Below are 144,179 nucleotides of genomic sequence, written 5' to 3' on the forward strand. Positions count from 1 at the left end.
TCGGATCATCACACGCAAACGACGATCGCTGTGTAATGACCCAAATAAATATTGACATTTATAGGCTTCTATGAAGGGACTTTGCAGGAATGTAAACGGTTTTAACATTTACTTTTTATCTTTTACAATATTTGCGGTATGCTATAGGTTACCTTTTATGTCAACTTCTGGCATATAATCGGATAAAATATGGTGCTTAAATTTGATGTAAGGATGACGCATCTTAACTTTTTGATTGTGTGCGTAATTTTTGTAAACGGCAGTGTTGCTTATAGACTGACTACCTCTCCATCTAAACTTCCCCCTTAGAAAAAGATGGGTGAGACTGATGCTGACACTGAATTACCCCCGTATCCAGATCCCGGATCCCGTTTGAGATTACTTTATGGCTGCTGCTTGCTTCCTTTGCCAAAATAGGTGAGCAATCACATATTCTATGGAAAGCTGTTTTAATATATTCTTTTAAACTAACTAGTGTATTTTTGATGTTAGTAGCTTGGTTTTATTTATTTAATTTTAAATGACTGTTAAGTAGGCTACCAACTCTTCCAGTTTTACCAGTAGCCTATAGCATTTGTTAAACAATAGTAGCCTATCTCTGTTGTTACTAGCAACATTTCTCACTACAATAGTTTTTATTTATTTTGAAATTGTTTAGTCATATGGTTAGTCAGAGTGGTAACTTTATTTTGTAGTTAAATTAAAATGTAAGATAATAATATTAAAAATGTACTTATATAGGTCTATATTTATAAGACAGATCAATTACCATGGTCCCCTCTGATTAAATAATTTTCCATTATAACTATTTTAATTTTCCACAGTTAATGCATGAATGAATTTCTCTGACTCACTTTGACATGTTTGGGTAGGCTATATAATCACAGCCGTGCTGATATAGCCATTATCGCACAACTGCGAGTGTGATATCTCTTATATCCCTTACAAAAAATAGGTGTATTCAAGTGTTACTTCTTTTAATCTAAAAATAAGAAAGTACTTTGTCTACTTTTTGTGTACTTCTCAGAAATACACTTAAATTTACAGAAAAGAAACAGAAAAGTTTAAGTATGTGCACTACACTTTAATCTTTTGATCGAGATATACTTGAAAGTATAATTAAGTATTCTACTTAGGCTACTTAAGTTTTACATAGGCCTACTGTCTTATAAACTTACATTGTTTGAAAATATTGATTTATAAAGAAAATAGATATGTTCCTATACTGAGCATCTGAATTTTTGTGTAGTCCACTGGCAGTGTGGGATTTACTTCAAATCTATTTAATACAGTTAAAGGTTTTTCAAGAAAAAAAAAACTAAAAAAACTAAATAACACTTTATAAGGCTGTGAAAACACTAAAAGTGCTGAAATAATATATAAATACTAATGTTCATTTAATGAAAACTTACAAGTATAACTAAACTAGTAATTTACTGAGAGTATACTTCATAGTGTACTTTCATGAACTAAAAAATGTGCTAAAAATATTTGACTATATCAGTATGCAATGCATATAAGCTTGTTGTACAGTTGCAGTACAAACAACAAAACATATTGTAAACTAGTTGTGTACTCAAAGTTTACTACTGTTAAATTTACTTAAATGTTTACTTTCATACACTAAACAGGAGGGCATTTAGTCGCAAGCAGTATTGAAATAGTACACTTACAAGTACACCGCTAGAACATTGGATACTTACAACATAAAATATACTTAAAATATACTTGAACTTTACTTAAGTATAAGTAATAAAATGAACTTGATGTATACTTATTTTTAGTAAGGGAAACAATAGATTGGCGGTATGTAAATATAAAAGAAACAACCACAGAGTGTCTTAAAAAAATCTCTATTGTGAACTACTTTCTTCATCAATGGATTCAGACAAGATGAGTGAAACGATAAACATTCCCAGTGATTCTGTTGAAATATCAGCCCTCCTGGAAGGCCTCTCAGCCAATCAGATTTGAGGACCAGAACTAACTGTTATGTATTATGTATATGTATTGCTTTTTTTCTAAATAGGATTCCATGTCTACCATAAGATCACGGTCTGGGTGCCAGAATCCTGTTTGCTGATCTCCATTGGTCTCATAGTGGGGGGAATCATGCACGCGGTGAATGAGAAGCCACCGGCAGTGCTTACCTCCAGTGCCTTTTTCCTTTACATGTTGCCACCCATTGTTCTAGACTCAAGCTACTTCATGCCCACTCGGCCTTTCTTTGAGAATTTTGGCACGGTGCTGTGGTTTGCTGTTGTTGGCACCTTGTGGAATTCCATTGGCATTGGCATCTCCCTGTTTGCCATCTGCCAGATCGAGGCTTTTGGTGTACATTAACCTGCAGGAGAACCTCCTCTTCGCCTGGATCATCTCGACAGTGGAACCGGTTGCTGTGCTCACTGTGTTTGAGGACATCAGTATCCACGAGCAGCTTTATATTGTTGTATTTGGAGAGTGCCTGTTCAATGATGCTGTCACTGTGGTAAGTGATGTGTGTAATCTTGACATACATAACCAAATGAAGTGTGAGTCAGGGAAAGGGATTTGGGACTAAGAATAAAACACTTCTGAGCAATACACTGCCATACTCTCAATGGGAAATGTGCTTTAAACATGCTTTTATTTGGCACATCAGTCATAAATATTCTCTAATCAAGAGCTGTTTTTAAGATGTTGTGCCTGAGTAAAAGCGGGCAGAGATCCAGAGTTACGTCATTCATCAAAAAGTATCACAGTTTGTTTCAAAAGAAATATGCTGGTCTCCTTTCAAATCTTTCCTTAGTAACAGATAATCTGAAGTCCAAAACTCAACACACTTTAGTACTGTAAATATTTATTATTTTAAGGAATTTGTACTTATCAAGTATGTTTTGAAACTGTATGCTTAAAGCCTGTTCACACCAAGAACAATAACTATAAAGACAACTTAACAATAATTATTTAGCATCCATGCCAACACACAATATTGTTATGTTTATTATAAGCTTTTGCTGTAGTTTCAAAACTGGATTCTGATTCGGCTTTAAATGTTTTTATCATTCATCAGTTGGAAAAAAAAATCCTTCTGAAAGTGTTGTATTTGTGCATCAATTGTGTATTATGTACGTGTCAGTAGTTCCCTATCAGTCAGTCAGGTTTCGCATTGGGATCTCTCCTGAGAGACCAATCACCTTCGAGTGTTAATAAATTGGCGAGTGAGATTTGCATGGCAAGCCACTCCCTGTACATACCTGTATATAAGGCAGCGTGCAACTCACTCATTCAAGCTTTCGCTTTGAAGCCGAGCGGAGCCAGACACTTATGTAAATCATCTATTGTGTGAGCTGACAAGAGCAGGAAGCAGTTTTGAGTTGGAGAGATGGCGCATTCAGCGATGCTTGCAGTTAAAGGAGAACTCCGGTAAATTTTAACATTGAGCTAATTTTTTTGTACATTTGGAGTGCTGTCAATACAGAGAACAACGACAAAAATCGATGTTGCCTACAGGGGTTTTCAAAGTGGGGGCCGCCAGGGGGCGCCAGGGGGGCCGCAGCAAGTTGGGGAAAAAAGCGGAAAAAAGTAAAAAAATATATATTTATAAAAAATATTAAATATTTGCTAATATGAGTATTGTTATGAAATAACATTATAATAATTTGTTGCATAGCCTATCTTAACATTATACTTTTAATGTTAATATTTTAGAGATGAACTGATTGATCGGCTAGTGACAAGAATTGGCCGATTTTCACGTGATTTTCAGTCTGACATATGCCGATTCAAATGCACTCGGGCGCCGCATGAATAACATGATCGCGCAACATCAGCATCACACATGCACACAGAACGCACATGTAGGAAACCTTGTGAATAACCCCTCATTTACACCGCACACGTCTGCGGCGCATTACGGCTGCGACACGGCTACCGGAGCTGATCGCGCCCATTCTAGTCAATGCTGGTGTTTACACCGGCCGAGACGCGGCGCGTTTCAGAAGCTTCCCAGAAGCGTCTCTCTGCGCCGCTTCGCTAAATATAGGCGCCTAGTCTATTTTTGACGGACGCGCGTCCAAGTCGCACCGGAAATACAAAATAAAAGTAAAAGAAAACATTGTCAAATTCTAAATAAACACTCTGTGCAAACTCCCAAACGTATTACACACCAATATCCTTGGTAGAAACCATAGACTGTATGGTAGAAATCCAAAAATCAAGAAAAAACACGTCGGACAGGCAAATCACGTGGTCTCGCGCATCCACTCGCTCCGCTTCTGAAATGCTCCCGGTGTGAGTTGGCACCGCGTGGAGGATGGAATAAAACCTTGTCGCAGCCGTAATGCACCACAGGCGTTTGCAGTGTAAATGAGGGGTTACGGTCGTTTCAGACCGCGAGCAGCGCGATTTTTTTTCCGGCGTGCATGTTCAGTGAGTGCATTCACACCGCGAGCAGGAGCAGCGCGTGAGCGTCAAGCAGGAGCGTCGCGTGAGCAGCAGTGAAGCGGAGGGTTTCGGCGCCGAGTCTATTTTTGCTGCGCTGCTCACGCTCAATTAAAGTGAAGGCACACTTTTGATGGACAAAATAAATATGATTTCACACAAAAAGTACCTAAAATGCACATATTGCATGTTTAGTTAGTGTGTTTGAACAAGAACTGGAGTAGGATTTTTGCCTTCATTTTCTTTTCTGACATAGCCTACTAAAGAAAATGAAGACAAAAATATTTATAGAAAATGTATTAATTTAAACTTGTTTTTATTAATCAGTTTGGGTAAAAGTGGTGTTTTATTATATATAGGCTATATTGGGGCTGGAGGAATTAACGCGTTAATCTTTGCGATTAATTTGAAATGTTTAACGCGTTAAAAAAATAACGCATTTAACGCAGCACTTTTTTTTTGCCTCGTTTTAATGATTTCCTGTTGCGGCTGCTATTAAAAAGCCGAAAATATGTGGATCGGGTTTCATTCTCGAGCAGCTTTAATGAGCGGGTCTTTTCCGCTCCGTGTGCGCCGCCGCACTCTCCGTTCCGTGTGTGTGTGTGTGTGTGTCGGCCATAGGTGTCGGCGCGCTGCGCGTTCTGCTCTGTCGTTCACGGCCCAAACGCTCCAATCATGTACCGATCACGCACTGGAAAAGCAAGTCCGCTCAAATAAGGTGAAATTTCTCTCTAGACTTCTGTTTGCTGCGCTGTTATTCATGCTGGGCAACAATGTTAAAGGGATAGCTCACCCAAAAATGAAAATTCTGTAATTTACTCTCCCTCAAGTTGTTCCAAACCTGTATGATTTCCTTTCTTCTGCTAAACACAAAAGAAGATATTTTAAAGAAGGTTTGTAACTAAACAGTTGCTGGTCCCCATTGACCATAGTATTTTTTTTTCCTATATGGAAGTCAATGGGGTCCATCAGTCGTTTGGTTACCGACTTTCTTCAAAATATCTTCTTTTGTGTTCAGCAGAAGAAAGAAAGTCATAAAGGTTTGGAACAACTTGAGGAAGAGTAAATGAGGACAGAATTTTTAATTTTTGGGTGAACTATTCCTTTAAAATGACCTGCTCTGATCACATGCTATGTGTAATAATAGCTTTTTTAGGACTATAGTTTATTTTTATAATTAGTAAAAAAAAAAAAAAATTGAAAAAAAAAATCTTAAATTGATTATGTTGATTGATTATTGAAAAAGAATAATACATTGATATATTGATGTTTAATATTATTTTAATATAGGGCTATTTTCTGTTCCTTTTTTCTGGTGATTCTAAGTTTTAATTATTGATGATTACAAGCTTGGAGGAAATGCAATTAATTGCAATTAATTACAGCAAATTGTGCAAGTAATTAGTTAATTTTTTCTAATCGATTCCCAGCCCTAATATATATATATATATATCTGATGTTCACCTAGATGTTTTATTTATTTATTTCTACACGTGCCGTAGTATTGTCGATGGGTTCAATAACACATCCTGCAAAAGGGGGGCCTTGGCCAGAACCTAGTGGTATTTGGGGGGCCTTGGCATGGAAAAGTTTGGGAACCCCTGGCCTACACCATGTTATCCTCTTTTTAAAATTTGCACCCAGTGTTGACTTCAATGGGGCAAGTTTTAAACCTGCTTTTAGCCTCTTAACATCCTTGATGTGTCATTACGGTGTAGGGAACACCGATTTTTGTCGTTGTTCTCTGTATTGACAGCACTCCAAATGTACAAAAAAATTAGCTCAATGTTAAAATTGACCGGAGTTCTCCTTTAAAGAGCAAACTTGCACAGGTAAGTGCAGCGATTTCATCACTGGACGCTTCAACTATTAAAAGAGCAGTTTTCCCTAAAAGAGCAAGCATGGGTGACGTTTTGTCTTTTTCAAGATGGCATTCTACCTGTGTGTTTCTGGATGCGGTCGTTTCCTGGCCCCGTCTGACAGCCACGATCACTACCTCGTGTTTGGGCCATAAGCACGCTGAGGCAGCATTCGTTGATGAATCATGTGGGAGTCCCCTCTGTTATTCCCCGTTCTGGTTTCTCTGTACTGCAGAGGACCACTTCAGGTAATATTCAGGGTGATCATCGAAGGCTGTGGAGTTTCCGGGTGAGGCTGCTGGTCTTTCTCATGGGGTGATGTCCTTCTCCTGGATGTCGATAGCTGCATCGGAGAGCGAGTATGAGTCCTCCGGGGATGAAGACTCGCCTGTGCTGCCCCCATCAGGGAGCGCAATTCGAAGAGTTGTCAGATTTATCTGCCACGCCTCCCTCAGGCCGCCTCCAATAGGTCCCAAACATTATTGGGTCCGGAAACAAGTAGCCAATGTTACACTGAACAAAAACTACCATGTTTATAGAAAAGTTTAATGTTTTCTTGAATGATTCAGTTTTGTAGTATTTAGTGGAATAAGTAGTGGGACATAACATTGTTAATAATGTCCCTACTACTTTATTGTGCCTTGCAATATTTCACAAATTGTGATCTATATATTTTTTTATCCATTATGCTTAACAGACAGTGTCTTATACCAATAAGCATTCATTACCCAATGATATCACAGCCAGAGAGATCCTGATGAGACGGCACACAAGTTTACGTCGCAGCCTCAGAGCTGGAAGCTTCCATGGCACTGTATGTAACACTACATAAATTTATACAGAGCACTTATTTATACAGGGTAAAAGAATGATGAGATATAAGAAAAAACTTTTGGCTTTTGCCATTTAAATGCCATTTAAAGGGCACTTTTTGAATTTGAAGATCAGCGTAAATTGTACTAAAAGTCTTCCGGGAAACATGTAAATCTCTTCTGCTGCTTTTTCGAAGGGCAGTACTAAATACAAATTAATTGATATTTAAACAAAATAAGAAAAATGTTGACATCTTAATCCCGTTCCAAAGTTTTACTTTTTATTGTATATACTTCTTAATAGTCTTATTTTCTGTCATGTACCCTTTCCTTGCTCTTCTCTGCCACACCAGAATGCTGCAAAAATGTCCCAGAAGTTTTTGTCTCTGCCGATGGGTCAGAGTCTGAACTCTGGATTTCCTCCACGGAGATTCGGTCACACCGGTGAGAGAATATACAGTATAGCAGTAATTAAACCATCTCTAGTTCACAGTCTGGTCCTTGTAGCAAAACAGATTCAACATGTTTTGCATATAGACAGCAACTGACTTAGATGATCTCAGAGATTATGTACAAGACCTCAATTCTGTCTCTTCACACTGTAAAACTGTTCAGCCTGCATTTATTTGATCAAAACTATAGTAAAAACTATTTCAAATAACGGTTTTCTATTTTAATATATTTTAAACTGTAATTTTTTCCTGTGATGGCAAAGCTATCATTTTTAAGCATCATTACTCCAGTCTTCACTGTCACATGCTGGTCAAGAAACATTTATTATTAATAGTAATGTTGAAAACAGTTGTGCTGCTTACTATTTTTTGTGGAAACTGTGATACATTTTTCAGGGTTCTTGGATCAATAGACAATTCAAAAGAACAGTATTTATTAGAATTTGTTTTTGTGCTTTTTGTCATGTATAATTTGTCATGCTTTTCTAATGAACATCTAGTGCAGAGTTGTAAATATTACAACGATTTAGGTCAAGGGATTTTCATAACTATATTGATTTTAAGCATTTATATATTGACAGTAATATAGATAGTAATGTACAGTATGTTTTATCTTAGGAGATGGTGATAGAGAAACCGAGATTGACTATCCGTCAACCAGGCCTATGTTCAAGCATCCACAGAGATTGTCATCTAAAGCAGTGATGCCTCTAGCTTCCTCTGTGAACATTTTGGATGAACAAAATGAGGAGCAGAGGGACTACAGGACGTCACATCTGAGGTCAAACATCAGCCATTCAGGGCATCAGACCTCAAATCTGCCTTATGGCTCATCTAGAAACTATAGTGAGAAAGACTGTGAGGGTGGAGAGCAGCAATCATGGCCGTCTCCCCACACATGGGTACAGGAACCACATAATGATGTACAACAGCCTTTGATGAGGTGGCCATACTGATCTGTCAATGCAGATGGACTGCTATTATCTGTGGATGAGATCACACAACTTTGAAGCAAACTAAAACACTTACACTAGAGAGAAAGGGAAGAATTTACTCCATGTTAAACACAATCATAAAATATTCCTATGTGATAATTTACATAAAAGCTTTCTACGACACTAAAGCCATCAGAAATTGTGAAATATAGGTCTTACAACCACATTCTGTATGCTTCATGTGCATTTAAATTGAATGCATTGTCATTTTCATGTACAAGTTTTTTTTTATTATTTTTTAATTCACTGAATTGAATGTTAGTTTTTGCAAACTAAAATATTGCTATTCATGAGATTTAACTGGATTTAAGTTAATTACATTATTTAGGCACAAATAAATATAAATATGTGAAATGAAACAATTTATTGATCCATGAAAGTGGAATTCTGTGTAGGCACAAGCTACTTTTATTTTCATTTGTTGGAAAATAAAACATTATGTTCTTAGACCAAAAAAAAAGTGCTATTATGCTCAGGTGTGAACACAATTCCTGACATTAAATTTAAAGTAATAATTGTAAAACATAAATTCAGATGATGATAAAAATCTAAACAAAAACAAAAACATTTCCCACACAATTTTTGAATATTTTTGAAAGAAGTTTCTTATGCTCACCATGGCTGCATTTATTTGACCAAACGTGTAGTAAAAACAGTGTGAAATATCATTACAAGATATTTAAAATAACTTTTCTATTTTTAATATTGCATTTATGAATTTTTTTTTAAATATCTTCACTGTCACTTTTGATCAATATAATGCATCCTTGCTGAACAATATTATTAAACAGCAAACAAACAAACAAAAACATCTTATTGACCCCAGACTTGAACAGTAGTGATCTATTGTTTAGTATTTTGGTATAGTTTTATGGAAAACATTATTGCTAGCCTTTGGAGAACTACAGAAGGAAGTGCGTATTCTGAAGTACACCAATGATAAATAGTGGTTAAACGAGTATCAATGCCACAGTGAGGTAAAACTCAATCATGTAGTAAAGTTTATCCCTCCTAAAATGCTAAATTGATTTCTTGGAAGCATATAAGCCTTACCTTTCATGTTTATCTGACTTTTAGTGTGAAATTTGGCCAGGGAACCCGGATAAAAGTTTTTCAACGATGAATGTCCCACTTCTGGTGTTTTGAAATAGAATATCCTTGGTTCCCCATATAGGTTCACTTCAATGCTGCGATAGCCGTCGCTATGGGAACACCTTCGGTGTGACAAATGTCTGAAGCCCTTATACCATCACGCCATTAATTGGCCATTAGCGCTAAGCACTGCCCGGAAAAATCCGTCACGAATGCTTCATATCAATATGCTTCGTGCCATTTCATCAGCTTTCATTTCCTTCAGGAAGAGAATTTTCTGTTGCCCGTCGGAAAGAAATTCTCGTGTTCTAAGCCTATTTTAGAGCAGTATATTACTCCTCTCAGGCGGACATCACAGGCTATTGATTACAGGTGAGTGGTGCTTATAGAGGCCTATCTCATTGTTGTCTCTGTGATTACCTGTGTTTGTAAGTGTTGCGCTCTAGGCTCGCTCTCTTTCTGAGGAAAGAAAGATGTTCGTTCAACCCCCGCTGTTCCAGCTCTGCGGTTGCCGAGGCGCTGCACGAGCTGGATGCTTGCGGTGACGGCGATAAGCCCGAGCGCATGGAGAGTGAGTGAACAGAATTTCACTTTCATTTCTCTCTCTCTCTCTCTAGATCACATACTTTTCAACAGAGGAGCGCTTTATGAATCTGTTGGTTAACAGATCCAAGAGATCTAGCCTCACTGCCAGCCTCTATGCTGAGTCGTGATTAAGCTCAGAGGCTCAGATAAGTCCAACTAGGGGCGTTTTTTCGTCGCAAAACTATCACGACAGACACATCTCTCACTGACTTGGAGGCAGGCTATCATCAGGGCTGCCTGACTTTTGGAGTTTGGAAAGAGGCGCATTGTGACACATAAATTGTTTGGAGATGCTGGCTGTGTTTCTGGCACTCAAACGGTTCTTAACCCATTTGAGGGGTTGTCACATATTGGTCAGGACTGTCAACATGACTGTGGTCTTGTACCTGAATAGCCTAGGAGGACTATGTTCTCGTCCCCTGTGCAGGCTGGTGAGGCGTGTCCTCCATTGGGCGCAGGCCAAAAGGCTACACCCTCAAGCGGTGAGCCTCATATGACAGAAGTTCGGCTGAGCGGAAGTGGATTTGTTTGTTTCGCGCATGACTACGCATTGCCCGCTTTGGGTCTCCCTGTCTCCTCTGTCGCCACTGGGAGTGGATGCTCTGGCTCAGGAGTGGCCCAGGACCAGACTTTATGCCTTCCCGCAGATCCGACTGCTCTCAGCGGTTCTGCTCAGAGTACGGTCAGACGAAGTGAGACATCTGTTGATGGTGGCCCCGTTCTGGCCCGCTCAGATATGGTTCTCAGATCTGGTCAGTCTGCTAGTTGGCCCTCTTTGGGAGGTTCCCCTCAGGCCCAACCTGCTGACTCAGGCCCAGGGAATGATGGGTGAAACTATGGGTGTGGCCCCTGAGCAGAGCACGTTAATGTGTTCTGGTCTCTCGGCTGAGATTTCAGACGCTATTTATGACTCTAAGGCCCCCTCTATGAGGCGCCTGAATGCTTTTAAGTGGAAGCTTTTTGCCTCTTGGTGCAGGCAGTGTGACCTGGACCTAGTTCATTGCCCTGTAGGTTCAATACTGCATTTCCTGCAGAGTTGTTTTTTTTGGCGGGGGCAGCCCCTTCCACTTTATGTAGCAGCTATATCTGCTGAGCATGTGCCCATGGGAGGTGTTTCTGTTGGACGTCACTCCCTGGTTTCCCGTTTTCTGCAAGGGTCGAGACGGCTTAGGCCTTTCCGCCCTGCACAAATTCCTTCTTGGGATCTATCTATCTATCTATCTATCTATCTATCTATCTATCTATCTATCTATCTATCTATCTATCTATCTATCTATCTATCTATCTATCTATCTACTGTATCTATCATCCTGGAGGGTCTAGCAGGCCATCCATTTGAGCCATTGGAGTCGATGTCAGATAAGTTTTTGACCCTTAAGATGGTTCTTTTTGGTGGCTCTATCCTCGACCTAGGCCAAGGTACATTCCTTCGGTCGTGTCGTATTTTGCTTAAGCAGGTGGTCTTGGAGGCTTTTTCCCCTCCTGATTCGGGGACTGGGAGTGATGTACAACCTCTTGGCCTTTGCCCAGTGTGGGCGTTGAAGATCTATGTCAACCGCACAGTCTAGTGGCATAGATCTGACCAACTGTTTGTGTGTTTTTGCGGTAAAAACAAAGGAGCTGCTGTCACCAAACAGAGGATGTCTCATTGGGTGATCGAGGTAATCTCTGCGACCTATGAGGCGCATGGCATAGCTTTGCCTCTAGGTGTGCGTGCTCATTCCACCAGAGGAATGGCTTCTTCTCAGGCTCTCTTTAAGGGCTCTTCTTTGGAAGATATTTTTGTTGCGGCAAGATGATCCTCTCCGAACACCTTTATCAAGTTCTGTGGTCTGGATGTGAAGATGGATCCTGGTCCCAGGTTTAATTTGCTTGTGTGGGCTCTTTTCTCTGTCTTCCAGCTATCTTCAGGTATGGGAAGGCATTCTGGTATATCGTTCCCATAGCGACAGCTATTGCAGGATTGAAGTGAACCTATGAACGTCTCGTTTACTTATGTAACATTGGTTCCCTGAATAAGGAACGAGATGCTGCGATGCTGGCCTTTCCCATACCTTTCGATAATTGCTTCCTTTGTAATAGAAATCTGATGAAATGGAGCATATCATGCTGATATGAAGCATACGTGACATATTTCTTGGGTGGTGCTAAGCGCTACTGGCCAATAAATGGCATGATGGTGTTAAGGCTTCAGACATTCGTCACACCGAATGTGTTCCCATAGAGACGGCTATAGCAGCGTCTCGTTCCCTATTCAGGGAACCAGTGTTACATACATAACCGACATATTTTAAAGTAGTTTTGCCATTGGTGTTGGACCATTTAACAGCAAAATGTTCTGACATAAACATTCATCTTATTAGACTTTGCATCAAACTCTGTCAGTCTGCATTTGTACAGGCAGGTACTCTCTTTCAGCATGGCGGCACAGAAGGCAGCCTTACTGACGGCCGTCTCTCACATTGACGTCCTGACATTCTATAGCTGGTATACAGATCCAAACTCCCACAATCACATTACCTGAGAGGAAAAAAAGACAGCTGCCATCACAGTCCTTTATCTTTCCTTCACTTTAAGTGGTTTACACCTCATTGTTTGGGACTCTTGTCTTTAACCTTTGTCTTACTGTCCCACTTAGGAGTCCTCACGAATAGCAAGCCCACAGCTAGCAGACCCAGCACGACCCCCAAACTAGGAGGTCCACAGGGGCTGAATTCTTGAGCCAGACCAGACAGCAGTGGTGCGAAAACCCGTCCCACAGCTGTGACTGACTGTCCCGCTCCGATTAACGTCCCGCTAGCTTGGGCTCCCCCACGCTGCAGCTCCAAGTCGGTGATGCAAGTGCGGCCGATAGTGGTAGAGATTGCAAAGAACGTGGAGGTCAGCAGGACCTGCCAGACATTGGGTGCCGTGGCATACAGGAAGATCAACGTGCAGGTGAGCGCTGTAGAGTGCAACAATAAAGCAGACATGTTGTTGCCATAGAGGTGTGTTACGGGTCCCACCAAGCAGCCAGCAAGGGCTCCCAACATACTGCTGTAGCTGATCAAATATCCTGTCATCTTTGGTTTGAGCTGAAAACGTTCCTCCATGGCTAAGGAGAAGTTACTGTAGTACAGCATTATAGATACAGCCATTAGAAGCCGCACCAAGAACACGTCCCACATATCCGAGGATGCCACCATGCAGATCCGCATCCACACTGAGGTCAGCTGTCTCCAGGCAGACTGGAAGATAGACATGTCCCTCCAGCCCCATCCTCCATTTGCTCGACTATGGACTGCAGGTGCATCAGGATGCCGAATGTAGTTTTTGTCTAAGCAGTTCTGCTGGACTGAGTTCTTTAACCCATCATAGGTTTTGCTGGTTTTGTTTTTACTATTAGCATTTGCATCTATACGGTGATTTAGTGTCTCGCTCCACGGTAACATCCAGACCAAACCTGAGAAGAAAATATCTGGATAAGTAAACTGTAGTTTATGTTGCTTTGTAGCAGACATCTGAAAGGATCACTTGTGAAAAAGAAATGTACTAAATTGTATTAAATGTGTTAAAAGTGGGTCAAAAAAAACACTCTAAAGTTTTAAATTCAAACTATAATATATTTGAATTTAATTACAATTAACATGAATTAAGTGTCAGGAAACATTACATTCAATTCGCACTTAAAGGGTTAGTTCAACGAAAACTGAAAATTATCCCATAATTTACTCAGCCTCAAGCCATCCTAGGTGTTTATGACTTTCTTCTTTCAGCCAAACACAATTAGAGTTGTATTAAAAAAAATGTCCTGGCTCTTCCAAGCTTTATAATGGGAGTGAATAGAAACTGAGATTTTGAAGCCCAAAAAAGTGCATCCATCCATCATAAAAGTAATCCATACGGCTCCAGGGGGTAACTAAAGGCCTTCTGAAATGAAGCGATGCGTTTTTGTAAGAAGAATATCCATATTAAAAACTAGAATCTTTCGTACGCGAGTCGAGTTCCGGACGAAGGGTGACCTCTGACCTGACGCATGCATGACGTATTGATGAACGTGGAAGCACAGAGGATAGAGCAAAATAAAATACCGGTCACGAATTTGAAGTCTTAAACGAGAATTTTTAAAGAGAAATGTCGGAGGAGCTTGAGTTTGTTGCCCAGCTCTATTTGTTTGAACCGCGAGAGGCGTTTACTCTCGCCTAAGCTTAAGCTACTCTTATATCATACGTCATACGTCGGAACTCAACTCTCTTGACAACGCGCGGACAGTTTATAAAGTTAAAGTTGTGGATTTTTTTTTTTTTTTTACAAAAACACATCACTTCCCGCCTTAAGGCCTTTATTTACCCCCTGGAGCAGTATGGATTACTTTTATGATGGATTGATGCTTTTTTGGGCTTCAAAATCTCAGTTTCTATTCACTCCCATTATAAAGCTTGGAAGAGCCAGGATATTTTTTTATATAACTCCGAATGTGTTTGGCAGAAAGAAGAAAGTCATATACTCCTAGGATGGCTTGTGGATGAGTAAATTATGGGATTATTTCATTTTTTGGGTAAACTAAACCAAGTGAAAAAAACCTATACCAAAATGTATTTAAAATACATTCATTTCATACTAAGTATACTAAAAATCCATTAACATATTTACTGACATATCGCTTGAGACTTACTGATATAAATATTTTAATTAAACTTTATTTGGAGTACTTCTTTATTGCACAATGCACATTTCTTAATATTAAGCCTAAAATGTGTTTTAATATCACTATAAGGATAGTATGATCTCTGGAAAATATCAGTCTTTAAATGCAAGATATTTAAAGTGTACCTTAAGTATAGTTGCAATAGTTTCACTTCAGCACAATCAAATATACTTAAGTATATCTTTAGTTGGACCTCAGCACTATTTCTGGATAACTAAAGTGCATTAAGTACAAAATTAGTTGTTCCAATTTAGCAGACTTTAAGTATACCAATTTAGTACAATTTACAATAGTAAAAAGTACAATTGCAGGATATTTAAGTACATAAATATGTACATGTATTTGTAGCATATTTAGCATAAAACAAATGTATTTCAAATACATTTGAGCATAATTATTTTTCACTAGGGAACCCTTTTAGTATGATTTTTTTAAAGTATATTATTTCCATAGATAAAAATTCTGTAATCATTTACTCATTCTCATGTCATTCCAAACTCATGTCTTTCTTTCTTCAGTGGAACAAAAAATATGACATTTAGCAGAATGCCAATGCTGCTCTTTTCCATGCAATGACTGTAAAAAATAAGGACATGATATGGCTTCAAACTTGGCATATAGTTCATATACTGTACATATGAAGCACCTTTGTAATTCTTCATGGTCCTTTTGTGTCTTATTTGAAGTTTGAAAGCTTCAGCCCACATTCATTGAAATTGAATGGCAAACAGTCTTTAACATTTTTCCTTTTGTGTGCAGAGGAAGAAAGTCATGTTGTTTTGGAATGAGGTGAGTAAACAATGACAAATGTCCTTGGGTGAACTATCCCTAATGTATTACAAAACAACAGCAATCTCATAAAACATTGACTTGTCTGTACTTTTAAGGAATAAGTTACTTCCTTTAATCATGTGACTACAGTCAGTCTTGCTCACCTGCATTTAGAAAGAAAATGGCTGCACACACGAATGAGGATAAGTAAAACCCCCCCTCATGTTCAGTGAGATATCCACCCACCACTGGTCCCAGGATGAATCCCACACTTGAGGCTGCATTAAAGTGACCCATCACTAGAGGCCGTTCTTTCTCCGACACAAGATCTGACAGGAGCGCTCGGCAGATAGACAGGGAGTGTTTAAAGAGCCCTATCGACAGAAAAGGAAATCACATTAATGTGTGACTTGAAACAATGCACATCCTAATTTGCTACATGAACAAAAGTTCTCCACTACTCACCCACTGGTATCCTGGCCAGAACAAAGAGCGCAATACTAGTGGACAGACCCAGCAGGCCATATCCAAAGGCACTGAGCAAAAGGCATGTCAGTAGTGAATAGCGCCTCCCAACCACATCACTCCAACTTCCCTGCCGATGAAACAATATAAGATACAATGAAAGATACCTGTATATAAAAAAAGTCATTTTCAAATATTAGTCTCCATGGAGAAATAAACACAGAATTGCAGACTTTAATGCTAATCAAATTTCAGCATGGTTTTATTAAGGGTGTGTTCACACTTGTAGTTCAGTTCGCTTGGATCATTTGGTCCAGACCAAAAAAACACATGTAATCCTGGTCCACAATGGGATTTTAACACCGCACCTAGGGGTATAGGGATATGCTCACAACCTGGGGTGCATTTCCCGAAGCATCGTTGGCCAACTATGGTCGCAAGTTCATCGCAATGTCCATTGAACTCTATTGGTAACGACGGAACTTGTGACCATCGTTGGCCAACGATGCTTTCGGGAAACGCACCCCTGATTGGTCTGCTTTTATATTGTATATTTTGAAACGGAACTTACCGAATATCCAAAACAATGCTGTGTACTGGGATAAATGTGCTTGCTGAATGTGCGTAGCCTACATATGATGGTATTTTAACCAGCTGAGAACTCGTGAAGAGCTTATAAAATGTGTAAAGGAGTCAAAACAGCACCAGGAATCCCTCCATCACACACACAAGTCTCAATCTGCTGCATGGAGATTTTGTACCGAATTGTGATGGGCAACATCATGACTATGACGGGGAAAAAAACAGGTATGCGTAAGCATTCTGTCCATTTTAGGGTCGCATCTTGTGACATCATGTCCAGTTTTTGGTTCGTTTACATGTCTTTGGTCTGTGTTGCATTCATATTTCATATTTTATGCTAGGCACAAACATTTCAAATACTTTAGAAGGAATTATGAAATTACATATAAAGATTAACTTAATGAATTCCTACTTAAGTGGGTCAACTCTAAAGTTCGGCTAATTATTTAATATGAATACATTTTCATTTGATTGCAATTAACATGCAATTAAGCATCAGTAAACATTACATTACATTCAGTTACTTAAGTAGGCCTATAATCTTTTAAAATATTACTTCAGTTATAAATACACCTTTATAAAAGTATGCTATAGTGCACTTCTTTTCCACAATTAGGGTAGTAGCAGCTAATGTTAAAATCTTATGTAGAATGTGACCATGTAAAGATGCTGTAAGTAATGCTAGCTGTTTTGCTAAACAGCTAACCCTCTACAGCTACACCACTCTACAGTAATTTTAAAGTGATTGCAGTACCAGTTTTGGCCACAATCTTACATACGGTTCCTTTAATCCTAGCAAAACAGCTAATCTTAGCAAAATCGCTCACTCCAAAACCCTGCCCTCAATGTCAAACTCAAAGATTTAAAATGGCTGACATGTTGAGTACCATGGTCAGATTCTTTTTGTTGTTAACAGATCCTAGTGTCTTCAGGACAGTAGCGTAGCCACGAGGGGGCCGGTTAAGGAATTGTTGATTTGTTGCTCTAATTAATAGATTGAACTATGCTGCATGGTAAAACGCAAAATGCTTTTTCAAGAAATCACAGAAAGATGTGCGAGAAGGAGAAAAAGTGCTATCTACATCTGAGCCTACTTCACCTTTCCACAAGGAGACAGCGAGTGAAGCAGCACCTGAGGCTTAATCTTATTCAGTTTTTCTCCATTCACAGAAACGCTGCAGGTGCGTGATGTATCGATGTGCGAATCTTCATGTTCTGTTGTTCCCCCCAAAAATAAAATTCTGGCAATGCCACTGCTTCAGGACACTACCTATCACTCAGCTAGTATGAATTTTTTTTAACGTGCGATTCATTTCAGAACCTTTTAGTCAGATTCTTAGTTGTTTATTAAAGGTCCCGTTCTTCGTGATCCCATGTTTCAAACTTTAGTTAGTGTGTAATGTTGCTGTTAGAGCATAATAATATCTGTAAAATTATAAAGCTCAAAGTTCAATGCCAAGCGAGATATTTTATTTAACAGAAGTCGCCTACATCGAACGGCCCGTTTGGACTACATCCCTCTACTTCCTTCTTTAATGACGTCATTAAAACCGTTATTTGACTAACCTCCGCCCACAGGAATGCTCCCTCAACTCTACCGACATTCGTTTATGTACTTGCGCACTTCTAATAACTTACTGTGTTTACTCAGCTCTTTGATTTTCTGAAGTAAAACTGACGCTTCATCTTTTGTGTGATGTACAATAAACTTTATTAAACTCATCAGTATATGTTTGATCATCATTCGGACCTGGTCCGAAACAGCAGACTTGTAGGCTATTAATAAATAATGGATACATACAAGCAGATGACAAATACGTTATAATAACCGTAATTAAACTGCTAAACTATACCTGTTCCATCTCTATACAGCACTCTGACTCTGTAGGCATTATTGTCCGACTCGAAATGAACGCCGTTACTGAGAGTTTCTGATATTATCATCATTCCGTGAGATGAATTTGTCCTGAGAGACTGAGCACGAGCTCATGAAGCTCCGCCCCCTGGGTCGTCCAGCAGCAGCTTATTTGCATTTAAAGGGCACACACTAAAACAGAGCGTTTTTCTGAGCCCCAAAAAATGACAATTTAAACATGCTGTAAAAAATGATCTGTTGGGTATTTTGAGCTGAATCTTCACATACACACTCTGGGGACATCAGAGACTTATTTTACATCTTGTGAAAAGGGGCATAATACGGGACCTTTAAAGAAAAGCATTTCACCAAAGACAGCTACAATTTATAGCCTACAGGCAGACAGATCGGACCTCACAAATGAAACGGCTCAGGCTTGCCTGAGGCAAGCACTGCAGGCATCTCCATACCAGCACTCATTAGACACACACAGACACACATAATGCAATAAAAACTTAAATTGGATTTACTATGTTCTCTCTCTTTCTGGCCTACAGGCATGTCATAGAGGCTCACTATTCCTGTCTGCTATCTCTATGCTTAACATCCAAGAGAAGACAAACATCTCATTCACTTCTTAACTAGCCCCGTGACCTTCAGGCTTTAACCACTTTAAATATGTGTGTGTCGTGTGTTTGTGAATGGTAATATGATGACTCATTTTACAGTAACACCCCAGACGTGGGTGCAATATGCAGTTTGAGGTGTAATGTTGATTGTAATAAACAATTACAGTGATATGTGCTTTAAACTCTATGGAGACAGGTCGTAAACATGACAAGTAAACATGAATTATTAAATTGAGAGTTATCATATTACTGTAGCAAATGCTGCTCACTAAAAAAAAAAACACACAAAAAAAGAAAAAACACTACTTACCACAACAGTGCTAGAGAAGAGTTGTAATACTCCATAGGTAGATCCTGCAACAATGGGAAACAGCTTTTTTTATTTGTCATGACAGCAGAGGGAAACATCACTAAATAAATGAATCACTAAAAAAAAGAACATTTTTAGTTTCACAATCAAGCGGTTGAGGCAACGAGACCTTGTGATCACAATTTAATGAAATCAGTGAAAATATCTTTTGAGCTGGTGATTTCCACTGACATTATATGGGCCATGTTTAAGCAGCCCTGTTAATCAGAGACGAGGCGCAGGCAATGTACTGCTGATTTCAAAGACCTGCTTGTCTTTGCCCTAAAAATTACAATCCGCCAGCAAAGTCATCTGTTGACTGAAAAAGTAAGAAAAGTAAATTAACATTGGCTCTATTGAGAACAGGATGTGCAGAATTAAACTAAATTGGACTTATATATTTACAAAAACACAATAAAATTAATTTGCACTAATTGTATCAATTGAATTGATTTTGTGCACCCTCAAAAATCACTATTCAGACCTACAGCTGCAACATTCTCCTTAGAGAACATATTCATTCAGCAAGACCTGAAAAACATACCAATATTGATGTGGCAAACTGCTTTAATGAATTTTATAAAATCGATAGTCTAATTCTAGGAGCATCTCAAAGCAAACCAGTATGACTGTTGGTCTACAGTGTTTGACAACAGCCTACATTTAGAATAATGAACTATAAAACTTGACAGAAAATTAATCTAACTATTTACACACGCGCGTGCACACAATTTTAAATTCCTATAATTTTTTGGTAGATTTTTGTTCAAATCTATGCAAATTTATTTTGTTGTAGCCTTGATCGTTTTAGAGTCTTAAATGGTCTATTTTCTAAAATAGTCTAAAATAGTTTGTAATAGTGAAATATGCTGCTAATACTGAAACTCAGTGCCACCATGGAATTTTAAGTCACCATGAAATAAAAATGTAAAAGAATATTGCAGTATTTATTATAAATGATTTATCCGTGCACATTATTATTTTTTAAATTCATGTGCCCACATAATCTTTAATCAAAATATCTTCCCCTCCCGCTTGCAGCAACATCTCATCTCTTCTCTTCTCTTCTCTGATGACGCGTTTACTGGTGTGTTCAACCGGTCACTTACATGACATCACAGCAATAGCAAACCACAACCATCCAATGATCCAATCAATTCCTGCTGGAAAAAAAAGTCCTGCCAACATTTTTCTTGCGATAAGCCGTTTCACTCAGATATACAGTACATCACGATAGGACAGAAAAGACGATCCAAGTTCCTTTTCATGCCAACACCAGAGACTTACCTACAATCCCAGCCATTGTAGGACTTGCTCCCAGAAACTTCACATGATGACTCAGCAAAGGGATAATCATACTGACCCCAAAGAGATCCTGAAAACACACACACATAAGATGGATTTATACGTCAGCAAAGCAAAAACAGCTCAAGAAACAAATTTCTAGTATTTAAAGGGATAGTTAACCCAAAATTGAAAATGTTGTCATCATTTACTCAACCTCAAGTTGTTCCAATCCTGTATGAATTTCTAATTCTGAACACAAAATAAGATATTTTGAATATGGATAACCAAACGGTTGGCTTAAATAGCCTGAAGGCAATACTGAAACAAAAGCCTTTTGCCGTTGAGCCCGTTTATCTAGATTTGTGAGTGTTCTGCAGTCAGGCAAGCCAAGCACTTGATTGAAGTCACAACGTACCTCAATCCAGTGTCACGGCACTTTCTATAAAACTAAAACTTCTAATCTGAGAGAAACTATGGATGAATTAAAACCAGGAAGAACTCAATGTGTCTGAGAGGTAAATAATAGGAGAGACAATGTGTTCTTTCTCATGGGAGTTGCCAAAATCCACAGACAGGACAAAAGATTTCTGCACATGCAAACATATAAGTTGCCAAAGCATCTATTATGTAAAATCCTGATTTTAAAAGAGCAAATGTGAAAATATTGTTTTCATACAGACCACTAAATTATGAATATCTTGCTTATGTAAAATCAATGAGCCTTTGTAAACAACAGTCTTATATTTCAACAGTTCTAGCAAATTCTTCTAATCTAAGTGTTAAAAATGAATACATGGGAATCTTTGTCATGTCACGAGCTACTGAGAATATGTCAGTATGGGAATATGGATCAGATGTGTAACGTTAGAACAGGGGCATCAGATCTATGCAAATTTATTGACAGCAGCTTAAAAATGAAGTCATTGCGATCAATGCCATACAGCAGAGCTCATCTGACCATCGGCAAATACAAGAGAGAATACTCACCATGAATCCCACCACGTATATACATCGTATGATGCGTTTTGGTCTCCGTCGTTTCTGTGTAATTGCACATTTTGAGTTATTCATTCTCCCGCATTGACAGAACTGCAGTCAATGCGGAAGCGATGGACAGCGTTGCTATGCTGCTCTTTACGAGACATCACGAGGATCAGACCATCTGTCCTTTTAAAAGGGGAGAACGATGTGTAACCAGAGTAATATCCTGCTGGAAATCACGAATATTCTGTGCTGACTGTGTTTATTTAATTCAAAAAGAGGTAACTCATTTCTTTGCGTACGAATGGGTCTTTCACATGGTGAAATGCTGAGTGGTGGTTAATTTCATGTACAGGATCTCATGTTTATGGTACAGTCCAGTGAACTAAGGCATCGAGCAGTGACACGCGCTTTATTTGAACTGCGATCAAACATACCTGATAATAATTTTCTCAAGTGAAACATTTATTATGAAATATTTGATGTACTTCTCATTTTCTTTTCTGAAGTGAAGTAAAAATGTTTGTTCTTAAAAACAAATTAAAAAAATAAAAATCATAGGTCCTAAGCAAGTTAGGCAGCAGGTGTGATTTTGGTCGAAAAAGATCAAGTGAACAATCAGTGAGTATTATCAATGGGTTTGATGATTTGGCTAAGATGATGTTTTATGATGTTAGATGGTTTGTTCCACTTTAAAACATTTAATTTTGGGTCATTAAATTACATGAATTGGAAGGTAAATTATTGCCTATCAACATTAACTCAAAACTAAAACAAGTTAAAATCTTATTTAGGTCTACTTTTATTGTTTTCGTTTGTTTCCTTTATTTTTCCTTTTATTTTTTACGATTGAATGGCTTCAAAAATTTAAGTGATCCAAGTACAACAATACAATAATTATTATTTTTATCACTAAATTGCTTAATGAATAATTTGATTGATTTCTCACTTGAGGCACTGGAAATTCAGTTCACTCATAATCAGTCCCTCCAGTTTTTCGCGATTCCGCGATCGCTGAATACAACGCAAATCAACAAATTGTCGCATTTTTTTTGCGATCTTGCATAATTCCTAATTTAACCACAAAATAATCACAAAAATGAAAAAGACCTCACAAAACATTAAATTATAATCACCCAATTGAAATATCTCTAGTTTAATTAAAGTTTCAATGCATTTTACGTGGATACAGATGTTGCGCACGTGTGATGTCTGTGAGCGGTCTGTCAGAAACATGGCGAAAGAAAATTTGTCTCACCTGCCCTCTCACATAAGCGCCAAGGAGCGGGCTACGCAATATCCTGATATATTGCACGAGAGCATGCACGAGAGTGGAGGTAAATTGTTTTGTGTTGACCGAGTGACTGCCTGACTGCAGTGTGTGTGTGTGTGTGTGCGTGTGCGCGTGCGTGTGCGTGTGACTGACTGACTGCGTGTCACCGCCTGTCAGCGTAAATTCTCTTTATAGCGCTTGAACAAATACACATAGCAACAATTACTTCAAAATATTCATCTTGGCAAGTATTTACGTAAAACTATCAGTAATAACTGATTGGGACGTTTGTCATTACTGTAGTAGGTCTTAAAGTGACAGTAACCTAATTTACCTGCTGTTGTCAGTGTTGTTAATGTTAATCAAGCAACAACAATAGCTACAGCACAAAAAAAAAAAAAAAAAACGTAAATTATCCACTGTTTGTAACTGTATCCTTGTATTTATTTGTCCTGTTTTGTTTCTTTTTGTTATTTGTTCCTTTGTTCTTATTTCATTACTGAGTGTTTACTTGATTATTTAAATCATTTCTTGGATGTTCCTGGTTGTGCCCATAGGTTGTTTTAAAAGTTAATTTGATGAGAATTTGATTAGACCAAAATAAACAAGCTTTATGCATTTTGTTTGTGATTTGTGTCATGTATGACGATTGTGCATCTGACATAATACTTTTATGGTAAATGTGATGTCCTAATTATAAAATATAAAAATCGCAAATTTTTTCACAAATTTCTGGAAATTACCACCACAAAATCAGTCATTTTGATAGCAAAAATCACACAAAAAAATCGTGAAATCCTGGAGGGACTGCATAATCACTACAGCAACATTTTTCTTTTTCTAACCATGTCATAGTTTACTATTAGTTTTTATTATTTTATTATAGTTCATAATTAGTGGTGTCAAATCGATTAATTGTGATTAAGCGCATCTAACTTAAAAGTCGTTGTTTACATAATATATGTGTATGTATATTATTATTATATTTATATATTATTTATCCATGTATATCTGTGTGAATACACACACACACACACACACACACACACACACACATACACACACACACACACACACACATATATATTTATTCACTGTGTACACAGACACGTGCACACACACATAAAACATATAAATATAATTATAGGTTTCACTTTATTTTGATGGTCCCTTTAACACATTCTGTTGACTATAAGAAGCCTAACATTGCATATGTCAACTAACTCTCATTACAGTGTTAGCAGAGTATTAGTAGGGTTAGGGTTAGAATAAGTTGATATGTAGTAGCAAGAATGTTCAAAAGGGACCATCAAATTAAAGTGTAACCTATACACACAAATATTATGTAAACAAAAACTTTATGTTAGATGTGATTAATCGTGATTAATCGATCTGACAGCACTATTTATAACATTATTATTATTATGTATGACATGGTTAGAAAAAGAGAAATATTTATGTATAGTGATTATGAATCGAGTCGATACCTCAAGTGAGAAAACAATGAAATAATTTAAGCAATTTATTAAATTATTATTTTTACACATTAACTTATTTTAAAGCTGCAGTCCGTAGTTTTTCATCTTTGTCACCATCTCTGTTCGAAATCTGCAATTGCAGTTATTTGCGGAATTATCAACTTTACGTGGGTTGTGCTTCGGCACGGCACAGTGTGGAAAAATAAAGGTGTGGAAAGTGTGGATCCTGTCATTCGGAATCACAGATTCTACTTTTTGGAAGTATGACCAACATAAGAATTTTCACTGGAAAATATCATCTGAACAAGTAAGTAACTTTTGTTCTCTTACGAGAGTCTTCTCGTACTGCGTTTTGTAAAAACGCTACGGGAAAAACTCTTTTTTCATGAAATACTGAAGCAAAAAATTATCCTTAATTTTCATACATGTAAAACGCGTTGCAGCAGTACACAGCTATGGCGAGACGGCTTGCTCGCTCATTGGCTGTTCTGCGGCAACTGCATAAGCCTATCGAGCGAGGCCTGAAGTGACGTCAGGCCAATGAGGGCGCTTCGCGCCCTCCTTGCCATTTCCCGCCGAGACGGGTGTGGCTAACCTCTATAAAAGGAGCTCGAAAAGGCTGATTCACTTGATTTTTCATCTCTTCAGCGAAGCGCACGCATCGCTGGATCACGAGGAAGCACGCGTCGTCTGAGGCAAGCACTTCAGCGGGACGAGCCCTTGAAGCCGCTGGCCAACGCCGCCTTCTACCGCCGTACCTGCTGCGCTTTCCGACGCCGTATCCTTTCCATTCTATTGTTCTTGTGTGTGTGTGTGTGTGTGTGTTCGCTTTGCAACACTCACCCCTAAAAGAGCTGCGTCTTTTTCAAGATGCCTTCACATGCAGCGCTCGCGCTCGCTGACGGCGATACGCCTTCACTCCGAGCCAATTGCCTACGGTGACTCTGAGGACTCGCCGGGCATCCTTTCCGAGGCTGCCCTTCCTGGAAGCGGATGGCGGGATTAGTTTTTCTTTACGTTACAAGAAAAGCTACCCTGCCTCTGCACGCGTCATTCACCGGCGAAGGAGAAAAGAGTGTTCTTAGTCCCGCCGTTGGTCGGTCTGACCTCTTTTCTCTCACATTTCTCAGTTCCCTGTTCGGCGACTGGAAATATTATTGCAAACGCAAATCCCCCTGTGACTCAGTGGTGGAATTATAGGTTTTCCGCATGGGAGACCGGAGTTCGAATCCCGGTCTAGCGGCATATATAATTATGCCGCCAATGCTTCGCTCTGTCAGTCCCCTGAAGGCGACTGCAGAGATGCATTTTGCAGCCAGCGAGCGCGTAGTACGCTTGCTTGCAACCGAACACCGTTTCTACGGTTCCCGTGCGTCACTGGCGAAAGGAGAATGGAGTGTTTTCAGCCCCGCTGAAACTGGGCGATATCCACTCTTCTCACATTCTGGCATTTTTCAGGCGTCTGTTAGTTTTGCATGTTGTGCTTACTCGCATGCCTGCAAGCAAACGCCAATGTGGATAATACTCGCGCTGACTTATGTTTATGTATCTTCACTGTGGTCCAGTGGTAGATTCTTAGGCTTTCGCGCGGGGGATCCGAGTTCGAATTCCGGGTCTGCCGGCAGAAAATATTTATGCCGCTGAATGCAAATCACTCTGTTTGTTCCCCGAGAGGCAACTGCAGACGTGTTTTTTGCAGCCCACGAGCACGTGGTACATGGCCGGACTTCTACCGAAGTCCCGGCCAAGGCCGATGATGCTACATGTGTAGAGAAGATGCCCACTGCCTAGTGCCCATCCCTACACACTAGCACAGCCCTTCACACAGGGCCCGCGCTCATATATTCGACTCGGGTCGACCACGCACACAACATAGTGAACGTGCCCACTACCTAGTGCCCACAAACACTATGTTCTGCATGCCTTGTGGTTTCTGTAAAGACGAAACCTGTGTGCATTCACTCTGGTCAGGCAGACAGTGCACTCATTGCCCGCTCTCCCGCGCCCACACTTACTCACGGCCATTATATGTCCTACGGGACTCGCCCAGCCCTCCTTTGCTCGGTTAAACACCGCAGCGGGGTCGAGCGCAGGTATTCTGTCCGCTGTGATCAGCGCGCTTCCCCCTCGGTAGAACGCGCTTCATAAAATAATTTAAATAAATACAAATCCCGGCCGCGGCCGATGGTGCTTCAGGTGTAGAGCAGATGCCCACTGCCCAGTGCCCATCCCTACACACAAGCACAGCCCTACACTCAGGGCTCGCGCACATAAAATCGACTCAGGTCGATTGCGCTTCCAACATAGTAAAAGTGCCCACTTCCCAGTGCCCACGAACACTATGTCACACAGATCACAGGTTTTCTGTTGTCCCGGCCACGGCCGATGGTGCTATAAATGTAGTGTCGATGCCCACTCCTCAGTGCCCATCCCTACACACAAGCACAGCCCTACACTTAGGGCTCGCGCACATAAAATCGACTCAGGTCGATTGCGCTTCCAACATAGTAAAAGTGCCCACTTCCCAGTGCCCACGAACACTATGTCTCACAGATCACAGGCTCTCTGTAAAAACGGGACCTGTGCGCGCTCGTTCTGCTCAGGCAGACAGCGGGTCCAAAGCAGTGAATGTGCCCGCTTCCCGCCCACATTTACTCGCAGACATGAGTCCCACGAGACTTTCTCAGCCCTCCCTCACTCAGTTAAGCGCTGTAGTAAGGTCGAGGACGAGCGTTCTGCCCGCTGTAATAAGCGCGCTCCCCGCCTCGAATGCCACAGGCGTAACGCCTATGTTATCGCGCCCCGAAGCACCTCTGTCGCACGACGAACAGAGCGCGCTTCGCATCCAGCCCTTAGCCAGTCATGCAGAGGCATGGGCAGCGCTTCCAGGGGTTTCGGACTGGGTGCTAGGCATTATAAAGAGAGGCTTCTCACTACAGTTTTGTCGACGCCCTCCCTGCTTCACAGCGCGCGTCAAAACTACGGTGACTTTAGAAGTAGCACACCTACTTCGCGCCGAAATATCAAAACTGATGAGCAAAGGGCCCATAGAGCATGTATCCCAAGCTCAAAGCGAAGGGGGGCTATACAGCAGATACTTTCTAGTCCCCAAAAAGGACGGTGGTATCAGACCCATACTGGATCTAAGACGGCTGAACAGAGCATTAGTGAAACGCAGTTTCAAAATACTCACGACCAGGAAAATCCTCGCGCATATTCGCCGAGGAGACTGGTTTATGTCAATAGATCTGAAGGACGCGTATTTTCAAATACAGATAGCGTCACATCACAGGCGATACTTGAGATTCGCCTTCGAGGGTCAGACATACCAGTATACAGTCCTGCCGTTCGGCTTGTCCCTGGCACCTCGTACATTTACGAAATGCATGGACGCAGCGCTCGCCCCTCTCAGACTCAGAGGCATGCGAGTGCTGAACTATTTGGACGACTGGCTGATCCTAGCTCAATCACGATCACAGCTCATGGAGCACAGAACCATGTTACTCGATCACCTCGAGAATCTTGGTATCACGGTCAATTGGACAAAGAGTTCACTGAACCCCAGTCAAGCGATTTCGTTTCTGGGTACCATTCTGGACTCACAGTCTATGACAGCGCGGCTGTCGCCACAGCGCGTGCTGCACATTCAGCGCGCGGCGAGATCCTTCCGCTGCGGCGCGACTACCCTGCTCAGGACGTTTCAAAGGATGCTGGGGCTCATGGCCTCAGCATCACCAGTTCTTCAGCTGGGCTTGCTCCGCATGCGCCCTCTGCAGTTCTGGTTGAAAGCGCGAGTACCGCGCGGAGCGTGGGTGTCCGGCCGGTTACGCCTCAAGGTCAATCAGGACTGTGTGACAGCCCTGATACCTTGGTTGGCGAACGACTGGTACCGATCAGGTGTAAGCCTGGGGACTTCCTCGGGAGTGAGGATGGTGTCAACAGACGCATCCACCTCGGGATGGGGAGCGCTGCTCGAGGGCAGACCGTTCTTCGGCCTGTGGTCAGAACGAGAAAAGCTCCAACATATCAACTGCCTGGAAATGCTGGCAGTGCACAACGCGATGACGCGTTTTTGTCCCCAAATCAAGGACCAACACGTCGTAGTCCGTTCGGCCAACACGGACGTGGTGTCCTACATAAGTCGCCAGGGCGGTCTGAGGTCCACATCCCTGTACAGGCTGGCGAAACGCCTCCTAATATGGGCTCAGCGCAATTTGCGCTCGCTGAGAGCAGTGCATGTGCCTGGGCTCCAGAATGTGGGCCCAGACAGACTGTCCAGGAACAACATTCCCCTGGGCGAATGGTCTCTACACCCACAAACAGTCCGGCTGTTGTGGGAGAGATTCGGCAGAGCGGAGGTGGACCTATTCGCGTCCCGCGAAAACGCTCATTGCCCCGTGTTCTTCTCCAAGAACGACAGCGCGCTGTCCAGGATGTGGCCGCGCTGCCCGCTGTATGCTTTTCCCCCCCGTCTCCCTCCTGACACAGGTGTTAGAACGGGTCAGGGAAACAAAATGCCCAGTACTGCTTGTAGCACAGTTCGGGAACAACCAAGCATGGTTTCCAGTCCTGATGCAGTTAGCAGACATCGCTCCATGGCCAGTGCCATTGAGGAGAGATCTCCTCTCGCAGGCCGGGGGCTCGATTTGGCACCCACATCCGGAGCTGTGGTCCCTTCATGCGTGGGCGCTCAACGGATATCCGTTGATCTCGCAGAGGGAGTGATGAATACCATCACGCAGGCCAGAGCACCGTCGACTAGGCGGCTTTACGCCTCAAAGTGGTCGATTTTCTCCGGCTGGTGTACAGCTCGGGGCCTATCACCCCTCGACTGTGAGGTGACGGAGGTTCTCTCCTTCCTACAGGAGCTGTTGGATAAGGGCAGATCCCCTTCCACGCTCAAAGTTTATGTGGCGGCCATTACAGCGTTCTCTGGAACAACGCTAGGTCAGTCACTAGAAGGAACGATTTAGTCATCCGCTTCCTCAGGGGAGCTAGGAGGCTGAATCCTCCCAGACCTCCTTCAGTCCCTATGTGGGACCTTTCTACGGTTTTGGCGGCCATGAAAGGGGCCCCTTTCGAGCCTATCCAATCTATTAGCCTCAAACATTTGTCTTTCAAAACAGTGTTTTGATGGCTCTCGCTTCAGTGAAGCGCATAGGCGACCAGCACGCGAGTCCAGCGTGCTTAGAGTTTGGACCTAATGACTCTAAAGTCATACTCAAACCTAAGCATGGCTATGTGCCAAAATCCCTCAACACACCGTTTCGGGCTCAGGTTATCTCCCTGTCTGCCCTGCCGGGATCAAGTGAGGAAGGGGACTCAAGTTTTCTTTGCCCCATTAGGGCTTTAAGAGCATACGTGTCCCGCTCTGCTGTCTTCAGACAGACTGAGCAGCTCTTTGTCTCGTTCAGTGGACGTTCCAAGGGAATGGCTGTTTCGAAACAGAGCCTATCCAGATGGATAGTTGACGCCATAGCGCTGGCTTATACTGTCAAGGGCCTCCAGTGCCCGTTGGGAGTTAGAGCGCACTCCACGAGAGGCGTTGCCTCCTCGTGGGCTTGGTCCAGCGGGATTTCCTTACAGGATATATGTACGGCGGCAGGCTGGGCCTCGCCGTCTACATTTATTAGGTTTTACAACCTAGAGGTTCCCGCCTTGCAGGCTAAGCTACTATCGGTGTAGTCGATTCAGCTGTCTAACTAGAACACTGTAATCGCATGCGCAGCGCGCTACCGACTGTCTTATGGGCAGAATTGTGTAAGACCCACATTTCCCACATTAGTTTAGGTTCCCCACCCTGTCTATGTGACATCATATTAGCGTCTGCGGACGCGGCCATATAAGGACGGAGGGAATCCCCTCTTGTCTCTAGACTCTCTCTGTGAGGTCATGTTTTGCGTCTGCGGACGCTACAGTATAGGGAATTAAGGTCTCCCCTCCCTTATTCCCAGACTCTCTGTGAGTCTATCTGGTGGTTATGCACTGTATACCTGGATGAGCTTCCAGTGATCGGTGTTTTTATCCCAGCACGCACGGCGTTTTACAAGGGGTTCCCGTAGCGTTTTTACAAAACGCAGTACGAGAGGACTCTCGTAAGAGAACGTACTCGGTTACTAACGTAACCTCGGTTCTCTCTAGAAGAGGGAACGAGTACTGCGTTCTCTGCCGTACGTACGGTTCACTCTGGTTCGCTTCGGCGATGAAAATCAAGTGAATCAGCCTTTTTATAGAGGTTAGCCACACCCGTCTCGGCGGGAAATGGCAAGGAGGGCGCGAAGCGCCCTCATTGGCCTGACGTCACTTCAGGCCTCGCTCGATAGGCTTATGCAGTTGCCAATGAGCCAATGAGCGAGCAAGCCGTCTCGCCATAGCTGTGTACTGCTGCAACGCGTTTTACATGTATGAAAATTAAGGATAATTTTTTGCTTCAGTATTTCGTGAAAAAAGAGTTTTTCCCGTAGCGTTTTTACAAAACGCAGTACTCGTTCCCTCTTCTAGAGAGAACCGAGGTTACGTTAGTAACTGAGTACGTTTTACACTTTTGTTCTGACCAACTAAAGGGGAAAAAAAGCGTTACAGTAAATTGCATTGATTAAATCTAATGATCGCTTATCAGATCACGTCAAACTGTGCAAATTATACTTAAATTGTTAATGTTAACAACATCAGCATTGCATGTAATGTGTATTAGGGCTTCCTGTAGTTCAGTTTCCATTTCTGTGCAGTCTAATTTCTAATTGTCTTACCAACAAATGTTCCTCAGAACTGGTTCTCTTTGAAATACAAACACGTGTATCTGTAATCAGATGCATATTTAAAACTGGAATATAATCTAATTTTTACCTTTCAAAAGCCCTTCCGATATTTATCCTTGTTTTCGCATGGGCCCGGTTGCAGTCTCTTTTTTTCTGTGGCCACTCCGAAGTCCTTTGCATTTTACAACGGGTGAATCTCCAGTTGTCACTGGTGATTGTCGTTTGAACCTTTCTGGATCTGCCATCAAATTGATAAGTTTAATTATATCAAGTGCTGTGAGAAAAGGCTATAAATCTCCACCTCAACATCCCCACTCTCATAGGCTACTAGCTGAGACTCCTTCTTTATGTGTGCAGATGTGACGTAATGACGCAAAGACATGCTCGAATTTCCCGCGGAAATCCACCAGTGGAATTAAAAACATTATTACAACCTAAAGGCCCGTACACACCGGGACGAATATCGGCGCGCGTTATTCGCCAGCGTTTTTCAACGCGTTTTTTGTGTTCACACCGATTTTCGCTGACGATGAGCCGCGTGAACATGCAAATTCATTCCCTGACATTAGATGGCGCTTAATACCACTCCATAACAGTTCTCTTTTATCAAGATTTTTGTAGTCGCTGTCGCGTTTGTCATAGTTCTTTATGTTCCGACACCAACGAGACCAGCAGCTCTACATTCATCTTGCCTTGCATCTTCCTCGTCTTATTTCTTCCTGGCAGTGTTTAGATGCTACTCGGCATATATCTTCTTCGCCGTTACATATGTGTGCTCGGCAAGACCGTTTTGTGTTTGAGCGCCCCCAAGTTGTGTTTTACTGTAACTTCAGAAGCTCCAGACACGTGAGCAAAAGCGCCAATCTCATTGGTCAGATAGTTTTTGACGCGGCGCGTCGATCCCGAGGCATTTTTAAAAAAATGACGCGTAGGGTTTTTTGCGTCGGTGTGCACACTCACATTGGCGCCCTTTGTTTAGTCACGAGGCGTTAAACGTCGGTCCCGGTGTGAACAGGCCTTTACCGTTTTGAATCGAGCAAGGCAAGCAGAGAGTTTTGAACACTGGTTATGTACTTGCACAAAAATTTATTTTGGATAATTTTTAACCCAAAAAAGTTACGGACTGCAGCTTTAAATAAAATACTTAAATCTCTCTCTCTCTAATATTGTGCCTGATCGATACATCTATTCTATGAAATGTTCTAATATTCTAGTCTAATCACAAAAATTATTGGCAGTGTAGTTCTTGGTTATTAAATAAAAGTTATTATATTATTTATTGTAGCACAGATTGTGTTACTTTATTGTATTTTGTAGTATGCAGTATATAATACTCTATACAGTTTTAGTCATTTACTCTGCATGCTTGAGATCCATCTACTGGCAGTCTTCCTAATCTTTGCCAGGCTGTGCCAACCTGTTGGTTCTCTAAAGTGGGTGCGGGTGGGTGCCATGCCTTAGAGAACTCGCGTTACCTCCTATTTATATTTCTCACATAACCTTAAACTGCCATGATATACAAACCTCACAATCTTTTCTTCTTTTTTGTTGAATTTGACTGTGTACCTGTTGTCGTTATTCAGATGTTATAGTGTCAGGTGAGCATGACTCAGTCCAAGCTCATGTCATGGTTATTTTAGAGCTAAACTGCCCTCTGCAATTTTGTTTACAAATCCTCTATGGCACTGGATATGAAATTGGGGAAACCATGACACTCGATCATCCCAGTACAGCTGATACAGTGATGTTCCCAAGACAGTTTACATAAATACACTCACATGAACCCACTCAAATAGTCCTCACATCTTGGGCTAAAGGAATGCTTTTGATTCTGTATAGCAGAACATATAACAGCTTAAATTACGACAATGAATCCGAATCAACATTAAAGTAGCACTAACTCTTTCTGTGCAGATGAAAAGGACTGTTGTTTCTCAGTATTATAACAAGATGCCGAGATAAATTTAGCTATAAAACTGCCCCTGCTCTGCTGTGCAGAAACACCACAGACAGTCATTACTACACCAGAAAAGACTTCCAACACTTGTAGTCATCAATGGACATCTGCTGCAATTATTTTTAATTTTAGCTTACATATTTTTTTTCCTGTATCTCTAATCCCTAAATATCCCTCCACATACCCAGCTTAAATCAAGCATGGCTTCTCAGGCAAAGCCCTTTTGGACAGCCTTGTTTCCACTTCAGTGGCTCTGGCCTTCATTCACAGCACAGTGATAATTGGTCACAGGTTTATCTGCTCAGTGCAAAATGCCCCACTTGAAATATAATGAGCTTATATTGTATTTTTCCCAGGTATTGACAGATTCAATCTATAGATTCAAGTGGAATCTGAAGTCCTGCGATACAGTGGAAGCAGTTAAAGTTTGGGATGTTTGAAAGAAACCTCTTTTGCTCCTCTTGGTGGCATTTATTTGATCAAAAATACAGTAATATTGTGAACTATTACAATTTAAAATAACTGTTTTCTATTTTAATATATTTAAAAATGCAATTTGTTCTTGAGATGGCAAAACTAAATTTTCAGCATCATTACTCCAGTCTTCAGTGTCCTTCAGAAATCATTATAATATGATGATCTGTATTATGCTGCTTAATATGTTTGTGGAAGCCATGGTAGATTTTTCTTCAGGATTCTTTGATGAATAGAAAGTTTTATAAAAAACAGCAATTATTTGAAATAGAAATCTTTTGTAAAATTATAAATGTCTTCACTGTCACTTTTGATCAATTTAATGCATTCTTGATGAATATTAATTTCTTTAAAAAAAAAAAGGACCCCAAACTTACAGTATGGATGTAGATGTATATCCGTATGGTATGTGAAAATGGATGTACATGATTCGTCTTAATTTCATAACATCACTTCAGTTGGTGGTGGGATTTGTGACCGACATTAGGAATGCTGGGCTCTAGTGTCTTCATTTTCATTCCTCCCTCAGCTGATTGTCCTGTAGGGGGATATTTTGGTCCAGTCGTCTCTCTCATGAAATCCCATTCTTAAACCACTCCTCTGAGAGAGGCAGCAGGCACCTTCACTCAACTGACCAAAATAGCCCAATGGGCAGCTCTACGCTGGTGTGCTGTCATGAAACCCACTCCCCACCCAATGCCAGTGTCCTGCTCTGGCTAAGGGAGAGGACACTGACACACACACACACACATACATAGACACTGGAGCAAGGAAGAGTACTAGAACAGCCATTTGTGATAACACACTATAAACCTTGCTGAGCTTAACTGGACTATTTATCACACACATTGAGGAGTTACGTAATTTCAGCGACTACTTCATGTGGGAAGGAGGAGAGACTATTTAACAAGCAGTAAACAATTGAAAAAGAAGCGCTCCAAAATTGTCATCATGAAGTTACATGTGGCACTATTTTTTGCTGGGCTCTTTGGTGCCTTGGCAACTCTGTTCATTCTCTTGGCCTTTGGCACGGACTATTGGCTCTTGGCATCAGAGACCTGCAATCCACATTTACATGGTCCGGATACTTTGGAGGTGGGTGTTGTTTTAGTCCTTTTAGGGCATAGGGAAAAAGTTTGCCATGGGCGAGTATTTTACTGATATGAATATTCTTATTATCAGAAGACATTTAGAGATAGTCTATAAAAAAATGAAATGGCTCTCTTTACAGACTCTTTTTTTGTATCATCTTTTTTTATTGAAACTAAACTGAGCTATATTTCTACTCTTTGATCCTTACTGAAGCAAGATACTGAAGCAATCATGGGCATATTTGTTTTCTAAGCGATGACAGTCATATGACATCCTTGTACGTCAGTATTTACAGTCTCCGTCCGAGTAGCTTGAGTGTAGACTATCACATGCTGCAGTCTGATACCACACTTAATATTAAATAACCAAACTGGAATCTCAGTGCAGTGTCTATTCATAGGAGTCACACATGAATTACGTTTCCCTCATTAAGGATTGGGAGGGAAAAGTGAGAAGCTCCTGACTCAAGCTAATGAAAAATAAAAAGTAACTATTTTACGAGGTGTCGTAGAGAAATAAAAAGAGAAAAAATGAAGCATGAACCTAACCGTCAGTGGGGAGTAAGAAGAGAGTATGAAACGTACAAATGAGATCATAAAAATTCATACGAATTAAAGGAGTAGTTCACTTTTAAAATGAAAATTCTGTCATCATATACTCACCCTCATGTTGTTTCAAACCTGTATGAATTTCTTTCTTCTGCTGAACAGAAAAGAAGATATTTAGAAGATTATCAGTGACCAGACAGTTTTTGGGTCCCATTGACTTCCATAGTAGGAAAAAAAAATACTATGTAAGTCAATGGGACCCAAAAACTGTCTGGTTACTGATAATCTTCTAAATATCCTCCTTTCTGTTCAGCAGAAGAAAGAAATTCATACAGGTTGGAAACAACATGAGGGTGAGTAAATGATGACAGTATTTTTATTTTAAAAGTGAACTTCTCCTTTAACTACCAGTTCGCCAAAATGTAAAATAGTTATGAATTGCCATGAGAGTGTGTTGGATCTGTTTGTGTTTGTGGAGGCTGAAAAACAGATGAAAAGATCAAGCAGAATTTGTGGATTCTCAAGACCCTTACGCAAACTTTACGTCAATGGCACCAACAGGAAGTCTATAGGAAAGCTTGAGGTTGAACTTTTTTCATGCATCATACTAATTCCATATCTATTTTGATTGGTGGTGCTTAAATGCAAATTTCTTAATTATCTCCATTTTTTGTTGTTGCCTGGATTAATTACATCCTTCTTAATGTCTTCTGATAATGTACTAGAAGTCCTAGAACTTGTTATTGGCTTAATCAGAGCCGTCCTTAGGGCGGTGCACGCGTGAACGGACCAAAGCCCTACCAAGACTTCCCCTCGGCCCATTCACGATCACGTTCTGGGGTGGGGGTCTCGTTGCACCAGTTGCACCACCCTAAGGACGTCCCTGAACGGACCGAGGGGTCTAGTGCACACTTCTCTTGAATAGTCCTGCTATTAGCTGTGTTTTGGAACATAATAGCTGTTTTCTAGATGGCCAGGCTGGTCATTAGTTGGTCATTAACTGGTTTAAAGTTGTCCAAGCTATCATTTGGCTTCACTCCATTCCAATCTGTCCTTGACATTCTTTTTGATAAGTGCATCTAAACACATAAATAGCATGATGTGTCCATACATAGATTGCAAGTGTTTGTTTTTAAGCTGTTTTTAAATATTGTAATATCACTGGCTGTGCAACAGTTGTCCATTGCTCTCTGACCTCTGCTCTCTGCTCCTTCACAGCGAGGTGATGTCGTGGTCAACCAGGGTCAGCACAGTGACGGCCAGAACATTACCTTTCATCATGAGGGCTTTTTTTGGCGCTGTACCTTTAATGACATCATGAATGATGACAATCTGTGGATGTTCTGGTTTGGTAAGTGAGATTATTAAATTTGCTTTAGAGCAATAGACATTCAGAGACATGTTCTGTGGTTTTCCAAGCACACAAACTTTTACAGTATTTATTTATATAGGTTGATGTTCATTTATACATATAATAATATATGTTTAACACAAGCATGACATAATAATGGACACTAAATGCTGTTGCAGTTTTAATGAATTGAACATTTTAAACTGCTACCATTACTTTATATTTGAAAGTGTAAAGTGACTTGCTCACTGAACGAGGTATTTGGCCCTCTTGTGAAGCTCTGGGTGAGTATTTGCCACAAATATCAAAGGGGTTTGACCTGTTGCCCTACAGAAAGGCCACACAAGGTTCAAACAGAGGGAATACGTGTTCAGGTTATTTTAGTCAGCAAACAACTTCTTCACAACACTTCTGAATATAAACTGAAATAATGATTTAAAACTCACACTCTAATTAATGGCAATTCTCATTGTCTTTCCCTTAGAAAATCAGGCACATGCAAGGGTATGCAAACCTGCATATCTTCTCCCCTTTCCTTTCCCCGACGAGAGCTACAACACTACCAGCTACCAGTCTGCCATAAGTAAGATTTTATTTTACTTTACTTTATTAATATAATTTTATTTTATTAATATTATTTTCCCACATTTTAACCCGGTACTCACCATGAAAATAGCCATGGTAGCTGACATGGTGTTAAATTACAATCGGACAAAAAAAATGTTTTTTGCTTCAAATTATTTGTTTACTTCATAGCTAAATTACTGTGACTAGATCATTATCTGGCTGTGTTCTTAAATGGTTGTTGAATTTTTCATTAGCTGTCAATATGAAATCAAAATGAACCATATTTAAATGAATGAATGCATAAATGCCTCATTCATTCATTCAACCATATTTGCTTTCCTCATTTTCTTTTTGTTGACTTATTGTTATTATTCAAAGTAAAAAAAAAAAATCTGTAAAATGGGTTGTGAGCGGTGAACAGCATATGGCATTGTTTTTAAAGGCCTACATTAGTGTCTCTGTGTAGTGTATAGTGTAACTGTTCACATGAGTAAACTTTAATGCTATTAACCGAACATCATCTATAAATTAGCTACTGTACTGTGAACCGTTTTCCCTCTGGTTTGTAATTGGAAACATGATTGTTTAGTCTACAGAGGCTTCTGGAGCGTCTCCATGTTGGTGGGTGTGGCCGCTGTGGTGGCTGGCGGTTTCATTATCATTTGCGCAGCTCCATTTGCTAGTCATCGCCTTTATAAAGCAGGAGGTGGACTCTACCTCATTTCTGGTAAGTTAAAGATTTCATGAGGAGGTAAGGTTTATCTCTTCCTCACTTGGACATGTGCAGTACTGAAAAATGCAGTACAGATTTCACAAACATCTAATTTACCTTTACACTCTCTCTCTTTCATCTTTATTTCTCCAACTCTCAATGCTGTCTCTTTTCTCCAGGTTTCTTCCTTCTCGCTGTCACTGTGATGTATGTTATCTGGATAGATATTTTGGATGTCATGAGCTTGTATAATGAATATCAGAAAGATAAGTGCTCAAAGTTTAAGCTCAATATGACTTATGGCCTATCTTTCATGTTTGCTCCAGTGGGTGTGTTCTTCTGTCTTCTGTCTGGTCTTCTCTTCCTAGTGATTGGCCGTACAGTCCAAAATCATAATAACTGAACCTCATGAATAGTTCGGAAACAGAACAATGAAATTGTATGTTCCAAATGCATTAAGTATCTATCACTGAAGAAAACATGTTTGGGCTCTAAACTCTGAGTGTGCATTGACTTTATGATAGGTTGGGGTACAGTTATTATAAATTTGATTTGAATTTGCCTTCGAATTTTGCAAATGTTGCTTCAGTATTTGGTCATCATGTGTGCAGTGAGCAGTACTGTAAACATCGATCATGAATGGTTTGGGAACACTTCATGTATGTGTGAGTGTTTATGTGAGTATAGTATTGCACAAAACATTAAATTATTTTAAATATGTGTATGTTTCCTGACAAATAGCGAAACATACTGGTATACTTCTCTTTGCTTGTTTAAACCTTCTTAAGTATATATTTACACATTTTCCACTTTGCATTTTGATTATTTACTGGTGTTTTTTTTTTTTTTTTTTTTTTTCTTCACCCCAAAGGCTTTAAAGGAGCTGTATGTAAGAAATGTATTTCAATTAATCATAAAATGGCCCTGATATGTCACTAGACATTAAGAAATCATGTTAATTTCAAATACTTGTATCACTGACAACAGTAGTACGGCCAGGATATTGTCATTTAAAAAGTGAAGTTGCAGCCCTCAACTGATGTTGATGTTGTCATCTTGTGTTTTGGCCTGATGCTCCACCCTCCACCTATCTACCAATCACAAAGTCAGTAGTGTTTCGGCATCCGGGTTGCCAGCTCTGCTCTAGTTACCACAGCTGCAGCTCCTTGTAGCAGCCTACGTTCCTGCTGGATCCTGCAACATATCTGGCAACCTCGAGTCAGGGGGGAGGGGGAGGGGATACAGTGATTGCAGTACCAGTTTTGGCCACAATCTTACATACAGCTCCTTTAAAATATAAATATATATTGACAGATTTTTTAGCTTTGTAGCTTTGTAGCTTTGTAGAAATACCCACCTGACCTGAAAACTTTACGCTTTACTTGAACAGCTTGTTCACACACCATAGCACATATATATATGTATTTGCTATATATATTTGCTTTGTAAATAATGTTATGCTATCACAAACAATTGACATGTAATATTTCAAAAGATTCATTAAACCTTTAAAGGGTTAGTTCACCCAAAAATGAAAATTCTGTCAGTAATTACTCACCCTCATGTTGTTCCAACCGCGTAAGACCTTCGTTCATCTTCGGAACACAAATTAAGATATTTTTGATGAAATCTGAGCCATGTCTCACTCCTCCATAGGCTGCTATGTGACCGAAACTTGCTGGCCCAGAAAAGTTATTAAAGAGATCGTTAATATAGTCCAAGTAACTTCAGTGGCTCAATCTTAAGTATATCAAGCGACGAGAATACTTTTTGTGCGCAAAAACAAACAAAAATAACGACTTTATTCTACTATTCATTTCCTTCTCTCTGGGCCTCGTAGTGTTTTTGCGCTGCGCGTCTGTGTTGCACGTCATCACGCATCACACACATGACCGGCGTCGGCCAATAGTGAGCCTACGTGGTGACGTGTAACACAGACGCGCTGCGCAAAAACACTACGCGAACCAACTAGAGGTCCAGAGAGAAGGAAATGAATAGTGGAATAAAGTCGTTATTTTTGTTTGTTTTTGCGCACAAAAAGTATTCTCGTCGCTTGATATACTTAAGATTGAGCCACTGGAGTTACTTGGACTATATTAACGATCTCTTTAATAACTTTTCTGGGCCAGCAAGTTTCGGTCACATAGAAGCCTATGGAGGACTGAGACATGGCTCAGATTTCATCAAAAATATCTTAATTTGTGTTCCGAAGATGAACGAAGGTCTTACGCGGTTGGAACAACATGAGGGTGAGTAATTACTGACAGAATTTTCATTTTTGGGTGAACTAACCCTTTAATTAAAAAAATAAATTAAACTCTGTGCATTTTATAATAAAGTTGCAATAAAATGGAAGTAGTGACATCTTTTCTTCTGTATTGTGATGTACATAAGAATGTAACAGATAATCGAAAAAGAAAAATGTAGGGCGTAAATTTGGTTCTATCCATTGGTTGTTGACTGGATGGAGGCAGTTCTGAATGCAAGCTTGAGTCTGATTGTAAGAAAGGGATGGTTTTAGCAGAATGAATGATTTGAAGTCTGTCGTTTTTTTTTGTTTGCCAAGGTATTAGCCTGGTCCTACCAGACTCTCGTACATTTAATTTGTACAGAGAGTCTGGCCACTCTCCATTGACAAGCGTTAACTTCCTTGCAGGCGGGTACTCGGCTTAAGTTTAAAACTATTGGATCTGCCCAGAGCCACTCTGGATCTGCCATAACCAATTGCTAACGTTTGGTCATGATATAACCCTACACCTCAAACTAGCGCACAAACTCAATGTCAATATCGCACAACCTCAATGTCAACCTTCTCAGCCACTCCCTCTGTTCACTGACTGGACCGGTAAAAATTTGGCCGGAAAAAACCCACGAATATACTGCAAATCCAGACAGGGTACTGAAGGAAAATGAAAACTGAGCGGAAGTACGTACTATAGGAGGGCGGAGCCAGGCTACCAAGATATGCCATTTTGATGAAAAATTTGAGGTCACAAAAAATAAAATGTATACATGGATGAATTGTTGACAATAAGATCAATGCATTTAGAAAACAGATCCATTTCATTCCAATTTTAAAATCTTGATCATAAGCTGCCAATATGGAGAATTTACAACTTATTTTGTCGCAGCAAACACAGAATGTTCACCTAATGTTAACATTTTGTTATTTTTTTGGGAACTGAATAAGAATACTCTAGGAATGTTTTGGAGAAGTTGGAGGGCCAGATGTCCCCTTCCACCTTGAACGTGTATCTGGCTACCATAGCGGCACATCAAGATCCAGTGGATGGTAAGTCTTTAGGGAAGCACAACTTGATAATCACCTGATAAACTGGCTGCTGACTTCCACACTCTACTTGCCTCGTTTGACCTCAAGTGAGTGTCTACTGTGGCTACTCACAAATAAGGTAACCAATTGGACCTTATTTAAACGCGCTACTGCTCCACTGACCAGCTGCTGGTCACTGCACACCTCAGATCACTTCCTCCTCACTTTTAACCTCAAACTGGCTCATGACACAACACGCACTTCTCCATGTCACATTGTGGCATAACCTACGCTCACTCTCACCCTGCCGCCTATCCTCTTTGTTTTCATCTACACTTCCTCGCTCTAATCAGCTCTCATCATGAGATACTAACAGTGCTACTGATGCTCTTTTCTCCACTCTAACGTCTTGCATAGACAACTTCTGCCCCTTTTCAACCAGGCCATCCCCTTTGCCCCATGGCTGTCTGATGTTCTCCGCAAGCATTGTTCTAAACTCAGGGCTGAAGAGAGGAAGTGGGAATCGAAAAATCCCACTGACCTTGGTTTGTATCAATCCCTCCTCTCTTTCTTCTCTGCTAATGTCTCTACTGCTAAAATTACATACTACCACAACAGAATTAACAATTCTTCTGACTCTCGCACGCTTTTCAAAACCTTCTCCTCTCTTCTTAATCCTCCCCCTCCTTCATCAACCCTAACAGCCGACGACTTTGCCACATTCTTCATAAATAAAACAACAACCATCAGCGGCCAATTTTCCACAGTACATACTGACACACACCTTAACTGCAAACACACACATTCTCCCCTCCATCTCTCCGCTCTCTGAGGCAGAAGTCTCTCATCCTTTCCAATCACCCTGTTACCTGTTCACTTGATCCTATTCCCATTCATCTCCTTCAAGACATTTCTTCTTCAGTTGTACCTGCTCTCACTCACATCATCAACACCTCTCTTCACACTGGAACCTTTCCCACAGCATTTAAGCAGGCTTGAATAACCGCACTGCTCAAGAAACCGTGTGCGTGTTTAACAAAGTCTCTACCTTTCTTACACAGTTCTCGGTTATTAAAGCTCTCAGACTGGCAAGAGCAGCTTTCAAATCCTCAGTACTCATCTTGCTGGATCTGTCTGCTGTTTTTGACATGGTTAACCACCAGATCCTCCTATCAACTCTCATGACAAAGGGCATCTCAGGAACCACACTCCAATAGTTCCAGTCTTACCTCTCAGTTAGGTCCTTCAGGGTGTCATGGAGGGGTGAGGGGTCTAGAGGGGGTCGCACACCGGGCGAGAAGTGCAGCGGTGCCTAGCTACGGCTCTGGACACTGTTCAAAATCCTGCCACGCCGCATAGCGCCTTTTACATAGTTTTATATTCAATTTACATTATATTTGTCTTAAATCGTCATTAATGTACATGCTGACTTCACCCTGTACATTTACAATCATTTACAGAAATCAGCTGCTTGGATGAAAATGGCTAATGTTATTGAATTTTCAGCTGAAATTCTCAATTAATTCAGTTAACGTACGCCCTGAGGTAACATGTTCAGACTCAGCAACGATTGTATTTAATTGTACAGTACAATCGTAACATAGTACAGACATTACCTTAATTTCATAATGTCCTTAAACATAACAATATTGCTGGCCATAAACTGAGAAAGTGCGCATATGGTGTGCGATACCTCGAGTTGTCCTAGACGCGACACAACGCGGTGCTGCGCTGTGCTTCTCGTCCAATGTACAACCCCCTTAAGCCTAGGGTGCCTCAAGGCTCAGTGCTTGGACCACTTCTCTTCTCCATCTACATGTCATCACTAGGATCTGTCATTCAGAAACATGTTTTTTTCCTATCGCTGCTATGCTGATGACACACAACTCTACCTCTCATTCCAGCTAGATGATCCGACATTAGCTGTTCACATCTCAGCCTGTCTGACTGACATTTCTTTCTGGATGAAGGACCTCCACCTTTAACTTATCCTTCAACGAAGACAGAACTGCTTGTGGTCTCAGCCAATCCAACACTTCATAACTTCTCCATTCAGCTAGGTTCGTCAACCATAACTCCATCCAGGAACCTTGGAGTTGTGATTGATGATCAGTTAAACTTCACAGACCACATTGCTATATCGTCCTGGTCCAGCAGATTTGCCTTATACAACATATACAACAGGATCATGCCCTTCGTATTGGAGAATGCTACACAACCCCTCGTCCAAGCTCTTCTATCCAGACTGGACTATTGAAATGTTCTCTTGCCAGGCCTTCCAGCACTGTCAAACCTCTGCAAATGATTTAGAATGCAGCAGCAAGATTGGTCTTTAACAAGCCAAAGAGAGCGCACATCACACCTCTCCTCATAAAATTGCACTGATTGCAAATTACTGATAGCATCAAATTCAAGGCACTGATGTTTGCCTACAGAAAAACCACTGGCTCTGAAAACACAAATACATAAAATCTCTACTTCAGATTTCAGGCCATTCTGCAAGTGAACGGTGCCTTGTGGTACCATCCCAAAGAGGCACAAAATCACTTTCATTGACCTTTGCCTTGACTGTTTCAAGCTAGTGGACTGACCTGCCTAACTCAACCCGAGCTGCTGAAAATCCATTTTCATGAAACTTCTGAAAAACTTGACCCATTAATACTAACACTTACTATTCCCGCTGCCTCGGGATGAGGCAGACCCAGCCTTGTTGTTGCTGTGTCCAGTTTACCTGGACCGCATGCATAGCTTTAGAAGCTCTGAGCAGGTTTTTGTCTTTTTTTGGGGGGCAGAAGAAGGGGAAGGCCATCTCTAAACAGAGGATGTCCCACTGGATTGTGGATGTAACTGCCTTAGCACACCAGGCCTAAGGCGTGCCATGCCCCTTATGCCGAGTTCACACTGCACGATTTTAGCCCCGATTTTCACTCGCCGACAGGTTTTGAGAGATCGCCGACAAATTGCCGAAATCATATGCAAATCGGTGCTCGTTCACGCAGGTGACAATCATGCAGTGTGAATTATCAAAGATGTGATCTGAGAGAATCGCTGATGAGTCGCCGACGCCCATGAGATATTTGGCAAGCTAAATATCTGGACCTGTCGGTGATTCAAAATCCTGCTGTGTGAGATGTGTTCTGACTTAAAATAACATCGGCGATGACCTACAGCCAATGAGAGAGCAAGATACAGGGCAGTGGGATGTTCGGGAAGGAGTTATAGAGCAGAATATCAGTATTTTAATAGATATATTTACAATTATATCAAACAGAAACAAAGCATAAACATTTGCTTGACCAGCAGCGACAGCACAATCCTTGCTCCCCGCATCTCCCCAACCATTTCCTCCTGCATAATCTGTTTTTCTTTTTCTCCTTTTCGCTGCAAATAAATATGAATATGATGGTATCATATTTAATAACAAGTTCAGTCTCGCGCACGCGTGATCTTGCATTATTTCCTTATCACTTCTCACATGTGTTTGGTTGTGAAATGTAGTTTGCGGACCAGACAGAAGTTGTCGGCGATTCTTTCTTTTGTAAAGTCATGCAATGTGAAACCCTCTGTCGCTGATCCATCGTGCAGTGTGCACACAGCACCAGCTGAATGCTACTCCAGATAGTCATGCAGTGTGATAAGAACAGTGACCTGACTACTTTGAAAACTGTGCAGTGTGAACTCGACATTAGGAGTTTGTGCACACTCCACGAGAAGTGTTCCTATAGGCTCTATCAAACAGTGCCTCTCTAGAGCACCAGGCTGGGCAATACTCAGTACCTTCACAGGTTTTTATAATCTCCGGATTGAGCCAGTTTCGTCCCATGTGCTATTGGGTGTGAACAGGTAAGTTACAGACAACGGGCCAGTTATACAGCTTGCATACAGTGCCTTTCTCCTCCCTGTGGTGATAACATATGCTTTTTTGTCCATGTGAGTTCCCTGAATCGGCAAACCCTGGACGACAGTCGAATTCGGTGGAGGAATTCGACACCAGGCCCTGTACACGTGATGCATGTCCTTTTCAGGTCAGCCCGTATACTTGGGCTATGTGCAACATATAGTGTTTCCCTGATGGCAATCCCATATGATGTACTGTATTGTCCACGATGTTGGATGTTTCCCTAATGGTAAACCCGTGTCTTCCCCTAGGCAGAGCTCTACTTTTCAGGTATGACCTACCACAGGGACTTCTTTCCACGTGTGTTACTTGAGATATTTGGCAAGCTAAATATCTGGACCTATCGGTGATTCAAAATCCTGCTGTGTGAGATGTTCTGACTGAAAATAACATTGGCGATGACCTACAGCCAATGAGAGAGCAAGATACAGGGCCCTTATGGCAGGATGTGTTCTCTGTAGTGTCCTTTCTTCCTAGGAGAAAAAGCGCTTCCCCAGCTGTAATTCTAGTCTACACAGCTGTGATGTTTTTATTTACAAAAAGAAAGAGAAAAGGTCCAGATCAAGCGACCTATTCCCATTGTTAGTAATGTCCTTTCTGTCTCCGCGTTGTACAAAGGACTACACGGCTTATGTGGGCCGTTGGGTAGGTTACGATGTTGTGAGTGTGCTTGTTCGGGGCTTGCCGACATCTGTACTGCCAAAACTTCGAAACACAGTTCAACTGTTGTGCCGTTTTCCCTGGGGGACCCCTAGTGTCAGTCATCGACACCATGTTGAAGTGATTGACAGATAGGGAAAGTCTGATGGAGGGAATGAGTCCTCATGTGTCCCTCCTGCCACAACATTGAACTGCCTGCTGAAATGGCTGGGACACTGTCTGGGCTCCTCAGCACAAACCTGAATGACTAATGCATGCCGCCTTCCTTTTATACTTGTATGTCTAGGTAGCCTGGATGCCAGCCGAACTTAGCCCCACCCACAACATTTTTAGGTCGGGAAGTTCAGTCTGGACTTGATCCGTTGTGGAGCTATTATGCTCGAACCAGAGCTGTTTGAATCAATCAAATTGTCAGGGCGGGCTTTATATGATGATGGACAGATGATCAACTGTAACGTAATCATCCACGTTACCAACGAGCACTTGGGTTGAATTCGTTTACAACAAAGATGACTGCAGCTGGAGAATTGAGATTTCACACTTACAAATAAGTCAGATAGAATAAATGCATATTTGGCGTGCTGTCCTAGGAGAGGGCTCCGGGCTCTTCGGCCCGATCCCAAAGTACTCCCCCCGTATTCCAGGCTGTGGAAGAACAAGCCAAGAGTGAGTGGAGGGATGCTGAAAACTGTCAGGGAATGTTAGGTGAGTTGACAGAGTGAATAAATATATGCTTCCTCTCATACTGATGGGGTAGATATGGTAATTGTTTGATGACAAGTTGATTGGATTGATTATTTGAACGTGCTCCTCCCGAACCTTGTTTATGAAACATCATGTGTAGATTCCGCCATCGCGTCTGTTATAGAAGATATCGACAGCGCATTAATTTGAAAAGAGGAACTGAGAACCGCGATCAAGGCATTTGTCGATCGGATTCGGAAAGATGAATGAAGAACATATGTCACTTTCTCCGTTGCTCTGATTGGTTGTAGGTCTACCCAACTTAGTGCGGAGGCATTTTCTTTCCTGGTTCGGTTGAAACACGCCCCATAATCATAGCCCAATGGAGCAGTATCAGACTCATATTCTGACTAGAATCTGAGTATGACGACGTCAGGCTAATGTCTGGGGGAATAGCATGCAAATTCCACTCGCCAATTCTCATTGGCTTTTTTTAAAGTATCAGATGTGTTTGGGGCTCCTAAGTGCGACCCCTAGTGTCAGTCCTCGACACCACGTCTCGTTCCCTCCATCGGGGTACAGGGGTTACAATAGTAACCAATGTTTAGGTTTGATTTTTATAACCAATAGCTAACCTTCCTAGAATATTGCAGGGATGTTTTCTTTGTGTCAACCTAAAGAAAACGTAAATAGAACATTCCCTTATGTTGATTTTTAAGTTTTATTATATCACCAAAAACGAACGTTCCCAGAATGTTCTGGAAACAAAAATTGTTAGTTGGTGTATTCAATGCAGATCAGCAGTCAAAGTATGTATACACACACACACACACACACACACACACACACACACACACACACACACACACACACACACACACACACACACACACACACACACACACACACACACACACACACACACACACACACACACACACACACACACATATATATATATCAGATAGAAAGAAATATATATATAATATAAAGAAAGATAAATCCATATTTGCTCTATGCTTAAGAAAGAGCACTAGGCCAAATGTGAATGCAAAATTAAGACTAAATATATGAGGTGAAATTACCTTTTCCCATCAGAGGCAGACTGGAGATGAGACACTGACAGGTGCGTCCATATAACAGCAGAATTGCAGGGAGATATGACTCATTTATATGGTAGGTGACAGCTGTGTGTATGCGCTCTCACTATACATAGTACTGTTGAAGCAATATTAAAAACATTAAACTTTAGCATGCATATAAATCAATATATGTTTAGTACTGCATGCTCTCTTTATGTATGAGTTTTTCCACAATGTTTGCAGCATTGTTTGTGTATCTATTTCTGCATGGTTGTATATGTTTTAATGTCAGTCCTTAGAATGTCTGTGTCCGTATTAAGTTTCTCTCTAGCCAGCTGTAGGCCTCCTGCAATGCTGGACAGTGTGTTATTTAAAGGCCTCGGATCATGTTGCACATGAGAACCTAACTGAGAGTTCTCATAACCCAGTGTGGATATAGTAGATCTAAACTGAGATCATGTATAAGGATGGAAAGGATTTAGTGCAACTTGGATAAACCAGTCTGAACATTGTTTACTGATAAATGCTGCAGTTATATAGTGCTAAACAGATTTTAACCAATAAGATTGACCATAACATGACAAGTCATTTGTAGAAAATCACTTTAAACAAAGTGTTTATTTAGATACATTTGTAGTGTCCATCTACATTTCAGCCACTAGAGGTCACTGTTACATGAGAAATCAAGGCTAAGTCAAAACACTGGACAATAATGTAAAGCATATCCTCCTGGGACCCTGGAATAGACTTTTGTCCACTGTAGTGGACATTATATTTGAGTTAATTTCTCTGAAACCATACATGTCACATGTCACAACCTGGGTGTCCTGTAAAGAGCACATTCAGGACTTTTCAGAGTTACCAAATGTTTGGAAAACAACTTATCCTTGGTCTTTAAAAATGCCTGACATTAATTTAGTGATCAAATGTAGCACTCTTATGGAAATATGATAATATATTGTAATTATAATTTAAATCAGACTACTTTTCAAATTGTATTTCAGGAAAACGTTATGGGGTTTCAAATCAAAAGATGACTTTGTTACAAAACAGGGCGTTGATTTTATACATGTCCACTGTAGAGGACATTCACAACAGGTGAATATGGAAACAAATTATACATCAAAATTCCTATGAAGTATTAGATATTATTATTAAAATGTTGCCAATTATTACTCAATTATTTCACTTCTTTTTTCATTAAATGTTTCTCCAAGAACACATTAATGTGCACATTAGATACAGATACATTGCATTGAATGGGAATATTAATTTATGGCCTTTTTACCCACATATTGCATAAAGTAAAATGATGTATCAATTCATTCCGTTATATCTTTCATAACATAGTTGAGAACAAAATTTATACAAAATTTAGTTAAAATAAATCCTGAAACTCCTAAATTCATTGGTGATTGAAAAAAATAAAATAATAATCCCATTGTTTTTGCCTGTACATATAATTTCATGTCATTTTACTTTTTTAAACAACTGAGTCATGGTGTCCACTACAGAGGACATAGCATAACATATGAATTTTTCAGATGAATATGAAAATCATATGAATATGAATTTTTCAAAAATGTTTTTTTTAATAATTTGTTTCAATATGCTCAATGTGATGACATGAAAAAAACTAAATTCAAAATATATTTTTTTTATAGGTCTCAAGTGATCTAAATTTAGAACTTAATGCATATTTGACACATAATAAATATAAATTAAAATAACACCATGAACTAACATTTTTGTTGAGAAATCTTAGGTCCTTTTGGTTGACATTGGTTAATGCATTAACTAACAATGAACAATACATTTGTTACAGTATTTATCTCTGTTAATGTTAGTCAGTAAAAATACATATTTTTATTGTTTGCCAATAGTATCTCAGGTTAATTTAATAATATCAACAGATACAAATTCGATTTTAATAATGTATTAGATTAATATTATTAAATGCTTTAAAATAAAAGTATTTTTCCTTGTTAGCTCATGTTAGCTAAGTCTAGTTAACTAATATTAACAAATAGAACCTTATTGTAAAGTGTTACCTAAATCTTTTCTCAGGGCCTATCAGTGGCGGCTGGTTAAAAATATCTTAGGTAGGGCTGTGCCATATTCAGTCAGTTTCAATAGTTTGGTGACCATGGGAGCCAGGTCTTTTAGCGTTGTGGCATGCTCTTCCTCAAGACATCCGTCAAGCATCCACCCTTCTCTCCTTCAAAAACCTCTTAAAATCACATTTTTTCTCTGAATATTACTCTTCAGCTCACAGTCTGTATATTATACCTTGTTATTGATGCCATTTGCTTGAATCCCTCTTTGTTTGTATCTTTAACCTAACTTTTTAAGTGACCACTTTATATTACTTTCTGCCCCTGGTGTGTGTATTGCTTTTAACATCCTTCTACTTACCCCATTCTCTGCAGTCACACTTTTTTTCAGAAAGGGACAATTGCCCCTTCAAATCGATTTTTCCAGTGCATTTTTTACTTTTACAAATACCTTTATAAAATAAATAAAAATTAAATAGAGAAATACGCAATGATGGTAAAAACGAAGTGATGCTTTTAAATATTAAATTAAAACCGCCAGTAGGTGGCAGTAAGTCACTGTCTTTATGAGTGAGTTATCGAGTCATTCATTCATAAAGTAACAAAGCAAAGGGCGCTCTAGCACCCTCTATTGGCCAGATTCCCCTGGGGCCTATACTATTAAAGTTAGGCCTCACGTAGGCTTTCATGGCACAGTGTTTTCATCATTACAACATGTTTCCGTTTAACCCGTGACAATCATTTCTGTTAATAATTTTTTTGTGTTTCAGTAAATACATTCACAGTGGTTTCAAAAAGTGGAACAAACTCATTACTGGTTTAACTTTGCCACCATTGTGATTTAACTTTAAGGCACACTATGCAGTTTCTGTTTTTCTCAAACAGTGACCCCTAGAGTCGCTGTGGAGTACTTGTATTTAACGTTTATGTCGTAAATACCACACGCGCTGAGCCGTCTTTGCACTCTTCCGACCGCGCTCTCTTTGTTTTCTTAGTCGACTCTGCCATGATTCACGTCTGAAATGCGTGCTAGTGTCTTCCATAGAGGCTGCTTCATGTATGTGACGTCGCGCCATAAAGCAAGTCGTGATTCTCGCGAGATTTGTCGGGGCGCGTTTGCCATCAAAATGATTTCAAAGCTGTTATATTAAGGTACAAACTTTGCATAGTGTGCCTTTAACTTATAAAAAAAACAAGGCAGTGATTAAACTCTCCAATGTTAGTTATTTTATTTTATTTATTTACAGTGTTCTGTAATATCATATCAATATCATAATACAACAATTGAAGACACATTTATTTACATTTGCCCTTGATTCCAGGTTAGTTCTGATGTGTGTTTGGTGCTAAAATTCACTCATTATCTTTTCTGTACCTTAAAACTGTCTACTACTACCTCTGAAATATTCAACTCTACAAATAAATCATCCTAATCATGTACTTTAGTTGTAGCTTCAAATTTAATCATAGGATTTTCTGTGATTGTGAGATATATAAGGTACCTCGAGCATCAATCCCACAACTCACAAGTTTTCATCATACTCTCGGCGGGATGTGACACAGATGTGTGAATTAATTCTGAATGTGTTGAAAGAGAAAATAAGTGTGCAATAGATGTTTTGTGCTTTGTGGACCACTCTGTTATAGACTGCAATACTGTACAGTAATGTGCATCACACTTTGGTGTTCCAGAGGAGCTTTCTAAAGAGGTTTATCTAGCCGAGCGTTACGTGAATATGAGATGGGAGTGAAAATCAATCAGTCAGAGAATACATAAAAAAAGCCTTGGAAATATAGACTGAAAATCAAATCAACAGGAAATATTCTGAAGAGAATATTGACAGGGACACTGGCTTTCTTGTGATGCGGTGTCAATAAATGCATATTTACGAGTCTGGGTGAGAATATCGTTAGTTCCTTGGTCCCTGGTGATTGTTGTGCAGTTCCACATGATTAGGCCAGATAATTGTGTGTTGATAATAAGCATGTTCACAGCACTGCACAAAATACTGTGTTCCACAACAAGACTCTCATGTGGGCCTGCCCGGACCGCCGGGAGCCGTAGAATATGTACAGTACATGACCTCCGGTTACACTGAGAGATAATGACTTGCGCCTTCAAGTGTGTCAAAGAATCAACACCATGGTGTTGTCCTGTTTTCAGTGCACTCATGACCGAAACACTCCCAATCAAGCATATACTTGTGTGACAATAATAATACAGACTGGGGAGTGTAGTTACATATTTTGTTTCAATGTCTGTATTTTGTTTTTAGACATGGACATCAATCTAAATTGGAAATACTGTAAAACATGATTCCCCCATTAAGTTATTTGAACTCATTTCATCGCTTTATAAGTTTTCAAAAATGAAACTCTCAAAGTAATCAATTGTCTTGACTATGAGTTGAAACAAAGGCTATATTTAAGTTGAGTTTACTCGCATTTCGTTGAGTTTGCATTTTTAAGGCTGAAGGTTAACTTTCGTTTTGTTTAACCACCTGGACATTTTTTTATGTACGTGTATAACACACACACACACACACACACACACACACACACACACACACACACACACACACACACACACACACACACACACACACACACACACACACACACACACACACACACACACACACACACACACACACACACACACACACACACACACACACACACACACACACACACAGAGAGAGAGAGAGAGAGAGAGAGAGAGCACATATTAATGCCTTACATGACCATATTCTACATCCCTTAGTCCTACCCAATACCTAAACTTAACAACTACCTTAATAACTATTATTAAGCAGTAATTAGGAGTTTATTTAGGCAAAAGTCATAAGTAATATTTAGTTAATAGTGAAAATTAGACCCTTATCTAAAGTGTGACCCATTTAAATATTATTTATTAATTTATTTGTTTATTTACTTACTACTGTTAACGTGTATCAGTGGTTCTAAACCTGGGGGCCACAGGATGATTTAAAATTACTTAACTTTATTAATAATAATTAACCATTCAAATGCTAAAAACTAATAATCTGTAATCTGAATATATATATATATATATATATATATATATATATATATATATATATATCTATTTTCCCTCTTAACTTTTTTTTTTTAAACATTCAGAATCTTAAAATCACAAATACAGTCATGTTTAATTAATTTAGTATTTTGAATTTTTGTACTGTGAATCTGATAAGGCTATAGTACTTCATATTTATATTTGACATGGATACATATGTTGGCAGTGTTTGAATCACAAGTTCTTCTGAAGGTGAAACGCTTGAAAGGCTATGCACTTTTTGTCACTTCTGAGCAACTCTAATTGAACTCTTTCACATATTCCAATGCAGAAAGACTTAGACTTAGACTGCACAAGCTACAACAAAAACCTCTGCAACTCAGATTGTGTTTTGCGACTCCTGTACTCTACTTCTTCAAGTTTTCCTAGAGCCCTATTTACATGTAGCTTTATAATCCTTTTTGACGTTTAGTTAAATTTTGTTTATTTTGCCCCCCAGAATCTTGCTAGTATTTGAATTGCATGAAACAAAATGGCAAGTCTTATTAAAGCCTGCTCTTTGTTTAGAAATGGTTTAACATAATTTCAGAAACGGCTTGGAAATAATGAATAAACAATGGGTTATGTTAATGCACGTATTAATGCAGGGCACGAGCATATAATTAAGAGCCATGATTCAAAATCAACATTAACAGTGTGGGTAGGAAGCCACGACAAGTTATTGACGAAACAAAAATAAGAAGCCCAAGTTTGTGTGACCTGTGGGGTCAATAACATTCATAAACTGGAAGAATATTCTGGTGTGGTATACCATGTGATTTCTCATGTCTGAGGGCTTTGTTCAGCGTTACTCAGTGTTAGTCTTAGATGTGTTTTGAACCCTTACACCACTAGATGATGTATTATTAATAATTATTAATGCAAATGTCAGAAATAAAATCATTTTTGGTTTTAGAACCAAAAAGTATTATTTCTATTTGGTCGCATAGAAAGAAGGTGAAAAAGCAAAACCCCTTTGTCTGACCTTTAATCGTACCACTGTAAAATGTTCTACTCAAGTCGTGCTTGCAAAGTTGCTTCCGATCGATCTACTTGATCATCTGAATCTGACTCTGGCTTGAACTGGTAAAACCGACAACATTATTAACTGTTTGTGTTTACAATTGTTTTAGAAACCTTGGGAGCTGAAACTCGCGATTATGGTAAGGGCTGTTGAATTTCTGACATGCTTGAGGAGCCTCAGTTATAAGATGTTGGTTATAAACCGTCCTACATGTGATCTTACAATCAATTCTCAAATGTGCGCACGCGTGATCCAGAGAATGAACGTACATACAGAAAACATCCATATACCTCTCTTCCAGATGTGAAATTTATAAATCGCAAATGATCTTGAAATTGTGCGCAGCTGAATGGTCGACATCCTTTACTTGGATGAGCGGTGAGAATTGCGTATGCACGTTTAATAAATGAGGCCCGAGGTGTTTGGCCAATCACAAAGCACTGGGTCTGCTGGCCAATCAGAGCACTCTGGGCGTTTTGGAAGGAGGGGCTTTGTAGAAGCTGCAACTCAATCAGAGCATTTCAGACAGACTGGGAAAAGAGGTGCTGCAATAATGTAATGCATATGAAAAATAATGTGTTTTTTTGAGCATTAAAGCACGTTAACATATTCAAGTACACCCACTAAACAAAATAATGACTTTTTTTTAATTCTCATACCATTTACTCACCAACATGTCATTTAACCCATATGAATGTTCTGGGTGCTTTTCCATAAAAAAAATTAATGGGAACTGGACTTATACACTTTCAAATGACAATAGAAACTACACAAATGTTGTGTGTGTGTGTGTGTGTGTGTGTGTGTATATTAGAAATATTTCATGAAAAGAGCAGCATTTATTTAAAATGGAAATCATTTGCAACATTATACATTTTCTTTACTGTCACTTTTAACAAATTTAATGCATCCTTGCTAAAGAAAAGTATTAATTAAAAATCGTAATCTAACCACAAACTTTTGGTAAGTCTTCTGAAATCTTCTGTTATAGTATTGTGTAAGCAACATACCAAAATGTAACTCTTATTCAGTGAATATTTTCAATGTATATTTTAAATTATGTTCAAATGCATCTTTTTGAGATTTGAAGTTTATCACATTGTGACATCAGTGTGACATGACGAATGATCATGATTGTGTATTTTATTAGCCTGGCAAGCCAGACCTACATCAAGATGTTAGGTCTGGCAACTCACCATAGACACGGCTCAATCCGAGGGGCGGGATAAACGGCTGTCTTTCAAATTGCACGCAATAGGACAGCGCTTCAGCCAACCAGAGCGTTTTCCCAACAGCGGAGCTAACGTTAGTTGATAGATTCAACTTTTAAATCTGGCCGGCAAAACTACGAACACATCTTCCTTTTTTAAGAATGACTTAAGTGCCGTTCTTTGCTCTTTTCTCAAAGAAAAACTTAACTCCAAGTCCTCCAGAGTCGCGGCCAAAGCCGGTTCGAAAGACTTTTCGCCAGCAGCAGCTCTTCTTTGTTTTCAAGCAGCAGGGAACCGTCTCAACTCTGTCGTCATTATGTTAAGCCCGCCCCGCCTACTCTATACACGATGTGATTGGCCTGGCCCAATTTAGGGTTTTCCAGCTCGAAAGTCAACGGAGAGTTGCTAGACTACCCTGGCTGCAAAATAAATTTAGCTGCTGCTAGGGTGCGTCTAGATTTCTAGGCTAGTATTTTATGGCTTCCAAAGATTTGAAATATATGGTTCTTTTATGGTGCTTGTCATTTTGAAGCATGACAGCCCAAGTCTCCATTCACTTAATTACATGGTAAAGAGTAGTCAGCACATACATCAAAATTCCTCCATTTGTGTTCCCCTGAAGAACAACCGGCATGTAGATCTGAAACAATATGAGGATGAGTAAATGATAGTGAAGTATTCCTATAAATTGTTCCATTATTGCTGTACCTAGTAAATTTGCAGTTAGGGAAACACCTCTGCTTAGTAAAGTGGCACTCAGGCCTATTTGAATATTACACATCTGAAGTGACAATAAAAGGGCAGGTAATGTCTCATCCCATAACCCAGTTCCAGCTGCCCATATCATCCCATTGGCTCCATGGCGCACAAAGGGTTATTGAGGACTGTTGCTCCGCCGCGCAGGGCTTTTGATTTTAATTGCGGATGCTCTCATCTGCTCCTCTTCACTCAAAGGCTCAAATGCCCTGTTTGAAATCTAGTGCATGAGAGATGCTGTTTTCTTTTTTCTTCTTTTTTTTTTTAATGCCCCCCCTCCCTCGTCCCCTCCCCCCTTCCCTCTTCTTAAGGCTTGCGATACATTAAAAGGTGTAATCCAACTGAAATGGAAATTGCGCTTCTTGAAAACAAATGATGAGAGGGCAATAGAGGGGCCAGCGCCGTGCTCCATCGCCGAGACCGTGAGGAGGCTCGTCAGAGGCGGGACCCTCTCTTTCAGACCCCGATTGTGCTGGGCTTCTTATAGTGGCTAATGGTGGAGCTGCTAGGCAGGTTGATTACAAGGTTACGGTAAACAATCCTTTTCAGCTGCACCAAGCAAAATTGCATGTTGTGTTTATATGTGTGTGTATAGGTTTTTTTTTTTCATCTCCATTTTGCCATGTGGAGTGTCAGGTGGTTGGCGGTGGAGCACAGGCTTCTGAATAATTACTTCCAATCAAGTGGTACAGAAGCGCTATGCAGAAACCTTGTTTATCTGAACACTGTGATACATTGTGTGTCATGTAACATGCTCTGTATCTAAAGTCTTGTGACTCATGTTTGTTGAAGAGTCATGGAGTTTGTGGCGCGTCAGCTTCAAAAATAAAGGTTCTTTATTGGCATTGATGGTTCCATGAAGAACCTTTAACATTCATGGAATCTTAAAAGGTTCTTTTATATTATTAAAATGTTCTTCACACTAAGAAAAAAAAAAGTTCTTTTAAGAACCGTTCAATGAAAGGTTCTTTGGGGAGCCAAAATAGTCTTCTATGGCATCATTGCGTAAACCCCTTTTAGGAATCTTTATCTTTAAGAGTGTAGAACCTTTACATTACACAAAAGATTCTTTATTATTAAAATGTTCTTAATACAAAAAAAAAAAAAAATCACTTGAAGGTTCTTTAGGGAATCAATAATTGTGTTTCTATGGAATACTGTAAAAAACAACAACAAAAAAACATTTGTAACCTTTATTTTGAGCTTGTTTCTTGCAAGACGTACTGAGATTATATCATGGTACACTGAAAATGATACCATGGTACTGAATGATTACTGTGTTTGTATACTGTGAGGTCCAAAAATATGAGACTGCATTTCAAGTCTGCCATCCAATTTAAAAATGGAAATATACAAAGTTTAGAAAAAATAAAAACAAATCAACTTTATAATGAAAAATGCAGCTTGAGTGCTGTTGTCGTCAAAGCAAAAAAAAAAAAAAAAAAAAATCTCTTAAAATGTTGCTGATATGCTAATAATATAATTATCAATAAATCATTTGAAATGTAATTAATCATTTGTAATAAAAATGTCATTTACTAATTATAAAAAAGCAAAAAATAATACTTTTTGCACCACTTTATCATGGTATTTACTGTACAAGGTATTTAAAGGTAAATAAATACAGTGTTACAAGTCAAGTCAAGTCATCTTCATTTATATAGCGCTTATAATAATGTAGATTGTTTCAAAGCAGCTTTACAGAGTTAAACGTGTAATTTAAGGTAACAGAGATTGTTTTGGCCTTATAGCGGTTCTTTAATAAAGTTATTTTCCAGCAAAAGTTAGTTTTAATTGATTCGCTTCCGTCGCAACGATCATTTGTTATTAAATTAGGGGCCGCTAAGACGACACCATTCCCTCTACACAGACTTTAAACGCGAACCTGTGAGAAACGCTGATGGCGTTCACATGCGCATTAAGAATTGGTTCTATAGTTATGTGCGTTTGAAGGTTTTTTTTTTTTTACACCGTTATGTTCATAAACATTTTTCATTTTTTTTCATTTGCATTTTGGAATTCTCAGATGACTTTCTGTATAGTGTCCATTTGAGATCCACCAATCCATGGTGTGTATGTGTGAACAGGTTTATATTACATTGTGGGGACCAAAAGTCCCCACAAGGATATAGTTAAACCTGATATCACGTACATTGTGAGGACCAGCCAGTGGTCCCCACGAGGGAAATGGAATAATAAACATACTAAATTATGTAAAAAAAAAAAAAAAAAAAGTAAATGCAGAAAGTTTTCTGTGATGGGTAGGTTTAGGGGTAGGGTTAGTGTAAGGGGATATAATATACAGTTTGTACAGTATAAAAATCATTATGTCTATTGAACTTCCCCACAAATATAGTGAAACCAAGTATGAGTGTGTGTGTGTTAAGTCCAGCTCAAATCTGAACAAATATTTCTTGTTCTGAAATGAAAACAAGAAATCTCTTGCTTTGTGCTAACACAAACATTTGTTTCTCTTTGCCTTAGAGTTGAACAATTTTTTGATCTGGGGTTTTCAAAATATGAATATCTTTAACAAGATTTTCGTGTTGGAGAAGAATAAACCAGCGACCTCTTGGTTGGAGATAGGATGTATTGCATTTCAAATTAGAAGAGAGGCAAATTAAACCCTGCTCTCTGTCTTATTAAGCATTTGAAAAGACGGCTCTCTGGGCACTGCCGTGGTTTTGGGAGAACAGCACACTGTTGGGTGTTGGAATAATTAGTTTAATTTGAAGTGGTCCCCCTCACAGCAGGTAGGGGCACGCAGTGTGGACCGCTGGAGGCTGTTGGGGTGCTGTGGTGTGGGTCGGGGTGAGAGCTCAGATCACGCTCTTGGGTCTTGCGGGCCGGGGGAGGCCTGAAAAGGGGTAACGGGTTCTCAGAAGGAGAAGATGTGCGGTCTGTCTTCTCGCAGCTGCAAATCCTCTGGGTTCACCGTAATGAGCCGCGTGATGTGAAAAGACCTATTCAGCTGAGAATAGGCATTTTACCATGCTACTCTAAATCGTACGTTTTTCTGAATGGTTGAAAATTAATTAAATATCTCTCTTATTAAATGAAGAGTAATTTTAATTAATATGATTTTAATGACCTATATGGTATATTAGTGTTATTTGGTTTATTAGTGCTATTTGGTGTTAATCTTTCTCAAAAGCTGAACATTTTTAGTGAAACAAGTTGTGGAGTTAGATTATTTCAATTAAATTGCATTAAATTACAAATTAAAATTACATTTGTAATAACAGTATACAGGTAATCTACAGTAAAGTGACAGTGTTATTTTAGCTTTTATTGTAGTTTTATTATAGTTTTATGCATATTTTGAATTAACTTTTTTTTATGTTGTTGGTTGTCATGTTAATTATAGTTGAATTTTTTGTAATAACATTGTGCTTTTGTCATTGTATTTCAAATATTGCTATTTATATTTGTGTTAAATTATTTCAGCATTTATAATGACTGTATGTATATATATATATATATATATATACGTACTAAATACTGTTTCAATTTTATTTGAGCTCAGATTTTTCTTCTTTTGTTTTATCTATATATGTATGTATGTATGTATGTATGTATATGTGTATATATATATATATATATATATATATATATATATAAAATTGGTATTCGTTCTTGGCTGGAAGCTTGGCGAGATTTGAATAGAATTGTTATAAGAATAAGATCTCTCAAGTGTCATTAAACTGAACACAAGTTAAATCTCAAGTTAAATCTATATCTGAATATTACTCAGCATTACCCTCATCCAAACAACACACAGTTCTTTTCACGTGTATGTCATGCTCAGTTTATGACACACACACACACAAAAGAAAAACACACACACAAGTGTTTCAGCTTTCAGAGCAAAAGGTTTGGAGAGCAGAAATTTATTTGCTTTGTGCGGTTTAGTATTTTGATCCCGTTGCTCAAATAAAGCGGCGGTGTGAGTTCGGTAATCTGACCTCAGCGGGGTTAAACCTAAAACACCTGATTAGGATTCATCAGGTCAATTCCAATCATATTCCCTAGTCTACAGATATGCCTCTGTAGAAATATCATTTATTTTGCTCATGTATTGCAGATCCTCTTCTAAGACTAGACTTTTGAGGCCGCAAAGCTTCGGCCAAATGGGACAAATTTAATGAAAATAGAACGTGGAGAGAAAATAAATAGTGCTTTGTGTCACTGAAAGCCCAAGAGAGAATACACAAGCATTTACTTGTATTTATACAGCGTGCTGTCCAAAAACCTCACGTTCACCGCTGCATTGTTCATATTAATATTATTATTATTATATTAATATTACAAAATGCATCTCAGTGTTCCTTAAAGCAGATTATATTAACTGAAATTCAATGACCTTCTTGTTTACACAAGTTATGGTAATTGAATTCATCCACTTGGAGAATTTGTCAGCATGACAGTAACATATTAAAATGTGATGAGATTACGCGGTTTCGCTTTAAAACAAATGAGCTCACTTGTCCGACATGTTAAGCACAATGACATGCACATAATTTTATTTATACCTTAAGCATGTGATAATGAATAAAGTGCATCCTAATAACATGGAAATTGTATTGTAGATAATTGGGAACATCTGCATTTAGGTTCGTCTGAACGTATTAGAATCAAATAGAAATGATTATTTTATCATATTTAGGTCTATAAAATGCTGAAAGCCATGACAAGAACTGGATGTAGGTGGACATATTAATAATCCAAAAACTGAATCACTAGTATCTTCTCAAATAAAGTCGTAATCGCAAAAACGGCGAGAACAGTGACTTTGCACACTCTTATATTTTAACCACAATGGGAGAAAATAAGCAGTCTTTAATCTCTCTCGCGAGCCGAGCCACATCTGGGCAACATCTGTGCGCAGCTTGAACATTTCAGCAACGAAAACCAAAATCCACAGAGCACCAAAATCAGTTGTTCACCACCAAATCCGTGCAAACTGTTTGTTAGCGAGTGATTTCGGGTTTGTTTTCGGGTGTGTTTTGTGTATTTCTGCTGGTTGTTTATGTGCTGGTGGGGATCTTGTCTGTGGGATCGGTTCCTCCTATACCTTGCCTAACCAGCCATTAGTGGGATTGCAGGCCTCCAGCATTTCAAACACCTTAATTAGTTATTCAGCTCCTTATTTGTGTTTGCTTCCCCCTCCGGCACCTAATTAATGCTTAATGGAAACTGCTGAACTGAGCCTGTGGAGAACTCATGAATATTGAAATTAGCCTCAACAATTTTAAAAAGGGTTGCAGGGGATAGAGGTAAGAACTGCTCGCTGAGGTACTCATTACTTTTGTGGGATGCAAGCTTGAGACAACGGTAGTGAGCAACGTGGACTCGAAAAACACAAGATCACGCGATAGAATAGACTATATGTGTGTTTACACACAGTATACATTAAATTAAAGTTAGAGAGAGGGCTAAAATGATCTTAATTGTATCAAGTTTGTCGTTACATGTTTGCCCGAACAACTTGCATAGTTCTGCATTTGTGTAATTTTACAAGATTGAAAGATTTTTTTCTTTCTTATAAAAAGGAATAAAAAATTAAAAATGGCTTTATTTAAATATGTTTACTGATTAATATTTTACTGATTTAAAATCAAAATTCAGAAATTTCTGAAGGAATAACATGGGAGCAAGGATCAAAATTTGGATCTTTTTGTTTTGTTTTAACTTTACATTAAGACATTAAAGGGATTGTTTACCCAAGCAATTAATATTCTCTCATCATTTACTCACCCTCATGTTTTTCCAAACCTGTATGACTTTCTTTCTTCAATTGAACACAAGAGGATATTTTGAAGAATGTGGACCCCATTGACTTCCAGTATGGAAGAAAAATACAATGGAAGTCAATGGGGTCCATCAACGACATTTTTCAAAATATCTTCTTTCGTGTTCAGCAGAAGAAAGAAATTCAGACAGGTTTAGGGGAGTAAATGATGACAGAATTTTCATTTTTACTGTAGGCGAACTATCCCTTTAACATTTGATCAAATTCAAGGTAAATATTTAAACATATTTCATTTATCTCCACATGTTCTCTGTTTGATGAACAAATATAAGATTGAAGTTATTTGTAGGCACATTCCAGCAACAACAAAGAGTGTGTGCCATATAACCTTTCGCTAGTTTGAATGTGTTGATTTTCATTCTTTTCTCTTCAATGTTTTTATTCTCTCTTTTCTTCGTACCCCCCCTCCCCCTCAAAAAAAGGTCTAAGTTCTACAAGTTCTCTTAGTTTGTCTCCCTCACATCCACCATGCCAAATTTTTTATGTAGACTACATGTAAATACTGACTTTATTATATAAAGATGTTTATTAATGTTACCTTGCAGTAATGATCTGTCATATCTCTGTGCTGATGACTGTAGAATGTGGAAAATCATTTTAAAATATACACTAAATAACACTGCTTTCCATATATTATGAACAAATGTACAATTCAAATTGCCTTTATTTAAATTTTTTACCATTTCCATTGTTGCAATTATTCACGTGAATTCACAGTACAATTGAATATGTAACAGAGCTTCATTTGAATAAGATTTATGAAAATTACGCCACTTAATTTATACAAACAGGACAACAGGGCCTGTTTTGAGACCAGTGGCCAAATCAAGTCACATCTCTGTAAAAAAAAAAACATTTCAAAGGTTATTCAAATGTAATTTGACTTGTGACAAGGCTGGTAATTCACGAGCAGAAAACATGCCTATCAGTGTGTCCTGAATTTGCATAACGAGGACTCTTCTTTTTCCACAAGCGCGGTTTTGTTGACGTCTCCGGCTCGAGACTGTAAAGTGCGCGAGCGCAGTTCATCTGAGCAGATCTTCCACGGAAGATGGCCGGATAACTGCCTAAGCATGTGAGCCCTGGTAAACAAAATCAACCAGACAATAATAGCTTTTGCCGGCAGAGAAATTTGCTGAGGCTATATGTGTGTGTCTGAATGCTGAAAGACATTATAAGAAGACCACTGAAAAGTTTGTTTGGGTTTACAAATGTAAAAGACTTCATATTCATTTTATAATGTTGACTGATTCCATTTTCCCTACCTTAAATTTTGAAGTACTATCAACTTGGATATTTAAGTCATTTCAACTAAAAGACATTAAACTGACTAAAAAAAAAACGAGTTGAATCTTGTTTAGGCTAACTTATAAAAAAACAGTTGAAATTGAGTTGAAGCAATGTAAAAACATATGTTGTCTTAATTTTTTACATTTTTTACAGTGAGTATATTTGCATTAGGCAGTTCTGCTATGTATTTTAGAGAACGCCATAAATGACCAAGGATGGGTACTATCAGATTAAAAAATTAGATTTCACTTAAACGTTTAAAACTATTAAACTTAAGTTGTTTCATGCCATTGATGTTGCAAAGGTAAGATCTTGCAATGAAAGAAAACAGAATATAACTCTACAACTTACTCATTTTTGAAAACGTTCCTTTGTCTCCATGTTTTTTGAGGAAGAAACTTCTCCAGCTTTCAGTTATGCGAATTTTATTTCCACAGCTGCGGTGTACATGTGCTGAGAGAACTCCTTTGCCGACTCCTTTCTTTCTCTTACTTGAAACTTTGAAGCGGCTTGGAAAACCGTTCCCATTCACTTTTATATATTCTGTCTGGTTATGTTTTTAACATATCACTGGAATTGCAAATTTCAGACCTGTGTTGAGCTCTAAAAGCATTGACATTAGAAAGGACTAAATACATTCAAACGCATGCGTTTCCTCACATAGGAATGGTGGGCCATGGTAAAACCGGGCCATAATTAAAGTATAATAACATCTCTAGCTGAGGTCAGTGCATAATGCGTCACAAAGTGAATATGTTCATGTATTCATTTATTAATTTATACAATTAGATAGACTCTGAGTTAGACCGCAGACATTGTTTAATTCAAGAGAGGAGAGATTCAAGTATCAATTTTAAATGTGATTTATCGATGTAATGTCTAAAAGAATTCTTGGCTATTGATGTATTTTGAAAGAAAAACTTTACACCCTATTTTATGATAAGCACTTCAAAATGAGCTAAAAGCAGAAGTTTTGATATGAAAGCCACGGGTCACGGAGCAGCACTGAGCCTTGTTTAGGCAGCAAAATATTAGTGGAGATAAATAAACATTATTTAAAGGATCCGTCAAGCCCTGTTAGATATCCTCGCCATGGTTCACTTGTTCTTCGCTCCCAGGGCAAGGACTATTTAATTATCGCACTAAATGAATAATCAAAAAGTCAATTTCCAAAGAGCCCCTCGCTTGCCCGTGCGAAGAAGACAATTGCATTTAAAATATCTGCATGCAAAATCTGTCTCACACCCCGCCACCCTTTCGTACAACACCCCGTATGCCTCGAAGCAGTGCAAATCCAATGCATAAGGATTCCTCCTCCTTGCTTGAGTTAAAGTTGTCCTTTACAGCTAATGAGATATGGTCCTCCCTGAACAAGGATGCTGATGGTACATCATGTCCTACAACAGCACTTTAGTGATCTTTATTGATCTGATTATGTAAGGCGAGGTTAATTAAATCCAATAACCCATGGTGGCTTGTCTTGGGAAGATTGTTGGTTCATGCAGGCCTGTGTTGTGTGAGTAACTCAGAGGTTCTTCGTGCAGTAGCCTATTTGGAATAAAGTGTCTCCTAATTCTGTTGATGTAAAGAAGAATAATGCAAGGTTTTCCATGCATCCATTTTGATGTTTATCTTATATTTAGACTATGAGTCTGTGAGTATAGAAGATCTGAAAAGTTAGATTGTTTTAGTTGATTGTCGAGCTGACATCTGAACCACTAGATGGCGTTACAGTTTGGCAGGTCCTTCGCTGCTGTAATTGAGTTGAAGCATTGTTTGGGCTTCTGATGCTGGATTAAATTAGTCTATTTTCCACAAGTGTTTCCACAAAACAGAAGAAGTGCACACTTTGATTTGGTCACTTTTAACAATAGGTTCCAGTGCAGACTTATTTTCTTTGACATCAACTGTGTTCAAGGAAAGTACAATACAGAGCGAGGCTATGATTTAAGGGTACAGTGCCTTGCTTTTATATTCCACACAAATTATTGTTGTAATTTCTTTGTATAGTATACATTTGTACATATTATATATATTTTTTAATTTTAACACTTTATTTTACAGTGTCCTTATGTGTACATATGTATACATGCACTTACCGTAGTAATAACAGTAAATTATGCATAATTACATGCAACTAACCCTCAACCAAATCCTAACCCTATAGTACATGTAGTTACTTAATATTACTCAGTACTTAAATATGTAATTACACTGTAACAAGGACACCTTAAACTAAAGTGTAACCAAACGTGTTATAATGCATCTCCTTGGGATCTTATATGTTTACAATCTGTTTAAAAATTATTGTCAATATGCCTGCACTTAATAGATATACAGTTGTGGTCAGAATTATATGTCTTACAGCCACTTTCTATTTTGTGAAGCTCAACAATCTTTTGCTTATCAGAACTATATTCTGTGGTTTTACTCATTGTGAATGATGATTAAGGGAATTTATACTCCTGTGAAACAAGAAGACATAACTAGACAATTTCATGTTCCTAGTCACCCTGCTGTGCTAAAACAATTAAATATTAATGGGAATAATATTTAGATATTTTACTTATAAAAAAATTCTAGGGGTGCCAATAATTGTGTCCAACCTGTTTTGGGGGAAATTATTTATTTCATATTGTGGTTTTCCTCCCACTTTTAATTCTTTTTACTACAATGAAAGGTTAGATTTTTGCACATTTTTTGAATAAAAGATCAAAAGGATAAACAATGTAGATTTATTTTTACAGCCATCTTTGATCACATTTACCAGGGGTGCCAATAATTCTGACCACAACTATACGTACTGTATGTCTTCATGATGTACTTGTTGCTTCTAACTGCCATAATCCAATCACTTTGATTTACTGATTCATTGATTTATTTATAGTTAACTGTTGCTGGCAATGCATCTAGGCACTTGTGAATTATATTTTATTGTATATTTGCTTTTCTAGTGCAGCTGAAAGAAACACAATTATCTCACTAGTCTATACTTATTAATTTTTTCACTTTTTTTAATTTTTTTTATAGAGACTAAGTTTGTGAATTTTTAAATTATTATTTTTTATGATTATTAGCCTACACATTTAATTTATTTATATAAATAATCAGTTTATTATATACCCTTTTATGGTTAGCTCTGTGGTATTTATTTTTTTATTACAATATTAAATTTGCTGTATTTGTTTTTCACATTCTCACATTGCCGCAATTATTCCTGCAATCAATTAGTTGCATGTTCTATAGTTGCATGTGTTTTTGCTGATTCCATACGCACCCTAATCAAGTCCACTCCTGCGCAATATATTCTGCCACAGACCTCATTTCAGTTATTCAGTTGATTGTGAAATGAACCTCTGCTCTTCACACTCACACATTCAGCAAGTCTTCTCTTCACGTCCAAACGCTTAGCATAAACACAGCGGATATTCAAACAGAGAGGCGTTGAGTCAAATCGCCACTCGCGTTTCTTTCATTTCTGCCCTGTCACTCAGCTGGCAGACGTCCACTTCTCATCACTTCTTCCTACTGTACGGTGTTAGACTCTGAACTCATCATTGTATTTGTCTAAACCTTCCCGGAGATGAGTGTTAAATCAACACTGAGCCAGCGTTATTCGAGCACGCTTTGCTGAGCCGGTCTCAGCAGGGGTTTAGTTGTGCGTTTAGCAGAATGCCCCATGCGACACATGAATTTTAATAATACACTGTCAATGTGGCAGGATTCAGAGACTCCCGGTCCGGCAGTAGCCACACTCTGAGACCGTGCCAAACCTTCTCATGTGATAGATTCTCTCTCCCGAGACTGTAGCCTACTTCACCGCTTAGCGCAAGGATTATTCACTGAAAGGCATAGAATTACTCATCTAAGATTTTGTAAATTCTGTAATTATGCAAATCAGGCCTATCAAATGACATTTTGATGGCAACGGGTCTCTGTCTGCGAGAGTAGATATCCTGTCAACCTTCTTTTTTTTTTTTTGGCGATCAGATGCTATAGATAACTTGTTACCTGTCCACACAAAACACAGAGGCCCACTAATGAGGCTCCCTCGCCTCTCCTGTTAACCTGCTCTAATTGAATCTCAGGTGCTCTATTGTTCAAAGACGAGCCTGCGGTACCGCTGAGACACCCCTCGCTCCCTGGGTTTGCAGTGCTTATCTCTAAAAAAGCTGGATAGAGAGAAAGAGAGCAAGAGAGGTGGAAAAGGAGGGGGTGAGTTATGTTATAGCAATGTGATGTGCATCTGTGCCCCTCTGCACCCTGTCATGGCCTGCGGACCGATCCTCACACATATACAGTCTGTTGGCGCTGTCACACCTGAATGTCAGGGTGGGGGAGAGAATGGCATCTGTTCTGTGGAATGAAAGTAGAGAAGACGAGAATAACTTTTTAACTTGCCACATTTTACTGTACATACATGCAGATGTTTATTAAAGCATTTCTACTTTCTTTTTATTAAGTGTATTTATTTATCTATGATTATCATATATTTATTTTTTTACAAATTGTCACACATTGAATTAGGCAGGGAAAATTAAAAAAAAATATTATTTCAGAAAAATGTTTTACTGCTTTTTTATGTTTCTCTATAATGCAGTTTGGAATAAATCCTAATCTTGGAATAATGAAAGTTTGGAATGATTCAGTTTTTTATTTTTCATGGCTCTTATGCTCACCACGGCTGGATTTATTTGATCAAAAATATAGTAAAAACAACCATTTTGTGAAATATTATTGCATTTTAAAAGAACTGTTTTCTATTTGAATATATTTTTAAATGTAAAGCTGAATTTTCAGCATCATAACTCTAGTCTTCAGTCATGATTCTTTAGAAATCATTCTGATATTCTGATTTGCTGATGAAGAACAAACACACACACACACACACACACACGCACACACCTTGTGTCCATGTTTTATGGGGAATTTCCATAGACATAATGATTTTTATTCTCTACAAACTGTATATTATATCCCCTTACAGTAACCCTACCCCTAAACCTACCCATCACAGAAAACTTTCAGCATTTTTACATTTTGAAAAAACATCACTTAGTATGATTTATGCTGTTTTCCTCATGGGGATCAAAAATGTCCCCACAAGGACAAGGATTTCAGATATTGCCATCTTTGTGACATTTTGTCCCCATAATGCAGGGTTTACCAGGACACACACACTTTTTTTGACTTAAAAATTGTTCTCTCCCCGCAGCGTAAATATTCCATTTGAAAGCATCTACTTAATAAAAGCTTAAAAATTAATTTATTATTAATAGGTATTGTGATTCATGCTAAAAAAGCCACCCCGATGTGGTGTCCTTGGAGCTCTGATGACTCAGCTGTATCCCGTTCCCTCCCTCTTTCACCACGCTCCCTCAATCCTCATTCATCCTCTCCTTTATCTAGGCGTTTTATCATATTTCTTCAGGTTTTCAAAAACAAACACCATTAATGAACTACTGTGCTGACATATGCGGAACGCAGACAACTAATTTAATACGCACAGCGCTGATCGAATCTCCCTGTGGCCTGCGTGTCACCTACTGCATCTCAATGAGAACATGCAAGTTTCTCAGTGTGAGAGAGACGAACAGAGCGAGCGAGCGCATCCTACAGTCAGCTCCGTGCCCAATCCAAAAGGAGTTTTCTATCGAGAAAGATAATAATCACAATCAAACCTGTATTTACTTAGTTCTAAGCATATGTTTAATGTTGGATTATTATTTAGTGGTAGATTAGGGTGACGTTCTGCACTTTAATAACATTTGTGTGTTTTGGTAATCAGATGTGCTGCGAGTCAGAATAGTTTGAATTCCCCGAGGTTTTGTGCTGTTTTGGTTGCCATGGGGGCAGCCCAATGTCGCTGATGTGCGGTAAATTGATTTCAGCGCTGATCTGATGGATGAATTGAAAATGAATGTCTTCATAGGTGACCTCTTTGCTGGCGATGCCGTGATTGCCTCCCCAACGTGCCTCATGTTGATTGACAGGCTGGCTAACGAGTTCTGTCTCTGTGAGAGTTATAATTTACCTGTGCGAGGGACTCTCTCCACCAGCCGACACACACACACACGCCGTGAGCTGAGATGAGCACCTCGAATGCTGTCTCTGCTTGAAAAATAAAAAGCAGAATAAGAAAAAGAGGAAGATTAGCCTACATTGAGGTACTGAAGGACATGTTTGAACAAGCTATAACATAAATATTAAGGATGCGTTAAACACTAATGAATTAATTTCATGTATGTAGTAGGATTTTTTAAAACACTGGAACTGATTTAGTCTGTTAAGCAACGTGCACGAAGAAGGAATACTCTAAATAGTCTTTAATTATAAACTTAAGAGTGCAGGAGATCACTGGGAGAACACGGGAGAAAAGGAAACCACACAATAAACCAAAATCGAGAACCAAGGCAAACATAACCAGAGACAGGTGCAAATTATAAGTAACCAAACGAGGACATAATAAGTAACCAAGGAAAACGAAACTAAACAGAGCATAGATTCAAGGGTGATGACTCGGGTGGGTACTGGATCTGCGGACCAGATCTGAGGAATAGTCTTTAATTATAAACTCAAGAATGGAGGAGATCACTAGGGGAACATGGGAGAAAAGGATAAACCATAAACGAAAACCAACAAGGGACTGATGAACAGGAATAAATACAAGGCAAACATAACAAGAGACAGGTGCAAATTATAAGTAACCATAGAAACAAACATTTATTTTGTATAAATATACAAATATTGTATAAAAATACAAATATTGACATCTATAAATAATGCATTACTCTGCAAAAGATGATCACATTTTGTAGCTTTGCATTTCAATTTGAGGGGACTGAGAGTGTAGTATAATGCTTTATCTATTAAATTAAAGGCAATGTTCAGCCCTCTCCTACTCTCTTTTTTGTTCTACACTTTCTGGGGCAATGAACAATGTCAGAAAATCTTGCATAAAATCTATTGGAAAATTCAAATGGCAAGTTCTTAGAAATCCATGTAATATTTGAATTTATCACTCAACAGAAATGTTGGTTTAATAGCTCGGTGAACAAAACAGTGCTGACATTCATTCATTCATTCATTCATTCATTCATTCATTCATTCATTCATTCAATGTGGCCACACATTTTAAAAATTGGACTTAAAGAGGTTGTACATGTACAAACAGTTGACATGCTATTCAAAACGAAATGATGTGATGTAACTATTGAGTCAGGCGTTGAAGTGAGGCCGGTGAAGTAAACCAGCTCTGCTGAATTGAAGTTTATTTGTGGGGGTTGAAGAGAGGAAGGTGATCTGCTGTTAAAAGCTAGAGGTCAAAGAGTGTATGGACCCAGCTGTTCCCCCTGACAGTACCACAGGAGGGAGAGCTCTTAGCCAGAACAGGGGGTCCTGGATGCCCTCACCGTGATGGAGCGCCTGTAACCTTCCTCACTCTTCCTGCAGAGAGCTAATGGAAAAGGGATATGTAGTGTTCACAGACGAAGGACTGAAAAGTTCAGTAAGAGGTCTGGAGAAGTCTGTCTACGTTAAATTCACTTCACCTTCACTTCAAACTCACAATCTCCACAGAGACTTAGTTAAGCAACTCATTATCTATAGGATCCTGTATATATAATCCAGCCTTTTCATTTAGGTTTTCGGATACTACTAACTTTTAGAACAACTGTGAGTAAAACATTACCCTCATGTTCTGAAAAACCTACTCAGGAGACTGATGCATTATCATATGTGGGTTTAGATATTCAAGTATAGTCAGTACAAACCTAACTGGTTCACACCTATTAAACAGTCCTGTCTATCAGCTCACCGTGAGCGAGGCCTGTGCTGGTGAATGGAGTTTCGTGCTGTACTTGTGAGTCTTCATGGGAACGGAGGTGTTGGAAATGACAGGAGTGTCATTGCATCCTGGGATTGATTTAGCTCGGAGACCTGCTCCACTGACAGTGTGCGACGCACTGTGTGTTTGTGTGTGTATTTACCGCTGAGGCTGTCAGGGAGACAGACGACATCTCTGTCAGCGCTCCCCGGCAGAAATGATCGGTTGGTGATGTCCTATTAGTCGGCCTGCAGTACATTTAAAAGAGAGTGCTGACTGCTTGCAGCGTGTCGTGTTGTTCTTCTGATCTACTGTATCTTCAGTCCTCTTTCCTGTTGTGGTTCCTGTTCTGTGCAGCACTCACATTTTTAAACACTGGTAAAGTGCTTTCACCAGACAGCATGGCTTCAGTGCAAGTGGCATGCAGATAGCATCAGCACAGGTGCTAGAAAGCAAGACCGCATGAAGTATACAGCAATTCACAACAAATACCTGCAGGGGATGTAACACTTTTTGCTTTATCCTCTGTAGCTTTTATAGTGGCATTTTTCCCAAAATTGATTGTAATCTGCTACAAATTAAAGTTGTTTTGAAATCTAAAGCTTATCACTAAACTGTTAATGTAACAAATTAATAAATGAATGTCAAGTACAAAGTTACAGTCTTCCCCAAACCAGGTTATAACATTAATAGAAAACTTCCCATCACCCACTTCCTCCAACTCCATCCCATTTCATTACCATTTTAATTAACATTATTCTAAAATAGCAATCAAGTTGAAAATTCTAAAAAATATTGAGCAAATACAGTACTGTTTAAAATTTGGGGGACAGAAAAGTTTGTATATATAAGGTTTATTTATTTATTTATTTATAAAGGAAATTAATACTTTTATTTGACATGGATGCATTTCATAGATCAAAAGTTATTGTCAAGACATTTATAATGTTACAAAAGATTGTAAGATTTCACTGTGAAAAATATACGATCAATAAGTTTTGACAACATGGTTTTACATTGCTTTAACTCATCAAAATAAAATTTTCAATTTTTTTTATAAGTTATACAAGATTCAACTCATTTTTTTAAATCAGTTTAATGTCATTTAAGTTGAAATTACTTAAACTTCCAAGTTGATTGTACTTAAAAATTTAAGGCAGCAACTTTTTAAATAAATACAGTTCTTTTAAACTTTCTATTCATCAAAGAATCCTGAAAGTAGATCACAGTTTCCACAAAAATATTAGGCAGCACAACTGTTATAAAATGTATAGTAAGAAATGTTTCTTAAGCAGCAAATCAGCATATTGGAAAGATTTCTGGATCATGTGACACTGAAGAGTAATGATGCTGAATATTCAGCTTTACATCACAGGAATAAATTACATTGTAAAAAATATAAATCTAAAAAACATATATTTTACTTAAAAGTACGTTTTGAGCTTAGAACCAGACGAAAATATTTCAGAAAAATCAGCCGTTGGAGGAAAAGCAAGGCATGACAGCAAACATAAGGTTAGACATAATTAAAAAATAAATAAAACATTAAATGAAATATAAATTAAGTAAATTATAATGTATTCAGAGAGTTACAGTGTATCTTCTTTGCCTTGGAAATGGCTTGCAAATAAAAGGGAAAACATCTTATAAAAATCACTTTGCATACATCATGCAAATTGTCCATAGAGTTAGGCAACTTAAGTGAGTCATGTGAAAAGGCCTTAATAAACAACCACCATCAGCGGCCAATTTACCAATCCACAAACTGACACACACATTTTAGCTAACACAAACATTCTAGCCTCCTTCTCTCTGCTTTCAGAGGCAGAAGTCTCCAAACTCCTCCTTTCTAATCGCCCTCCTACCTGTCCGCTTGATCCTATTCCCACTAATCTACTTCAAGCCATTTCTTCTTCAGTTGGACCCGCACTCACGCACATCATCAACACCTCTCTTCACACTGGTACCTTTCCCACAGCATTTAAGCAGGCTCAGATAACCCCCCACTGCTTAAGAAACCCACTCTAGATCCAGCACATCTGGAAAATTACAGACCGGTATCCCTTCTTCCATTCGTTGCGAAAACACTTAAACGAGTTGTTTTCAATCAGATCTCTTCCTTTCTTACACAGAACAACCTCCTGGACAACAATCAGTCTGTTTTCAAAAGCGGACACTCAACTGAGACTGCCCTGCTCTCAGTAATTGAAGCTCTGAGACTGGCAAGAGCAGCTTTCAAATCTCAGTTCTCATCCTGCTGGATCTGTCTGATGCCTTTGACACAGTTAACCACCAGATCCTCCTGTCAATCCTAAAGATGAAGGGCATCTCGGGAACTGCACTCCAATGGTTCAAGTCTTACCTCTCAGGTAGGTCCTTTAGGGTGTCGTGGAGGGGTGAGGCGTCTAAGACCCAACATCTAGCTACTGGAGTGCCTCAGGGCTCAGTACTTGGACCGCTTCTCTTCTCCATCTACATGACATCACTAGGATCTGTGATTCAGAAGCATGGCTTCTCCTATCACTGCTACACTGATGACACACAACTCTACCTCTCATTCCAGCCTGATGATCCAACGGTAGCTGCTCGCATCTCAGCCTGCCTGACAGACATTTCTGGCTGGATGAAGGACCACCACCTTCAACTAAACCTTGTGAAGACAGAGCTGCTTGTGGTCCCGGCCAACCCAACACTTCATCACAACTTCACCATTCAGCTAGGCTCGTCATCTATAACCGCTTTCCGACCGGAGGAACCTTTTCACAGTTCCTAGAACTATTGACTAAAGTACCCGGATGTTCCTGCGGTGCGAACACGCCGACTAGGAATGATTTTAGTTCTAGGAACTCCATTTGTAGGATCTCATTTAGGTCCTACTTCAGAGTAGGGTCTAAACCAGTACTATAGGAACTACCCGTGACATTAGTGTACGCTGATTGACCGAACGCACGCGGAACACCAGCACCAGCCATTTTTAAAACAGCTAGAATGTAAACACACAGATTATAGCCTATATTTACTCCATAAACTAACTATACAAACATGGAAAACAGTGATAAATGGGCATCTAAACCTTTATGCTGAAGAGAAAATCCAACGCAACTTTGAGGGGACCAAGCCAAACATGATTATGTTTATCTGCCCAGCTAGCAACACTGGACATCAACCACACGGCATAACGTTAGGCTAATAACCTTTTTTCATATACTGTCTACTTTCTATAACAGTTCTATCTAATAAGATATTAAACAGTCCTGTTAGACAGATTGCTAACTAATAAACACAGAGCATTGTTTGCTCTGGCGTTCTCAGCGCCGCCAAAATAAAGGTCCGTCGCGCCATCAAAATAAAAGTCACCGTGCTTGCGTCACTCCCTTACCTCTCCTACCAGTTCCTATGGCCACTTGGCCAGTGCGAACGCAAACAGCAAAACCGAGTTTGGAGGAGAGTAGTTCTTAGAACTGTTTAGAAGTGGACAGTTCCTATAACTAAGTTCCTGTAACTACTTGGTCGGAAAGCGGCTAATAACTCCATCAAGGTCAGCCAGGAATCTTGGAGTAGTAATTGATGATCAATTGAACTTCACAGACCACATTGCTAGAACTGCCCGGTCCTGCAGATTTGCCTTGTACAACATCAGGCCCTTCCTATCAGAGCATGCTACACAACTCCTTGTCCAAGCGCTTGTTCTATCCAGGCTGGACTATTATAATGCTCTCCTGACTTGTCTTCCAGCTTGCACTGTCAAACCTCTGCAACTGAACCAAAATGCTGCAGCTAGAGTGGTCTTTAACGAGCCGAAGAGAGCACACGTCACTCCTCTCCTCACAACATTGCACTGGTTGCCAGTTGCCGCTCGCATCAAATTCAAGTCACTTACGATTGCCTACAGAACAACCACTAGCTCTGCTCCCTTTTAACTAACCTCATAACTTCAGACTTATGTGCCATCCAGAAATTTGCACTCTGCAAGTGAACGTCGTCTTGTGGTGCAATCTCAAAGAGGCACAACATCTCTTTCTCGGCCCTTTACCTTGACTGTTCCCTGCTGGTGGGATGATCTGCCTAACTCAACCAGAGCTGCTGAGTCCGTAGCCATTTTCAAGAAACGGCTGAAGACGCATCTTTTTCAGCAGCACTTGATCCAGTAATAGTAACACTTTCTCTTCTATTCTATTTCTAAAATAAAAAAATGTACATGTACTGTGTTAGATTAAACTGAGAAGGGTCATAGCACTTGCATATTGCTGTCCTACTGTTAGTTTAACTGCTTCTATTGTTCTCATTTGTAAGTCGCATTGGATAAAAGCGTCTGCTAAATGATTAAATGTAAATGTATTTTCATATAGCATGATGTACAACTTGGTCTTTCTCTCACACACACACACACACACACACACACACACACACACACACACACACACACACACACACACACACACACACACACTCTCTCTCTCTCTCTCTCTCTCTCTCTCTCTCTCTCTCTCTCTCTCTCTCTCTCTCTCTCTCTCTCTCTCTCTCTCTCTCTCTCTCTCTCCTCTGTGTCTCAGTCAGGCCCAGATGTCCCTCTGTACTTCTTGTCTCTTTCATGTAGTCGTTAATGAGAGAGTCACATATGGCCTTCACCCTTGTTAGGCGGACTGGGTGACACTTTTGGTGAGGTGGGGGGAGGTTGTCAGAGGGGTGGGGGTGTGTGGTTGAAGGGGGCCAGCTCTGTCTCATGGGCACATAAAAGGGACGAGCAGGGCACTGTTCCAGGTACAAGGGGGCGGTGGATGGCGGTAGAAGAGATGAGCTGGGGTGAGCGGGCCGAAGGGTCAGTTCATTAAATGCTTTGTGGACAGTTTCAGAGTAGCAGATTAAGCCTAGTCAAATTTACACTGTTAATGGGGATTCTGTCTCTAAAATCATTGGTAAAATGGAATTTGGCTTATCTGTTTGTGGGAATCCAATCCGCAGTTCTGAGAGTGAAAATTGTTCTATCAGTAAATTGAATAATTATAATTTTACATTATTTTATTCGTTGAACAGTTTGCATAACAGTTAACATTGATAATGATTGATAATATATAAGGTTTGATTATTCAGAAAACAACTTGACTTTAATTAAGGGAAGGACAAAACATTTTAATCTGACTATCTTATAGGTTTTAACTTTTTGAAAATTAATTTAGTGGTAAATGGAATTTTTTTCCCCCACATGGTCCATTTGATTACAGTCAATGTTGTTACATTGTTTAATGTTTAAATCGATTAATCGTGACTAATCGCATCTAACATAAAAGAAAGATTTTTTTTCATGGATTACTTTTTACCAATATTGGGATTTGTAAGGTATTTTTTTCTTATGTAATCTGTTTTAGTTTGTATTATTTAAGTAGGGGAAGAAAAACTAAACTTTCAAATACCACTAAAAACTCCTTAATATAGGTTTCTGAAAAAAGGGAACATTACTCTTATACTTTTATTTGTTCAAGCCTCTAAACTGATTGTACTTCAGAAATATTCCCACTTGAAAAACTCAGAACACAACAAATTGGGTTCAAGAGGGTTCAGAGAAGTTTTCTGCAAACAACTGTAATTTACTTTGCCTGTGTCATCTGAATATTCATAAACACCCCGGGTTTGACCTTTCATGAACAGACATGTGTTTCGCTTAATATGCTAAAGCTGAAATCTTGAATTGAACTATGGGAGGGGAAAGTGTTACACAACGCATTTCAAAAAGCTGCATGACAGTTTTCTCATAAAAATGTGTTTAAAAAAATTAAAGCTACATTTAAATTGCATTTGTAAAAGCAATAACAACTTTGTCTAAATGTTATACCTTGCTCTTTATAATGCAAATGCATGAGCTCTTATTTCCATAATCAAAAAGATTTAGTCATATCTGTTTTTTGCTTCATGTGAGTGTGCAATCTTACCACTATCACCTGCGAGACGCTCCTGTTTTGACCTGGTCTGCTTTTTCAAAGAAACCTTTATTTATGAGAGCAGAGGTTCAAAGGGCCGTCCACCTTCACTTCAAACAAGTAAAACCAAACTCTCCTGCTTTCTTCTGCAGAGTAGCAGTTTCGGTTGTGCAAGGTCGTCCCTCAACCCTTTGGTCCCCTCAAAAGAGCCGCCCTTTCACAGACCACTTAGAAACAGACAGACATATAGGGACGCAGGGAAAAAAGGTGAGCGACAGAGAAGAATAGAGTGAATAGTTAAAAAGAGTGGAGAGATAGATGAGAGGACAGATGATGCTTGAAAGAGAAGGTGAATGGAGGACAGGGAAGAGATAGAAGAGTTTTCAGAGCTGACAGCGCGAGACAAGAAAGAGGCAGATGAGAGGGAGGACATGCTCTACCAAAGTGGGAGAGGTTGAGTTCACATCAGACACCAGGCTGCTCTGAGGTGATTCAACAATCTCAGTCATCTTTTGACCTTGGGGTACAATAAAGAAGAGAGAAGACAAAAGCACAGGAGAAGCTCGGTGTCAGTGCTGTTTATGTGAACTTGAGATCTTCAAACCTTCCTGTTAAATTAAAGAATAGCCCATCTCTTCAACGGCAACTGGGGAAGACAATGGCATACAAAAGCAACACGGCAAGGAAAATATTGAGTGAGAAAAATAAATAAAACACAATGTAGGAAATCCGGGGGCTTATGGTTTACATTAGCTCCAAAACATACTAAAAATACCATAGGAAATGTTCACTGTAAAAAAAGTTGCTGCCTTAGGATTTTTAAGTACAATCAACTTGGATGTTTAAGTAATTTAAACTTAAATTACATTAAATTGACTTAATAACTTTATAATAACTTCTAAAAAGTTGAAAATTGCTTAACTTATTTTGATGAGTTATAGCAATGAAAACTTTTGTACATTATAATAATTTTTTACAGTGAATTTGTTACATGAACAGTCATATGACTACTTTTAAAGGGTTAGTTCTTTCAAAGATAAACAAAATAAAAAAACGAAAAAAATAAGATTAAGATTAAACATTAAAAAAATGTATGATGTTTATTTTATGAATTGTATGTCTTGTATTTGGACCCTGAATCTGTAATAAATCTGATTGATTGATTGATTGATTGATTGATTGATTGATTGATTGATTGATTGAATGAATGTGCTATTTTTCAAGCCATCAAATGTTATGATAGCTTTGTGTGAAAAACAACCCGAATTTACTGAAAATCTTCTGCTCCATTTTAACTCTTAAATCAACTACAGTTCCACTAAATATGTCACGATGTTTGGTTAATTATGGTTGTTTTTGATTGACATTTTTTTTTCTTAATTTTGTAGTGACATCTATTAGTTATTACATATCTTTGTCAGAAGGGAAAATAATCAGTGACTGCTCTGATTCTCACACAAAGCTGTCATATGACTTCAGAAGGCTTGGTGCCTGTATAATACGCAAGTTTGACTGCTTTTATGACACTTTTATGGTGTTTTTATTTTGTCATTTCGCAGCTTGATTCTGTCACAATTAAATTTTATTATATGAAAAATTCATCTTCTATGTGTTACGAAAGAAAAAAAAGGCAAGTAAATGATGACAGAAATATAGGGGTGAATTAATACTTTAATAAATAAGAAGCAGACACCGTATTTGATGTTTGCATTCATATTGAGATGTTTATATCCACTTGTTAGGGGGTTGCGTGTAGTTTTTTATCCACAAAAAGATGTGTGAAAGAATGAACAATAACAAGCACTTTAATAGACAAAGAGAACAATACTACACACTCATAAACATAACGTTAATGAGTGACAAAGAACAGAGGAGAACTGAGGGTTTAAATACATGAAGGAAGGTAATCAACAGAACAGGGAACAGGTGAGGACTAATCAGACACCAACAAACGAGAATTCAGGCAATGGACCCCACAGAAAAATGAATATGAAGATATTAATTTTACTATCAGTTTCATGTTTCTTTAGTAGTTTAGGTTGTTCCATCAAAATGAGATCATTCTCATTTTATTTAATGTATTGGGAATATCGTCACAAATACACTCTCAGAAAAAAAGGTACAAAAGCTGTCACTGTGGCGGTACCTTTTCAAAAGGTACACCTTTGAAACTAAAGAGTGCATATTAGTCCCTCAAAGGTACATATTGGTACCAAAAGTGTACATATTAGTTCCAAAAGTGTACATATAGTACCTAAATGGTACATATTGAAGGGTACTGTCCCAGTGACAGCTTTTGTACCTTTTTTCTGAGAGTGTATGATTTTGTACACTGTACACAATAGTGTTACTTGTGTAGCACTTAATCTTTTTTCCCTTCTCTGAAACATAAAAAATATATATTTTGAGTCTTTTTGTCAATTCAGTGGAAGTCAATAGCCTGGTTTCCATTACAGATTTGCTCAAAACTTTTGCAATATTTTCTAAATGTTGATAAAAAATATATAGCAAAATGACGGTGTTTCCATTAACCGTTGTTATGCGACTAAAACTTCATTTTTTCCTCTCACGATAAGTCATTCCAAAAATCATGGCAATGGATGTTGGTAGGTTTATGTATATCTCAGCCACCACACAAGCCATTGTTTTTAATCGAAAGAGACGTAGTTGTGTTATCCAAGCTTTAATGGCAACGAAAGCCCCTTATACTTGGGACTGGAACACATGAGGTGTTTCTCCCTCCTTGTCTGTTGTTTATCCCCGACCTGTACATTTCCATTGCAGTTTTGCGAAATATTCCTTTTTGAAATGCCTGAAAAACCACCTAAAGCGAGCGTAAAAACTTTTTTGCGATATATGGGAGTTTCCATTGGGCGTATTTTCAATTTTCAATTTCAATTTGCACAATGTGAAGGGGAATGTAAACACAGCTAACGGTAACTAAAACTAAAACCCTAACCCTAGGACTACCAACATTTCTCAAAACATCTTCTGAAATGTTCCACAGAAGAAAGTAAGTCATACGGGTTTGAAAAGACATGAGGGTGAGTAAATGATTTTTTTTGGGTGGACTCTCCATTTCAATTTTAGAGCTTTTTTTGCGTCAAGCATTTGCTTAAGATGACGATATTACGACCTTACTCAAAACTATACTGGAAGTCTTTTATGCTTGTACTGTTTATCGACGGAAAAACTACCAAAACTATTTCACATTTTAAATGCGTACTTAAACTTCATTAAGTTGTCACTGATAGTCAGCTCATCCATCCAGGGCTTTGTAAATGGATTTAAGTCTCAAACCGCAATGTTTCGATTTATGCGGCGGGCTGCTTTTCTGTTTGTTTTGGGATTAAGAATTACATGTTTAAACTCAAATTTCCCTTACGCGTTGGCCGAGGCTGCGGATTTTTTTTGAGTGTTGTACTTACATTGGAGGAAAGGCACAGCGCGGGCAGACATTCAGACATTCAGACGGCCTGTCTGCTGTGCACCGGCTGTGCAGGTTTTTTTCCCCCTCTGTAAAAATATCACACCTTATTTACAATTCAATGAGGTGAACTGAGTAAGAGTAACAAAGCCACCCTCCCTCCCTCTCTCTCTCTCTCTCTCTCTCTCCCTCGCTTCTCTCACATGTGCGCGCATACACTGCTGGGTGCACCAAGAACAAATAATCTGAAAAGAGAGTCCAGATGCTGTATAAATAGAATACGCACTTTCTTGCTCTCTGTCTTGGTTTTCTTGATGTCTTTTCCCCCCTCAGATTAAATGGTGTGATGGATGGAGTCAGAACATGCTACGGCCTTCTTTCGCCCGCCATGTTCTCGTGCATTTCTCTAATTGAAAATGACTTGAAATGAAAAACGGGTCAGAAACCATATGGTTTCAAACATCCAAGGGCTAGCCAGTAATTATGTGTCACGCCGAACTGCCGCGAGTTGACGGATGTATTCTGACCAAGTTGTATTACAATACAAGTGAAGTTCACCTCAGGAAATGTTGGAAAAACATCTTTAGCCGCAAGGCATGGCTGGACTGCCGCTTGACGAGGAATTGTGTTTTGCTTACAGCTTGTTTGTGTCCCGACACTTGTGTTGAATTATCACTTTAAGTGTATGTTTTTGTGCTTTTTTAATTCTTAGTAATAGGTAAAAAAAAAAACACGAGGAATGGTAACCTGCCGCCACACACCCACACCCACACACACTTTATGCAAATGTGCATGCATTCGCACACATACACACCCTGACCAGGAGTGCATTGGCTAAAGCAGCTGTCCAGATGTGGGTCGTACATATTCATGTGTGCTGCCTCGGCTGTCAGGGTTGTCATGGTGACGTCTCCAGTGCAGTGGATGCCAGTGAGCGTTTCTCTCTCATCCATCACCCTTGGCAAAGGTCACTATTATTCCCATTCATTTCAAACCCTCCCTCCTTCTCCCGCTCCTACTTTAAAAAAAAAAGAAAAAAAGTCTGCCCTGTGAAGGTTTTGGTAAATTAATAACATAATTTACCAAATAGAGAGGCTAATGTGGAAGAAGAGACATTCTTTTGTCCTGGAAAAAAAAAGGGAACTTTTAATATCTTTTGTTGTATTCGTTCCCCATCAGACTAGATTAATCAATGTGTGGTTAATGTGGAATAATTCATGCTTTTGTTCTGAGATTTGCAGAAACTTCAAAGCTGAATTTGGCTGCTGAGATAGCAGTAATGGTGATGCAGAAGCTGGCTTGAGGCGAGAAGGCTTCAGGCTCTCGCTGGATACAAACTCTGAGCGCTTTTCCCCTTATCCGCTGGTCCAGGTCAGTAGCATAAGCACAGAGTAATTTAAGGGTCAAAGGTCATGGTGTAGCCAACACTAGCCAGTGTAATTGTGCTTAAAGTGTATTTTTTTTTGTATGTTTGGCTGAAACTGGCAATTTTTACCTTTTACGTAATACAGTACTCTTTACGTAATGTAAAAAAAAAAAAAAAAAAAAAAAGAGTTTTGCAAAGTACAATCCCCATAGTAGGACTCTCATTTATCATTAAATGATTGAGAAAGAAAAGTATTTATAATTGAAATTCAGATGGGACTAATATATGGCATTGATTCATATAATTAGCAAGTAATTGGTAACCATGATACTTGGATTATTTGATGAATAACATTCTAAAGCACAGCATTTATTAGAAATAGAAATATGTTGTAACATTCAGTTTCTTTGTTTAATGTCTTTACTGTCACTTATGATCAATTTAATGCGTACTTGCTAAATGTATTAATTTCTTTAAAAAAAAAAATTGTATTGACCCTTATTGACTTGACTCCATTTTGATCTTATTTTACTTTTCAACGGTTAAGTATGTTTAATGCGAAAACATTTACAGTTAATGCATTACCTTATTTGACATTAACAGCTACTTTTTGTTTGAATTTAATAAACATCAAAGATTGACAAATATGAAATATAAGTGTAATATAATGACTCTGTTCTGTGCTTAATAAATTCATATGAATTAATTTTAATAAGACACTTGAAAATCATAATAATTTAATAACAGACCCCAAACTTTTGATTAATTGCATATATATATATATATATATATATATATATATATATATATATATATATATATATATATATATACATGTTAGATGCGATTAATTGCAATTAATTGATTTGACAGCATTATAGTACTTAATAATTCTCATTTATTTTAAATAGGCCTACAGTGAAATCAACCAATGACCTCAATAACCTCAAATAATTTTTAACCATTTATTACATTTTAGATGTTATTAATACGTCAATCAACAATCATAATCTCAAACATTTACCTTTTAACTGTTAGAGAGATAACTTATTTTTGTTTCCTCATATCTTCCTTTTCAATATCATTCATAATGAATGTTTTTCTTACAAAAAAAGAAAGAAAACAGCACTCATTGTTGATCAGCTTTGTCAAAGCTCTATTTGACTGTCCTATTTTGTACATTTTCTGCTTCCACGAGCTCGATTCCTCTCTGTCTGCCCCAGAACGTCTCACGTAAAAAGCGGCACACAAATGAAATCGAAATTGTGCACACATGTCTCAGACCCCGAGGTGTTACGAGACCCAGTCGCCCCTTCACCCACCCCACTTCCTCTCTCTCTCTCCCTCAGCCCAGCTCTGCCAGGGGAGCGGAGGGGAAGAGGGGGCAGCCGTATCCAGGAGAAAATTCGCAAAAAGCTGCGCTAATGAATATTCATCTGTGACGGTGGCTTGGGCTGTGGCACGTTATCCTGGCTGAGACGCGGGATCCTCGCAGGCCGTGATGTGAAGCAGGGGGGGAGGAGGAACATAAAGGCCCGTGGCCGATCCCATTACCCAGCACTGTGCAGGCTTAATGGGATTCAGCCAGGAGTCTGAGTGCTGTAGAGACACACTATTCTGTGAGATTTCATACAGGGCTTTAACGACTAAGGTCTTCCAAAGACGCAATACACACGAGAAAGTCCCACGCATCTTAGATAAAAATGGCTGATGTCAGAAAAATCCTCATTTGGGTTGATTTAACTCATTCAAGGGCTTTGTTCAATTTGTTTATGTGGGAGGTGATCTATGTTACTTTCCTATCAGACTCTATTTACTCATAATATGACGAGGAGTGTATTGAAATTTTTAATAATGACTACACTCTTAGAAAAAAAGGTTTTATATAGAACCCAAGGGTTCTTGACTTTATGGCAAAAAGGAGAAATGCCTTAATGATTGCACAGTACTTTCATGTTTAATGGGTTAGTCAAATTATTCTAGTGATAAAGTATGTTTATTATGCTTAATTCATAAAATGTAATAAAAATAAATTAATTCAAACCAAATTAAATTTAAATCCATAAAGTTGTCGCATGAAGGGAAACCCTATACAAGGTTCTATATGAAGCTCCTGACATAACAGTGAATATACTGAAATTGGGAAGAGAGCACTATAGATTTCTCTCACAGAAACATACATTCAGGTCTACAGAGTTAATATCTGCCGATATATTAATGCACGTCCTGATTTTGCCGACGCGTTCCTATAGGTCAACATATTTTGTTGATCCCAGAACAGCATTTGTGTTCGAAAATTGACCCTACCAGTAAGTTATCCCTAAAATCAGAGGGAAATGATAGGTGAATAACCCTGATGTAGAAGCTCTAACCCTGGTTGTAAGCCTAAACTTGACATAAACTGTAAACTGGAATGTTGCTACAGGATCAACAAAGATGTTGATCCAAGTACATGTTGCACTTGGTGAAATCAGTTTCTGCTGTCTTAATACCTCAGATCAGTTCATTTATTTGACTTCAACTCGCATTAGTTTGTATGTCTTCCTGTTTGATCAGTAGACATACATCTCCTCCCTTGCGGTCCGAAACGCTCCCTGAACAAAACCCAGCGCCATTCTCTTATCACAACCAATAGGAGCCTTAAATTTATTTTCTTTATTTTTTCTGAGATTACACTGAGTTTGAGAATTCAGTTAAGGACATGGGAATCTAGAGTGAGATAGTTTTGAGTTTTTGTTCATTTTATTTTATTTTTGCCTCTCAGTAGTCATTAATATGAGTTAAATGTATAACCTAATCAAGTCAGATGCAATTAAGCTAAAATGCACACAAAACACACTATTACAAAACATACCTTAAAAGTCTTTAATAGAGCAGTTACATTTTGCAAGAAGTCTCTTATACTTACTAAGACTGAATTTGTTTGATTACACATACAGTAAAAACATATTTTAAAATATAATTTATCCCTGTAATGGCAAAGCTGAATTTTCAGCAACGTTACTCCAGTCTTCAGCGTCACATGGTCCTTCAGAAATCATTCTAATATGCTGATTTTGATGCTCAAAAAACATTTCTTATAATTACTGTCAATTTTTATTGCTTGCATTGATAATTGTTTTTCAGGATTCTTTGATGAATATAGCATCTACCTGAAATCTTTTATTTTATATTTTTGTAACAAGTCTTTTGAGCAATTTAATGTGTTCTTGCTGAATAAAAGTATTAATTTGTCCAAAAACAACAACAAAAATCTTACTGACCCCAAACTTTTGAACAATATTTTGACCTATAAATCACAAATAAATACATTAATTAATGGATAGACTTTTTCAAATACTGTGTTCGAATCAGTCCAGAAAACACACACAAAACTACCTTTTGAACAAGAGCTTTTGAACTGTGTAAATAAAATGATGAACCTAAAACCCCAAAATATATATATTTTTTACTGAACCTAATCAAGATGTAATGTTTGTTTTAGGATGTTATATTTTAGCATACCTGACATGGCCACAGCGAGTGCACTTTAATTGAAGTAATTACTAATGTTACATTTATTGAGCGTTAAATTGTCCCTGCTCTCCCATGCGTGCTTTTCCTCGAGTCCCTTTTGATTTATTCTTATGAGGTTAGCATTTGATGCCACGCAGCACAGGAAAATCCACATCAACACCAAATAGTATAAATAATTTGTTTTGCAGGGCAAACCCAAGAAGAATCTAGTGCGCTATATAGTTTGCTGTGTTCTTAATTCATTGTGATCTTGAGAATTTACAGGTACTCTTGCTCCTGGTCTCTCTGACATCTGACTTTGTTGAGGACTAGTAATCCACAGCCAAAGGTATCACGCCACCCTGAAGATTTAAAAAAAGGGGCTCTGTATTAAACCGCAACTCTGTTAACAGCGTTACTGTTAAACCACTCACATAAAAAGGACAGACACAAAAAAAGAAAAGGGAAATTACAAAGCGTTGGCGAGGTGTGCTGCTGCAAGCATTTAGGCAAACACAATTTTCAGCTTATCGTGGCAAGCTCTCTTTTACCCATCATCCCTAACTGCACCTCGCCTCACGCTCACTCCAATCCGGATCATTTTCAAATGCAAATAGCAGCACTTCACAGTAATCTCACCCAACAGAGAGGCGAATCTATTTGCATACATAAGTTGGCCGCTATTGCCATAAGTCTTAAACACACAATCTGCATAAAGTCGAGGAAAAGAAATAAAATGAACCAAATGCACTGTGACAAATTCGGCAAAGCAATAATGAATGACTTTGTTTGATATTTAAAAAAAAGAAGAAGCTTGGTCAGTAACGGGAGCGATGATATGTTGTGTAATAATGATTGTGAATTAGCTGCAAAGGTGCACTTTCGTGGAATCTAGGCCTACACCTTATCTTTCTCCTGTGCTGGTAACCTTCTTGTGCTTAATCAGCGTTTTCTTCGTATTTCTCGGAAAAATCCATTCTTCTGTGGTGACATTAATTTAATGTTTTACATGGCAGAATGATGGATTAGCCTGATTTTAAACTGTAACTCTGACAAGATGGAACTTTTTTTTTTTTTTTTACTGTGAATCAATACATGAATTTGTTTAAAGGTGAACAGGATTTATTTGCTTGTTTTTAATATAACAAGCTTGATCTGCTTCCTCAAAGAGCCTACTATAAACATAAGTTAACATAGTATATATCAAAAGCTATCAGTATAAATGATGCTACAAAATGCAAATTTGCATTAGAGCACCACAATTACACGTTGCGGACCACTTGTGTTTTGACATGGGTGGATTAAGTCAGCCGAAGCGTCTTCAGGGAGTGGAGGATTTTGTATGTAGGGTTTGATGGGATCAGTTCATAAGTGAGTTATGCTGAGCTGAGCTGTGGATGAGGAGTCCGTATAACGTCCAAATGCGCTGGTAAAACTGTACAGTGTAATCATCGTTCTTTAGTACCCCATAGAATAAAAAAAATGATGTATATCAATGTATGATGACAATAATATTCAATCCTGTTAATACATCTACACAACTATAATGTGTTAAACAATACATATGTTGATACACAAAATAAGTTAGCAACTGTTTACATGATGATTTTCATTTATTTGTTTAGCAGATGCCTTTCCTCCAAAAGAAATTAAAAAAATAAATTACAAATGAGAAAAAAATGCAAACAAAACACTAACCGTAAGGGCCAACCACATTAGATAGATAGATAGATAGATAGATAGATAGATAGATAGATAGATAGATAGATAGATAGATAGATAGATAGATAGATAGATAGATAGATAGATCTCTTCTCTTCTCTTCTCTGATGATGTGTTCACTGGCGTGAGGGCGGGGCAACCTGTCACTCACATGACATCAAAGCAAAACCGAACCTCAACCAATCAATTCCCGGTGGAGAAAATCAAGTCCCGCCCTACATTTCTTGTCCGAGATGCCGTTTCACCCCGATATATGGGAATAAAAGACTATTGCAACTTCCATTTCCTGCAAACTTTAAGAAAACGATGAAAGGAACAGGAGATCAAACAGAAAAAACTATTTATTTTAAAGAAAAGTATAACCAGGAACAAAAGCAGGTCCTGTACTGCATCTCCCTTGTAGTAGTTAGCACCTCATTAGCAAGTCCAAATCTTGTTGGGGCGGGGCTGGAGAGGAAAGAGAGGATGAAGAAAAAAAAAAGAAAGATGATGGTGGGAGAGGAGAAGGAGAAGGTTAGTTGTTCCTTAACTGAGCATACTAGAGGTGTATTACTGTTCACATAATTAAAGAGTTGCTCAGTGTTAGTCTAAGTTTGGTTCTGGTTCTTGCACAGTTCATTGCTCATGCATAAGAGCAAATATCAGCATAATGCCACGTCTTAGCTACTGAGGTAATGTCTCCCCGATCCTGTGAGGGCAGGCACTAACTTTAATGTGTGTATACTTTCCATGTATGAAAAATAATGTCACAGCTGAAGCATGTCTGGTAGGAAGGAGCAAATGGCTGTGGATGTTACCAGCGTTCAGCGAGGGTCGTCATTTGAAAAGAACCCTCTGCATTAACATTCATAATTACCTACATGGCGAATCTGATATGGTTCATTTACCAGCAGAGTGGGGAAACAAGCTGTCAGGAGAGTGTTCTTTAATTAAGAATACGACGCAGCAACGTGTCCCTCATGACCGCTAATGGAAGTGTTGGTTAATTCACTTATCTCATGAAATTCTTAATGCTTCCTCAATAACTTGTAGTAGAAAGTAATTTTTACATAATGTGATGATCAGTTACTCAGGTTTACAAATACATTGTCAGATTGTATAGTTATCACATTGAGAGTGTTCACTATATACATTGCTGGGATTGTTGGGTTTTCCTCTGGTTTTTTATGAGTGTACTTTGAATAAGCCAAGCTGGGAAAATGCGGCGACATTTCTGCAAAATTATATCACATTTCTTCTCACACGTTTCGCAACACTAACAATGTGAAATGTCCGGTGAGTGTTGCTTTAAAAGTGCTCTCAGTTTTATCTTAAACAGATGAACATGATTGTGGCTGCATTTTATTAAGCATTTTGGATGTATCACGGCAGTTCGGAAATGTATGGAAGCTTATGAAATGTGAGATATAAACTTGCAATTGTGAGAAAAAGGTTAGGTTAATGCTAAAAGGTTCATTTAGGTAGTATTTTTGAAAATAAAAAAACTATCTCACGACCAATTCGTACGAATTCGTATGATTTGTCTAAACCCATGTGATGGTTAAGTTTAGGGGCGGGGTCAGGGGTTGGTCATTCGTACGAATTCATACGAATTTGGCAACTCGTAAAATATTTACATTTACATTTAGTCATTTAGCAGACGCTTTTGTCCAAAGCGACTTACAAATTAGGACTAAATTAAGCGAGTCATCGTGAAGAGGCAAAAAACAACGCAAGAGGTGCTCAAAATACGAAGTTCAGGCATTGTTCAGAGTAGCATAAGCCCGATAAGCGAGGATATAAAGGAAAAGGAAAGTTTTATTTATTTATTTATTTATTTTTTATTACGTTAAGTGCTCACGGAAGAGAAGGGTTTTCAGTTGTCTTTTGAATGTTGCCAGGGATTCTGCATTCCGGATGAGGGAGGGGAGAGCGTTCCACCAGCATGGAATTGAATGAGAATGTTCTGGAGAGTGATTTTGTGGCTCTCTGTGATGGAACCACGAGACGTCGCTCGTTGACCGATCGTAGGCTTCTGGTAGGGATGTAGACTTGTAGGAGTGAGTGAAGGTAGGAGGGAGCTGAGCCTGTGATAGATCTGTAAGCAAGCGTCAATGCCTTGAACTTGATGCGAGCAGCGAGAGGTAGCCAGTGCAAAGTGATGGAGAGAGGAGTGAGAAACAGAAATCGAGACTCATCAGACCAGGCAACATTTTCCAGTCTTCAACTGTCCAATTTTGGTGAGCTCGTGCAAATTGTAGCCTCTTTTTCCTATTTGTAGTGGAGATGATTGGTACCCGGTGGTGTCTTCTGCTGTTGTAGCCCATCCGCCTCAAGGTTGTGCGTGTTGTGGCTTCACAAATGCTTTGCTGCATACCTCGGTTGTAACGAGTGGTTATTTCAGTCAAAGTTGCTCTTCTATCAGCTTGAATCAGTCGGCCCATTCTCCTCTGACCTCTAGCATCAACAAGGCATTTTCGCCCACAGGACTGCCACATACTGGATGTTTTTCCCTTTTCACACCATTCTTTGTAAACCCTAGAAATGGTTGTGCGTGAAAATCCCAGTAACTGAGCAGATTGTGAAATACTCAGACCGGCCCGTCAGGCACCAACGACCATGCCACGTTAAAAATTGCTTAAATCATCTTTCTTTCCCATTCTGACATTCAGTTTGGAGTTCAGGAGATTGTCTTGACCAGGACCACACCCCTAAATGCATCGAAGCAACTGCCATGTGATCGGTTGATTAGATAATTGCATTAATGAGAAATTGAACAGGTGTTCCTAATAATCCTTTAGGTGAGTGTATGTACGATTTAGCAAAAATCTTACTAATTCATTCGAGCGAGGTCGTATGAATTAGTACAAATTAGCCACCTCGTAAAATTCGTGCTTTCTAGTGGTTTGAGTTTTTTGTATTCCATTCGACTAGATAGAACCTTTGTTTTCGAAATAAAAAGTCTCAAAATGTAAATAAGTAAATATGTGAATGACTCAATTATATATTTATCCTGACTTATAAAAATAAAAAGTCTTTAATCAATAATCTGCCTCCGTAATCATAATTAGTGTGAAAAGGGCTAACTATCTTTTATATTTTACTGCTTCTATCGTTCATTTCAGCTGCAGTGAATTGCACTGCATAGGTTCGTTTTTGGAGTTTTGAAAAATGCAGGTAGAGGCACATTTTTCCAATAAGCCTATGTTGTAACCAGCTGTAAAATCGGGATAATGCCAGAGTATTGAGGTATTGCCGATCGTGTTTTTAAAAATCTTTATATAAAACAAACGTTTAAAGTGTTTGCATGAACGTATGTGTTGTTGTCAGGGTTATTAATCAGTGTAAGATCATGCACGTAAATACATTTGAGAATCTCATATTTGTACGCGTGATCTTATTTTGAAGATGACGCTGTAACGATGCATGCAGGGAAGCTGAAGACAAAAGACTTCTCACAAAACACTAATAAGTTTAATTCTTACTCAAAAAGCAAGCATACAGGCAGTGCAAACACATCTCAACACAACAGAGACTGGACAAAGAGCGAAGGCAAGGGTGAGGCTTAAATAACAAACTGAAACGAGCTAATAAATGACACACAGCTGAAACCAATGAACTAATAATGACGGTAACCATGGAAACTGAACAAAGGCGGGAAACTGAACAAAGGAACATGTGAAACTCAGACCTGAACAAAACAAAAACAAACATAACCCTGACAAATGCTGCCTAGTTATGTCCTTGTTTTGATTTGATTCTTCTTTAGACTGGTGTTTTGAAGTGAAACGTCAGAAGTTCAGTATCTGTTCTTCAGAAGTTTGAAGAAAAGAGGCTTAATTGTTCAAGGTTGAACGTGTTTTAATCAAGGCATGATCAAATACGTAGGCGGCCCTGGCTGTAAATAATACATTAATGCCCATACAAAGGCAGCCCCACAGGCAGTGTGCAGAGCGGTAAGCACTGGGGGAATAATACATGTCCTCAGGTTATGCACCACTTTTCTGCTGAGTCGTCAGAGTGAGAGGAAGTTCAGAAAACGGCTCGCTCTGAAGTTACAGAACTCTTCTCAAGGGTGATGGAAGGGCTGGCCAAAGTCACTCTTCAAAGGGACCCAGAATATCCTCTGGTTCTCTCTGAGAGTCCAGCACGGGAGACGATTCAAACACTTAAGAGCAGAAATGTTTAGAGGAGTCAATATGAGTGAACAGTGATCTGGTTGAAAATACTGCTGCCTTTGTTCTCTGCTTGGCCAGGCGTTGCTCCTGAGGACCTTGATCTTGGATTTTAGTCTTTGATCATAGACATTTCGTCTTCTGTTTTGGTCTCGATGCAAAAGGACAGGGCTGCATCTCCCTCGCTTAAGTCATGATGCAATGACCTGTGAGCTGTTTGCCAGTGATGTTTGGCAGAGATAGCGGTTGGCAATGCTCCGTGTTGGCTCAGAACTGTATATGAGAGTTTATATACAGACACAGCCATAAAGTGAGGTCTTGACCTGAAAGATCTTGTTCCACAAACAATAAGTTAAATGAAAAAAGACAAAGGATACAAAAAGATGTCAGTTGCAATGGATGTCATGACAACATTTAAGTGTTCTAACAAATTTAGAATGACCTCTTCATGTACATTTGTGTTTTTCAACTGGAATTTACCTACAGTTCAGTCAGTAAGATTGTTTTTGAAAGAAAAAGAGAAAAAATAGAAAAAAACCTTGATAGACAGAAAAGGTTCAAGTGAAATTTAGAGAGAAGCATCCATCAGTAGTGGTAATTAACAATCTTCAGTCTCCATTTAGCACAGCTTTAGTTTTTTTTTGTTGCAATATTGATTAGACTCAAAGGCTTGTCAATTGGAATTCCCATTGATAGAACTAACGCAAATGAATAAACGAGAGCAGAGACCTTTATTCTTTCTACTGGTGTACTGATTCATGCTCATAATAGAACTACAAAAAAATTCCACAATCAGCAATATGAGAATCAGCGGCAATAACACAAACACAGTAAGATTGTTGGTTCTATGTGTAATGCTGTAGTGCAGTCTGTGTCATCTTGATTCAGTGGATGCTGGACTATAATGTCCAGTGTAGTGGCCATCACACAGCCAGTGATTATCTCCAGTCATCACTGCTTTGTCAGCAGCGGTGTTGTAATATGCTGACTTCACACTCGAAGTTTGCATCCTCGTTTTTTTTTTTTTTTTTTTGCAGTTACATTCACTTGAGGTTTTTTTTAATAACGATGTAGGTTGTCTTTTTTCCCCACCAATGTCTAAAAATACTCAAACGTATGCATAATTGTAATAAAAGGACCAGTGTTGGGGGGTAACACATAACAAGTAACTCGAGTTACGTAATCAGATTACTTTTTGTAATGCAAGTTGTTTTGCTTTCCCATTTATTGACTGACAGCTCTCCTGTCCCCATGGTGAAAGAAATCGGGATTAAGTGCAGAGGTTTTGTGTGCACTGTGTGGTTATTGTACTGTAGTTAGACTAAATGTGAGCAGGTATTTACTTATCTCACATTCACAAAAACAGATTCTGTGTATAAAACGAATAAAAACCGTGAAATGCAAACTCAGAATATGCAAACCTGACATAATTACATATGTTAAATAATATACAAATATACTTTATGTATTTAATCTCACTTTATTAACCAATGTCTTTGCTGCTGACCTTTGATGATCCAAATCAATATGAACAAGCAACAAGTTAAACCACAGTTGTGTATGCATTTATTGCTGAGGTAAGAGTGTTGAACTTTTTGTTTGAAATTAGTTTGAAAGGTGTGTTTGACCTGCGCCCTCTACGTTTTTAAATTTTACCACCACCCTGAAGATTGATGATCATATTAGAGGAGTATGACACAATTTTATTCATTTTCATACATAATGCCAGAGCATTGTATTTGTGTTTATGAAATTAACCTCTCACAAACAACTTAATGAATATTCAACATGTTTTGATTAAGGAATTTTCAAACCTTTTATCAAAACAGCACAAATTATGCTACTTTAATCTTTAATCATGGCACATTATAAAAATTTGGTGTGCATTTTGAGCAGGTGCTGCACAAGTATACAAATGCATTTTCAATTCCTTTTGAGTTTATAGCCTTGCTTTTTCTAATGATATATATATATAGAATTATATATCTATTTTTTTTTCCTGTGTAAATCACTAAACTGTTAAGATTTCAATTTACACGCACTTTCATCTCTATAGTGTTTTGAAAAGAAATGAAAGAAACAAAGTATGTTGCCTCTTGATACAATCTTTTTATTGTTTGCTCTGCTCTTTTTCCATTACAGCAAACCTGGCTTCTCTTCCACCCTTATCCAGTGCTCAGCTCTACAATTGCTTTTTGAATGAAATAGGACAAGTTTTCATCCATTTTTAATTGAAATGCAAACTACAGCAGTGGGTCACAGCAACAGCAGCGCCTTCACTTCCCGATGATAAAGGCTGCAGCTATTTGTCTGGCTATCAGCTTGGTCATGTGTGTAATTGCCTTTTACCATTCTCTGGCCACAAAAAGCACCAGAGTGATGCATGCTGAGAAGAAGCAAGTGGAAATTGCACACAATACACGCCGAAAGATTCCATATGTACAATGATGGTTTTTGGTCAAGGAGCTCTTCCCCCCAAAATATGTGTCTAATAATAATATTTCAGATCAATGTTTTGTTTTGGATCTTCTTTGTAAGTGACTAAAAGGGGGATGAGAAATGGAATAAGGAAAAAAGAGATGAAAGAGGTCATTTCTCGTATATGCAGCACCTTTTGAAATCTAACTTTAAAAAATGCATTAAAATTAGCTTCTGTTTTTGTTAAAGTATTTAGATAAAAAGGTTTTATGAAACTTTGGGTCAAACTTAACACTTAAGTTCAGGCACTTTATTAATTATAACTTGGTTATTTACACAATGGCAAGAAAATTAACAGGATGAAAATAAAGAGCTCATTTGGGGTTTAGAGTTGGCTTATATGAGGGTGTCATCTTGAAGGTCATTTATGATATATATATATTTACGTTTTAATGTTTTTATATTGACACTGACATTATGATGTAAGTTTAAACAGGATAGAAGTGAGCCAAACCAACTAATACCATGAAAACCAAATCCATTGCTAATGTTGTGTGTGCTGTTGTTTTTGATGTCATTAAGGTTTTTGTTAATTAAATGGACTTTAAAGACACAGAACATTTTTTATAAATTGATTACCCATAATGTAACAGAACATATAAGTTTGAAACGTTTTGATTAGAAACAAAGAAATCCATGCATATTATGAATATTTAATATAGTAAATTACCAGTTTTTTCATTTTAATAAAATGTAATTTTTTTTTATATTAAATATTTTACGTTTTGGCGAATTGGTGATTAATTTTCCTCGGATTCATATATTCTCATTTCTACATTTTCCTGCTTTCGCCCCACTGACGGTTAGGTTTGAGGGTTGGGGTTGACCTTCATGCTTTAAAAAACGTACAAATCATGTCGTACAAATTCACAGAACCACCATCTCATAAAATAGTTATGTTTTCTCATTAGATCAGTTTGGGCTGAATGCCAGGTTAAGACCCGTTTTCTTAGAGAAGACAAAAGGAAAAGCCATTTGCAGGAGAGCGAGAAGCAGATGTTGTGCTGGTATTGATCTTCTCAAGGTCAGAGCAGGCATGAACTTCACCCTCAGGAGAATTCCCTCCGTCACCTTGACCATGAGCCAACACCAGTCATCTGACCTTTGAACTTTGTCCTCCGGAGACTGCCTACCTCTATCCTACCCCCCCGGTCACCCTTTCCTTGAGCTAATCCCTCGGTTGACCTCTGAAATTTCACCTTGGACATGCGCTAATGCTGCATTTTGACCTGCGACATGACCTTTGACCCCAGCCCATGTTCTTCAGCTGAATTAGGAGAGTGCTGGGGGGAACCAGCAGGACTGTACAAGCGCCGGCCACAAACGCTGTTCAAATGATAACTGACAACAACACTCCCTTCCTCCACCCCTTGAACGATCTGCCTGCCCATTGGGCAGTTAGAAATGTGGGTTAAAGTGAGTCAATAGTGTTTCACAAGGCCAAGATATATCCCCAGAGTGGGGTCTTCTGTCTGAAGAGGTTTGACATTTATTATTTGGGAAAAAAAAGGAGAGATAGGGGTGATTAGGGAGCGAACGGCTGGGAAAGAGAGGATTGACAGGCAGGGAAAGTGAAGCAGGTTGAAAAGGAGAGATTGGCAAAGTGGCGGGGAGAAAGAGAGATGCTTGGTCGTATCGATTTGGATACCACACGTACACAAACATGCACTTGGGGCATGTCCTACCCTCATGCTATGAATAAAATATGAAAGCTAAATATCTGATTATGATGCCCTACTACGAGTATTTTAAAGTGCACAGTGTTTATCATCGGCGCTGCATGATTCAAAGCGTTCGTCTTTAACCGTAATTTTATGTAGCTGATTTTTGCTGTGTTTTCCCCCCAGTTGCTTGGTGAGCATGTAGTTGTTTTGGCAGCAAAGGTGAGAGAGTTTCAGTGAAAGAGGCTGTGAGCGGGGGAAAACAGAAGTGAAATATTTATAGAGGTTTGACTTGCACCTCTCCCATCGGGGCAGCACATGCATGCTGGAGATTGCTGCAGGCCTTACAGAGCAGCAGGTCAGATTCAGAGGTTTACACTTCATAGAAAAACACAACATGTCAATGAGGCAGAGAGGAACGGAAAGGGAGAGAGACAGAGATGTTGGGAGGGGATGAACAGAAAGTGCACATGGAGGCAGATTTGAGCCTTGGAGATATAGATTTGTTTTCTCTTTTTATTTTATCTTCTTGTTGTTTTTGACAGATACCTTTCCTGTTTATTTTCTTCCCGTTAGATCAAAAAGCGTCTTTGTGATATTGAATCTGACAGCTACCTGTATCCATATCAAAATTCATTTTGTGCTGTAGTTTTGATTTCTTTCATGTGGGGCCTGGAAAGATTTCGGAACTTGTTTTCATGCCAAGGCAATAGATTGGGGATTTTTTTGATGGCATGGAGGCCAGATCCGGATCCAAACCGCTAGGAAAAACCAGGAAAAATAAATGAACTGAAGTCAAGAAACTGTGGAGTATTTGAGAAGTGAGTGGGTGTGAATTGACTTTGATTTTGGATAGTCTACACACTTTAATCTGAATTACAATTTATTCATTCAAGTCATTGCTATTAACTCATTCCCCTGCAAGCGTTTTTCTTTTTTAAAAGTTGCCAACAGTTGCTTGTAAACAACAACAAAACATTTTATTCTAACATTTTATAAAACATTTTATTCTAGCTTCATGCATTCTTTTTTTTTCAATCAACTCTTGAATGTGGGTAAGTTTTAAAAGAAAGCAACATTTTGAAAAAGTTGAGAAAATCCCTATGTGAATAAGCAATGCTTGTATCGCTTGTTTCTGTTTCTTCTTTGCCCGTCTTTTGAACCAGAGTTTCTTTCAGAAGATGTGTAATACGTATAACAGTGCCGGAAAATCCTGTCAATGGCGGGGAAGCGTTAAAATCTTTTCTAAAGGTACATTTTAATGAATACCTCACATGTGCATCTTTTCGACCTTCCATTTGATTTATCAGTGGATGTCGCCCCAAGTCAGGTCCAGACTTGATCAATAGGTCATCAGACAGAGGGGTAGAGGTCAGAGGTCAATGCTAGTCTGATCAGGTTGTATTAGGCCTTTTTGTGGGAGGAAAGCATGCGGGGAAAGAAGAGTGCTGATTCAGGAGCCTGCAGAAAAGAGAAGCCTCTTTCTCCATTGATGGGCTTTCTCTTAAACAGATGATTTATTCTGTCCTAAAGGGCATGGAAGGGAAGGTATTGATCAGGATGGCGTTTCAGCCCCTGAGCTGTGACCACCTGAGACTAGAAAAAATGAATGAAGGGTCAGGCAAAATGGCAGCTCTTAAAGGATTTTAATTTCTCTCTCTTTTTTTTTCTTATTGGGTAGTTAGGGGCAAAAAGTGTCAAAATGCCATAAAATTGTCTGAGAATTAAATTTGGTTGAAAAAATTTTTCCATTAAAGCTGCACTTAAAAATCTATTTTGACTAGTTTTGCTTCAGGACCCAGATTTCAAATTGGACAAATCAGTTCAAATGGTGACACCAGTACCAAACAGTACCAAATATCAATACAGAAAACAGTTTAACCATTGAACGAATACCTTGGGTCTTTAGTGACCAGGGAAGCCATTCATTACCCTCCTCCTCATTCATTTTTTTTAAAGTTAGACATCAACCTTCTTAGTATTCCTCAATCAGTTAATTTTTTTATTTTTTTTTTTATAAAAGAGTGCCTGGTTTCCCATTCATTTTTTTCAAAAAATTGTATAGGGTCGCTGATGACCCGAGGTGTGTAACAGTTTAAGAATATTTTTTTTCTGCACAACAATAATTGAATCTTTGATGACTGAATAAGTGCAATTCACCTTTATTCCATAAGGTGGGAATGTCTGAGACACAATGATGAAGTGACATTTCATTCATAGTTACCGCAGAAAACAAAAGAATAGTAAGTATCATCAGCAAAACTTGAAATGGCTCAGAGATTTACTGCAGAGCAAGTACTGAACACAATCAAATATTAGTGTCACTGTCACTTGATGGTGGATCTGGTGAAAAAGCTGTCAGCGATCAAAATATTGATTGTGACGATGTTGAAAATTATAGTTTTTTTTTTATTGTGAATATAAACCAGATGCTGAATGTACTGGGAAATGAGCTCTAATGAGGACAGTGATGATGGTTTAAAACTTCTGCTCAAACTGAACCCTTCCAAACTCCAAAAGGTTATCACGACTGGTAGATATATTTATCCGTGTTAGATATAGAAGATCCAAATATGTATATGTATATGTATATGTATATGTATATGTATATGTATATGTATATGTATAAATATATGATTGGTGAAACTTTAAAGCATTTAAGGGTTAAAGAAAAGCATTTTTCACAACTAGAAATATTTTGTATCATTATAAAGGACTAATATAGTCTGGATTATATAGACTTTTTCCTTGTATTTTTTTAATTTTGTTACATTTCTATTTATTTCAGGGATGAGGATAAAGTTGCAGATCAATTTCCACCAAAATTCGGTAGTTTAATTTGATATTTTCATCTTTTCATATGTTTTTCCTGACTGGTGTGATCTGTTAGATAACACCAGTGACCCACTTTTCGTTCACGGCCCACCACTCTATCGCTTTTTGATTTAGGTTTCGTTAAGTCCAACTCAAAGGCAGGTTCTCAGGTATTTTCAGGCAGAGTTTGAGACCCATCAAAGCCTGTGGTATAGCGATGCACCGCCCTTTCCCGTCTCCCCTTGTTTTAGACGGTGTTGTGATTACATTTATTAATCTCATGGCAATAGAATAAAGGCCTGCATGTTCAAACAGCAATTACTCCATCGTCTTTGGAGATACTGTCCGGGCATAATTGGATTTAAATGAACTCAAATTTTCCTTTGTTATGGCACATAACACGCAATGCTTTTTAATTAAGATCGCTAGGCTCAAGTAATGATACAGGCCCACGTCGAGAGCCGCAGTTTCTTTCATGTTTCGTTCTTCAAACAGCACTAAGAGCAATGAAGCCGCAATGGCGGTCGGACCAGCGCACTGTCTAACTCAGCAGGATAAGGTGTGGTTTAATTAAGATCCCACCTTATCAGCTCCATCCAAGTTTCTGCTGTGAAGATGAGATGCTCTGTACTTGAGCTCCTATCGTTCACGTCGCTGATATCCACAAAGTGTCAATTCTGGCTCTTGTCTCCTCTCACGTGGAGTTGATGATGAGAATGCAGGAGACTGGTTGGTGGTTCTGACCTCCTGGTCAGGTAGACTCATTTACTGAACCTGTACAATTGTTTTGTGTCATGTGTTTCCACCACAGAGCTCCCACAAGTGAATGTTGTGTCAGAGGAGGGAAAAAAAGAGTTATTGAGTAAATCAGCCATTGAGAGTTTCTCTCCTGGATCTTCCTCTTAGTAATTGCCTTTAATTAGCATTTCATATGTCCATTTTTTTAAACATACCTCATTATTAGTTTGCTCTGAACTTATTCAGTGGCATGTGGATGTCCATTCTCTGAGTTTGCTTTTTTATTAGTCCAAAATAAATGTGTGTTCGAAATCCATTTAATTTTAAACTTTTTTTCTGGTAAAACTTTATTTTGATGGTCCACTTTAAACATTCTACTGACTATAAGTAACTTTGCATTTACATGTCAACTAACTGTCTTTAGAGTATTAGTAGACTGTCTGCTTAATATCTGATAACACTTTATTGTGATGCTCCCCAACAGACATTTTACTGACTTTAAAGGGTTAGTTCACCCAAAAATGAAAATTCTGTCAGTAATTACTCACCCTCATGTTGTTCCAACCCCGCAAAGCTTTCGTTCATCTTCGGAACATAAATGAAGATATTTTTTATTAAATCTGAGAGCTGGATCACTCCTCCATAGGCTTCTATGATATTGAAACTTGCCGGCCCAGAAAGTTAGTAAAGACAATGTTTGAAATAGTCCAAGTGACTACAGTGGCTCAACCATAAGTTTATCAAGTAACAAGAATAGTTTTTGTGCGCAAAAACAAACAAAAATAACGACTTTATTCAACTATTCATTTTATTCTGTGTGCCTCTGAGTGAGTTCACGTAGTGTAACAGCGCAGCGCTTCTGGGTTGTACGTCAGAACGTAGGCTCACTATTACTAACACAGATTACACTGATTAACAGAACACAGGTGAAACTACTGAACTAAATGACAGTAACCATAGAAACGAAGAAGTGGCGGGAAAAGAACAAAGGAAAACAGGAACCGATCCAAACACAAATTGAAAGTCCAAACATACACTGACACGTGACAGTACCTATCCCTCCCGGAAGGCGCGGCCTCGCGCTGTAGACAGAACAACTGCGGAGAGAGGGAGGGGGCTCAGGAGGAGGACGAAGAGCAGGTGAAGGGCAGACAGAAAGGCAGGAGGGACCAGGGCGGAGCAGGTGGCCTGGGCGGAGCAGGCGGTGCAGACGGCCAGGGCGAAGACGACGGAGGAGGAGCCATGGTGGAGAAAGGGCTGACGACTCTAGGGGGGTGACTGACGGAGACGGTGGAAGAGGATACCCGGATGGAGCTGGAGAGCCGACGAGCTAGGGCGATGCTGATGATCCCGAGGGACATGGCGATGACGACGGCTCTGGCGACTGAGGCACAGACGGGGATCCAGAAGGCTGCGGTGGAGCCGGAGCGACAGAGGACCAAGGTGGAGCTGGAGGGAGTGAGGAGCCCAACGGAGCCAGAGGAGTTTAGTCTCGAGGCGAGGGCAGGCAGACAAACGACCAAGGTGGAGTCGGAGGGACGAGGGAGCCCGGCAGAGCTGGTGGACTGATGGGCCACGGTGGAGATGAGGGAGGTGGGAGCCAAGGTAGAGCTAATGGACCGATAGGCCGAGGTGGAGTTCTGGTCGCGGAGGCCGGAGGCGGAGACCGGGGATCCACCGACCATGATGGAGCTGGAGACTGGCAGACCCGCAGCGACCCTACATCACTGATGGTGGAGTAAGGGTTTTTCATTCAAAATTGACAGTAAAGACATTCATAATGTTACAAAAGAATTCTATTTCAAATAAATGCTGCTCTTTTGAGCTTTCTATTCATCAAAGAATCCTAGGGAAAAACAACAACATGATTTCCACAAAAAATATCAGCAGAACAACTGTTTTCAACATAGCAAATTAGTATGATTTCTGAAGGTTCAATGAAGACTGGCGTAGTGATGCTGAAAATTCAACTTTGCCATCACAGGAATAAATTACATTTTAAAATATATTAAAATACAAAACAGTTATTTTAGCAATATTACTGTTTTTACTGCATTTTGAACCAATAGATGTAGCCTTGTTCCTTTCAAAAACGTTAAAAAATCATAACGACCCCAAACTTTTTAACTGCATGTATTTCATAATATTTCTGTCAGTGTTGCAAATTTTCTACTCATCCAAATGTTTGTAGGAGGCAGTACCGCCTTTGCAAAACAATCTGACCTTACAAGCTTGTAGGAACAAGGCTGCACTGATCAAAGTGAACATCAACTTTAGATCAGGACATCTTGCAGTCTCTGAGAAGCTCATTCTGTAAGAGAAAGTCCCCCAAGTTCTGTATAATTTATCTTAATTGCACAGCAATTTATATATTATAAAAAAAAATACCATTCTGTTCAGAGCTGAGAGCTTTGATGAAAATAGAAAGGACTGAATGAACACACACAAAGTTAAAGAAACAGGGAGATAAAAGTGCAAAGTGTCGTGATAATATAATGCAGCTATAAAGACAGAAATTAGAAGGTTATCTGCTGAGAAATTACTGTGCATTGTTAAGTGTAAGAAAGAATGTGTTAACAATTGCCACAATTACCAACTATAATTACTTAATTCAATTTATGCAAGACATATTTAATAGGAAGAGCTAGATACCCCACTCCCCCCCCCCCTTCCGCACCCCCTCCCCCCTAATGTTAAGCTATTCATATTTAAAATAAGACTAGAAAAGAAAACACAAGAAAATTCCTGTTGCTGGTTGCCTTAAAGCTTTGAGTTTTCTTAACTTCTCATATTTTATACTGTATCTGACTGCATGAGTGCATAATTCAGGACCAAATCCACACGAAAATCCACAAAAGTGGCAAAGAAATTTAAGATGCATACAAAGTTAAATATAAAATAAAATAATAAATTATAAATACATTCTTAAATAAAAAATCTATATTTTAATGACCTCAGGTCTCCACACACCTGAAAAATTCCCTTATTTTTTCACGTTCATTCTGCTATCACCTCTACTTTCGATGTCTGGATTGTCTATCATTATGAAAACAGAAGAGCAGAAGTATACTCAAAGCTCTAGCAAGCATGAACAGAACATCTTAATAGCAAACCCGGGAGACATTCTCAAGCATCGAGGGGTCCCATATGGTTAAAAGGTTGAGGATCTGCTTGACACTGCTTGATCATATGGACATCTTAGTGAGGCAGTGGGAGAAGAAATGGAGCTCCAGTGAATCTGACAGCGATGCACTAAGGCAGAAAGAACACCCTGGAAATAAGTTATGGCACAATGATGACCTGGTGCTTTTGATAAAATGCATGTGCTGCAGCTCAGCCTGCTTCACAGTTCGGGTTTGAGATGCCTTGAGTGACTGCATGATCGATTGGGTGCTGTTTTCTGTATCTTTTGCACATGTAGTCTATCCACACCTTGCACTAGACGTCATCAATCAAATGATGGAATAACACACTCTTCATTCATGCAGTTTACAAAGTCTGCTGACTCTGTACTGAGTGTATTACCAGTCTCTCTCGCTCTTTCTCTCTCTCGCACTGTCATGAGAGGATGATCCGACTGCACTGGCTGAAATCTTATAAAAGGTGGAAGCTTAAGAAGTGTAAATGCTGTCAGTGTACTGTAGATCAGATGGGTCCTCATTTTTGTATTCCTCATTCCTGAGATGGGAAACTTAGAGTAATTATGAAAAATGTTGAGTGGATGGGGTACATTTGGACATAGTTCTGATACACAGTGAGCAAATTATTCAATGACTTTTAAGGGGGTCTATTAAATTAATTTCTAGGACATTTTAAAGGTGCAATCTGTCATTTCATGCAACTCGACTAGCATTTTTTTTTTGTGATATGTGATCCTGGATCACAAAACCAGTCATAAGTCGCACGGGTATATTCGCGGCAATAGCCAACAATACATTATATGGGGCAAAATTATCGATTTTTCTTTTATCATTAGGATATTAAGTAAAGATCATGTTCCATGAAGATATTTAGTAAATTTCCTACCGTGAATATATAAAACATTTATTTTTGTGTGTGAATGCAGCACAATTGCAAACATAAATGTACAACTTTAAAAGCGATTTTCTCAATGTTTTGATTTTTTTGCACCCTCAGATTCCAGATTTTCAAATAATCGTATCTCGGCCAAATATCGTCATATCCTAACAAAACATACATCAATGGAGAGTGTATTTATTCAACTTTCAGATGATGTATAAATCTCAATTGCAAAAAATTCACCCATGTGACTGGTTTTGTAGTCCAGGGTCACATATATTTGTAATATGAAAATCTATAATCTATAATGAAGTGATAAATAATGACAGTATACATGTTTTGTTAATATTCTGTCCAATGATGATTATAACAAAAAGTGCTTTAGCAGCCTGCTGTTACTATGGTTACCTCAGGAAATACGATTTCTCTTCGTGAGCTATTTACCCCAGATTTTGCATGTATTATACATATCACTAAATCAGTTAAATGCCAATCAATCAATCAATCAATCAATCAATCAATCAATCAATCAATCAATCAATCAATCAATCAATCAATCAATCAATCAATCAATCAATCAATCAATCAATCAACCAACCAACCAACCAACCAATCACCAAAAGTATTAAGCAGCACAACTTTTTTCAACATTGATAATGAAAAGAAATGTTTATTGAACAACAAATCAGCATTTTTTTACTGACTGAAGACTGGAGTTATGATGCTGAAAATTCAGCTATGGTAAAGGCTCAGGAATAAATTCCATTTTAAAATATATTCAAATAGAAAACAGTTATTTAAAATGTTTATAATTTACACATGACATGACATCCTTATTGGATGGATTAACTGACATTATACACTTATTCCTATACATAACATGCTGTTTGATCCTTGTCCAAATTTTGACTTTTTAAATGAATTTTTGGTCTTTTTTATTATTTAAAAAGTACATTTGTTTTCCATCAATCTCTTTTCCCAGTTTTCACACTTATGCACATGCATACAACGTGATTTCACCAAGTGCCACATGTTCCTGGTTCAACATCTTTGTTGATCCTGGAACAACACTCCAATCAACCATTTAGATTTTAATGAACTAGTTTAAAGTTTTTGTCAAGTTTAGGCTTACAACCTTGGTTTGGTGCTTCTACATCAGTGTTATTCTCTTATTATTTTCCTCTGATTTTAGGGACAACTTATGGGTATAGGGTTAGATTTAGGGGTAGGGATGGGGTTAGGACTAAATTTTTCGACAGGATTGTAGTTCCAAGATCAACAAAATATGTTGGACCAGGAACGTGTCTTACTTGGCAAATGACCGCATAGAGACATATCCCCTCAGATAGACACAATAGAAGGAGAGCAAAAATGAGAAATATATTATACACAGACGCATGACTTGGTTCGACACAAAGTTTAAATCTTAAACGCTCCTTTTTTCGCTCTCTCTCTCTCTCTCCATCCCTCTCTTTCCTCCCTCTCCAGGGAGCAGTAATTACAAAAGAGTCTTGGTGTAGTCTCTCTCTCCTCCTGTGCTCTCTGCAGTGTGAGGGGGAGAAGTTGCTTTACTGAACAGTTGCAGCTGGTTTGTGCAGGAATTAATCATGATGATTAATTGGGCTTCAAGTTAAATATCCACAGAGCGACGTCAAGCTGACAGGCGTCACGCTTAAATTGACACTGTTTTAAAAAGCAGTAGATTGATTTACAGAAAGGACTAATGAATAGCTCTCTGAACCAGGGGAGACATAAACAGGAATGTGTGTTTTCGAATCTGACCTGAACAGTCAGTTTTGTTGCTCGCTCTCTTCCTCTCTCTCCTTGTCAATATGCTGCTTTCTCTGTGTGCTTCTCTCACTCTAATTTGCCTGTGTGTGTGTGTGTGTGTGTGTGTGTGTGTGTGTGTGTGTTTCCTATTGTTCGGGCACATCGCTGTGTAGGGGAGGGGCTCCAGTCCTGGCATTTGTAATCCATCTATTGTGTTGGGCCTCTCCAGCTCTGGATCAATGCTCTGCACTCACTCTGGCCCACAGGTCTGTAACCGAGCCTCTATTCAGCCCTCCTCAGTCCTCTCTCTCCCACACCAACTTTGGAGGAGGAATAGCCAGGGTACGGACACAGGGTCTTCATATGTGCTTTTTGAGTGTGCGTGTGTGAAATCGTAAAGCTGTGCAGCAATGCTTATGTCTTTGCTCCTGTATCAAAAAAAGAAAAGAAAAAAATGTTCAGATTCCCCTCTCACTTTAAGTTGAACCTTGTTTTGTTTTTCTACATTCAAGCCTTTTTGCCCTCATATAATATTTTTCTGGTTAGCAAATAATTTATTAAATGTTTTTAATGGTTATTTCAGAGACATCATCACTTTCAGGGGTTAAATAGGGATTTTGGTGGTGATTCTGGTGCCTTAGGCAAGATAAAACGCCCCACCCCCGAAAAAGCATTATTACCAATGTTGATACCCTTTAGTGATATAATATTTATACGAAAAACTGAATAAAATAAATTATTCAAAAATATAATACAGATACAGATAAATATATATAAACCAATACGGCTGAAAAGATCAAGACAAGAGGTGTCTCAGGTTCAAAACCCACCAGCATTTGGATCAATGACATTTGGGCATTTTTTTTTAAAGCAACGATGTAGTTTGAAACAAGTTCTTAGCAATTTGTATTCATGTTAGTTTTGAAAACAATTATTGCAGCTTTAATATATATATAAAAAAAAAACTCTAAAAATGTCATGTGGTTTAACCATCAAGTAAAAAGTAAGAACATATTTTCTGTCACACATCTTCATTAATCATTATTTGAAAAATGTTTTTAAATATGTATAATTTCAAGGTAATTTAACAATATACAACACTAATTTAACATTGTTAACAATATATTCTGAATTATTATTAATTATATTTTAATTATATATATTTATAAATATTGTTTTTTGGGGAGTAACACCATATGGCATGTATTCAATGAATGAATTCAAATCACTGTACGATTGTTTTATGCAGTTTTGGTAACGTTATTTCAATGGTCCACTTTAGACATTCTACTAAGTCACTTTGCATCTACATGTCAACTAACTCTCATTAGAGTAGGCTGTCTGCTTAATATCTGTTGTCTCGGTGTAATTCTATCAAAAAAAGCACAATGCATTCATCTAAATACTTTGTCGCAGTCCCTGGGATCTGCATGACTCAGATCAGAATTTGTGAGTTTAGCATTTGCCGCTGCACGTCTCTTCTGAACTTCTGCTGAACTCAAAGACATGTTGTTCCTCCTTGCAAATGCTGTACATTTTGCATTGTTCACCGCACTGAAATTCATCGCTTTTGTGAGAGAGAATATAGAGAAATGTCTAATCTAAATCAGAGGTGTCTAAAGACTTTGAGAGGGGAGGTAGCACAGCTTCCAGTAGGGGGCGCTGAGACAAAGACAAATCCTGTAAGGAGAAATCTCTCCCCCAGCACCCTTATCTGCATTCACTTCCTCTGTCTCATGAATACAGAATGTTCTTGCACAACCCAGTAAGCCTCTGAAATCATGAACAAGCAGAGCAAGTGTGTATGTTTATGTGTTTAAAAAATCTTCCTGCCGCACAGGCCTGTCTGTTTGGCTTCTGTTTTCATGTTATTGTTGTAGCAGTTTTGCAGTTGTCTGTCACTGTAACCCCTCCCCCTCCTGTCTCAAGTCAAGTCGAGACCCTCTTTATACAGACAAGGCTGTTCATGCTCACCAAAGACTTTTGCAAATCATTCTGACTTGGTGTGAGTGTATATTAATGCACCTTCTCCTGTCGACAGATCTGTCTGATACAAGGTTGGAAGTCATTTGAAGGGGAAGAGAAATCAGGAATTAAACTCAAGACTCATAAAAGAATACACACACTTGCTCACTGAGAGAAACAGAGACTGGCTAACGCTGAAAGTTTTTACTCACCCTCATGTTGTTTCAAACCATATGACTTTCTTTTATCCTTGGAATGCAAAATGAGAAATTTAGAAGACTGTGCTGTTCGCTCTTTTCCATGCAGTAACATTGCGGGGACTGGAGTTTTCCAGCTTCAAAAAGCACATAAAAGAGTTAGAAAAGTGGTCCACATAACTCAGGCTCTTAATTACAGATCTTCAGAAGTTATGTAATAGCTTAGAAACAGACCAAAATGTACAGCTGTGTAAAGTACAATGTACAAACGTAACTGGAGACATTTCTGCAAAATAATATTATGCTGCTTCTTGCATGTTTTGCGACACTTTCAGGGTGAAATGTCCAGTGAGTGGGATTCTAGGTTTTCTCTCAAACAAATTAACATGAATGTGGTAACAAAAATCCCAGTGACGGTTAGGTATAGGGGCAGGGTCAGGGGTTGGTCATTCGTACGAATTCATACGAATTGGGCAACTCGTAAAATATGTACGATTTAGCAAAAATCGCACAAATTCGTATGAACGAGGTCGTATGAATTCGTACGAATTAGCCACCTCGTAAAATTTGTACGAATTGCCATGAGATCGGGTTGGGTAACCCATACTAGGAATTTGTCATCTGCATTTAACCTATCCAAGTACACACACACACACACACACACACACACACTGCAAACCGTGGAAACACACACCTGGAGCAGTGGGCAGCCATTTTTGCTGTGGCACCCAGGGAGCGATTGGGGGTTAGATGCCTTGCTCAAGGGCATCTCAGTCATTTCCTGCCGGTATTGAGAATCGACCCTTGCAACCTTCAGGTTACCAGACTCTCTAACATTGGGCCACAACTAACTATATATAGGCCTCCTCTCGTGCCGATTAGAAAGATAATTTGAAACGTGTTCCTCTCGAAATTTGTTAATAAAACATCATATGGAGCTGATTATGTGATGCAAATTAATTTGCAAGGAACCGTACGAAACTAAGTCTTTGTTAATAAATATTCTGTCCCTGTAAATATAATTTGCAAAATAAATAAATAAAATAAAAGTTTATGGTGTTTTACTGCAGTGGATTGTATGTACTCAATAGGTATGTTTTTTGGAGTTTTGCAAAAAAATTGGTAAAGGCCCATTTTTCCAATGAGCCGATGTTGCAAATTTAGGTTGTTATTTATAGAAATGAACTTGTGGACCCAGTTCACAAACATGTCTGAATCATTTGTTCACATATCAAATTATCTAGTTCTTAATGATTTGGTCCCAGCTCACTGGAGGGGAAGATTATCAGTAAATACATTTTCAATTAAAATTTTATCCTGTCCCTCTCAAAAAACTATCATATGGTTTCTGAAAAGAGCTGTAAAGACGCACAAGCCACGTGGACCACTTGTATGATACTGCATATGGTGCTTTTTGCATTTACAATTGCTTGGAAAAGAGCAACCAGCATAGTCATAAAGAACAACATAAGTGTCAGTAAACAAAGGCAGAATTTTCAGATTTGGGGGAACTATCCCTTTTAAAGATTTAAAGATTACTGAACTCTGTTACACAGTAAAATGTGAGAATTCATTGAGTTTCTTATCTAGTACATTTGTGTGAGTGTGTGTAGGTCTGGTTCCCTTTTGTATGTAGGCATCGCTGACAGGCAGCAAGCTCCAGTACCACACGAACAGTGACTTCTGCCTTTGCTTTTCTCTTAGCGAATCTGCGTTTTTGGCAGATGATGTCATTGGGAAAGCGTTAAAAAGTATTCTTTTTTCCACACACTCACTGATCCAATTTATATGTTTGATCAGAATTGTAAACTGATCAATGTCATTTCTAACAATCTACACTCAGTAGGTACTTTATTACGCCTGAACACTTTGTGCAAACGTCTCATCAGCCAATCGCGTGACACAGCTCAGTTCATAAAAGCATGATGGGATGCATCTGAAACCTAAACCTACATTGCTGCCAATGACACAATGACATCATGCCTAATGATCTAAAACAATCAATACAATTTTTGCTTATTTCTTAGAAATGGAGACGTGAATTTAAAAGAAAGGATATCATTTTCTTTTTCTTTTCTACAAACCACCAAACATGTACAAGATTGTGGGATATAAATTATACATTTATGTCACCTTCAAATCACATTAATAGACAATATGTGATACAAACATTGCTTTTGGATTCACCTCTGTATACTACATGCCAGCTTTCAGAAATAGAGGTTCAGGTTTTGTTCGATCCAAACATCCAAATGGAGGCCGTGGAATGACTGTGCTGTAGGTGCCAGACGGGGAGATCTGAGTATCTGAGAAACTGCTGATCTCCAGGGATTCTCGCACACAACCGTCTCTAGAGTTATGGTGCGAAAAACTAAAAAACATGCACTGCTGCAGTTTTGTGGGCGAAAGCGGCTTGTTAATGAGAGGTCAGAGGAGAATGGGCAGACTGTTTAAGCTGACAGAAACGCAGCGGTAAGTGAAATAATCACACGTTACAACTGTGTGATGCAGAAGATCATCTCTGAACATGCAAAGCATCGAATCTTGAATTGAATGGGCCACAGCTGCAGAAATCTACACCAGGTTACACTCAGTCAGCTAAGAGCAGGAAACTGAAGCTACAGTGGGCAAAACTAGAGGAGAGCACAAGATTGGGAAAACGTCTGGTCAGGCGAATCTTGATTTGTGCTGTGCAGACGGTACAGGGGTACAGGTGTTAGTACATTAACAAAAGAAAGGCCAACATTGGCCTCAAATGGGGATCATCATGTTTGTCGTCTAGCAACTCTCCGTTGGCTTGCGAGCTGGAAAAACCAAACTCTAGTCAGGCCAATCACATCGTGAATAGAGTCGGTGGGCGGCTTAACATAATGACGGCGGAGTTGCAACAGTTCCGCGTGAATTCCCTGCTACTTGAAAACAAAGAAGATGGCTGCTGCTGCTGCTGGCGAACAGCGGTCTTTCGAATCGGCTTTGGCCGTGACTCTGGAAGACTTGCAGTTAAGCTTTTCTTTGAGAAAAGAACAAAGAACGGCACTGAAGTCATTCTTAAAAAAGGAAGATGTGCTCAGAGTTTTGCCGACCAGATACGGCAAAAGTTTAATCTATCAACTAGCTCCCCTGGTGGTTGGTTGTAGTGCTATCCTATTGCATGCAGAGGGAATTTGAAAGACAACCGTTTATCCCGCACTTCGGATTGAGCCGTGTCTATGGTGTGTTCCCAGACCCAACATCTTGATGTGGGTCTGGCTTGTCAGGCTAGCTCTCATGTCAACATGGGCAAGAATCTGTAAGGAATGTTTCCAGAACCTTACTAAGAATTCAGTCTGTTCTGGGTTCAAAACAGGGGTCATACCTCGTTTTAGAAAAATGCACCAAAAGTGACCGCTGAAAACTAAGTTACTGTGAACATGAAAGTGAGGTTATTTGAATTTTCACACAAAGGTGGAACGAGCCGTTGTTCATTTACAGACAGTGCGTGCTTTGCGGACAGGTTGCAATGTTTGATGTTTTCACCCGTTTCCTCTGAGCGAAACCCCTGTTGAGTTCTGCTATTCCTTTACCAGGTAATTAAAACCTCCTTGCTGACCTTCACAAACAGAAAGCTGGTATGAAAGTCATGGTCAACTGCCTTTGTACAGAGTATTATAGAAAACAACAACAACTACAAAAGTAACCTTCCTCACAGCAGCGGACGTGGGAGGTCTTTGATTGTGCATATCAAAGAATTGCTCCCCCTGTGTGCTCTAGTAAGCCTTCCAAGGTCAGACTGTCTACCTCCAGTACATCACCACGGACGGGCGAAAACAGTGCAAGGTGTTGGATACAACTTTTTAGCCCAGATAGACTGTCCTAAAAAGTAAAGTACGGCTATTGTGGCCCTGTTCGCCGTATACATAGATTCTGTGTCGGTCATGTGAGAAAATGTATCAAAAATCCATGATATATGATGCAAAACATGTTCCTCATAATCAATGCGCAGATATCATTGAGGCTCAATACTTCTCGTTCATAAAAAAACTACACTATGTTCAAATGTTTGGGTCAGTAAAATTTTTAATCAATAGGCTTACTTTTATTTTGCAAAACTTTCTATTCATCAAAGAATCCTGAAAAAAATTGCATCACGATTTCCGCAAAAATATTAAGCAGAACAACTTTTATCAACTTTGGTATATTTCTTAAGCCGCAATTCAACCTACTAGAATGATTTCTGAAGGATCATGTGACACTGAAGATGCTGAAAACTCAGCTTTTGCCACAATATTACTATTTTACTGTATTTTTTTAAATAAATAAATACAGCCTAGTTGCGCATAAGAAACTTAAACATATAACAAACTGAACCTAATGTTGAAACAATGGTGAGATTAAAAAAAAAAACTATAATGTAATTGAATCAACGTTAAACTATATGTTAAACTTAATTTCCAAAGTCTGATGTCATCATAACTACAAGTGGTCCAAGAGTTCAGATTTTACATGGCTTACATCAGCCTCTTTTCCTCTGGGTTCTCTGAAATCTGAAAAAGAAAGCATGTCACTTAAGAGCAAGTCGATTCAGTTGTCATATCTACAGCCACATTCAGGAATGTTAATATGTTAAACAAAATATGATTCACTTTTTTTTAAATTGCTCAATGCAAGAAAGATTCCAACTTTGATATAGTATTGTTACATTCTGTTTATTATCCATTAATGATTGAATGTCAACACAGTTTCCACATTAAACATTTGTAAATGGAATGCTGTGGCAGGATTGTCCAATGTTTCCAGAAGAGTTTATCCCAAATTAAACACACCTGAACCAGCTAAATTTAAGGTCATTAGGATCAATGAAAACTTCCAGGCAGGTGTACTGGAGCTAAACTCTGCATGAAGAGGAATAAACACCTCTGAGCTATGGCCATTACTTGGACTTAAGTATGGGACAGTGGAAAAAATACAGCTCAGCTCATTTTCCATGAAACTATATAACATTCAAGTGACAAATGTTCCAAGTTTTTATCTTTTTTTAAAAAGTCAGCTTCTTTAAAGCTGCAGGTCACCACATGTAAACCTTAATTTCTTTAAACCCTCTAGTGCTCCTTATTTTTTAGTTGAAAACGGTTTTGTGTAAACTGCCACTTAATCAGTAGGCATGTTCAAACTACAATGGGTGTTCTTAAACTGCTTTACCTGAAGGCCAACCCTAAAACCAAGCCCCCATTGGATTATAACAAATTGGGTATAACATGATAAGGGCAACATGGTGAATGTAGTATGTCCAGATTACATTCATACTACACACACTCATACTATATAACAACCTTTTTTAGCTGTCACAAAGTAATTACCTATTCAAAACAAGTATACCTACTCAAGAGAGTATGTGATTTCGGATGCAGCCATACTTTCATGATCTTGTGGTCAACAACAACAAATCAATGTCAGTTCAATAACACTGTCTCGACCCATGTGTGCTTTTGGCTTTCATCAAACTTTCAATGCTGATCACTGAAATGTCAATAACCAAAGTGATGGTTTGGATCAAAACTCATCATTGTATCAATGTCACCTTGCTAACTGGGTAATCATTCAAGGTTTCTTTCAGAGTGTTGGAAAAAAACACCACACACAATGCTAATACACAGAGCCTATGCACTAGCAGACAGATGAACATTTCAATAGCGATGAAGCTGAACAAAAAAAAAGAAGGAAAGAAGAAAAAAAAAAACGTGTCACTTGCAGCTGTGGACTTCTAATCCCTCAGAGAAAAAGGATAGAGAGTGTGAAAGAGAAAGAGAAAAGAGCACTTTGGTAGTGAACCTGTGAGTGAAGCACAAACCCAGAGGGATCGACAACTGCAAATAGTGTTTGGAAATGTTCGAGTTTAGCCTTGTGTGTTCTGGTGGTGGTCCGCAGCATCACAGAGACAGGTAGAGAAGGCCGCCCTCATTTTAATTGCTTATGTGTTGTTTCTCAGTACAACCGACCTGTCGTGCTAAAGTGTGAGCAGTTAAGTGCAGAGCTCTTTTTATGAATGAGGCCAAATCTGTGGAGGCATGAGACAGTACTGGGCCATTTTGTCAGCAAGGAAGGTCCGGAGAGAATTTAGCGTCCTCTCTGGGGTGGATGGATTGCCACCTACCCGTGCAATCATGTACCATGTGCCGAGCGAAAGAACACAATGGAGAAATAAAAGATCTTTTGTGAAGGCAGAGAGGATGGAGGGAGAGATAAACGAGAGGCTCCGTAGAGGCTTACGTCAGAAAGATTGAAAAAAGTCAAGACATTTACAGTGCCAGAGGAATGAATAGAAGAGAAGGACATGGAAGCAGTCTTTAAGCTATTTGTATTTAAAGATATTGGTTGCAAATTAATAATATTAAATAATAAAAAAAGCTCTTGCTAATGATGGTTTTGGGCTGCATAAAGTCTCTACACAAGACATACTAAAGTTTATGTTGTCAATGTCAAACTCCATCTTGGGTCAGTCATTGAAAACCGTACAGTTTGTAGGTAGCAGGTAGGTAGGTAGCAGGTAGCAAGACAAGTTAGAGGGAGAGACATAGGAGAGGGGAGATTTTATATCCTGAGGGAGTGATGTGGTATGACCAGAGAGTAAAGAAACTAAACAAGAGAGGGAGAGCCTTTTTCCCACAGTTCCCCAGAGGGTTTCATGTAAAGTCAGAGCTGTAAAAGAGATGCTGATAGGGAAGAGGTAGAGCTCTCAAGCTGAGCTCAGAGCTCACAAACAGACTGCTTCTGTCTGGCTTTTCTGATCAGACACTGTAAACCCAGACAACTTACCTCAACTTTGTGTTAATCTGCCAACAGTGAGCTAACGGCTAAAGCTAACCAGCCAAACCCTAACTCTTAGGCTGTTTGTCATTTGACATGCGAAGGGGAAATTTATTTTAGACAGCAGCAAACACAACCTGTTTAATTCTAAAGGCCAAAGTCCGGTTTTTACACTTAGCCCATACTAGGCCAGGGTATGCATACAGTGTTTGTGATGCAAATTTTGTCATTAGCACAGTGTGCGCTAGCCTGGTAATACCAAACTCTGCTCTTTTGCTTTGCTTTGTAGACAGAGTCTGGAAGGGCATAATTGAAAAGCGTTTTCTTTCTTGCGGGGGGGGGGGGGGGGGGTGGGTGCGCTTGTCTAAAGTTTAAAATCATTGGTTACCCGTAAGCCAATCACATAACGTTTGGTTATGACGTGTGTTATGCGCATGCTCAGCCGCATCGAACTTCCACTGTAAACACATGTATGATGCGAAAACAAAACCATCGAGCGAAATACCAGAGTGAACATGGCTGTGAACGACTTTTGCAGATTATGTGAAGTAAATCTACGCATCCACGGTACAATCAGCGTCTACGTCACGGCTCTCAGTCCGCCCTCTATCCGTTGATTGGCCGGCTGTTTTGAGGCCGGAGGAAAACTGGGAGATAGGTCGCTATCTCAGACTGAGTACAGAAGCGAACTGAAATTGAGCGGAAGTACGAAGTTTGACGTAGTCATGCTAAGTGTGCGCATATGCGCGCTAAGAATATGTTTTATCTGTCAGAACTTCTGAAGAGAAATAGCGCAAACACCGAACAGGATGAAACTTTCGAGTGCGCATCTGTCAAGCACCTGTGTTTGCAAACACTATTAAACTGAGTAGCTATACTTTGAAAGGCTATGCATATGATTTGGGCATAAAGTGCAAAGTATAATTCAGTTTATGTGTATGCTAGGGTATACGTACAGTGCACATGATTTAAATTTTGTAACATTTGTATCTATCATTACTTCTGGAGAGAAATAGTGCCGACACTGAACAAGGTTGAAAGTCTACGCGTTTGACTGTACACCACTACACCTACATTTACGTTTTCGTGTCAAAACTGAAGTATATAGGCCAGTGGCGTATCCACGAGGGGGCCTGGGTGGGCCTAGGCCCCCTCATTTACATGTCCGGCCCCCTCAGATTTCTGATTGCTTAAAATAAAATAAGAAAAATAAGAAATTGTTGATATGTTAGTCTAATTGATAGATTGACCAATCAAAATACTGCGCGGTAAAATGCGGCTGTTTTCAAACTTGATTTGACGTGTTGTGCGTAACCTACGCTGTCATCTTCGCGTGAGAGTTCATGCTGTGCCGGTGACAATGGCAGCGTTGTGCAAAGTACAATATTACGCACGAAAAGATGAGCGAGAATGAGAAAATAAGCCATCTACATCTTAGTTTGCTTCAGCTTACTACAAGACGACAGCGAGTGAAGCGGCTAGGAGACAGAAACGCACATAATTTCATCACAGGAATAGCGGTGAGACTTCGACTCAGATCGGCACAATGCGCAATGACTTGTTTGCAATTGATGAACCGCCTTCACAACCAGTAATGACCACATTTCCTGTATAGCCTATATTTGTTGTATATGAAGAGTTTGGTTTCAAAACGCGATAAATCCATTATGATTAATAATGAGTAATAATGTGTTTTCTTTACCAAGAGAGTGGAAAGATGAAAACCACTATTTTTTTGTTTCAAACTTTCACATAGCATATTTAGGTTATAATAACATACAAATTTCAAATCCAGATTTCGATTTTCAAATATTTTTTATAAAAAATGATTAGTTTCCCCCCAAAATGCAATAAGTTCATGACACTTTTTCTCCCAAAATGCAATATAAAAGTTATTTTTCATATTTTAACTGTTGAAAATACACAACAAAGTAAGTTGATCCACATATGACAGCCTCTGAACTCGGCCAATAGGCTACTAATCTTATATAACTTACAGGCACTGGACTAAAAATAGCCGACATTCAATCACCATTGCTAAAAAATACCTCCTGAAATTTTGGACGGCGATCAGCTGTAAAATGGTTTGATCCTTGCAAATATATATATATATATATATATATATATATATATTAGTTGCCCCCTCATTTTAAGATGGGCCCCCCCAAAAATAAAAATCTGGCTACGCCCCTGATATAGGCTAGTTTAGGATTTAGAAAAAATCTGTCTGTGCACGTAAAATGCTGATGATGAAATTTACTTCACATGCACTGTATGCATTTCCTTGATTATGCATTTCCTTGATTATGCTTAATAGTCCCCATAGTATACTTTAAGTTCAATGGTCAGAGAGATGACTTTTTGGTGTGAAAAAAACTTCACACAACAAAAAAGGAAGAAAATGATGTGATATGACCCTTTTAAGATTGTATTAGATGTATGGATATTAAAGGGATAGTTCACCCAAAAATGGAAATTCTGTCATCATTTACTCACCCTCAAATTGTTCTAAACATGTATGAATTATTTTTTTCTGCTGAACACAAAAGAATATATTTAGAAGAATATGGAAAACTGAACAGTTGATGGGCCCCATTGACTTCCATAGTTTGGAAAAAAAAAAATTGTTCAAACCTATTAGAAATCCACATGATGTCCTGATATTAGGGACATTTAATAGGACCACCACATTTCTATTGTTTTAAGACCTTACCCCTGCTTTAGTTCACAATTTCAGTTCATAGGTAAAAGCTTTGCATTTAAGAGTTAACTTTTTTAATCACGCTATTTTGAAGGAATTAGTATTTTGATATTAAAATTGATCCATGGTATTGTAACAGTCACAGTGAATCATAATGAGACTGCACATTGACATCTGTAATTCATATTTCTTTTTCTTTTGATATACAGTCCATTTGATTTTGTACAGATTACCTTTGAAATGAGTCATTGAGTTGTTAATTGTTTCAACAGAGCTTTTCTGACCTTTTTGCTGTTATTACTTTTCTCTGTGTTTAATTAGGGGTCGAAAAGACCTTGGGACCAATCACTTCACCAGAAACAAAGTCTAATTAGTAGAAAGGAAAAGGCCTTTTAATTGTATGTCAATGTCAAAGGAACATTGTAATTAATTATTATATAGTCAAGGAGTCGGGTATTTCTATTTTATAAAAAGGTGTGTGTGTGTGTGTGTGTGTGTGTGTGTGTGTGTGTGTGTGTGTGTGTGTGTGTGTGTGAGAGAGATATATGCAAGAACATGCAAGAAGTGAATGCATGCGGATGAACATGTACTAATATGTGCAGTTGTTCTTATTGTTTATATATGTAATGTATGTTTTTCTTATACACTTCAGTAAAAAGAGATCAGAAATAAAAAAAAGAGATTAAAAAGAAGTGTGAATATAGCTCTGTAGAGCTTCTCTTCTGTACCCATAGGATGCCCAACACATGGCTGTTCTCAGATCTGATGCATGTAGATCCAGTAACCAATTAAAATACAAACCACCTATGTGAATTATAAAACACTTGCACGTTTCATTTCATTCAGCTGTCAAATTATCTGTGTTTGCATTAAACAAATTACAGCCCTTAAAATAACAAGAACTAAACAAATCTCGACAGCTGTCAGATTGTGAATCATTGTCCTCTGTATAAGTGTTTCAATGATTTTGTTAATTTTGTAAATCATGCATGTGTTCTGTCCAGATCAACCACAGCAGTATCAGGCAGTTCTGTCCCGTCCTCAGCTTCCTCTGTGCGACTTCATGTTTGCTGTGATTGATTACATAGCTGGAGGCTGGATCAGGCTGGATCATCATGGGATTTTTGTGTTTTCAACTTGCTTTCTTGTAAAACTGTGTTTATTGTCAGAGCTGATAACAATGTTGAGTACATTTTCTAGAATTTGTCAGTATTGCAGAAAACACTTGTCAGAATATTTTAGTATTATACATTACTTAATATACACACTATATATTACACGTTCGGATATTTTTTTCTCAGCAAGAACCAGTTCTTAATAAAGTGTTTAATAAAGGGCTGACCGAGTACAGTTGTAACAGTGTCCCGCTGTAAGTGAATTTTCCTTTCTCATGCAATAAGAATTATCATCCACGTGCACATTCACCTTAACATCCTCTCAAATTTTTAAAGCCACAGTGAACATTTTGATTTGTATTTCTTCAAATAAACATTTTTTTTAGACATGCTTGTTGTTAGCATGCTAGGTCGCTAACAAAATCATCAGACAAGGTCAGCGGATTGACTGCATTGATGATGAATATAGGTTGTAGGATATGTATGTGCTAGGTATCTGCCAACAATGTGAAAATGATGCATACTGTACAGTCACAAAAACACTGAACTGATACATATGCGTAGATTAAAAATGTTTGAGAATGGTTAAGAGTATGAAATGTGTACTTCAAGAGTTAGTTCACCCAAAAATTAAAATTATGTCATTAATGACTCACCCTCATGCCGTTCCAAGCCCGTAAGACCTCCGTTCATCTTCGGAACACAGTTTAAGATATTTTAGATTTTGTTCGAGAGCTTTCTGTTCCTCCATTGAAAGTCAATGGACGGCATACTGTCCATGTCCAGAAAGGCAATACAGACATCATCAAAGTCCATGTGACATCAGTGGCTCAATCTTAAGTTTATCAAGCGACGAGAATACTTTTTGTGCGCAAAAAGTAAACAAAAATAACGACTTTATTCCACTATTCATTTCCTTCTCTCTAGTCCTCGAGCTATTTCACGTAGTGTTTTTGCGCAGCGCGTCTGTGTTGTACGTCACACGTAGACACACTCATGTGTGTTCTGGTGACGTACAAGTATTCTTGTCGCTTGATAAACTTAAGATTGAGCCACTGATGTCACATGGACTACTTTGATGATGTCTGTATTGCCTTTCTGGACATGGACAGTATGCCGTCCATTGACTTTCAATGGAGGAACAGAAAGCTCTCGGACTAAATCTAAAATATCTTAAACTGTGTTCCGAAGATGAACGGAGGTCTTACGGGCTTGGAACGACATGAGGGTGAGTCATTAATGACATAATTTCCATTTTTGGGTGAACTAACCCTTTCAGAGTAAAGAGTATATTAGCCCTGATGTCTATTAAAAATGTGTTCTGTGTTTCCATGAAGAACCTTTAACATCCATGGAAACTTTCCATTTCACATAAGGTGTTTTATAATGGGAAAAGGTCCTTTGGATTATTAAAAGGCTCTTTACGCTAAGAAAAAGGTTCTTCAGAATTTTTCCCTGTGGGGAACCAAAAATGGTTCTTATATGGTATCGGTGTGAAACCCCCCTTTAGGGAACCTTCATTTCTTAGAGTGTATGAATGAAATAAGTTTGTGACATTGATTTTGTGTTACGGTTATGGACTCTTCTGTTTTCTTTAGTTCCTGTTTCTTTGCTCTGTTTAGTTTTGGTTTTCTTGGTTTATGATTATGTCCCTTTTTCTGTGATTATCATCAGCTTGATCTCATTTGGTTCCTTATTATCCCTTGCACATACTCTCTGTTATGTCTAGTTTTTTGTTGTTAGTTAGTTGTCGTTTATTTTTGTGGTTGTCTTCCTGTGTACTTCCGAGTAGCTGTTATTAAAGATTGTTCTAGTATGTCTCTATCATCGTGCGCTTCATTGCCAACCACTCAGAACATGACATTTTGTTAGTAGACAGATAAAAGCAATTATTATTGTCAGTATTTATGCTGTACATGAAAATGTAAAAAAATTGCAACCATACTCAACGAGCCCTATTATCTGAGTAAACTATCTACTTTTAAAGACAGCAGGAATGTAACATTAAATGGACCCTGACAGTGTGTAATACTGAAAAGCAGAATTCAGAAATAACATATTTAATGAATAATTTAGTCATTTTTTTATGCTTCAATATAATAGCAGCAGTTTTCCTGGCAAACCTCAAACCATTTCAGTGGAAGGCTGATAATAGTTTAACAGCCTAGATTTTCATAAATATTATTAACACCATACATCTTTGTTGTCATTTTTTTAGATGAAATTCTGTGATGTAACAGAAAAAAAAAAACATAGTATGTATGAGAGACTGAGAAAGAGAGAAACAGTATTTGAACACCTCAGTAGGCTTTGAAGTGTTGGACTTCTCAACTGGGTTGTGTGTGGAGCGCTGAATTTCTCCTCTGACAGCTGATGAGGAGATGACTGCTAATTGTCACGTCCTTCTTGTTCTTTGAAGTGTTAAAAGAGAAAATTTCCTATGATATGTTTGCTTTATTGAACTGCATGAATGATTTTAAGTCCCTGTGGTTTTTTTCTTGCATCTTTAAAATGGTTGTAAAAATGCTGACAACATTTGGGCTACATTTTTAATTTTAAAATACTCTAACATAGCATTCAAAGACCTGACAATGAAATATTGAGGTATTAATGGGATGTGTTTTTATAAGCTTCAAGTAGTAAACAATTTCAGTGATGTGACATCATAGCAGACTAGGCTTTGTTTTTTCCCCAGCTATTTTCAGCATGCAACTGAGATAAATACTCAATGGAAAAAAAGATATTTTATTTATTTATAGCTATGCACCTCCCCACACAATTAATATGTTCACCATGAACAACATATGCACATGCGTAGGATGTTAAACAAGCAGTCGACGAAAGGTCAGTCAATTCATTCCCATTAATAACAATATTTTCCTTCTGTTATGATATAAAATGATTGGCAGATTTTTAGCAGGAACAACAACATCAAAAAAATCAAATACACACCGAAACAAGCCATATGCTGCTCTTGCACTATTGCTGGGTTAGATTTTGATTGCTCTGACACACTGCCAATCCAACATCATTAAACAGAGCAATTAACATCATTAATTTTTCAGATTATTTGGATACCATGGCAGAATGTCCAGGGGAGGTTTAAAACCACCCATGGTGACAAAATAAATCGCGGACTTTGGCGCATGAATAGGTGATGGATTGCAGAGTGGGATCCCCTGCTCTGCTCTGATTGACAGGCCTGACATATGGAATAGTTCTGGTACTCTCCAGAGACTCGGAAAGAGTGAGAAAGGGTGGGAAAGAAAGAGAGAGAGAGAGAGTGTGTGAGAGGGGCTGGTGAGTGAGCCGTACTGCCTGCCAGCTCGAGAGGAGGAGGAGAGGGTGCTTTCTTACTACAATCTGTATTTCTGATCAAAGGAGCTCCAGATCTCACTCTATCTATCTCTAGCCTTCTCTCTGCCTGTCTCGAGCTTCCTTCCTTTCCATCTTACTGCATATTCCCTCTCTCTCTCTTGCTCGCTCACTCACTCGCTCTCTAAATTTAGCACCAGAGGCAATTAGTGGTGAAGTGCTCAGAGCAAGATCTGTAACTGCTGACAGGTTCCACAAGTACAACAAACTACAGTGTGTGTGTGTTTGTGTGTGTTCGTTATGTCTGGGTGTTTAAATATGCAGCTCCTTGCCCGGTTAAGCCTCTGAAGAAGAGGTCATATGGTCATATTCTTCGCTAAGTGTACATGTGAGAACAGGTCTGGACACTGTTATTTAAAAAAAAAAATTCAGATTTTCCTAATATTAAACCATATATATACATATATATATATATATATATATATATATATTTTTTTTTTTTTTTTTTTTTTATTAGTAGTACTAATATTAGTTGGGCAGAATGGGGCTTAAGGGCCCCTGAGGTTAAAGTACATACTACTTTAAAGAGCCCCTTCTATGCTTTTTGGAATATTACCTTTCATGCAGTGTGTAATGTAGGTGTTTGTGAATGTTAAAGATCTGCAAAGTTTTAAAAAATCAAATAAATGGAGTTATTGTCTCTCCAAAAAAGCACCGTTTCTGAACTGCCTGAACCGAGTTGTCAGCAATTCGTCTCACTTCCTGTTACATAACAAATTTGAATAATGCCAGCCTATTGTTTTCATTGGCTGCCTGCGAACAATGTCTACTTTGGCCCGCCCTCAAACACCGTAGTAGTAGCTTAAGACTGGAAGAGTTTGGTGTTTTCAGCGTTGCGAATCCACATTGCATGCACTTTAAAAGAATTAGGACTCGCACTGGTATAGATATGGAAAAACCGACGCCATTGTTGCTGTTCGTATCTCTGTGTATCAAGTGCAGAGGAAGATCCGGAGCTGAAATCCAGATATGTTAAAAGCCGTTTCGTTTCCGACATACACTGTAAGCGGTAGATCAAACACAACAAACTGGGCCAACTGACCAATCAGAGCAGAGTCAGAAAGGAGGGTTTTGGAGAGACTGAGGGGCTGTTTACACGACACCATTTTCAACTAAAAACGTAAAACTTTTAATGCGTTTTGGCCGTTCGTTTTACATGACAACGGTGTTTTGGGTGCCTGAAAATGCAATTTTTTTTAAATGAGTTTCAAAGTGCAAGTTTTTGAAAACTGTTCTACGTGTAAACAACAAAAACGCGAATCTCCAAAGACGATGATGTCATGCACATGCGTATTACGTGTTCAGTCTACAGCGTTTCATCGCCATCTAATGGCCTGGCAGCAGAATACATGGTTTTTAGTCGTTTTCACGGATCCGTCTGAATGGGGATCGTTTTGACAAAGGTGCCGTCTGTATGTGGAAAAACTTCTCCGTTTTAAGCATGTATTTGTCATGTAATCGTACCCTGAATCTTTAAACAAACCGTTTTCAGACTCTTTGAGAAACGAGGTGATGTGCAATGTATATTATGAATAAATAAATATAAATATTTATTTAAAATAAAAGTGTTTTTGACCTTGGATGCATGTGAACCTATTGCAGGAGACAACCAAAACAAAATTAGAAACCTTTAAAATAGTATAATAGGGGCACTTTAAGGTATTATGGGTAAATAAGGTGGTGGTCCTTTTAAGGATACTGCTCCTGTAAGTACCGCAAGTTTTTCTTTCATTTATTGAAGTTGTAACATACATGGTGATATGCTTTGACTTCTGTGAACATAATTCATGTTGGCATGATAATGCAAACAAATCAGTTTTTAAATGGTAATATCCACTAAAAAAAGCCCTGTGCACACACTGCGTTTGCCGCTGCCTGCGGATTTGCATCACTACAGAATCTGCCACACTTTAGCTGAGAACTGTGATCAGTAATAGTTTGATGGGAGGCTGATTGAACCCTTGCCTGACAGTGAGCTGGAAAGACGTTTTCGCTGAAAACGTTTATTCAGGTGGGAGGATAATGTAGAATGATTTGAGAGAGCCCAATAGCAGCAGAGAAACCCAATTCTCCTGAGAGTTACCGGCCTGTCCGGACTCATTAGTCGCCAACTTACTCTCTTCTCTCCTGCTTTCTACCCGTGAAGAGGGTGCGCATATCTCCACCTCACACGGCTTGATTCAAGGAGACTATTTAAGGACGCAATTCAGTTTTTCACTAGTCTGAATTAGTTATTATTCCACTCTATAATCCCTGTGGACTCAAGATATTATTCCTATCATGAGCATTTGACTGGATTGTTTTTTTTATTTTTTTATTTTGTACCATTAAATGGCAAATGAAACACGGCAGATATAGATGAGTGACTGATTGTAAAACCAACTGAACCAATATTTGGATGTTCAGGTCAAGTATTTGCTGAGTGCCGGTGATAAAACTGTATTACTTCTCATCCTTGGATATTTCCGACATGAGAGAGAAAGTCTATGCCGAAGCACAGTGCAACATTTCCACACACTTCAGCATTGTCTCGTGTAGCCCTCACACTTTATATCCGAACATTGCTTAAGTATGGCTTTCATCCGTATAGCATTTTCAGAAACGAGGACGGCTAAAATGTTGTGAAATAACTAGGCTATATGCTATTTTAGTGGTAAAAAAGGTGTATAAGACTTCAGTTCGTAAGCTGAATTCAATACATAACACTAAATACATTTTCCTTGAATCTTGCATTTGATTGAATTGACCCAAAGTGACCCCAGTCTATTTAGTCCTTTCCGTTATCCTTCTTGGAAAGCACATGGAGTTACTAGTAAAATGTGCGATGTTTTCCAGTATTGCTTGGTTACCTGAGCTATTGCCAGAACCCTATTGTCTCAGGTGGTTTTACAGAGGACTTGTATCATCCCCATGGGGAATATCACATTTGCATAGTGTGATTATCTTCAATTGTTTATATACGCATCATAATGGTGCGGTGTTCATGGGCATGTGGGTTTATGGATGTTTAAAGCTCATTTTTGTGTTGAGATTTGAGCTGTGAATCAGGCTCTGGTGAGTCAGGGAGAGAGACGCTCTAATGAGGGACTAGCTTCTGCCAACTGGTATTATGTTACCTTTTGTTGTCATGTAAATCTCAGCACTCAATAGAGAATAATAGCCATGACTGACATTTTCAAGAGCTATGCGGTTTTCTTCTCTGTCCCCGCATAGTTCAACCCCATGTGATAATGTTGTTGTAATGTGTAAAGAATAGCAGCTTTTGAGAAAATCCTCGTTCGCAATACAGTATGTGATAGCATTCAAAAAAGGCAGGTCTTAATATACCCTAGGATACCCTAATGTATCTTTTACAATAGATCATGTGTCTGCTTGGTTTCCTTTTTGTTTTGTTTTGTGGCGAAACAGTTTGAGCTGGATTTCTTCGTAAAATTACAAGTTTTGTATTGCTGTTGAATGTAATATTGCTTTAAAGAGATTTTCTTACTGTCATTCCTAACCTGTATGACTTTTTGTTTTTCTGCTATTAAACTTAAAAGGAGACATTCTGAAGAATGTGCTTAATTCTCTTTTCCATCAAATCACAATCAATGGAGACTGGAGCTTTCAAAAAGAGTGAAAAAACACACAAACAACTAACTATGGAAATATCTAAGAAGTAGTTCATGTGATTTGTGCACTATTTTCCAAGTCTTCTTAAGTGTTATGATAGCTTTGAGTGAGAAAAAAATATATTTTGTGTAATATCCCCTCCAGTGGGATGTTAACTGCGGTGGATCATTTTGTCAATAAGTTAAACTTGAGAACCAGATCGGGTTGTTTCATAAACAAGCCATTTAAATCAGTTTTGTAAAATTAATCAACTGAGTAATTAAAAGATCTGACTCAAAAGTGATTTGTTCACAAATCAGATACCATTACTTATGAAATGGCACAGGTGGATGGTAATGATTTTCAGTAAATAGCTATTTAAATGGTAAAGTTTATGAACCTGTTTATGGTCCATTTTAATGATACTATATATATATGAAGAGTTCATACGCATTAGCCTCTAAGTGCCATCTGAAATTTTCTTCTAAAATGATCATTTTTATCAAGCTCGTATATTTAAGTTCAGTTATTTCACTTAAATGGCAATGCAAATTACCTATTAATTGTCATTTAAGTGAAATACTGAACTTAAATATCCGATCTTGATAAAAATGATCATTCTAAAGAAAATTTCAGATGGCACTTAGAGGCTTTTGCATCTGAACTCTTCATATATACTTTTATAGGAACTGAACTTTTGCTTTCCGTGGCAAATTTAGTCCTCCAGTTGTCTGAAACTAAATGTATTCATTTAATCAGTAAATTATAACATTAATTTGAATCATCTGTTTAATATTCAACAATAAGTCAAATTCTTGAAAGATATTAGATAAAAGCTAATTGGCATTTATTAATTATTATATTAATCAAAATGTAAGATACCGGTATGGGCTACACATTGGTTCCAAGTATCCACATGACATATGTGACCCTGGATCACAAAACCAGTCACATGTCGCACGGGTATATATGGGGCAATAGCCAACAATACATTGTATGGGTCAAAATGATCGATTTCTCTTTAATGGAAAAAATCATTAGGATATTAAGTAAAGATCATGTTCCATGAAGAAATTTTGTAAATTTCCCACCTTAAATATATAAAACATTTATTTTTGTGAGTGAATGCAGCACAATCGCGGACATAAATGGACAACTTTAAAGACGATTTTCTCAATGTTTCGATTTTTTTGCACCCTCAGATTCCAGATTTTCAAATAGTTGTATCTCGGCCAAATATCGTCATATCCTAACAAACCACACATCCATGGAAAGCTTATTTATCCAGCTTGGTGTATAAATCTCAATTTAAAAAAATGGACCCATGTGACTGGTTTTGTGGTCCAGGTTCACATATGGTTAGAATAATTCACCACAGATCCTCAACAGAAAACAAGTAAATACACTCAAACAAACCCCAACAAGAGGAGAGCCCACATTGATTTTAGGATCATTTCCTTTGCCCCCATCTGGAAAGGGATTTTTTGTTTTGTTTTCACAGTTGTGTGATCTTATCAGATCGTTTGGAAGTCAGCTCCATTATCAAGAGCAGACCATGAGCTTTTTGGACACAGATTAAGTCTGATGCTCTTAGAGGAGAATCACTGTTAACAAAAGAATTTAATCAAGGTCTAGGCCTGATGTGCTTCTCACAAAATTACTTTAGACTTTCAGATGGAGGAAAACCAGAGCCAAGAGACACAGATAGACTAAACCCTACTTATACGTGACCACATCGAGGTGTTATATCATGCAATAAATTACTGGATTGGCTGCATTTTAATTGCTGTATATGAGAAAACACGGCTGATGCCAGTGCATACCTCTATTATCCTCTCCCTGTTGTTGTGAGGTGGTAAAGCCACACAAGATTGCAGGTCCTGAAAGCAGCATGGAGAAATCCTGACATTCATGCCATGCAGATTCATTGCTGTTTTCTGTTTGGCCAGTCATTTCCTCATGGGGAGCTGCTGTTTGAGTTGGCCGCTGGTGAGTTTTGGGGTACAGGGCCACAGTTGTGTTCCCCACTCTGTGTGCTGCTCCTGTGGAATTTCCTGCCCACACTTTTTCCTCTGCGTCTCTCTGATTTGACTGACCGAGTCCTGATGCAGCAAATATGAAATATTAGGAAGAGATGGGGGGGGGCAATAGATTTGAATCCCTCATTGTTTTAATATATGCATTTGAATGTATCTGTCATTTTCGATACACAATGCATTCTCGCTTGCGGTGTTGTGTTACAAATGGTTGTTTAAATATTTTTGTAGCGGATTGTTTGCTTTTCCTGCAGAAAAACTTGAGTTCTTGCCCACCAGCAATTTGTCTATGAGGTTTTTGTGACCTTGTAAATACTAGCAGTGGTTGCTCATTTAATTACTACTCCATATATTTATGTACTTTCAATATAACCTGTCTTGACAAGCTGCAAGCCAGACTGAATCATTTTCACCGAGCTGGAAGGATAGACTACAGATAATTTAAACTGTATCACCTAGTAATAAAATCATGGTGAAAATCAAGTTGTTAGCCTTTCATATTCAAAAGTCCATCTAAATAAAATTAACCATATTTGCACCGCCTAAATAACTCCTTTTTGGGTCATATTGAACATTATTTAGATTAAAATAATCGTGGTTTTGTTTAAGCTAAATAAAGATAAATGTTAAATTAAAAATGTTCACTATGAATGGGATGAACAAATAAAAAGTCCTTATATGCTCAAAAAGCACTAGCACATATAAAACATGTATTTTAATTATATAAAATGTATCTATAAAATCTCAACATTTACGCTTCCAGTCCAGTCCTGTGCAAAGTATGCTGGGAACTAGAAATCAACTATCCAGTTTCAGTTGTCAATAAAAATTAATTAAGTAGCCCCAACACAAAATAATAAAGTTAACTCCCATTTTACATTTAAATTAAATTGAGACAAAATCTTTGTGAATTGTATTGTATTATCTGATTTTAACTGAATAAATTAAAAAGTAGCAATATTTTTTTTTTTTTTGTATTTTTGTATTTTGTAAAGTGATATCCACCTTTTTTAATGTAAGAGTGGGCACAGCCATTTTTTACTTATATATGTGCAAGGCTTCCAGTGTCAGTTGATTCCTGCCTGATATTGCAAACTGGAATTTGTTACATATTATTTTAATTTACAAGATCATAGACCCACTGATATGAGCGATAGTACGGTGACATTTTAAAGAAAAGGTTATATGAGGCCTTGGATTATAGTTACAGTCACAAGCCAGTCTGATTTTTGGCAAACTTTTGTTTAGCAATGGTAGGATCATTTAGCAGATGTTAATTTTTTTTTTTTTTTTTTTTTTCAAGGAGACAGCATGATTCAGAGAGATAAAAAGACAAGGCTGGCAAAAATAGAATATCAGTGATGTTGTTCTGTCTGTCTCCTTTTTATGCGTCTTCCTTACAATTCATACACCAACATCAATCATCTGAGACAAGCCTGATTCTGTCTGTGTGACGAGGTTTGTTCTCATATTTGTGACAATGTGAATGTGGACAGGATGAGTGGTAGGAAGAGAGAGAGAGCTCTCAAATAATTCCATAAATCAAAACAGAAGTCCCACCATTTCCTTTACGGCCTTTGAATATGAAACCAGATGTTGCCTTTGTACACATCTTCGTTGTTTTGTTTTTTTCTTTCCTTTTTTTTTAGCCTGCAATGAAGCAAAATGTCCTGTCTGCCTGGGGTGCTGGTCTGTTTTGAGTTGATATGAGGAACTAGTGAACCTTTGACCAAACCATGTCAGTTTTCTCAACATCCTTTACCAATCTCACTAGCCTTAAGCTAATGTCTACGATTTGACATACAAAAACACAATGTCCTCATTGGAAATATTTATTCAAATAGCATTCCTCATATCACCCCTGTGTGTGTGTGTGTGTGTGTGTGTGTGTGTGTGTGTGTGTGTGTGTGTGTGTGTGTGTGTGTGTGTGTGTGTGTGTGTGTGTGTGTGTGTGTGTCAGACATGCACGTCAGACATTATTCATTTTCGACATCATCCTATTTGCTTGTATGTGTATTGTATAACCGGTGTAATTCCCCTTAGGATTTCTCAGTGAATATTGCTCAAACCCTGAGGCTATGAGAGTAGGTGACCGTCCGTCAGGTATACGGAAACCACTTTATCAAAATCCATTGATCCAAACTATGCTTGTAAGTGGAGCTAACGTTTGCCATTCTCTGTGTTTCCTGTGTTGCATCTGCTGACATGTTGGTGCTTTCCCTTGTTTGATCAGAGAGATTTTGCACCAGTCTGTTCAAAGGGCCCAGACGTTTCTTTTTGCGGGTAAATTCTAAAGCAAATATTTCTCTGAGGTAGTCTATGGCTGCTTAGAGAGCACATGCTAGTGCTGAAATGAAAGGAAATACAGTATTTCCCCTCTTTATTTCCTCTCTCTGTCTTTCATATGGACCTAAAGCAAATGTTGACATTGAATTCAGATAGCGCTGATCCGGGGATCCTGCAGAGACAGCGGATCCAATATATTTGTGTCTTTATTTGAGTTCAGAACATTGAGGCTTTGAAAAAGAAGTCAAAAAAGAAAGAGAGACGGTCAAACGATCAAGGCCACCTTTGCTTCAATAAACGTTATAATTCTTGAAGGTGAGACACAGGTCAATTCAGAAATGTTATTAGTCTTTATAGTGCAGTGCGTTTAGTGGCTCCATGGTTATTCCAAAGTCAAGTAAGGTCACCTTTATTTATATAGCGCTTGATACAATACAGAATGTTTCAAAACAGCTTTACAGGAATAAACAGGAGAAAAATGATTCATTGATGCAAACTGAGTTCAATTCTGCTGCAGTGCAGCTCTAAAAAGATAATAGTGTCATTGTTCAGCTTAAATCAGTTCAGTGTTGATTAAGTTCCATTCAATAACTGTGTAAAGATTATCAAATATGAAATGAGTTCTACTTACCAATAAAAATGGCTCTGTAGAAAACAGTGATGTCATCGTCCGACTCAGGGCTTTGTTAGCCAAAAGCATCGTAAGCTTGATCGTAGAAATCATTGGTGGCAGTTGTTCTACGATCACCTGGCTCTGATGACCTGGCTCTGATCTCAGAAACACATACACACATTCAACGCAAGACCACCAGATTGCATGAACACAGTAAACAGATAGGCCTCAGGATAAACGTTGGGAAGACCAAGATCATGAGACTCAACACCAAAAACCTGGAAAACCACCAAATCAATCATCAATAAATTACAAGTGTTCATTAACAATTGTCTCAGATACATACTGAGGATTTGGTGGCCTAACAAGATATCAAATGTAGACCTGTGGAGACGCATGAACCAGGAGCAAATCCACATTGAAATCAAATCCAGAAAGTGGGGATGGATCAGTCACACACTTTGGAAGGATCCGAGGAACATAGCAAGACAAGCTCTGGACTATAATACCCAAGGCAAGAGGAAGCTAGGGAGACCTTAATCCAAATGGAGGCGGTCCACGATTGATGAGCTGACCAAGACGGGGACCTCCTGGCAAGAAGTACAGAGAAGAGTGTGGTGGAGATCCTTGGTGGACACCCTATGCTTCCAAGGGGGCCAAGAGGATTAAAGAAAAGAAAAGAAAGTTCTACGATCAACTCGGACTTACAATGCTTTTGAGAAACACAGCCAAGTTCAGTTTTCATCCAATAATTCCAGTACAGCCAAATCAATAATATAATATTAAGTTTCCCCAACTAAGCAAGCCAGAGGTGACAGCGGCAAGTAACCCCAACTCCATCAGGTTATAGAATGGAGAAAAAAACCTTGTGAGAAACCAGGCTCAGTCGGGAGACCAGTTCTCCTCTGGCCAAAAGAAGCAACGCCGTTTGGTTACGATTCCAAGCTGCATCACAAGTCAAATTTTGCATTGATGTTCAGAATATTGTGAATTCAGAATATTTCATCCAGTTCCTTCTGCATAAAGTATAGGGTACATCACTCCTGCATATGGTGCTGAGGAGTCGAAGCTGGCCATTGGGGTCTGTGGCAAGGACTTGTCTTGTTCTTACGGTCTTTGCTGAGGATCTGTGCCAATGCCAAAGCATCGACCCTCATCTGTCATTGGTCCATAAGACAACATCCCATTGCATTCATCTCTGGACTTGACTTAAACTGATATCAGGAACCCGAGTTGGTCTGTTAGAGTAATGGAAGAGTCAACATAGTTCTCAAGACTCTGCTGCAACTGAGTATTTGGAGAGGCATTTGCATAAAGAGCAAATCCCAGCAGTCCTAACCTTAAGAAAGCCGAGCAGACAGGACTCCCAAACAAACGCTCTGCCAATTAAAGCCACTATCCTCACTGTCTGTAGCCAGGAACACCATCTCTCCGTAATGACTCAGTCTCTCCATCTACATGACAGCATGTCAGGAGACCTCTCCCCTGCTCATGGAGCTATCTTAATTGGTGAAACCTCATGGGAGTCTGTGTTGAGATGTGGTCGAAGGGTTGGTGCTTTTCTTCATCTTGGTCGCCGATTTATTTTGTGCCCTAGTTTTCTTTCAGTTCGAGGGCATATTAAGGGTTTCAGGTATCACATCAGTAATCAGGTGAGATCACCAAACTTAAAATAGGGGAAGGTGGACTATATAACTGTAGGTTTGTTTGAGATAAATAGTAACCGTGACCTTTTACCAGGCATCAGAAAACAGAGCAAAATATCTGAAATATTAAATGAACAGTTCACTCCCAAAGAAAAATTATTTACTTATCATCATGTCACTCCAAGCCCTTTTCCTGTGGGATACAAAAGTAGAGGTTTTTGAAGACATGTTATGCAGGGGTTGTCAAGCTCCTAAATAAAAAAAAATGAAGATTTTATGAGCACATTTGCATTGTTCCTAATTTGTGTAATTATTCCAGGGAATCAGGCCCTAAAACATTCAGACAGTATGTGCAAATAAACAATGTAATGAGTGAAATTTGTTGTGAACTTTTTTTGAAGTAAATTCTGTGTGATAGCATAAACCCTGATGATATCTGATGCCCTGATGTGTCCTTTGGGTTGATTTTGGACCCTTTTCACAGACTGTTATGACGCGTTTCCAAAGTTATTAACATCATAAATTGTAAAGTTTTTAATATAATCATATTAAAAAAAAATGAATGTACATTCGTAACTATACTTCATGTCATATTACCATAGCAATAAATTACAGAAAACTAGTGAGTGTTTAACGATTGAAGGAGTGACAGCAAATTTGACAGCAAGAGATCAGTGCATAGATTTCAAGAAAAAAAAAATGTATGGAATATTGCCATATTTATTATAAATGCTGTATCCATGACCATCATTATATGTCATCATTATAATCTGGAAGAATCATCAATTAGTGTGAAAATTGGTGGGAGGAACATCAATAACCTGCGATACTCTGAGGATACAACCCTGCTTGCGGAAAGAGAAAAAGAGCTGGGATATCTGGCCCAAAGAGTCAAATATGAAGGTGAGTGCAAGGGGCTACACCTTAACATCAAGAAAACAATGTAATGACAACAGCTGCAGGCAATGGCACAGTCCATATAATGGACAATGAAGAAATAGAATCAGTACAAGATTTCCTCTTCCTTGGATCCAAAATTGTCTGTAGCGGTGACTCGAGACCGGACATCAACAGAAGAATTGCACGCGATGCAAAGAATGGCAAACTTCTGGAAGCAAAGATATTATCATTACAACAAAGACCCGAATAATCAACGCAATGATTTTACCAATCTTCATGTATGCATGTGAAAGCTGGATACTTAAGAAGGAGGAGAGAAGGAAAACTGACCCCTTCAAAGTGTGATGCTGCAGACGTGTGCTACGAGTGCCATGGACATCAAAGGTTACAAACAGACAATCTTAGAGTGTGTTAAAACAAAGATATCGTTGGTGGGTAAATTAATAAGCAGCTTTCATACTTTGGTCATATACTGCGAACTAATTCCTTGGAAACAACTTTAACGCTTGGCATAGTCAGCGGGACAAGAAGAGGGTGTCAAAGAACACGAAAAGAACTGAACTGAACGAAAGAACTGAAAGAAGCAGTCAAAGATCGAAAAGCATGGAGCATGATGATCCATAAAGTGACCGAAAGTTGACCTTGACTGGACGGTAAATCATCATGCACATAATTATTATTATTATTATTAATTCATGTGCCCTTGTAATCTTTAATCAAAATAACTTCCCCTCCCTCTTGCAGCGACATCTCTTCTCTTCTCTGATGACGTGTTAACTGGCGTGAGGGCGGGGCAACCTGTCAATCACGTGACATCACAGCAATAGCAAAACCATCCAATCAATTCCTGATTGACAGTCACTCTCTACATTTTTGTATTGTTCAAGAGGCAGTTTTACTCAGATATACATCACAATAGGGAAGAAAAGATTATCACAACTTTAGTTTCGTGCCGGCTTTAAAACTGTGATTGTGAAAAAAGGAGATCGATTCTGGTAGGTAAACAGAAGGACGTCAAATATATTTTTGGGTGCATGTGGTTTTTTTTTGGATTTTTAGCTTGATAATTAGCACTTGAGAAGTAAAAGCAACCTGATCAACACCTCAGAAAACTCTCATGTGACATTTATCAGCGCTATTTCTTTCCACAGTCCTTTGTCACGTTCTGACAGAAATGCTCTCCTTGACTCTAAACTAAACGAAACATCCACATGCTTAATGAGTTTTTAAATATCGCCGCAACAGTACGCTGTCACTATGGTGAGCTTTTAATTTACCCAGCAATTAAGCACAGACTCTCATTCATCAACGCTGGTTTGTCTGGTGGGACTCACCGATGTTTATTGATGGAAACACCGTGGCTAAACGAGCTCTCCCACTGTGGAGGTCATTTCTGCCCGTTTCTGGAAGTTACCGCTAAACTGACGTTGGAGATTAATGGGACTGTGGTTGGCCAAGCCAGTTACACCTTAAGATACCTGCGGATATCAGCAGACGCGACAGGGAAGGTCTTTAAGAGACGTGATGGATATTTCTGAGCTTGTAGACGGCATCCACCATCTGGTTCTAAAACAGAGGCATTTTTCATGGACGTAATAAGAAATCTGTCACTGTAGAAAGCAAAAGTGTTTGTTCTTGTTTTCAAAAGGAAATCACCTCAAACTTGCTGTAAATATTACATATCAAACAACTAAAGCGTGGTTTCAAACAGGAATAGTATGTCTGGATTTCAGGGTTTAGACTAAGTGCATGAATCAGATGAAACATCCTCCATCTACAGCATCTACAGCATCTACAGCATCTTAGCAGCTCTCACAGGGGCCACCTTGACCCTTTGACCTCCATGTGAATTGGTGATGCTTTCACACAGCAAAGCTCATCAGACCTTCAAAAAAAAAAAGACTGCTTCTTTCCAACATTTCCCCATCCCTCACTCCAACAGACACGCGATGACGGGAAAAGTGCAGGAGAAGAATATTCTGTCTCCCTTGAGTAGCCAGTAATAAATTACACTTTCATCTACTGAGCGAATCGTTTGAGGTTCTATCCATCTCTCTGTTTTATCTCCTTGCACCCCTCGCTCTTCATCCTGACTTAGCTGTCAGGAAACACCTGGCCATGGATTCTCCTGTACTACGTGTGGCTGCAGCCTGCGCGGGCTCTGTAACGTTTGTCCAGTGTCACACTTGAGAATTCACTGACCTCCGTACCTACATCACTAATTGTTTCTTCAACTACAGGCACTTATATGTCCTCGGGTTTGATTTTTAATAAATAACTAACCATCTTTTTGTAATACAGAGGTCAGGCACGTGCACAGATAGACCCCAACAACGTATTCTTACTAATTCTACAAGACCTCACAAGCTTCTCCCACTCAGAGAAGGCGAGCAGCATTCACCTCTCCCGGACATGCCTTCATTGGTGACAGCCATACCATCGAGTTTGCCCTAAACTTCTGGATTGCCTGACTGAGGGGCCATTCATGTGTTTTGGCTGTTCATTTAATAGACTGTAAAAAAAGATGGACATCGCATCTCCACTTCCTTCCACTGTAGAAGACTTGGCAGTGGCTCCTTCCACTGAGTCTGCGCAGTAGTGATCCTGAGGCTGAGCCCCGGCATCAAGGTCCCGCCATACTTGCACTCCCACAGACGCCTTCGCAAGCACAGCTGTCAGTCATGACGTTACACCCTTTTTTTATACCATCAAATAACTAACCAAAACCAATATTATTTGGGAAACGAATACTTGAACATACGTCTGAGTGATGAGAACTACTTAAAATGAAGTGTAATTGTATTTTTTAGTTTGGCACGCATCCCATTTGATTACATGGAGAGGGTGGGGTTTAAGACCTATATTGCAGCCAGCCACCAGGGGGCGATCAAAATGCTTTGGCTTCACTTTTCAGGACTTTACACAACAATGGTGTTTTGGGCATAGATATCATATATAAACGCTAGATGTCTCGTGCGCGCTGCTGGCCAATGGAGGTCGACGTCAGCACATGGCGGCCATCATGCCACAGGCAGCTCGCTCACTCGTTTAATTGTGCATGTACTTTTAAATAACCATAACTTGCTCAATTTTCTACCGATTTTCAAACGGTTTGGTTTGTTATAAATGTCAGAGATGTAGTTATGACACTGCATACATACACTGCATACATATGAATAATTATAACATACATGTTCAAGCATTCGGAATTATAGCCAATTATAGCAATAACGTTTGTAAGAAACCAAACCGTTTGTAAATCCGTCAAGATTTCAGCGAGATAAGAGGATTTGTGTGCGTGCTGATCATTCACTTTACATTAAGCCTGCCTGTGACAAGATGGCCGAACAGTGATGCCGGAAGTGACTGCGCCATAAGACATCTAGCATTTATATATGATATCTATGGTTTTGGGGACCTGAAAACGGAAGCTTTTGAAAACAGGTTTCAAAGTGCACGGTTTTGAAAACTACACCGTTATCGTCCCCATGTAAACAACAAAAATGCAGATTTGCAGATTTACCCTTGGCCAATAGCCCTCTATAAAGCGTAACAACAAGTAAGCTGGTCTGGCATTGGCATAAAATAGTGTCGTGCAAGGTCAAAAATTAATAAAAATGCCTCAGATTCAAAATATGAATTGCCCTTGTCTGAGTTCTTGTATCAACTCTTCAATAAACAATAAGTTGGTTATATGAATAAACAATTTTTAGACTCAAAGCTATCAATTTTGACTTTTTTTGCTCTATTTGGCCAACGAAAACAGTTCCAAAAAAAAAAAAAAACAGAAAAGTTGCGTCTCCCAGCAGCACATAGTGGGGATTCAGATTAACTGTTTTTGAACAAATCAGTTGAATGAATGATTCAGTGATTCACTTATCACGACTTTTATTTTCAAATAAAATAGTATAATTCATTTTCCCCAACATTTTATATTTCAATTTACTAAATATATTTAGAGCATTAATATCATAACATTATTTAGGCCATTTTAATTTCAGTGTAAATGGATTTTGATAAATGGTAAGATGGATTTTGTTGATAGTGATTTCGTTTTATTTGTATAACAGCCATATTGTATAGTATTAAATGTTAAATGTTGATCAACAATATAAATAATTATAAGAGCACGTTAAGTGCCCCCCCCCCATGTATGTGCTTGACAAAGGTCATATTAAAACCAAAATATTTTATTGTTAATTTAAAAAAAAAAAAATACATCTTAAAATATGAACATTTACAATTTATGACTTACAAATGAGAAAACATAATAAGCAATTTGTGAAAATCCATCATAGAAATGTGGATTGATACATTTTAATACTATGATGATCTAAATAATGAAATATCTTTTCCAATTAAACCAATTTTGCCTAGCCCTAAACAAGACTAAGGAGTCAAGCATTTTATTCACACCAAAAAAATATGTAATGTCATATCAGCTTGTTTGATTGAGTGGTCATCATTCCCCTGCACTGGATGTACAGTACATTCATTATTAGACATTGTTTACAAATTAAATAAACTACTGAGAGTCTGAAAAGAGTATTTGGTGAGAGTTTATTTTCAGTTCACAAGTCCAAAAGTGGCTCCAGTTTAGGAAACACCCAACAAATGTATAATACCACTGGGTCTAATTTATTCATTCATTTTCATCGTTTGGTGATCATCACAGTATTATAGATTGCTTTTTTCCCTGTGATTCCTTCTATATATAGTTGGTTTTATGCAAACACACACTTGGAACACAGACAAAAGATTATGTGACTAATAGGTGGAAATTTGATGTGGCTAAGAAAGACAGATTGAAAATCCAAACAAAAGCCTCTTCATCCTTCACTGCACGTTTTTCCTCTGTTGCTCATTCAGGGTTTTTTTTCCCCAATGCCCTCAATTAACATGAGCCGTACACATATTTAGTTGCCAGCAGTGAATCCTCACATATTTGATTCAGTTCATCTGTGATGTCCTTTTGCGTAGCTTCACTTTGTCACGGTTTACAATAGATGGCCATTCATCTGCATCCTATCTTTCACTCCCCTCCAACCCCACCCCATTTCTATTTTCCTTCTTAACCTTCCTCTGATTCATACAGACTTATCGCCCTTGGGCAAAGCCAGTGGCATTTCCATAGCAACCGCCTGCCCCCTCAAGCTCCGTGGCTGCAGTGGATCAGCAGAGTTATCTCTCCTCCCTTTTGTAAAACTCTCTCGCTGTCTGTCACTCTCAGTCTTCGTCTTTAACTTCCTATTATCAGCGCACATAAAACGTGCATAATGCTCTTCTGTCCTCTCTTTCTCTGTGTCCCACTCTTCTCAGATGCCATTTTTCAGCAGGCAACCCTGAGGGCAGCCTAGGATGTGAAGCTTGAATGGAGTCGGTGCTGACATTTAACGAATGTCACGTCAAAACGCTGATCACAGAACAGTGCACCCCTTCTTCAGCTTTACATACTAATATTATTGCAAAAGAAACGGCATCCTGTTGGAATAACCACTATTTACACCATATAATTTACTTTATCTATCAGTTAATTGCTCTAACCTGATCTTATGAGAAAATGTAACTATTTTTCGAGGTGAATGAATTAGTACAATGTGATTTGTACGGAAATAAAAATGTATATATATATATATATATATATATATATATATATATATATATATATATATATATAAAGAAAACATGAAGGTACACACTTACATTTAAGCATGAAAATGTACAAATGAGATCACACTGTCACATTCAGTAGCTGGAGTGCCCATGATCTCCACCAGAGGGCACTCCTTTCATCTGCTTTATCTCACCATGAACTACATTTCCCATAACCCATTGCCCGGACTTATTATTGTTTGATCACTTCCACCTGTGTCTCATTATCTGGTTAAATTCTGCCTATTTAAGCCCAGTGTTTTCACCCATTCTTTGTGAAGTCTTGTATGTTGTTACACTGCATTTCTGAGCGTTACGCTGGTTTCCTGTATCGTGGGTTTTTTTGGATTCTCTGCCTGTTTCCTGGATTACCCTTTTGTCTGTGTTTTCTGCCCAGTTGCTCATTTGAATTGTTTACCCGTGTGTTTGACCTTTAGCTTGGTGTATGGATTACGATTCCGGATTGTCCAAAATCTCACAGCAGTCCGTAACACATATGAATTAGTCACCAATTTGCAAAAATACTTTTGAATTGCCATGACTGTCGTACTGCTTTAATTTTTACCACAGCTGTTATATAATAATATTTGAAAATGCTATCCGAATTTGCATTATCGAAATCCTTCTGTTTCCTCATTTCTTTATTCACGAAAGACATCACTCAGTAAAAATATTTTACTGTACATAATCACTTAACGTTTGTCTTATCAGTAGAAACTTCACTCAATCGGTCCTACTTGTATAGTAAAAACAAATGGGTCATTTGGCGAGCATTTGTTGGTTTCCATTAACAGCCCACTTAAAGCAAAGTTATTAGTGATGCATTCTGAGAATGTCAAGAGTAGTTGTGTGAAACATTTTGACACCCTGTTGTGTCTACCAGCACTCACACACACACACACACACACACACACACACACACACACACACACACACACACACACAAACAAACAAACAAATGTTGTTATTTTGACCTCCACAAAAGTCTTGACCTAGACAGAGCATCATGCCCAGTATGAGAGCAGTCATTGTCTAGCTGTCTCCCACCCAGAGTGCTTCACCAACTTTCAAGGACTTTCAATAGTTGCTGACACTCTGTTTTACTTTCCCCTCTATCCTTGTGCAATAAGTGGGCAGTTACCTGCTGAACACACTTGGACTGATCATATGAGTGTGCCGCTCCAATTTCACTCCAGTGGGGTGTTGATGGTTGCCCAAAGATGGACAGTCGAGAGTCCTATCCACTCGCCTCCCTCTCTGGCCTCCTAAATGGCTATTCGCCACAGACACCTCTAGAACCAGCAGAAAGCCAAATGCTCTATTGTCAGATATTACCTTGGATACACACAAAACACCTTACCTGCACCTACACATTGGTACAACATGCAGTTCTTGGCAGGTCTTCTCTGTAATTCCAAGATTACAGCAATCGTACCATGTCATTATGAAAGTAATAGAGCTGTAAGAAGCCTCACAATTTCTCTCTGATTTGAGATGTAAGTATAACGGTGGAGAACGACCCGATGGTGTCTCTCCAGTAAAACATAATGAGCAGCCAGTTAAGGCTGCGGCTCCAGATAAAGTTAATGGAGCTTGAATTGAGCTCCTAATTGCCCTGTCTCTGTTACATTTATTTAGCTTCACCACGCTAAGCAACTGTGAATGGCTATCCAGGAAAAGATACCACAAGCTATGGAGGAGGTGAGGAACCAGAAGACAACGAGAGGCTGCAACATTTTTACAGACAGAACACTGGTGCTCAGAACACACTCTCCAGTTTTAGCAGTTGGTCTCAAGGAAAAAAAAAAAGATGAGACTTGAGAAGATCCGATAATTTTTTGATACAGCCATGGAAAAGTGCCAGTGGCTGCATTGAAAAAAAAAACAGGTGCATCATTTATACTCATACAAACACTCACACACACACACACATGCACATTCCACTTCCACATATACACAAAAACACATACGCACACACATTAAAACGTTTTTAGCAGATGAGGCACTTAGCTGTCTCTTCAAACGGAGTGTCACTCTCTATGTGTCCCTGTGATGGGTTTGTGCACTGCAATTACACACACACAATTAGCGCCACATACACTACCACATCTTTGCCATGGAGGCTTTGTTGAGAGTGTGTTTTTCCTTCTGTGTTTGTAATGCCAGCGAGAATTTAAATTTAAATTTTTGCCTGTTTTTTTTTTTTTTTCATGCATTTAAAACTGTTAATACATATTAGCTCAAAATCTACCACAGTGTCCCTTAATAAAAGAGCTTGTTTTCAGCCTAACTCATCAGAAAAACGTGACAACAACTTATTCCTTTTTCAATATTTCACATTATGATTACAGGGACAAATTATCAACAAATTAAGGCTCATTTTTGCATGGTTCCTTGCACAACACATGACCTCAAAACACTCTTACAATAGCGCAGGATTAATTAATACATTTGAATGTTTGTGTCACATAAACTACATATGTATGAATTTTATGACAAAATCACTTAAAACAGCAGTCACTTGCGATGTAGCGCCTGTGTACATGTCTCGTGAATCGTGAGTCACGACACTGCAAAAGAGCTCAAAGACTTGTAGAAGCAAGCTGAAGCATGGTTGGTTCCACAAATGTGTTTTTATCCCATATTTTCTTTTGTTAGGTTTGTTATAGATTAGGTTTAGTGCATAAATTACACTAATTTCAAATGCGATAGAGCTTCAAACTTTTTACCCAATAACCAAAGTAAAAATTCGTTGGCACGGTCACATTTAACTGTTACAGAGAACACTGAACGCTATTTAAAGGTGCTCTAAGCGATGCCGGGAGTCGTAACTTCTTGTTGACGTTCGAATTGTTTTCAAACAAAACGGAGGCTAGCTAGACCCTCCCTGCTCCTCATTCCGTCTCCTCCCTCCTCCCCTCCCTTCCGGCATAAAGGAAAGTCAAAGTAGTCACTACAAACAAAGTTAAGTTTTACTGATACTTCATTCAATGTGTAATGTCGCCAAGTTAGATAAATGCTTTTATATATAGCAAAACAGAATGCAGAAAAAGAGAAACATTATCTTAAAATCGTTTCGCCACCTGAGGTTACAACCATAGCTCCCATACAAGGACGCAATAATAGCAAGATAACGTTAGCTTCGCGTTTCCCAGTGAGGATAAACAACGGCGGCGTCGTAAAACAAATTTTGTCAAAGTTGTCAATAGCCTATAAATGAACATTCAAATTCATAACAAACCGTGGGTGAAAACAATCATTCACACAAATTGTCGCCCTATTGTGAATTTGCTTGATCATTTACAACAGAGATTGATCGCTGCTAGAAACATACATGTTGTATTCACCAAAGTTAACGCTGACTGCATAGATCTAGCTAATTACATCCTTGTGTTGGTTTAGCGAACATGAACATCAATTTAGAAAGAAAAATGGATTTACCTGTCCAGCAAAAACAGAGCAACTGAATGTCGGATTGGAAGCCCTTCTGCCGGCGGAGTTCTCGCCACCTTTCGAAGGTTTTTCTGATGTAAATTCAGTACTTCGCGTGTTCCTTATCCTTGTCCCTCTTCTTTGCAATTTGTTCATTGGACCGTCGTCTCTTTGGTCGTGTGTCGGCCATAATTCAAACTTCCCTCTTCATGCTTCTCTGTTCTCTCTCCTCCACACCCCCTTCATGTGTACACGCACTAACCCCCCGAACCCCACCCTCAAATACTTCTTGTCGGTGATTGGCTGGAGCACTGTTTGTTGTGTTTCGTGGTGCGGGTGAGCCCAGTTTGTTTTTCTTGCTGTTTGTGGAGCCTGTGGTGTCTAGAGAGACCGCGTTTTTTTACAGTGTGTTCAGGGGACAGGCAGCTAGCGGATAGTGAGGAGATGTTTGCTGGATGTGACAAAAAGGTTTTGGCCTAAAAACGCGTGACATCACTTAGAGCACCTTTAACACAACTCACTGGACATTTCATTTAGAAAGTGCCATGAAACATTCTGTAAGCAATCGAATTAATTTTTGCAAAAATGTACTCACAGGCATGTTTTTTTCATGACAATGTACGGTTCTCTGATTGGTGGAGATTTCTTTTTTAGAATCATGGGTGGTTTTCACCAGCAATTCAACTGTTAAAAACTGCAATTTAAAAAACATGTTGAAATAATGTCACTAATGGCTTTAACAAAAGCATACAGCATCAGTTAATGTCATCATCAGAGCTTACAGTAGGTCTGTCTTTAAAGATTTGTAAGTTATCATTGAAAATCAATTCCCCTGTGGAGAAAATGACTGGATTTTTACTTCCAGGACTCAGCTGTAGCCCCGCCCACCAATACATTTCATTGGTCCAAAATACCACTCCTTGTAATCACTTTAAACATCAATATTAAATCATTAATATTCATTCCAAATTCCTAAACATATGCTTATATTTAAGAGATTGTAATCATTTTCCGTGTGCATTCAGTAGGCCTGTATGAATGTTCTAGCAATATTTAGTACGCTGCTTCTAAATCAAATAATCAGCTCTGTGAGAGTTTTTTATATGCCCTTTTAATTACTGCTAAGTATCCTGCCTTTGCGCTAACATTTCCCAATATCCATTTACTACATTGCGTCCTAATTCCTTGTAAGCGGACATTATTTCTCTTTCTAGCTGTGTATGCTGTGCGTGTGCATTGTGCCACAGTGTCATGTGGCTCCATGTTCGGTCCCTCGTCCCTGGCATGGGGTCCCTTATTTAGCGGATTAGCTTGCACAGACGTGGGCTTGAGTCCAAAGACTCATGGTTTTGTTGTTTCAAAGCCCTCTGGATATGGGGGAAATGGCCCTTTGGAAGCAGTGCCAAGAACTCCAGCTAGCCTGTTGTGTCTGACATGTTGCCACGGACTCGGTAGGAAACCAATCTGACAACGCTGTTGATTATTTAGCGATTAGTCAGTCATCTCTCCAGAGTCAACAATCAGAGGTCACGTTGAGAGTGGGAGAACTTCTCTGCACTGTAACTTTTAGTCTTTTAAAGAACAAAATCACTTCTGAAGCCATGCTAAACGTAGGCCGAAAGTAGCATGTAGCTTAGAGGCGTAAGTATGTTCCATTCTCGGCAAAACTATTAACTAAATAATTACTTTGGACAGAACACTGTGTTTTTCTGCTCGTCAAACAATGTCCATATGTGGTCAAAACCAACAGGACTTAAGGGTCGGTCTTCCTGCTCCCGTGTGATAATTTGCACATAGCTCGAAGGAGGTTGTTGCTGAGTATGTCAAGGGCTTCCTCCTCCACACTTGCTCCTCTTTCAGGCTCCCTGTCAATCAATATTCAGTTACTGCAGAAACCAAGGGCTCATGAACCTGCTATTATGCAAATGCATGCACACTGATACTGTTTTCATAACAGCTCTTGGTCAGCCCACATCCGAAAACAATTGGTCATCACTTCATAGCTCAAGAAAGAAGAGGACGCACATCCTTGTGTGCGTGTTTGTGTACGTTCATGTCAGTGACTCACTCTCTCTATGTGTGTTTGACCCTGGCACTGCCTACACAAACAGAGCCCAGCTGAGTGCCGTCTTTGTAATGGCTTTGTGTTGGCTCATCATTTGACCTTTGACCTAGCGAGTGCTTCCTCCTGCTCCTCTCTGCCACCGATTAACCTCTTCTTCGCTATTTATACAGCCAGTAACTGAGCAGCCCGCCACTGCCCTTAACCTACACATACTGAATGTACCACAAACGCTACGCCAAACAGCTAACATTAACATGCTAACTAATGTATGGGTAACAGCTCACAGCTGAGAGGATAGATTTAAGGCTAAATGTTGTATTTGATTTTTGAAGATGTGCAGCTGTTCACCAAGCAGGTGTTTTTTTATTTGTACATAGCATATCCATCTAGGATTGGTTGCTTGAACAGACCAGCCAATAGGTGGCATTATGCTATTTATTGTGTGTTGGAGCAGAGCTAGTTAATGAGGCACACTGTTAAACAGACCTCTTCTCTTCTCTTCTCTTCTCTTCTCTTCTCTTCTCTTCTCTTCTCTTCTCTTCTCTTCTCTTCTCTTCTCTTCTCTTCTCTTCTCTTCTCTTCTCTTCTCTTCTCTTCTCTTCTCTTCTCTTCTCTTCTCTTCTCTTCTCACAACAAAAGATCTCCTAAATAACTAATTTCACGACAAACATTTCCTTAAGTCTTTTCGGTTACACTTTATTTTAAGGTGATGTTGTTACAATGTAATTACACATATTGGTACTGAATAATATTAATTAAGCACATGTACTTACTATATAATTTTGGCTTAGTTTAGGGTCAGTTGCTTGTAATTAACTATTATTTACTGTTATTACTCCAGTAAGTACAGTACATGTAATATACAACTTGCCTTAAAATACAGACTTTTCCTTTCCTGCTGTTCCGATGTTTCTTCTGAGAGAAATTTTCCCCTAGAGTTTCAGTCTAGAGAGTCAGTTTTTGACTAAAATTGAAGAGGATGGTAAATGGAGTTTTTAGACTTATTCCTGCATGTCAGATTTTTCTTCTTAGAAAAAGACCCCAGTAATCTTACAAATTTAAGAAGAGATCTCAAACACGTCTGTCAAAGTAAATTAAGTCTGAGATCTATATGAAGTCAAACATTACTCATAAATTTCTTCAAAGAACAAATGGTCTGAACTATGTAATTAATTTTATAGTTTTACTACAGTATTTATACTGTATATTTTACTATATGATAAACAATTGTCTCATTTGTGTCTATTTAGATTTTTACTACAGAATTTTAAGAGAAACGTGACAAATTTGATCTTCGAATAAAGCCCAATTTAGTCTTCTCTTCTCTTCTCTTCTCTTCTCTTCTCTTCTCTTCTCTTCTCTTCTCTTCTCTTCTCTTCTCTTCTCTTCTCTTCTCTTCTCTTCTCTTCTCTTCTCTTCTCTTCTCTTCTCTTCTCTTCGATTCGATTCGAATGATGTAACCCCCTTATCTAGGACAATAACCACACAAACTATACACACATATACACTCAAAACACACACACACAGGACTGAGATCAGATGTAGAAAGGACACCATTGTGTGTGTGTTTGTTGCAATCCTCC

The 144,179-nt window shown here is 38.8% G+C and overlaps 3 protein-coding genes and 1 long non-coding RNA gene across 9 annotated transcripts; 3 read left to right on the forward strand and 1 right to left on the reverse strand.

Moving 5' to 3' along the window:
• Window positions 1–328: 328 nt before the first annotated feature.
• Window positions 329–10,211, forward strand: slc9a2 (solute carrier family 9 member 2; the record flags this gene model as incomplete). Its single annotated transcript, XM_081367393.1, is given in 9 exon segments — window positions 329–358; window positions 360–417; window positions 2,030–2,336; window positions 2,338–2,488; window positions 6,979–7,095; window positions 7,447–7,537; window positions 8,164–8,447; window positions 9,898–10,004; window positions 10,079–10,211. Coding segments are annotated over 9 exon segments (1,278 nt in total).
• Window positions 8,928–34,155, reverse strand: mfsd9 (major facilitator superfamily domain containing 9). Of its 6 annotated transcripts, none has more exons than XM_081368971.1 (8): window positions 23,082–23,261; window positions 21,830–21,883; window positions 21,057–21,091; window positions 20,843–20,930; window positions 19,517–19,560; window positions 16,141–16,270; window positions 15,840–16,049; window positions 12,670–13,659 (listed from the first exon to the last, which is right to left on the reverse strand). In XM_081368971.1, exons 2-8 carry the CDS (start codon window positions 21,852–21,854, stop codon window positions 12,806–12,808), a joined length of 1,386 nt encoding a protein of 461 aa, XP_081225097.1. In that variant the 5' UTR covers window positions 21,855–21,883; window positions 23,082–23,261; the 3' UTR covers window positions 12,670–12,805. The 6 variants fall into 6 exon arrangements, with proteins under 6 accessions (XP_081225095.1, XP_081225097.1, XP_081225096.1 ...); XM_081368970.1 differs by having other exon boundaries at window positions 21,830–22,009; XM_081368969.1 differs by lacking the exon at window positions 21,057–21,091 and having other exon boundaries at window positions 8,928–13,659; window positions 21,830–22,009.
• A 352-nt stretch (window positions 34,156–34,507) lies between these two features.
• tmem182a (transmembrane protein 182a) lies at window positions 34,508–38,791 on the forward strand. The gene is made up of 5 exons (XM_081367927.1): window positions 34,508–34,858; window positions 36,622–36,754; window positions 37,239–37,337; window positions 37,911–38,048; window positions 38,213–38,791. The coding sequence occupies exons 1-5, from the start codon at window positions 34,715–34,717 to the stop codon at window positions 38,434–38,436; spliced, it is 738 nt and encodes a 245-aa protein (XP_081224053.1). The 5' UTR covers window positions 34,508–34,714; the 3' UTR covers window positions 38,437–38,791.
• A 7,378-nt stretch (window positions 38,792–46,169) lies between these two features.
• LOC308692154 lies at window positions 46,170–93,868 on the forward strand. The gene is made up of 3 exons (XR_014030307.1): window positions 46,170–46,567; window positions 47,645–47,722; window positions 92,901–93,868. It is a non-coding gene; the product is annotated as an uncharacterized lncRNA (long non-coding RNA).
• Window positions 93,869–144,179: the final 50,311 nt, after the last annotated feature.

The sequence above is a fragment of the Scardinius erythrophthalmus genome (genome assembly GCF_964197995.2).
Source record: "Scardinius erythrophthalmus genome assembly, chromosome: 6".
Classification (NCBI taxonomy): domain Eukaryota; kingdom Metazoa; phylum Chordata; class Actinopteri; order Cypriniformes; family Leuciscidae; genus Scardinius; species Scardinius erythrophthalmus.

Bases quoted from the DNA above. Each gene is read 5' to 3' on its own strand.
- mfsd9 (XM_081368970.1), bottom strand. From the start codon at position 21,899: ATGTGCAATTACACAGAAACGACGGAGACCAAAACGCATCATACGATG. The intron at 16,271-19,516 runs GTAAGTAGTGTT...TTTCATCGGCAG, and splicing joins TCTTCTCTAGCACTGTTGTG to GGAAGTTGGAGTGATGTGGT. The intron at 13,660-15,839 runs GTGAGCAAGACT...TTTTCTTCTCAG, and splicing joins CATTTTCTTTCTAAATGCAG to GTTTGGTCTGGATGTTACCG.
- tmem182a (XM_081367927.1), top strand. From the start codon at position 34,715: ATGAAGTTACATGTGGCACTATTTTTTGCTGGGCTCTTTGGTGCCTTG. The intron at 37,338-37,910 runs GTAAGATTTTAT...ATGATTGTTTAG, and splicing joins CAGCTACCAGTCTGCCATAA to TCTACAGAGGCTTCTGGAGC. The intron at 38,049-38,212 runs GTAAGTTAAAGA...TCTTTTCTCCAG, and splicing joins TGGACTCTACCTCATTTCTG to GTTTCTTCCTTCTCGCTGTC.